The 144,179-nt window shown below is 38.0% G+C and overlaps 9 protein-coding genes and 1 long non-coding RNA gene across 14 annotated transcripts in view; 4 read left to right on the top strand and 6 right to left on the bottom strand.

Moving 5' to 3' along the window:
- Window positions 1-31,005: 31,005 nt before the first annotated feature.
- Window positions 31,006-41,294, top strand: LOC121748104 (DNA-directed RNA polymerase I subunit 1-like). The gene is made up of 21 exons (XM_042142320.1): window positions 31,006-31,190; window positions 31,277-31,446; window positions 31,515-31,674; window positions 31,775-32,125; window positions 32,394-32,672; window positions 32,759-32,938; window positions 33,176-33,338; window positions 34,189-34,379; window positions 34,632-34,895; window positions 35,242-35,330; window positions 35,415-35,562; window positions 35,710-35,922; window positions 36,294-36,593; window positions 36,678-36,816; window positions 37,776-37,993; window positions 38,388-38,590; window positions 38,725-38,923; window positions 39,044-39,354; window positions 39,478-39,618; window positions 39,704-40,442; window positions 40,546-41,294. The coding sequence occupies exons 1-21, from the start codon at window positions 31,188-31,190 to the stop codon at window positions 41,155-41,157; spliced, it is 5,073 nt and encodes a 1,690-aa protein (XP_041998254.1). The 5' UTR covers window positions 31,006-31,187; the 3' UTR covers window positions 41,158-41,294.
- Window positions 41,295-46,272: 4,978 nt separating this feature from the next.
- On the bottom strand, window positions 46,273-50,357 carry LOC121748409 (serine/threonine-protein kinase Nek6-like). The gene is made up of 14 exons (XM_042142744.1): window positions 50,195-50,357; window positions 49,990-50,114; window positions 49,571-49,637; window positions 49,151-49,216; window positions 48,994-49,040; window positions 48,793-48,838; window positions 48,622-48,702; window positions 48,500-48,542; window positions 48,351-48,400; window positions 48,187-48,268; window positions 48,053-48,102; window positions 47,877-47,950; window positions 47,738-47,789; window positions 46,273-47,657 (listed from the first exon to the last, which is right to left on the bottom strand). Exons 2-14 carry the CDS (start codon window positions 50,106-50,108, stop codon window positions 46,614-46,616), a joined length of 1,821 nt encoding a protein of 606 aa, XP_041998678.1. The 5' UTR covers window positions 50,109-50,114; window positions 50,195-50,357; the 3' UTR covers window positions 46,273-46,613.
- Window positions 50,358-62,258: 11,901 nt separating this feature from the next.
- LOC121746782 (chaperone protein dnaJ 6-like) lies at window positions 62,259-64,655 on the bottom strand. The gene is made up of 8 exons (XM_042140714.1): window positions 64,347-64,655; window positions 63,846-63,944; window positions 63,646-63,747; window positions 63,260-63,319; window positions 63,064-63,170; window positions 62,893-62,975; window positions 62,721-62,811; window positions 62,259-62,626 (listed from the first exon to the last, which is right to left on the bottom strand). Exons 1-8 carry the CDS (start codon window positions 64,467-64,469, stop codon window positions 62,431-62,433), a joined length of 861 nt encoding a protein of 286 aa, XP_041996648.1. The 5' UTR covers window positions 64,470-64,655; the 3' UTR covers window positions 62,259-62,430.
- Window positions 64,656-74,045: 9,390 nt separating this feature from the next.
- LOC121746411 lies at window positions 74,046-76,598 on the bottom strand. The gene is made up of 2 exons (XR_006039025.1): window positions 76,258-76,598; window positions 74,046-74,247 (listed from the first exon to the last, which is right to left on the bottom strand). It is a non-coding gene; the product is annotated as an uncharacterized LOC121746411 (long non-coding RNA).
- Window positions 76,599-84,572: 7,974 nt separating this feature from the next.
- Window positions 84,573-84,917, bottom strand: LOC121749332. The gene has a single exon (XM_042143911.1). It carries the CDS (start codon window positions 84,915-84,917, stop codon window positions 84,573-84,575), a length of 345 nt encoding a protein of 114 aa, XP_041999845.1.
- An 896-nt stretch (window positions 84,918-85,813) lies between these two features.
- On the bottom strand, window positions 85,814-96,028 carry LOC121747505 (putative disease resistance protein At4g19050). Of its 5 annotated transcripts, none has more exons than XM_042141556.1 (6): window positions 95,953-96,028; window positions 95,327-95,649; window positions 94,773-94,970; window positions 87,583-92,698; window positions 87,445-87,476; window positions 85,814-85,904 (listed from the first exon to the last, which is right to left on the bottom strand). In XM_042141556.1, the coding sequence occupies exons 2-5, from the start codon at window positions 95,629-95,631 to the stop codon at window positions 87,462-87,464; spliced, it is 5,634 nt and encodes a 1,877-aa protein (XP_041997490.1). In that variant the 5' UTR covers window positions 95,632-95,649; window positions 95,953-96,028; the 3' UTR covers window positions 85,814-85,904; window positions 87,445-87,461. The 5 variants fall into 5 exon arrangements, with proteins under 5 accessions (XP_041997490.1, XP_041997492.1, XP_041997491.1 ...); XM_042141558.1 differs by having other exon boundaries at window positions 85,890-85,907; XM_042141557.1 differs by lacking the exon at window positions 85,814-85,904 and adding an exon at window positions 85,945-85,962.
- Window positions 96,029-99,250: 3,222 nt separating this feature from the next.
- Window positions 99,251-101,497, bottom strand: LOC121748751 (probable polygalacturonase At1g80170). The gene is made up of 3 exons (XM_042143242.1): window positions 100,812-101,497; window positions 100,052-100,383; window positions 99,251-99,870 (listed from the first exon to the last, which is right to left on the bottom strand). Exons 1-3 carry the CDS (start codon window positions 101,447-101,449, stop codon window positions 99,380-99,382), a joined length of 1,461 nt encoding a protein of 486 aa, XP_041999176.1. The 5' UTR covers window positions 101,450-101,497; the 3' UTR covers window positions 99,251-99,379.
- Window positions 101,498-109,750: 8,253 nt separating this feature from the next.
- LOC121749331 (replication protein A 70 kDa DNA-binding subunit A-like) lies at window positions 109,751-114,205 on the top strand. The gene is made up of 11 exons (XM_042143910.1): window positions 109,751-110,228; window positions 112,008-112,167; window positions 112,265-112,535; window positions 112,846-112,930; window positions 113,007-113,131; window positions 113,208-113,292; window positions 113,412-113,529; window positions 113,627-113,787; window positions 113,869-113,989; window positions 114,072-114,128; window positions 114,173-114,205. The coding sequence occupies exons 1-11, from the start codon at window positions 109,933-109,935 to the stop codon at window positions 114,203-114,205; spliced, it is 1,512 nt and encodes a 503-aa protein (XP_041999844.1). The 5' UTR covers window positions 109,751-109,932.
- Window positions 114,206-119,117: 4,912 nt separating this feature from the next.
- On the top strand, window positions 119,118-122,918 carry LOC121749330. Its single transcript, XM_042143909.1, has 4 exons — window positions 119,118-119,949; window positions 120,029-120,470; window positions 120,583-121,232; window positions 121,342-122,918. Exons 1-4 carry the CDS (start codon window positions 119,118-119,120, stop codon window positions 122,916-122,918), a joined length of 3,501 nt encoding a protein of 1,166 aa, XP_041999843.1.
- An 18,920-nt stretch (window positions 122,919-141,838) lies between these two features.
- LOC121747735 (receptor protein kinase-like protein ZAR1) overlaps window positions 141,839-144,179 on the top strand; it is a 3,299-nt gene continuing 958 nt past the window's right edge. The window contains exon 1 of the mRNA XM_042141834.1: window positions 141,839-143,402. Within this exon, the coding sequence (XP_041997768.1) occupies window positions 142,175-143,402 (1,228 nt within the window). The 5' untranslated portion in view covers window positions 141,839-142,174. The remainder of the gene's footprint in view (window positions 143,403-144,179) is intronic.

Here is a 144,179-nt window from a genome sequence, read left to right as displayed (position 1 = left end):
CTGCATCTTCTTATTGATCATTTTCGGTTCTAAGATCTGATCGAGAAATCAACATACGAATCTTCTACAAACCTGAATTGTATCCGATCAAATATTGGTAGAACCACCAAATTGATTTGATCTGAAAGTGTTTCACGCCTTTCAAGATATCTAGATTGTTCACATTTTGTTTAAACTCCATAACACAGTTTTGCAGTCTTTTCCATTAATGAAACCATTAAATTCTTTGAGGAAGGACGGTGCTTGGTTTATTATTTTAAATAGTTTAAATATTTTATTTATTATTTTATGAAAACCTAAATCTACTTTTTTGGATGTATAAAGTGAATAATTAAATCATTTTTATTTGTTTGAAATCAGCTCAATAATTTAAACAGCGGGACAAAATAATTTTAATGATATTATAAATGTAAAAGAGATAAATACTTTAATTGAAAGAAAATAGAAGATTAGTATCCATTTTGATACAATTTTTGTTTAGTTCCCTTTTTAATACAAATGCTATAGTTAAACATTCTAGAAACTAACCCAGGAATGAACATTATATTTTGACTCAGATTACATCATACCAAAATGTAGGAAACGTGAGAAATGTGGGGAAAAGAGAGAGACTTTTGGCCTTTCATGTGGCCAAATTCTTTGGCCTTTCAATCCCAATTTCTTTATGTAGTGTCATTGATGTCATGATCTTTCATGTCTCCATCTCTAGCCTATATAAGGCATGGATTTGTAGATGGAAAACACCAACAACAAACATTCTCTCTTTTCTCTCAAGGTCTCTACATCATAGTGTGCATCTTAGGAGCATTGTCTAGCTCGATTCTCGGAACTCTATCAAGTTCGTCGGTGCCTAGCGGGTTTGAGGTGCTTCTACACGCTAGGAGGAAGTCGTTTTATCTTTGGGGGCAATACGCAATTCCGTGAGCACTAGCCGGGGCGTAATTTGTCTTGCGGAAAGAGGACTTTCCTCGACTCGACTTATAAATTTGGTTTGCTTTATTTCCGTTGTAATTTTCATTCCTCTTTTGTTGCAAGTTTCCTTTCGATTGTATTAGTTAGAGTACCGCCTGTACACGGCTTGGGAATTTCTTCCCACTAATTCTAACATTCGCAAGACAAATTAGTGTACTCTTCTAAGACAGGGTTATATCAATCGAAGTTGGAGAAAACATGAGCTTCAAAGCAGGAATGAAGAAATGAACAATACCAATGTTCCTGGGCTACGAAATGGTTAATTCCTTGAGATCTACTCTCTTGAGAATTGTGTTTATCGTTTGTCATTTGACAAGCAAGACCAATTTAGACTTGGTAGTAGTAATTGAGATGCATGGGTTGTTGAATATACCAATGCACATATGGTTCAATATAATTGTGTACTTATTGGTGGAGACAATATTGTGCACATTATTTGAACGTGTTGTTATAAACTACAATGATCACGAGGTGGTCGCAATGGTCTCCGATGTGAACCATGGTAACAATCCAAATGAATGGTTTGTTGATACAGGTGCCACATGTCATGTGTGCTCTGAAAGAAGCGTTTTTTTACATACAAATCTGTTGGAGGTAGAAAAGTACGTATGGGAAACCAAGCCTCTTCTAAGGTGGTTGGCGTGGGTAATGTGTTCCTAAAATTAGGATCTGGAAAAGTTCTTACCCTTAGGGATGTACTGCATGTCCCAGACATCTGAAATAATTTGGTGTCAGGCTCACTTCTAGTAACTCATGGATTTTCACTAGAATTTGAGTGTGAAAGGTTATATTGACCAAGTATGAAAAGTTCATAGGTGAAGGTCACCTAGTGAATGGGCTTTTTGAGCTGAATGTTACGGTCATTCACCGTGGAAAAGGAATAAGCAATAAGGAAGATGATACATCCTCTTATTTGCTTGAAAGCTCTGATTTATGGCATAATAGATTGGGACATGTAAATCTAAATGCTATAAAAAGATTAGTAAATCTTAATTTACTAAAAGTAGATAAGTTTAACTCACAAGAAAGATGTGAAGTGTGTGTTGAAGCCAAAATGGCTAAACTGCAGTTGCATTCGGTAGAGCGAAGCACAAAACCTCTTGAATTGATCCATACAGACGTATGTGATTTGAAATTTGTGCAAACAAGAGGTAGTAAAAAGTATTTCATCACGTTTATAGATGATTGCACAAGGTATTGTTACCTTTACTTATTAAGAAGTAAAGATGAGGCAATTGAAGCGTTCAAAGACTTCAAAAATGAAGCTGAAAATCAACTTAATTGTCGAATTAAGTGTGTTCGAAGTGATAGAGGTGGTGAGTATGTAGCGCCATTTGCAGAATTATGCCATGCAAGTGGAATAATTCACCAAACCACAGCTCCATACTCTCATCAATCAAATGGTGTTGCTGAACGCAAAAATCGAACACTAAAAGAGATGATGAATGCTTTGTTGATTAATTCAGGATTACCCCAGAACATGTGGGGGGAGGCTGTGTTAACAGCGAATCATATCCTGAACAAAATTCCTCTAAAAAATAGGGATGTGACTTCTTATGAGTTGTGGAAAGGCAAGAAACCTTCGTATTCATACCTCAAAGTGTGGGGGTGCTTAGCGAAGGTAGAAGTGCCTCCTCCGAAACAAGTTGCAATAGGCCCTAAAACAGTCGATTGCATCTTTATTGGCCATGCACTTAATAGTAGTGCATATCGTTTCCTAGTCCATAGGTCAGCTGTGCCTGGCGTGGCTGAAGGAACAACAATTGAGTCAAGAAATGCTATATTCTTTGAGAATGTGTACCCTTGCAAGAAGCAGGAGGATCGTTCTAGTGAAAGAATGATGGATGAATCCACTAGTTCTAATCCTCCAAAAAGGACGAGTTCAAGTCCTGAGAATATAGAACCAAGACGTGGTAAAAGAGTTAAAATTGCTAAGACTTTTGGTCCAGAGTTCATAACTTTCATGTTGGATGGTGAACCAAAGTCAGTGGCGGAAGCTTTGTCTGGCCCAGATGCAGCGTGGTGGCAAGAAGCTATCAACAGTGAAATTGAATCCATCATGAGAAATAACACATGGGTGTTAGTAGACTTGCCTGAAGGCTGTAAGGCTTAAGGGTGCAAGTGGATTCTGAAAAAGAAATATAAGCCCGATGGTACTATAGATAAGTACAAAGCTCGCCTAGTTGTCCAAGGCTTTAAGCAGAAAGAAGGGCATGACTTTTTTGATACCTATTCACCTGTTACGAGAATCACTTCTATTCGGGTGCTTCTTGCGATTGCTGCTTTGCACAATCTTGAGATTCACCACATGGATGTGAAAACTGCGTTTCTAAATGGTGATCTGTAGGGGTGTGCATTCGGGTTTCGGTTCGGTTTTTTGTCAAAACCGAACCAAAACCGAAAAAACCGAATTTAGTTCAAAATCCAAACCAAACCGAACCCGAAAAAACCGAAAAACCGAAACTGAAAAAACCGAAAACCGAACTTAAAAAAAACCGAAAACCCGAACAAAACCGAAAAACCCGAAAAAATAAATATAATATTAATATATATATGTGTAATTTATTTTATTTTATATATACTAATATAATATTTATATATAATATAAAATTAATAATACATATAATATATATAATATAGTAGAATTTATTAAAATAATATACTATATATTATATATAATATAATATATTAAATTAATAGAATATATATAATTCAGTTATTCGGTTTTTCAGTTTTTTTCTTCGCCCGAACCGAACCGAACCGAAAAACCGAAATTTTTGTATTTTCAAAACCGAACCGAACCGAAAAACTGAAATAACCGAACCGAATTTCAAAATTCAGTTTGGTTCGGTTCGGATATTCGGTTTCCGGTTTTTTTGCTCACCCCCAGTGATCTGGAAGAAGAAATATATATGGAACAACACGAAGGGTTTGTTGTGTCTGGGCAAGAGCGTAAAGTATGCAAATTGGTAAAATCATTATATGGGTTGAAGCAAGCGCCGTTACAATGGCACTTGAAGTTTGACAATGTGATGTTGTCAAACGGGTTCACTATCAATGAGTGTGATAAGTGTGTTTACATTAAGAACACATATAACGGTTTTGTTATTGTGTGTCTTTATGTAGATGATATGTTGATTATGGGCAACAATAGTGCCATTATCAACGAAACCAAAAATATGTTGAAGAGAAATTTCGACATGAAAGATATAGGTTTAGCTGATGTGATTCTCGGAATCAAAATTAAAAGGAATCATGAGGGAATTGCTCTGACACAATCTCATTATATTGAGAAAGTGCTAAAGAAGTTTCACTCGTTCGATTGTGAGCCAGCTAAGACTCCATTGGAACCCAACGTGCATTTGAGTAAGCACACGGGTGAGCCTGTAGCTCAAGAAGAATATGCAAGGATCATAGGGAGTTTGATGTTTATCACAAACTGCACCCGACCAGATCTTGCGTGTACGGTGAATAAGCTGAGCCGATTTACGAGCAACCAAAGCAAGGAACATTGGAAAGCTCTCTGTAGGGTTTTGAGATACTTGAAGTATACTCTTAACTTTGAGCTACAGTACACAAGATATCCCCAAGTACTTGAAGGGTACTGTGATGCAAATTGGATCTCTGATTCAAAAGACTCATTTTCGACAAGTGGGTATGTGTTCACTGTGGGGGGTGGTACTGTCTCGTGGAAATCAACGAAACAGACGTGTATTGCTCGTTCCACCATGGAATCTGAGTTTATCGCATTGGATAAAGCAAGGGAAGAAGCCGAGTGGCTCAGAAATTTCCTAGAATGTATTCCATGTTGGAAGAAGCCAGTGCCGACAGTAGTGATATACTGTGATAGCCAAGCAGCTATAGGGAGAGCACATAGTGGCTTATACAACGGTAAGTCTCGACATTTTCGTCGGCAACATAATACCGTCAGAAAATTGATCACAAGTGGTGTTATCACAGTTGACTATGTAAGGTCAGTTGATAACTTAGCGGATCTGTTAACAAAAGGTTTAAACCGTGATCAAATGCATAGATTGCTAAAAGGAATGGGACTGAAAACCACATCTTAAAAAGATTGTTATAGTGGTAACCCAACCATACAATTAGAGATCCCATGGGCTTGTTTCAATGGGAAAACGAAGCTATATGAATCTAGTTGTAACACTCGGAAGATTTTTAATCTTTGCCCATTCTTTAGAAAGCATTGAGTGTTGTAACCTGCATGTGGTAGGAGGCTAAGTTTTGACTTTTAATGATTCTTGGAAACCTCGAGGGGGTGGGTATTGCAGGATACCTGGAAAAGAATCACCTATGTAAGTGAAGAAGTGTGGGCTGCTTCAACATGTGAATCACTTATGAGTCCAAAGTGGTGTTCCATGGCCAGTAAAGGACACAAACGTGAGAACTGATGAGTTTGTAAATAATATTGTGTCAATATTATTGTCTCGGTATACACCGATGAGGAATGGTTCAAGGCATCACGTCCGTCCGGCCGCCGGTATGCCCGATAGTGTTGACTATGGAAAGTTCAAAGCCCCAAGCTACTATTCCAAATGCAATATTGTTTCTCGAGAATTGAGCAAAAGAGTCTGCATACATGCATACATGTCTGGTGTTGGTTTGAGCTTGCAGCGCTCTAACCAATGTGGGGGATTGTAGGAAACGTGAGAAATGTGGGGGGAAAAGAGAGAGGCTTTTGGCCTTTCATGTGGCCAAGTCCTTTGGCCTTTCAACCTCAATTTCTTTATGTAGTGTCCTTGATGTCATGATCTTTCATGTCTCCATCTCTAGCCTATATAAGGCATGGATTTGTGGATGGAAAACACCAACAACAAACATTCTCTATTTTCTCTCAAGGTCTCTACATCATAGTGTGCATCTTAGGAGCACTGTCTAGCTCGATTCTCGGAACTCCATCAAGTTCGCCGGTGCCTAGCGGGTTTGAGGTGCTTCTACACGCTAGAAGGAAGTCGTTTTATCTTTGGGGGCAATACGCAATTCCGTGAGCACTAGTCGGGGCGTAATTTGTCTTGCGGAAAGAGGACTTTCCTCGACTTTACTTATAAATTTGGTTTGCTTTATTTCCGTTGTAATTTTCATTCCTCTTTTGTTGCAAGTTTCCTTTCAATTGTATTAGTTAGAGTACCGCCTGTACACGGCTTGTGAATTTCTTCCCACTATTTCTAACACAAAATAAGCAAACAAAACTCTTTGGAGTTGGGTGTCTACATGCTTTGGATGTCCCGGTTAGAGGTGACTTAGGGCTAAACAAGTTTTTGTTAGGATAATTGGGACAATTTCAAAAGATACAATTATTGTTCCCGCAAAAATGACACTTTTTATGAATTTCACTAAAATTGTTCTTTTAGGTATCGTTCGGTTAGAGGGATAGCCCAAGACTTTTTATGTCCATACGCACTAATCTACCGTTCGGTTTGCTTTACCCTCACAATTCGGCCCATGACAAAAGTATCTCAGCCCGCCTACACAGTGATGGTTCTGAGTGTTATCGCGTGACAAGCCATCCGCCCCTTACCCTTCCGACAAATTGATTAGTAACATGATTCATTTTTAACCAAATCTAATCTCCATAGTACCATTGTAGTACAATTTATATATGAACAATATACTCTCCACTTTAGCTAGCTGCAACATTGAATTGTCCCTATTAATGTCACACAATTGGAAGGTTTGATTTTTATAATCAAGAAGTATGAAATGTTTTTTGAAAGTACAAAATAGACACCGATGTACCTCTCAATTGCTAATCATTTTGATATAGGTACAGTAACAATAGACGAGATGAAAATTTGGCTTTTAGACAAAAAGATTTTAGACTTCATATAAAAGAGATGATAAGTACTAATACTAGTACTACTAAAGTATGCATGTGTTGTGTAGGAGAGTTTGTTAGGATGGTTATGAATATTTCTGATGAATCAGTTTTGGTCTATTCAGGCCATCATCAACGCTCTCTTTTATCCGTCTCTTAACCGTCTCATCTCTTCACTATTTATAGGTCACACTGTACTTTTCATCACATCTCTTAACTAAGAGACAGCACCTGCAACCCTCCATCTCTTAACCATCTCATCCCTTAACTATTCATTCAATTTCCTTTTTTATTTTTATTTCCAACAAATTCAATTAATAAAAACACACTTCATTAAATAAAATAAAATTACAACTTAAAATTCAAAAAAACAAAAAAAAACACATAATTAAAATCCTAAAAAATAAAAATTACATAATTTAAAATACAATTTTATAGAAATTATAAAATAGAATTATACAATTTTAAATTATAAAAAAAACCATTTCATTTTTTTATTTTATTTTATTTTTTATTAAAATCGAATTTTTTTTAAAAAATGATTTATTGCGTCAGCGTGACGACGGGCGTCACACCTAGCGCCAGTGCGCGCCACATGGCGCTGACACGCCAGCCGTCTCGGAGGGACGAGCGTCTCAGCGAGACAGGGACGAGACGGGACGCTGCAACGCGTCTCTTCACCGTCTCGTCTCGGAGAGACGAGATAAGAGATGCGTTGCGGATAGTACTATGTTGTGTTGGTTTATGGAATTTATCTTTCACGTGAGACTGAGAGTAAATATTTATATCATGGCTCATAATTTATAGTACTACTATTACTGGAATGTATGCTCAAACTAAATTAATGAAGTTTAAGGGAGTCTCGGTTGCCTCTTCTTCATCCAATAAGAGAATATTTCAGTTTGTTTCCGCTTCTAATCGTTTATTCCTTCTGATTACATTGCCATAAGGATTTTTAAATTTGTATTACCCAGTGCAATGCACGACTTAAGTGAATACCAAAATATAAGTTTTCACAATCAATATAATCGTTTTTGCCAAATTTAAATTGAATACGAGAAAATATATATACACATTTCAATCTTTTGAGAAGCATAAAAAAAATAGAAACATATTATCTCGGGGAAGAAATCAACATCAACTCAAACATATATATACTCCCTCCGTCTCATAATAGATGTCACACTTTCCTTTTTACTTTATCCCACAAAAGATGTCACATTTTTTCTTTTGGAAAAAGTTTTCTCTCACGTCAATTATAAAATTATATTTTCTCTCACAACTTGATACACAAAATAACATCTCTTAAAATCTTGTGCCATCTCCCAAGTGTGACATCTACTATGGGACAGAGGGAGTACTATACAATATGGTAGTGAAAAATGCAAACTCATATATTGTACAAACTCTAAACCTTTCAACACAGTGTCAACACAATATCAACACAGTGCAAAATTTTAAGATTTTGATGTCTACACAATATCAACACAATGTCAACACGGTATCAACCGTTGACACTGTGTTGATATTTTGTATTGTTGTTATTTTATATTCTATTGACATTTTTTAACGGTCCATATTATAGTTTGCAATTTGTACAATATTTAGAGTTTCTATTTGATCACATTCCCTATATAACATACAGTAAATACAAACAAAGGTATATTCATAAATATAAACCTTAAATAATTTTAATATACATAATACGAAATAATAATAAAAAGATTGAATAAAATAATATAAAATTAAAAGTCCAAAAACTTAACTAATATACTACCCGAACTAATCTATACTAATTAAAAGTGGCAGTTGGTTGAAATTACTTTAACACCCTTTTTGGAGGGAAAATGAGAAGTAATGTGTAATAGTGAAACGAGTGTTCAGGGCGCTTAGGTGTCGTTCAAGCAAGGATATATCCTACTGGTCAGGATAGAGATCCTAACTAAGCCTAGGCCCTGGTTTCAAAAATTCCTCAACCCACTTCTACTGATCAGTATAGTGGTGGTAAGGGTCGAATCCCACAGAGATGGTGCGTTAAAACTATTGTGGTGATATTCTGGATGGTTTGGTTAGCTACCACGCTCGGGTTGAGTCTCTACCTAGGCAAGAACTTAAAGGTAATTTCCTACTGACTAGGATGGGGAAAGAAGTGTAGGGGTGCGGCTGTGTACGTGGAAATAGGGGGACATTTTTATAACAGAAAATATTTGGAAGGTACGGGATTCTATTTTGGGCTAGACAGAATATTCAGAGGGTAGTGGTAGTCATGGTGACTAGGCTGACAGATCTGCAGGTTATAACTAAAAGCAAAGGACAAAAAGCAGAAAGCATCTAAAAAGCAAAGTGGTCCCCAACATTAGACATGGACATCATCTTCTTCAACAACACAAATTAAAATCAGAAGATAATTCCAGATTCAACACGGAAACACAGTTTATCGATTCGCGAACACAGATCCACAAATAAGAACACCAAATCTGAAATCAAAACACAGAAAATGCAACTCCGCGTACTGGTCAGCAGGAAAACAAAAACGAACTCAAACAAGACTTCACATGCAGCGATTCACTCACGATCAATAGTTCCACGTTCAACTAAAGGAATTTTGACGGAAACAAAGAAAGGAAAGTTTCAGCACTTAAACACCAAGGAACCTTAGATCTAAGCTAACTAGGCGGAATAAGAAGGAAAAGAAATCAACACCATAACTGAAACGGAAATCAACTTCATATCATAAACACGTTCGGATCTTCCACAAGTACTTCAAAAACAGAAAATATCCAAAAGCAAACAAAGATCCAACGTAAGGAAAGCAAGTAAATTAAACTACGAAAGCGAATAAAAGATTGTTTTGCCACTCCGGGCGATGAAACTTCTAAACTAAGATCTGGCTAGCTGGAAGGACGGTTTGGAACTCCGAGAACATCTAAAACTTCAAGTGACCATGGCAGTGGCGAGGAACGAGATTCAGGACTGGGCTGAAGGACTGAACTCCGAGAGAATTCTACTTAAGAGTGATGATGGTGAATTGGTTGATGATGATTCTCTCTCCAAGTGGCTTCCTTTTATAGGGAGGCTTACCCTTGATTTTTAGGGTAAGACCTTGCAGTGAGATAACTTCTTTGCCCTTAATTGTGATTGAGCAGTCCCAGCTATCCTCCTTCTCCATCTCGAGCCATTTTTGCATGTATACTGGTTAGTACGTAATCGTCCTGATGCCCTTTTCACTTGAAGTGTCTGAAACTCTGCCTACTGGCTAGAACGCTTACCCTGCACGCTTAAGCAACTAGTTTTGCAGATATAATTCAATTATGCACATCATACTGACCCGTAACCTAGGCCTAGAATACGACTTATCAAACTGCTCACACTTACCACATGCTTGTCCTCAAGCGTGAAGAACAAACAAAAAGGAATAAGTCGAATTCTAGCCTGGTTACTCCCCTGACCGACTCTACCTAAACTAGACTCTATACTACAACGACACAAAAAAAAACACTTGGTCAAACACAGAAAAAACACACAAACAAGAATAAACACTAAAACAAAAAGATTGGGCTATATTTTCAACCATCCCTTACCTCGGGATCTGGTGCGAACTTCTGCCACCCCCCATTCCTTCCTGGTCAGTACATCCGTTTGTCAAGATCGCCCAAACTCTCTGCCAAACACTAGATTCACTAAGTCTCTCATACCTCACGAGGAATGTTAGGACCGCATTCTCTCAATATGCTCAACCACGCTTGCTTCGGACTTGGATCTCACGTACAGCTACTGAAGGGCTTAAAGGCTTGTAATGGGGCTATTGGGTTGCAGTGTTTTGGGGTGGATGTTCCTAAGGCTCTAAGTTTTCAAAATTCCTATTTTATTGATGTGGGGGGAACTGTGTGCATTAGGCTTTTCTGATCAGTTGCTTCTTAGCTGGCGCTTCTGGCTTGGGTTTCAAACTGGTCAGTATCATCTTGTGGCTTTGCCACCCTTATTCCTTCTCTTTTTTTTTTATTTTCCTTTTATGGCTTCGCCACCCTTATACCTTCTTCTTTTCCCTTTTTTTTTCTTTTTGTGGACCCGGAATAACTCCCTGATCGATTTTCTTCCAAACTTTCTTTCCCAGCTGAAGTCTGCTCTCTTTCACATCTTTCTGGCCAGTAAGCTTCATTCGCCTCATGCCTTGCACACACAGCCCCAGTGGCTAGGGGTATTTATCTGGGTAACAGAGTTGGGAAAAGAAACAGGTTCTAAAGGTGGTTTTTTTTTTAAGGGGGGTTTCCTACTGCCTTCAGTCTTTGCTACCCGTGGTCACTTCATCCTAGGCAATTTGTGGCAGCCTCTCTTCCTTTTCAATATATGTGGAAAATGGTTCCACTTTAAGCTTATAACTCACATTTTAAGAGGGCTTTCGCGTTTGGCTCTAAGTATGGGCTTTTCTCTCATACTCACATCATCTATCCTGACTAGGAGGTACTAGGGAAGGTGGTTTTGGTTTTCCAGCATGTCTTATTTCCCTCAGTTCCCTTCACCGTCAGCTCAAGACGGTTGAGTTTTAAGCCCAATCAACACACAAATTAAAAAAAAAACTATACTTAACAGGACACTAACACAAGCACAAAGCCTACACATATATACATACTCATCATACTGGTCATTGTGTCCCCCCTCCCACTTCACAAGTGTCTGCCCTCAGATAGGGCTGTGAAGTGGAAAAGGTAATGGCCAGTATGATGGACTCATAGACAAACAGACAAAAACAATAAATTAACACTAAAACTTCTCACACTTAGACTATGGAATAGGCTAAGTGGAAGAATTTGAAAACCTAAACAGACCAACAAAACACACATGTATACAAAACTCCTCACACTTAGGCCGTGCAACGGGCTAAATGTGAGCCGGCATGCTTACGAAAAACAGAAAACATAAACACATGCGCCAAAAGACAAACCCTTAACTTCTCACACTTAGACTACAGAATAGGCTAAGTGTTATGAATGGGGTTTGCGCACAAACAGAAAGTATACTACCTAGACACACAAAACGCAATTAAAAACGAAAAGCTAAAAAAAAGAAAATAGAAAGAAAAACTAACTGGTCAGATGGGGGTGGTGGTCACTTGTTCCTCCTGCTCCTTCGCGGGGCAGGTTGCGGTGCAGGTGGTTCTACCGGTGTCTCCTCCTCCTTCTCGACTTGCTTGTTCCCAGATTCTGCCGACTCTTCGGCTTCTCCATCGTCGTGTTCCTTCTCTGCTTCCTTTGTCTCGGGTAATTCCTCCTCGGATACTCGTGGTTCCTTAACTCGGCCTCCATGGCCCCTTGGTGCAACAGCTTGTTCCTTCCTCAGGCTTGTGACTTCATTCAATAACGCATCCATCACGGATGCCATTCTGCCCATCTCCGTTGTCAGTTTCTGGTTCTCATCTCCAAGCCTAGTAACAATCGTCTCCAAGGCTTCTTGCCTCTGACGCTGTCTCGTCTGCCCCGCAGACTCCTTCAACATTTTTTCCATCACTGCTGCCAATTTCATCACTTCCGCTTTCAATTGTTGATTTTCTTCTTTCACCTCTTCCATCGCTTCCTCGATCTTCCCTTGACGCTGTTCCTGGTCCGGTGCCGGTGCTTCATGAGCTGCTGCCAACCGAGCAGTGGGTATAGCTTCCTCTCCCATTGCGTAGAAGTGTGGCACGTCTTGCCTCATGTATACCGCATTCGTCCGAACGAATAGCGGGGTATCAAACAATCCTGGGGCGTCCACCATCGTCAAGGGGGTTAAGTCTTCGTCCTCTGAAATGGTGATGTTGTTTCTCACAAAGACTCCCAAGATATGGCAAAGGGAAATATTCCGAGCTAGGTGGGTAGCGATGAGGTGACATGTGTATGCAGTCCAGAACCCTAAGTGCAACTTCTTGCCTCTCTTGGCACACCACATAAGATACAATTCCGTCATCGATGTTCGGACTGCCGAATTCGACTGTCCTAAAAGGTTGTAACCCAAGAAGAGTTGAACCAGGCGTAGATTAGGATCGTTGAGATGAATAGATCGGGAGATCATGGACTGAAACTGTCCTGCCCTGGGGTAAGTAAGCTCTTCCCAAGCTACCTGGGGCTCAAAGTCCACATGCCTGCGGGGAATCCCCCTCTCCCTATCTCTCCACTCTGGCCCTATGGCCTCCTCCAAACTGCATATCCCTAGCCGAACAGTCCATTCAATCAAATTCATCCTAATCTCTCCTCCAAATACTCTGAAACTGATACACTCTACATCCAAATCCGTTGTGACCTTGAATCGAAAGGTCGCGAAAAATGCTTTGGCCAAATCGACCGGAACATTCAAATTCTCATTTCTTAACAGCCATTCAAAACCCAATTCATGGAAAAGGGCGAGAAACGATTCCCGAACCTTTAATTCATCTAACGAGGGGAGATGAATTACCTTTCCAGACTTAACCTTCTTGCCTTTTGCGTTCTTGGTGCGATAGATGGATTGGAGCTCCTTGGAGTCAAAAAATTGCATCCCCTCCACCACGTCATCTGTGAGCTCCACCGTCGAACGCTTATATTGGAGTGGTTCTGCAGGTGGATGCAATAGTTCCCTATGATCGTTAGGGAGTTGCTGCTCCTTGTACTCCTCATCTTCCATGGTCGTATCGCTACCGGATTCAGATTCTTCACTGATCTCATATTCACTGTCACTCTGTGTTTGCCGGTTTGATGGGATCCTCTGGTCAGCCTCAGTGATCACTATGCCTGTGTTCACGGTACGCGGTTTTTTGGTACTCGGCTTGTTCTTCACAACGGCTTTTCCTTTCCTTTTTCTTTCTATCTGGTACCTGGCTTCCTCCTCAGCTTGGAGTAAGGCCACGTCCTTCTCAGATCCAGCAGGCCTTCCTGACTCTGATGTGAGGTTCGGTCCCCCAGTCATTCCTTCCGTTGTCGTGCCCGGTTCGTTCTGTACTGGAGACACCCATGTGTCTTCCTGATCAATAGCTTGAACAAGTTCACCTTCAGTCTTTTTCGGAGTGGCTCGCTCTTCCTCGCTTGCGATCTCTATGGGGTCCTCCGCCGTGTTCGGTTTGGCCCTGCTGGAGGCCCACTTACCTAAACAACGTTGCGATACCCTCTGCGGCTTGGGTGAGTCTGCCTTGGGGTCTGCTTTCACCACCAGTTTTCGCCTGACCGGAATCGGCTTTACAACCTGAGGTGCCACTGGGGTGGGTGCCTCTGCTTCCGGCTCTGCTGTCTCTGTTCCTGCATTCTTGGCTTCCGTAGACGCAGTACCTTCCTCTTCTACTTGTACTTTATCATCCCCGGTTTTCACTTGGGGGTCTACTGGTTCTTTTTCTTTACTCGGTACCTCCCCTTCCCCTCCTACCAACGGGAAAGGTCTGCCTTCCGGTATGGTTCCTGATGTGGCTTTCTCCCTGTTTCCTACTGCCCCCAATGCAAGGTCTAGACCCTCAGCCATTGGTGCAGTGTCCTGTTCTCTCCGGTTGACCCTGTTCAGAATCGAGTCAAATTCTTCGTCTGTCATGAGGCCTTATTTCCTGGCCGATTCATTTAAATCTATTTCCGGCCTTCTCACTTCTTGAAATACCGGCTCCTCCTCGGGCGTCCTCTTTGTACCTTCGCTCCCCTCCGGAGTCGTCTTGCCTGGACTCGACTTTTTCTTACGCTCCTCAGAGTCGGAGTCGTAATGTGCGGCAATAGCGTCGAGTTATGCCGATTCCGGTACTGAATCTGCTGCATGACTTACCGGCGCAGGCGGAGCTTCGCTGGATGTGGTTCCGACGCCCCCCGTTTGACCAAAACCAGTCAATGCCACCGTCCAGTCCCTAGTTGGGTCCTGTTGGCGAAGAAATGCCATCATGGCATCCAAGGAAACCATGGGCGATGGCTGAGCGACGGGTGCTGGTGGGGCTGGCTGTGGTCGTGCCTCCGGGGTTTCTCGGCGGCTGGGTTTGTTTTTCTTGGCGAATGCCTTCTTACCCATGAGTGGAAATCTGCGATTTAGTTGTGAAAAGGTAGGGTTGAGAGTTGGGGTTGAGAATGATGTTTCCGCAAGAGAGATGGACAAGAATTTCTTGAAAGCGAATTGAAAATGAGGGTTTGTGAGGGGAAAGTGTTGGGACGGTAAGTTTAATTCGGGTGAGAGAGAGCAGTTGCAGGTGGTTGTAACCGGTTATCAGGGGTAGCCGGTTGCGACGTTTCAGACGGGAAGGGCGGTTGAGGTTGCTGGCCTCTGATTGGTCCGCGCGTCTTTTCCCTCTGCTCACGCGCCATTTCTCCTGTTGTCACCCTGCAAAAGCTGCACAAGCTTTAATTCAAATTTTCGTCCTCTCCATAATTTCTCCTATACTTACCTAAAAAAGAAACTAATTTAAATGGGCACTTAAATAACATTTGAAATAGCACCAGATAAGTAATCCCTTGGTCAATGTGCACTTCAAATTAAAATTAAGGCCCGAAAATATTTTTGGATTTTTAGGAATTATCTAGCGTGCAAATATTAATTACGTATTTACAATATTTACAACTTCCTTAGGTAATTTGGAATTCAACTTGGCCAGTATATGCAAACTATTTTCAAAGGGAAATTGGCCGCGCGGAATTCCAAATTCCTATCTTACTGATCAGTATGAAACCGATGTAAGTGGCTGTAGTGGAATTTCATCCACTACACCCACCTCGCTATTATCCCTGAATATTTTCAACCTATGCCCATTTACTATGAAAGGTTCAGAGTTAGAAAAACTCCCTGAAATTTCTACTGCCCCATTAGATCGGAGTGCAGTTATGATGTAAGGTCCTGTCCATTTGGACTTGAGTTTCCCTGGCATAAGCTTCAATCTTGATTGGAAGAGTAGTACTTTCTGGCCAACATGGAGCTCCTTAGTCCTCAGACTTCGATCATGCCATAATTTAGTTCGTTCTTTGTACCACATGGCGGAGTCGAATGACTCCAATCTAAGTTCCTCAAGCTCATGCAGTTGCAACTTCCTTTCCTCTTCACAGGCTGTAGCATCCATATTCATTTTCTGTACTGCCCAGTATGCTCGATGCTCGATCCCAACTGGTAAGTGGCACATCTTCCCAAAAACAATTCGGTAAGGGGACATGCCTATGGGGGTCTTGTAGGCTGTTCGATACGCCCAGAGAGCATCCTCTAACCTTACACTCCAATCCTTCCTAGAAGTGTTCACCGTCTTCTCCAAAATTTTCTTAATCTCGCGGTTAGAGATTTCTGCTTGACCATTTGCTTGCGGATGGTAAGGGCTGGATAGTCTATGGTGCACACCGTATTTCTTCATCAAGGCTTCAATTGTGCGATTACAGAAGTGTGTACCTTGATCGGATATGATCGCCCTGGGTACACCGAATCGGCTGAAGATATGACTCTTTAAGAACTTGGCCACTTCCTTGGCTTCACACGTGCCTGTGGCCTTGGCTTCTACCCATTTGGAGACGTAGTCTACAGCAACTAGGATATACAGATTCCCATAGGATGAAGGAAAAGGCCCCATGAAATCCATTCCCCATATGTCGAATAACTCGCAAACTATTACGGGTACCTGCGGCATTTCATCCCGGGCAGATATTCCACCGGTCAGTTGGCAACGCTCACAACTTCTGCAAAACTCGTACGCATCTTTGTTGAGGGTTGGCCAATAAAATCCGCTATCCAAAATCTTCCTTGCCGTCTTCTTGGACCCAAAATGTCCTCTGCATGCTAATGAATGGCAGTGGGTTAAAACATCCCGCTGCTCCCAGTCAGGAATGCACCTCCTTATCACTTGATCGGACCCTACCCTCCACAAATAGGGGTCGTCCCAAAAGTAGTATTTCGCTTCACTGTTGATCTTCATTCTTTGGGCTTTGGTAACACTCGGCACTTCTGGAAGCTCTCCAGTCACTAGGTAGTTGGCCAGGTCCGCATACCATGGTTCCTGCCCTACCTTCTCTTTTCCTTTCGCTGTATCATTCTGACCAGTGAGTTTCAACACTTCTTCCCAATCAATTTTTCTGGGCACAAAAATCACCTCACACAAATGTTCCTCTGGAAATTTATCATGCACTTCGTCACCGTTTCCATCTTGCACTATTCTGCTCAAATGGTCTGCCACCTTGTTCTCGACTCCTCGTTTATCTTCTACCTGCCAGTCAAATTCTTGTAGCAAGAGTACCCATCGGATCAAGCGTGGTTTGGATTCCTTCTTGGCAATCAGATACTTAATCGTCGCATGGTCAGTATACACTATGACTTTGGATCCCAACAAATATGGCCTGAACTTCTCGAAGGAATACACCACTGCCAGCATCTCTTTTTCAGTGGTATCGTAATTCCACTGGGCTTGATTTAAAGTCTTGGACGCATAAAAAATTACGTACCTCTTCCCGTCGATCTTCTGACCCAGCACGGCTCCTACCGCAAAATCGCTGGCGTCGCACATTACTTCGAAAGGATGGTTCCAGTCAGGAGCCCTTATGATCGGTGCGGATATCAACTTTTCCTTGAGAAGGTTGAAAGCAGCCTTGCATTGCTCATCAAAGATGAATTCCACGTCATTCTGAAGTAATCTAGTAAGGGGCTGGGCGATCTTGGAGAAATCCTTGATAAATCTTCGATAAAATCCGGCGTGCCCCAGAAAACCCCTTATTCCCTTCTGATCAGTAGGGAATGGTAATTTGGATATAACATCTACCTTGGCTCGATCCACTTGGATACCTCTCTCTGAGACCACGTGTCCTAAAACTATCCCTTCGGCGACCATAAAATGGCACTTTTTGAAGTTCAAAACCAAACTCTTTGCTTGACATCTCTCCAAAACTATATCCAAATGGTGAAGGCAAGAGTCGAACGAGTCTCCGTAAACTGTAAAATCGTCCATGAATATCTCTATGCAATCCTCAATCAAATCGGAAAATATGCTCATCATACATCGTTGAAACGTACCTGGAGCGTTGCACAGGCCGAAAGGCATGCGACGGTATGCATAGGTTCCAAACGGGCAAGTGAAAGTGGTCTTGTCCTGGTCCTCAGGATCTACGTAAATTTAGAAATAACCGTTGTACCCATCTAGAAAGCAGAAAAACTTCTTCCCAGCTAATCTCTCCAACATTTGGTCGATGAACGGCAGGGGAAAATGGTCCTTCCTGGTCGCATTGTTTAGCTTACGGTAACCGATGCATATTCGCCAACCCGTGACTAGCCTCGTTGGGATCAGCTCATTCCTCTCATTCTGAACTACTTGGATGCCCGACTTCTTTGGGACCATGTGGATCGGGCTGACCCACTCACTATCCGGTACTGAATAGATAACCCTAGCGACAACAACTTCAAGATCTCCTTCAATATCTCTTCTCGCATGTTAGGGTTTACCTTCCTTTGAGCATCTCGATGTGCCTTCGCTCCTTCCTCCAACCTAATGTGGTGCATGCAGACGTCGGGGCTAATTCCCTTTAAATCTGTAAGACTCCAACCAATCGCCTTCTTGTTCTTGCTCAGCACAGTCAGTAGCATAGCCTCTTGTTCCTTCGTAAGGCTGCTACTGATGATCACTGGATATGAGTTCTCCTCTTCGAGGAAGTCATACTTCAAATTCGGTGGCAACTTCTTCAGCTCAACTTGAGGCAGAAGTGTGTCTTCGGGTAGAGGGTTTTTCTCAATCTCTCCTTCTTTTTCTAAATCTCCCTCCGATGGTTCTTCTATACTGGCTGGTAGCTGAACTCCTGCGGCTCCAATGAACTCCGATTTCAGACAGAATTCCTTGATTGCTACTTCTATTTCTTCATCAGTCAACCCTTGGCTACTGATCAGATCACACCATGCAGCAGCTTCGACGTCAGCCTGCTCATAAGCATCTAACGCTTGGAGTTTCTCCTGCAATAGTTCGGTCTCAAGAAAATCTTGGACAAGGGGGTCAATCACATCAACATAACACAAATTCTCAGAATCAATCGGTTTCTTCATGGCTTCATTGATATCAAAAGTGAATTTCTCTCCATGAAAATCAATGCAAATTGTCCCCTCGGCCATGTCCACTATTGTCTTAGCCGTTCTAAAAAATGGCCTTCCTAACAACACTCCACTAGATTCCCTAGCTTCATGCTCATTCATTTTGATCACATAAAAATCAGCAGGATAGGTGAAATCATGCACTCTCACTAACACATTTTCTAAAACTCCCTCAGGACTTATGCACGACCTATCAGCCAGTTGGATCAATACCCTAGTATTCGACAATCTAACTCCCTTCAATCGGTTATAGATAGACAATGGCATGACATTTATGGATGCCCCCAAATCACACATTGCATGTTTGACCTTCACATCTCCTATAACTATAGGCAAAGTGAACATACCTGGATCGGCTCTCTTGGGTGGTAACTTCTCTTGCACTATTGCTGACGCTATCCCTTCCACCATAATCTTGCCATCCTTCTGGGCTCTCCCGGCTATGAAGTCCTTAATGAATTTCCCCAGAGGGGGTAGCTTCACGGCTTGGAGGAATGGTATGGTGACATCCAACTTCCCAAAAATCGACAAGTAGTCAACCGGGTTCTCTTTTTTCCTCTTTGTAACAAATCGGAATGGGAATGGTTTCTCCCCATTTTTCTCCTCTACTGGTTCCTCAGCAACCTTCTTGGAGTTTTTCTTGGGTAGTTCCTGGGTCTGAGCCTCCATTCTGGGCTCTACCTCTTGAGGAGGTTCCTTCCTGGTCAGTAGGGTGTCGGGTTCACCTCGTACACTTGGTGTATCATCCAAGAAGAATGGATCTTTCATCCGAGGCATAGTTCTCCCTAATTCTTCCACTGAAATGGTATCACCTCTTATCTTCGTTCCATTAGATCCTCCACCAGGTTGTTTCGGTTGAGGCGCGCCATAAGTGGTTCCTGACCTCAACGTAACCTTACTCACATTTGCCTTTTCGGACATTTGGACTGTAGATGGGAGTTTCCCTGCATTTCCCTTCAAATCACCCACCGAACTGGCCAGTTGAGCTAACTGCCTATTCATCATATCCATGTTCGCCTTATGTTCCTTCTGGGCGTTTTGCATCCCCTGCACGACCTCATTATGGGATTGCAATTCTCCTTTGATGCTCTGTTGTGATGCTAGCATTTCACCCATCATGTCCTCAACGGATCTCCTTGACCTGTTCGAGTTTTGGAAATGACTTGGCCCTTGGTGTTGATAGTTCTGGGAGTTTTGCTGGCTTTGATTAGGCGGGTACTGGTTATACTAGGCAGGAGGGGTGTACTGATCTTGAGGATATTGATTCTGGTGCTGGCCTTGGAATTGATTTTGGTTCTGATGGTTTTGGGGTCCTGGGTTTGGCTGATTTTGGAAGTTTTGGAAGTTTCTCTGGTGGGGTGGCACATAGACAGGGTTCGGGTTCTGGTTTTGTGGGTTTTGGTTTTGGGAATGTTGGTTTCTTCCTGACCAGTTGAGCTGGTAGTCTGGGTTTGCTGGTCCACGGTTTGGGTTTTGGTTCGGATGAGGGTTATACTGGTTCTGACCTTGGTTCTGATTTTGGCTCCCGTCACCCCATCGGAAGTTTGGATGATCCCTCCATGGTGCATCCCGTTGCCTACCTTGAATCCAATGCCCACTAGAATTGAAGTACCCCGCAGCATTAATTTGCTCCATATTCCCGAAGTCATTAGGCTGATCATAGTTCGGTCCTTGATTTTCCTGCTCTGCACCCTTGTAATTTCCAGCTGGGGAAGGTGGTGGAGTGCTCTTCTCGATCGCACTCAGAAGTGACTTCTTCAGCTCATCCATTTTCAAATCCATTTTCTGCTCCAGTGTATTTTCCTGATCAGTAACCGAGGCAACAACAGCCCGCTCTCGATTGTATCTTTCCCTTGAATGGTCATACTCTTTTTTTTGCATTCAGCAGCTTCCTTAGGACTCTCTTTGCTTCGCTAACCCGCAATTGCATGAAGCTTCCTCCTGACGATGAATTTGCCAGGTCCTTGGTTACCGCGTTCATGGCTTCGTAGAAAGTATGATGTACTTCAATGTCCGTCATGCGATGGTTGGGACATGATTCCAAAAGACCCATGTATCTTGCCCAATAATCACTCAAGGGCTCATCATACCCTTGCTTCACATTAGTTATTTCCCTCTTCAGCGCGCTTGTCTTGGATGACGGAAAAAACTCGCCCAGAAATGTTGACTTGAAATCGGCCCAAGTCTCAATAGAGTTGGGGGGCAGGCGCATGAACCAGGTGTTAGCTTCCCCCTTGAGCACAAATGGCAAAGCCTTCAGCCTATAATCATCCTTCGTCACTCCTGCTGGTCTCCTCTGCGCCTTACAAATTTTGCAAAACTCATGAAGAAATTAATACGGCCCTTCATAGCTCTTCCCACAGTATGTAGGCAGGATTGTGATCACATGAGGTTTCACATCGCAGACGGTTTGCCCTGGAGTAACGACTATGGCTTGCGGGGGCTCTCCTTCAGTATGTGCGTTCAGCGTCCCGATCTCCGGGTCCTCATATCCCTGGTTGGTCATTTCTCTTGGGTTGCCTTCCAACAGTGGTATCTCTTCTGGTATCGGTCCCTCTATGGTGCCCTTCTCTTCGTCACTACTCGTCCCTAGGTCAGACAAGGTGGTCGACAGGCCAGAACGAGTGGTTACGAGTATAGATCCTCGCTGAAGTATCTTCGGTCTCCCCTGGTCAGGAGCCGAACTGCTTCTCATAAACTGAAATGAAAAGAAAAGAAAAAGAAGATTATGCACAATATATACGCCAAAGTATCACACACAAAAGTAACTAGTAACGCCATCCATCCCCGGCAACGGCGCCATTTGAAACGAGTGTTCAGGGCGCTTAGGTGTCGTTCAAGCAAGGATATATCCTACTGGTCAGGATAGAGATCCTAACTAAGCCTAGACCCTGGTTTCAAAAATTCCTCAACCCACTTCTACTGATCAGTATAGTGGTGGTAAGGGTCGAATCCCACAGAGATGGTGCGTTAAAACTATTGTGGTGATATTCTGGATGGTTTGGTTAGCTACCACGCTCGGGTTGAGTCTCTACCTAGGCAAGAACTTAAAGGTAATTTCCTACTGACTAGAATGAGGAAAGAAGTGTAGGGGTGCAGCTGTGTACGTGGAAATAGGGGGACATTTTTATAACAGAAAATATTTGGAAGGTACGGGATTCTATTTTGGGCTAGACAGAATATTCAGAGGGTAGTGGTAGTCATGGTGACTAGGCTGACAGATCTGCAGGTTATAACTAAAAGCAAAGGACAAAAAGCAGAAAGCATCTAAAAAGCAAAGTGGTCCCCAACATTAGACATGGACATCATCTTCTTCAACAACACAAATTAAAATCAGAAGATAATTCCAGATTCAACACGGAAACACAGTTTATCGATTCGCGAACACAGATCCACAAATAAGAACACCAAATCCGAAATCAAAACACAGAAAATGCAACTCCGCGTACTGGTCAGCAGGAAAACAAAAACGAACTCAAACAAGACTTCACATGCAGCGATTCACTCACGATCAATAGTTCTACGTTCAACTAAAGGAATTTTGACGGAAACAAAGAAAGGAAAGTTTCAGCACTTAAACACCAAGGAACCTTAGATCTAAGCTAACTAGGCGGAATAAGAAGGAAAAGAAATCAACACCATAACTGAAACGGAAATCAACTTCATATCATAAACACGTTCGGATCTTCCACAAGTACTTCAAAAACAGAAAATATCCAAAAGCAAACAAAGATCCAACGTAAGGAAAGCAAGTAAATAAAACTACGAAAGCGAATAAAAGATTGTTTTGCCACTCCGGGCGATGAAACTTCTAAAGTAAGATCTGGCTGGCTGGAAGGACGGTTTGGAACTCCGGGAACATCTAAAACTTCAAGTGACCATGGCAGTGGCAAGGAACGAGATTCAGGACTGGGCTGAAGGACTGAACTCCGAGAGAATTCTACTTAAGAGTGATGATGGTGAATTGGTTGATGATGATTCTCTCTCCAAGTGGCTTCCTTTTATAGGGAGGCTTACCCTTGATTTTTAGGGTAAGACCTTGCAGTGAGATGACTTCTTTGCCCTTAATTGTGATTGAGCAGTCCCAGCTATCCTCCTTCTCCATCTCGAGCCATTTTTGCATGTATACTAGTTAGTACGTAATCGTCCTGACGCCCTTTTCACTTGAAGTGTCTGAAACTCTGCCTACTGGCTAGAACGCTTACCCTGCACGCTTAAGCAACTAGTTTTGCAGATATAATTCAATTATGCACATCATACTGACCCGTAACCTAGGCCTAGAATACGACTTATCAAATAGCTAATGTATAATAGTTGTATTTAGGGGGAAAATTCTCTAAGAGCATCCACAGTGGGACGGATGTCCCGGCGGACATCCCGGCGGACTTCCCAAAAATACCTCCTGACAAGTTATAATGACATCCCACTGCACTGCCACGTCATAAGGACATCCCACTGCACAATGGCGGACATCCCACAATAATAAAAATTCACAAATTCACCAAAGTAAACAATTTACGGAATTAAACAATTTACAGAATTAAATAAAAAAATAAAAAAAAGTACATTTCATTAAATAAAAATAAATAAAAAAAAGTACATTTCAACAAAAAAAAAGTCTAAACAAATTACATTCTAAATATCAACGACTACCCCTCCGCGTCCATATCTCTTTAATAATATCGTTCTAGAGTCGAATATGGGCTTGTCGTTGGCGCATGTCGGCAAATGCACGGACTCGATCGATCTCTTCATGGGGTATCCCCATACGTACATTGGCAGTGGCCACGCCGTGGCTTGGACCGGTAGCATCAACATCATCATTGGTCCAATCAGTTAGTGCTTGACCTTCATATTCGACAATCATGTTGTGCATGATAATACATGCGTACATGATATCAGCGATGCTGTCAATATACCACAACCATGATGGACCCTTCACTGCCGCCTATCAAGTCTGGAGCACACCAAATGCCCGCTCCACATCCTTGCGCGCTGCCTCCTTACGACCCGCAAAATAGACCTTCTTTTCTTCTGTGGGGCACCTGATCGTCTTCACAAAGACGGGCCACATAGGGTATATCTCATTCGCCAAATAATATCTCATGTTGTGCTGGTTGTCGTTGGCGACGAAACTGACGGTCGGACCAACACCCATACAGTGGTCGTTGAAAAGGGGCGATGACTGGAGGACATTGATGTCGTTGTTCGACCCGGCTACTCCAAAATACGCATGTCAAATCCACAGCCGGTAGTCAGCTACCGCTTCAAGGATCATCGTGGGATTCTTGCCCTTGAAACCGGTAGTGTACACCCCTTTCCAGACGGCGGGGCAGTTCTTCCACTCCCAATGCATACAATCTATGCTGCCCAACATTCCCGAAACCCATGCTGACTCCCGTGCATATCCATCAAAGACTGACAATCTTCAGGGGTAGGCTTCCGAAGATACCTATCCCCGAATATATCCCTAACGCCCTCACAAAAATACTTCAGACTATCGCGGGCAGTCGTCTTGCCGATGTGGAGGTACTCATCGAACATGTCGGCCGCACTTTCGTATGCCAGTTGCCTGATTGCGGCAATGCACTTCTGTATGGGCGTGTGGCCGGGTTTACCAACCGCATCCTCCCTCATCCTGAAATACTCGTATCGATGCTCTAAAGCGCCCACGATATGCAGGAATAGCGGACGATGCATCCTAAAACGTCGCCGGAGCATATTCTCCCCCAAACCGCAGCTCCGGAGCGAAGCAGTCCTCATACAACCGACGGTGTGCAGCGATGTGGTCCCGGGGACGTTTGTATCGCGCGATTGTATCGCGCGATTTATCTCCCTGGACGTAACGGCCCGCAACTGTTCTCCAATTCGCCGACGTACGTCATCAGAAATTCCACGACTACCACCCACTTTACTACCACTACCACTAACCATTCTGGATATATAAAAGAAACGTAGAGAGAGAAACTCGTTAAAACAAGTGGCGCGAATGAAATGAAGTTCAACGAGCCGTATATAGGGTTTTTTTTTAAAAATGAAAAATCGAGACGTCCGCCGGGAACCCGCAATGGCGGACGTCCCGACGGACGTCGTTGAAATGCCGTGGAACTCCGGTGTCCGCAGCGGACGTCCGTATCCATCCCTCCCGTGCTTAATGCGGACGTCCGCCGGGACGGTCGCCATTATGGATGCTGTAATTGGATGAATTGTGTCAAAAATTATTGGAGGAAAATTGGTCCAATGAAATGACAGCTTCCCAATCAAGATTTGAAACAATTATAAAGCAACATTGAATGTGCAAAATGAAACGTAGAGAGAGAAGGGTGAGAAGAAGAAAGAGGAAGGAGAAAGGGTGCATCGAGGCGGCTGTGCAGACCCCCAATCATCGCCGGAGCGGCGGCGGACGGCAGTAGCGGCTGTGGCGTGATAATGAGAGAGAAAGGTGAGAAGAAGGAGAAAGAGAGAAGCGCGGCGACGCGGCACCGGGAGAGCACAGTGGTGCGCTGGGTGAGACGGTGAGAGAGATGCCGGAGATGAGGAGTAGGAGGCGGCGATGCAGTTTTGCAGGAGGGGTGACGACGGCAACAAAAAATTAAATCTTGCTTCTATGGATATTTCTTTCTCTTGCTTTCAATTATCCAACTAAAACAAACCAAACTTTCAGAAATTGAGAAGGATGAGCTGACTGGGTCTTATGAATCAGGCGGATGGTGAAGCTGAGTGAAAGGAATTCCGGTGAGACATTATGGTGGAGTGACGAGGCAGCTTGCTTGAGCAACGCGGTATGGGAGAAGTAGCGGCGGGCGGGTGAGGCGACGAATCCCGCCGATTGAGAGAGGGGGCGCCGATTGGGGACAGAGGGATAGAAAGTGAGGCGGCACTTTGTATCATGTAGGGATAATTAGTTTATGTAGGAGTATATTATTTGGGCCTTATTAGTCTATTGGATTCTATAATTTGAAAAAGTTTTAATTGAGAAGAGTTTTAAATTGGGTGTTATGACTATAATATTATGTCTTCAAAGTTTGGTTTTATTTGACTACTACTATTTATTAAATTTTATATAATATGTTTTTTAATAAATTTTTTTGCTTAAGCAATTATATTTATATATTAATTTTTCTTTTATTTAGGTTAAAATTGGAGTTGTGCTAAAAGTTTAATTTGCCTTTTTATTTGGATTAAAATTAAAATTTTTTTCATTATCGCAATACTTCTTCTTAGAAGTAATTCACATGCTAGACGACAATGCAAATATTTAATCTTTTTAAGTTTCATCTTATGTGTTACTAAAATATATTTTAATATTTTAATTAGTATTCAATTTAAAATATTTTAATTAGTCTCCAGTTAATTAAATAATAATACCAAGTTTATAGAATAACTTATGAAATTAGATGAAATTATAAATATCTAAAATGAATATAAACTTACAAAGTTAGTATGGATTCGTATAATATAAAGAGTAGTATAAATTGTCACATTATTCAAAACAAATAAGATGCATAAAATTTTATCGTTATTTTAAGTGAAAAGTGTTGTTGGGTTAATATATAACACATATAAATATGTAGGAACAATTGAAAAAATATATTTATTTGTTGAATACGAATTCTTTTGGTTTAAATGTAATGTTTATGAATGGAGATGATATTAAAGTGAAATTCTATACATAACCTTTGGCGACTTCTCTTTGTTAACTTGGAGCACATTAGTATCATTTTTTCGGTGTTACGGTTTTGAGAAATATAAAAATGCGCAAATTGATAAATGAATTGTACATAACTTTTTACACCTTCTCTTTGTTAAGTTTTTTAAGAACAATGTATAGGATTACACTTTTTATGGAGATTCATAATTATTTATGTTAAAATTGTGATTTATTATAAATTTTCCAATTATATTGTGAACTATAAACTATATCTCCATTTGATATGCTAGTTTCTTAAAAAGCTATAAATCTAAAGCGTTTGCATTAAAATGATACTACTAAATAAATTTTGGTATCAAAATTAATAAGCTTCATCATTTTTTAACTATGGTATTTATGTCTATTTTACCCTTATAAAAATAATTTAAATATTTTTGTTTTACAATTTAATGCATAATTGGTAAAGTATGAGATATATAGAAAGAAAAAGTTTTTAAAGTATTGTTAATAGATAAGAAGTCCCACCTGATTAGAGAGAAAAAAATTTCTAAAATTAGAAAGTTCATTATCAAACAAAGAATAATATTGCATAACATTAATTGTTGTTGTGTATAATAATATACAATTTTTATATAATATATTAGTTTAATTAAATATGTTGAAATTACTTATAAATATATATTTATATTCAAGATATATAATTTATAAATATATTTATATTTAAATTACTAGAAGTACACATAGTTATAATTGAGTTGATTTTGATTTGTTCTACTACTAGATAAGATAATTTTGTTTATAACTTTTAGTTCTATTTCTTTTTTATAGTTTTCAAAATATTATTATGTACTATTGAATTTAATTTTGATGAAAATAAATTTATTAATTGTGTTTTTTTATTCGTTTTATCATGTCTACTAAATTCTAAAAAAATAAGTATGTTTTTAGTTATAAACAATTACTCCCTCTGTCCGCGAATAAGAATCCCGTTTTTTCCATTTTAGTTCGTCCGTGAATAGGAGCCCAGGTTCACTTTTACCATAAATCTATACTAATCTAAAGTGACAGTTTAATGAAAAGTCAAAAATGCCCTTTTTGGCGGGAAACTGTGAAACCTAATTTTTTACCCTTTTAGTCATTTTGTGGGCATGTTATTAATTGCAGAATTTGTGTTCACACTATATATGTATATGGGTTGTGTATGTGGCAACGTGTATCTATAATAAAAGGTAGATGTGGGAGAGTAGATGTGGAGGCGTGGGTTTAGTCTATTAAGGTTTAGTTTGGGCTTTTTTGTGTATTTATAATATGGGCTTTTAATAATATAGTAGAATTTTAAATTGAACACATTTTTAAAATTACATTTGGATTGTTATTGTATATAATAGTATATATTTTTAAGTATATTTAAATATATTAATTTAATTTAATGTGTTGAAATTATTTATAAATATATATTTACATTCAAGATATATATATAGAAATATATTTATATTTAAATTACTATAAGTAGTATACATAGTTATAATTAAGTTGATTTTGATTTATTCCACTAGCTAAGATATTGTTATTTATGACTGAGTTCTATTTTTTTTTATGATTCTCAAAATATTATGTTTATGAATATTATCATGCATGATTGAAATTAGTATTTATAAAAGTGAATTTATTATTTGTGAAAAATATGTTTTTTGTATTTGTTTGCTCATGTCTTCTTAATTCTAAAAAACATAATTTAAATCATGAACTATGTAATCAGGTTTGATGGTACTAATAATATGGAAAAGAAAATATTTAAAAAGTTTGAACTTCATATCTTTAATTTATTTATTATTTCTAATTAGCTCTAAAATTATTTTTGGTAGTAAACCGCTCACCAAACATGACTTATAATATCACTTCACAGTTGAACTTTAATATATTAATTAATGCCAATTTTGGAGTAGTTAAATGGATACTCACAATTTATTTTTCTTTTTAAGTATTAATAATTAAATCATTAAATAAAATTAAAATTAATAATGGTGTAGTATTTTTATTAATAATATATTTCTTTAGTTTGAATTGTTAATAGTATATATACGTTAAATGTACATATTCCAACAATATCTAAATTGATATCAAGAAATAATGCATTTAAATGACAATATAAGCGTAATATTAAGTTTATAATTTAAAAATAAATATCTTGATGTGGAAAAATTATAATATGATGTCATGTGAGACTAATGATTAAAAAATAATATTATTAATGAGATATTTATAAATAATTTTGGTATGAATTTGATTATAAAAAATAAAAAAAATAAATTAACCTATGGGATGGGATGGGATGAGAACCTTCCACACCAAGTATCTCTATGGGACGGGACACCCGCAATGGGGTCTCGCCGGATTGTCCCGACGGGATGGGCCCGAGCTCCCATGCTGCCATTGGGTGCGCTCTAATAAGACACATTGCAAATATACAAATTTCTAATTGTATATTATTCTAAAAAATTCTATTAATTATAAAAAATAAAAAATAAATTAACCTATGGGATGGGATGGGATGGGATGAGAACCTTCCACACCAAGTATCTCTATGGGACGGGACACCCGCAATGGGGTCTCGACGGATTGTCCCGACGGGATGGGTCCGATCTCCCATGCTGCCATTGGGGGTGCTCTAATAAGACACATTGCAAATATACAAATTTATAATTGTATATTATTCTAAAAAATTCTATTAATTCTATATATCTTCCTAAACCATGAATTTTATTAATTTGTTGTACTTTAAAATGTTGAATTTTTTTGTAGTACATTTAATTTAACTTGAAAGGTGGTAATAGTCTATAAATCATGCATATACCTGTTAGATTTCAATATAGATGTTAGATTTCAATTTTTGAGAGATTTCAAATTGGGTTCTCCAACAGATAAGAAATAGAAAAAAAGATATTATACTGATAATAATTCAACATACTATGGTGGAGCAATGGAAATTGTGATGATTTTTTTGCCTTTTAATAAATTGGGGTGTTAAATTAATCGAGAGGAGATAACAGAATGACATTTTAATAGCTTTCTCATTTACTTCTATTTTTTTCCTTTTTTTCTTTTGGACCACCTTTTTTAATTAGTATTTGGGTTAGCTTGGATAAAATGATGTGCGCTCGAATTAACTCACATAATTTTGTGGACTTGAGTGGCTGGCCGGCGTCGCCCGCGACGCCTCGGGCGGCCACAGAGAATGGAAAGAAGGATAGAAGAGGCAATTAAAAAAATCAAGGGAGAGAAACATGGATTAACTTAATTTTTTTTGTTTAAATAACTAGGTATAATATATTTTTTTGATTAAAACTATTGAGCTATTTATTTTTTCAAATTATATAATTTCTTCCGCTTTAATTCGTAGTCGCACATTTTCCTTTACTTAAATATCTTATTATAACTAACACGTACTATTTGATCTTTAGTCGCACATCTTCTATTTATCGTTTATTTTATTTTATTTTGCTCCACTCATATCAAATTAAAATTGTGTAGCATCATTTGTCGAATATGAAATATTTCATTTAGAAGGGGTTTAGAGAAGTACATTTTTCTTTTTGTTATTGTTTATAGTGTTATGAATACTTAGTGTAATTAACACATATTCTTAATTATAAACATCATTATATTTTTTTATGATCTTTTTTTAATCTACTTACCTTAGAATTTATCTTTAATATTTAAAAATTTTATGTCCCGTGCATAGCACGGGTGATAACACTAGTGGTAATAAGGTCTCACATTCCACCAACTCATTCCACTCACATTTCATTTAAAACTAATACATACAAGTGAGGCTCATATTCCACTAAATTTTTTCCACTCATTTTTTTAACATTTATTAAAACATGTGCCACCAAAGAATGAGAATTCTAATGGCGGACGGAGGGAGTATGTTGCAATTTCAAAACTTATGAACTACTGATTTGTTATTGTTTTTCTTATGTTTTTGTTTGCATTTATGAATACTTATGTTTTGTTAATCGAAACTGGTGAACTATTTATTCATTCTAATAATTTGTTTTTTTTTCTTTTTTAAATAGTAGTATTATATTTTTCTTATTTGTATGTCTTATTCTATTTCATCCACATATCTTCTCGTTTGTTATTTCTTTTATTTTATACTACTACACTCATATCAAATATTAAAATAGTATACAATCAAATGCTAAAAATATGAAAATTTTCATTGAGAGTGAGTTGAGAGAAGTACACATATCTTTTTGTTGTTGTTTATAATATTTTTAATTGTTTATAATATTATAAATACTTATTTTAATTAGTTCTTATATATAAATATATTTTTATACTTATTTACTCTATATTCTTTATTTTAAGTTAATATATATTTATTATTTAAAAATCTTTTGTCGTGTTAACGTTAATGTCTTAATTACCGTTAATATAACTTCATTATTTAAAAATTTTTTTGCGGCGAAGTGTTAACGTTAATGTCTTAATTACCAATTTTATATTCCCTCCATGTCCAAACTGTATAAATATAAAACCCTAATGAAAAAGCCTCTCTGTTTCTCCCCCTTTCCGGCAAAACCCTCCCCGCCTTCCTCACCGCCAGTCTCCATTGCCGCTCTCCTATGTTTATATATAAGCTCTACAAACCTAACTTTGCTTCCGCGACGTAGACTTTCGAATTGAATTTTGATCTTCAATCGTCGAATTTATTCCAAAATGGTAAGTTTCTGTTTTCGTTTTTACTCAATTCGAACCTCTCCACGCTATTGTTAAATTGAGTTTCTGTGTTTCTATTGTTAATTAAGGCTGCAACTGAGATGGTGCGCTCGGTCCGTTTTGGCTTTATGACTGATAAAGAAGTGAGGAAGCAGAGTGTGGTGAAAATCACGAATCCTAATTTGCTTGATACATTGGACAAGCCAATTCCCGGCGGACTATATGATTTAGCTATGGGACCTCTCGTTGACGGCGCTGAGTAAGTTAAAAAGTTTGTGGAAGGTGCGTTTTTGTGTGTGGAATTCATGATTGTCCTGTATTTTGCAGGTGTAAATCGTGCGGCCAGCAATCGTTTAATTGCTCTGGTCATTGTGGCCACATTGAGCTTGTTTCGCCAGCTTACAATCCATTGCTTGTGAAAATGCTGAGTAATATTCTCAATAAAGCATGCTTTTATTGTTTTCATTTTCGATCAAGCAAGGCGGAGGTGGGTTGGTATAACTTTTTCGTTGTTCAAATTGTTGTCTTGTAATCACTATATTGGCAATGTATGTTTATTAGCCTAACATTCACTGTGCTTGGTTTAGGCTGAGAACTGTGTTTCTCAATTGAAAAGGATAAAAGAAGGTAACATTGTTGCAGCGAAGAAGTTGAGTTTGCGACAGAAGATGATAGACAAGAAAAAGATGGACTGGGCCGAAGTAGAAGATGTAGTTGATCCAGAGGATAGTCAAGGGAGTAATGTATCACATTCTGTAGTCGTTTCTGATGTCGAAAATGACCACAAGCATGAGAAAGAGGCATTCTGGGACTCCACCTTGCTAACTGAATCTATGTCAGTTTTGAATGAGTTTTTAAAGAGTAAAGAGAAGAAGTGCAAGAACTGCAAACGCAGTAACCCAAAGATCACCAAACCAACATTTGGATGGTTTCATGTGGTATGTTCAATCTGATTTGCGTTATTTTAACAGCCAGTTCTTTATTCATAGCTAGAATTACACATTTTAATGTTTCATTCTTGTTATTTTCACTATCTCAAGCTTCCCTTTGTCTTGCTTTATTTTAACATTTGTGATAACTCAGGTTTTTATGTGATAAAATAACTGAGGTTCATTACCCACTATAAAAGAATGATGCAAATACGGCTGAGGCAATTTATATTTTTTTAATAATCTCCAACTCTTCCTTATCCACTACATTATGCAGAAAGGGATTTCTAGTACCCAATTGAGAGCGAATGCCATACTAAGCAGTGGGTTAGATGTGACGCACAGCGGAGGTGGTGAGGATAGGCCTTCCTCTGAGGTGTTAAATGCTAGTGATTGTTCATGGAAGGATGGCTCTGACACAGCTGAAGCCCATTCATATGCTACCTCAGATAGCCCCAAAACACCCAGCCAAAAAAGACGAAAGCAAACAAAATTTCAAAATCCGGGGTCTGAGGAGAAAGCTGATTTATTTTCAGGACCTCTCTTACCTTCAGAGGTGGCTTCCTTAGTATTAATTTCATGGTTTCTTGCCTTTCGACAAATTATAGCTATTAAAATATTTTTATGCCCCCTAACTGGCAGGTCAGAGGTATTCTGAGACGTTTGTGGGAAAATGAAGCTGAGCTTTGCTCATATATAAGTGATATTCAGCACCAGCATGATACTATTTTTGAAAAAATAGCAGGCTACTCAATGTTTTTTCTAGAGACTGTTCTCGTGCCTCCTATTAAATTCAGACCTCCGGCCAAAGGTGGCGATTCTGTAAGTCAGAGAAATTCTTTTCATGTATGCTTAATTTAACAACGTCGGTGGTCTCTTTACCTTCAAATTTTTCATATGTGCCATTGACATGATCTCTTGTTGACATTTAGGTAAAGGATTTGCTCTTTACAAAATCTTGTGTTTTTTTTCTCTGCATTAGCTTTTGTTCTTATTTGCCACTAAAATGCTGTTGCTACCAACACATGCTTACAATTATTTTCATTATCTTCCCTTCAGGTGATGGAGCATCCACACACTGTTCTATTAGGGAAGGTGCTGCAGGCAAATATCGCTTTAGGAAATGCTCACACGAATAATTCTGAACGCTCAAGGATTATTAGTCGCTGGATGGATCTTCAGCAATCTATCAATGTATTAGTTGATAGCAAAACTGCGAGTAGTGAGTCTATTTCTTCTTTCACCTGTGCTTGCTCTTTTCAAACGACTTGCATTACAGGGGTGCCTTTTGAGTTTGAGAGCATCATCATTGTTGGTTATTATTGCTGTAGTAGTTAAGTACCCAGAGTAAACTGAATATGAAATACCTTAGCAACTCCATAAATATCATCAGTAACTTAAATTTATTTGTATCTGTCCTGTAATTCAGATAGATAAAAGTCTTTAGCAAGCTATCTTCATCCCCTGTTTCCTCTTGTCTGGACAGTTTTTGGTGCCCCGTCAGCCCAGATGTGTGATATGCTGATATGCATTCCTTAAACTTAGCGTGCCAGAACAGTAGATGATTTATCTTGTAATATTATATAACCTAAGATTGTAACCTCACATTTATGTCAGGTACAGCCCAGTATAAAAACTACTCCCTCCGTCCTACAAGAATATGCACTCTTTCCTTTTTAGCCTGTCCCACAAGAATATGCACTTTCCAATTTTGGAACCTCTTGTCACTCTATAGGTGGGACCCATTCTCCACTAACAATACTTTAATTACTTTTTCCCTCTACATCTCTCTTACTTTCCCAATTTTGCATTAAAACCCGTGCCGAACCCAAAGTGCATATTCTTTGGGGACGGAGGGAGTATATTATTTCCCTGTAAATCATGATCCCGTTGGCCCGAACTTTCTGGACTTCAGATGCATCTTCACGTTTTTTGTGTTTCTCTTTTCCAGTGTTGGGCCATTAGTGCTTGTTAAATTCTAACTGCTCCTATGGAGTGTAAAGTTCTGTACTTCTGTTATAACTATTTATCTTGTATTTTCATAAGTTCTTCTGTCTGCATCTCCAACTCAGGTCAATCTTCAAAAGATGGGGTTATGGGAATTTGTCAGTTCCTTGAAAAGAAAGAGGGTTTATTCCGTCAGAAGATGATGGGCAAAAGGGTCAATTTCGCTTGCCGGTCTGTCATATCTCCAGACCCTTACTTGGCAGTTAATGAAATTGGAATTCCTCCATACTTTGCTTTGAGATTGACATATCCAGAGGTATGGGTGAAGGTTTTATTTAGTAGTACTGTATGTTTTTGTAATCGGTCAAGTCACTGTCTCTTGTTATTGTGCCGTGTGAGTGAAAGAAACGACATTAGCTACATGAGCATGTATGGAGAGGCAACATGGTAGTCAGCGGTGCTCTTTTTGTCTGATAAAATGATTGCAGTCTTTTGGGATTTCTCATGTCAGACTAGTGTATATTACTTTCAAAACTCCTTCCATTATTTAGTCCCTAATGTATTTCAGAGAGTGACTCCTTGGAATGCTGGAAAATTGAGGGATGCTGTCATTAATGGGCCTGATATCCATCCTGGAGCTACAACTTATGTGGATAGTGTGTCCACTGTAAAGCTACCAAAAAATAAAATGACGCGTGTAGCAATATCTAGAAAATTACCCTCTTCACGGGGTGTCGTAACACAATCGGGGAAGATCGACGAGCATGAGTTTGAGGGCAAGACTGTCCTTCGCCACTTGCAGGATGGGGATATTGTGCTTGTAAATCGTCAGGTACTTGAAAGGATCCATTTAACTGATAATTTATTTGATATTCTGCTTTTAATTATATGTAAAAGATACTGTTATTTTATTTGTATATATATATGTGTGTGTGTGTCTGTCCATTGATTTCTCCAAATTTCAGGTAGATTATTAGTACCTTGTAAATGATAAGGCTTGAATATGATGCTTGAAATTTTATCTTTTGGAATAGAAGTATTGTATACTAGGAATAGTAGGCAGTATCACTCACTTTCAAGTCCAGTTTTCCATTGAAAGTATTTTGTTGGACATTATATTGTCTAATCTCTTATAGGGTTCATATATGCTTTAAGCTTTGTTTCGAATTTCTTTGCAGCCCACGCTCCACAAGCCAAGTATAATGGCTCATGTAGTTCGTGTATTGAAAGGAGAAAGAACTCTCCGCATGCATTATGCAAATTGCAGGTTGGCATATTTTTCTTTATCATAAATACAATCTTTTTCCTTGATAATCCATAGATAGACATCTTCATTTGAAATTGGCTTCAGCTCATACAATGCAGATTTTGATGGTGATGAAATCAATGTGCATTTTCCTCAAGATGAAATTTCTCGTGCAGAAGCTTACAACATTGTTAATGCTAATGAACAATATATTGTTCCAACAAAGGGTGACACTGTGAGAGGCTTGATTCAGGTTCAAGTATCAGGACAGCATGTTAATTGCTATCTTCTCTCCTAAAAGTTGTTAGTGATTGCGATGTCCATTACTTTTTTTTCGTGCTACATTTCTTCCTCCACCTGCGCGATTATCTAATTCAAGCTTGTGATTGTAATATTTCAGGATCATATTGTCGCTGCTGTGCTTATTACAATGAAGAATACATTTTTTAATCGGAGTGAATTTAGTCAGCTGCTTTATGGGTCTGGTGTATTTGCAGCTGGGCCTGGTTCGCATCCAGGAGAACGGAAAGTTTCAGTATTAGATTCTGAAGGTCTGGTGGAATCTGTCTTGCCTGCAGTATGGAAACCGGAGCCTCTTTGGACTGGGAAACAGGTAAAAATTTTCAGATGCTTATATGCTTCCCGATATACATGGCTTATTTTGTATATACTCCCCCCGTCCCTCAAGAATATGCACTCTTTCCGTTTTAGTCTGTCCCTCAAGAATATGCACTTTCTAATTTTTGAAAGTCTTTTCTCTCTAATAAAGTGGGACCCATTCTCCACTAACAATACTTTAATTACTTTTTCTCTCTACCTCTCTCTTACTTTACCAATTTTACATTAAAACCCGTGCCGAACCCAAAGTGCATATTCTTTGGGGACGGAGGGAGTATTACAGAAATTCTAAGCATGATGACAAAGGAATACATTGATATCTAGAAGTATCTATGTGATTTGTTAACTTTTTTTTTGCCTTTCTAGGTCATTACAGCATTACTGAATCACATCACACGAGGTTGTGCACCTTGTATTGTTGAAAATCAAGGGAAAATTCCGAAGAACTATTTTGCTAGCGCCAAGTACAAAAAAGGAGAGGAGGATCAAGATCACAATGCTGAACATGATTTATTAATTTGGAAAAATGAGCTAGTACGTGGTGTCATCGACAAGGCTCAATTTGGAAAGTTTGGCTTGGTTCACACAGTGCAAGAGCTTTATGGAGCTAATAGTGCAGGAATTTTGCTTTCTGCATTAAGCCGGTTATTCACACTCTTCTTGCAGGTGCTTATCATGCTAATTTAAAGTGTTTTGATATATATGAGCATCTCATCTGTCTACTCACAAAATGTTCTCTGTTCATGGCAGTTTCATGGGTTCACATGTGGGCTAGATGACCTTATCATATTACCCAATTACGATATCCAGAGAAAGGAGAAACTTGAAGGAGAAGATGTAGGTGAAGAGGTCCACTGCGATTTTGTCAAGTTCAAACCTGGGCAAATAGGTATGGTATTGGAAATTTTTCTTGAATATGATGTACTTCTCCAAGTTAAGATTTTATGATTCTTCTTCCATGTTTTGCCTGACATTTGTTCTTCAAGGGTAGTGATAAAAATATAACTAATTCCTAATGCATAACTAAATAACCAAACACGGAGGTCATTTTTAGATAACAATTAGGTCATATTTAGATTGATTTAGTTTAGAACACGGAGGTCAATTTAAGACCGTTTTAGTGTATGTGTATGAACTAAAACGATCTTAAAATGACCTGTGTTTTTAAGCTCATCTTTCACATTATACAACTTTGTGCCTTTCTTTTAGTTTTTTTCAAGTACAATCAACAAACACTGTAGGCTAGGTGTGCTGCTGTCTCTGCAGCCGTTTTCTATTCACTTCCAACCCAAATTAAATATGGAATTCGAACTGATCAATTAATCCATTTCTAAGGTGCTGTCAAATCCTTTCTGAGTCACTGATTCAACCAACTACTACTACATTCCTCTGTTCTCTGTCCTTCATTCATATCAAATATCCCACCATATGCTGATAAGCACACACACACACACATTCATAATTATGCTATTTCTAACTTAATGATAAAACATCAGTAAAACTGTGCACTCTGATAAAATTATTGTTTTTTGCTTATTATGCTATTTGCACTAAATGGTTTCCAGATTTTCTTATTTTAGTTTACTTATTTAAATAAACATAACATTGGATGGTGAATTTTGTTCTATTAAGAACTAAATCCAGATGTAATATTAATGCACATTAGGTTTTGCTCTGAACATTTACAAGTATATTCAGATCTTCTTAGTTGGCATTTGCTTAAATTACTCGGTGTGTGATGGTTAATGTTTTACGAATTTAGTTTGTATTATTCTTGTTTTTTACTGATGTACCATTACTTTTTAATGCTGAATTTGCTTCTTATCCTTTATTGTTTTGTTTTGGTAGGCCCTGAAGAGCTGCAGTTGGAAATTGAAAAAGTCATATCCAGTCATAGAGAATCTTCAACTGCAACCTTGGACATGAAAATGAAAAATAAGTTGACAAATAGGCTAACTAGGGAAGGTTCTGATATACTCAAACATTTGCTGACTAGAGGGTTGTTGAAACCTTTTCCAAAGAACTGCATCTCCGTAATGACCACTACAGGCGCTAAGGGTAGTACGGTGAGTTAGAATATATCATTAATTCCTTAAGCTAATGTCCTGTTCTCGCAAGGAATAGAATCTACCGTCCCTACTTTCTACATGCCAAACTTGGGCTTTTTAATTTGAAATATTCTATGCGCATACTATGCTGCTTTATTATAAACTGCTGTTGTTGAAGTGACTGAATCGCGATTTCGGACTGAAATAGTTGTGGCATAAATATATTCTCATGTGGGAGAGTTGTAGTCATTAATTTAGTTCTGTCCTGTTTGTGTTCTATTAACGGCCTTCTTGACTTACTCTTACAAGTTCCTCGTTTGTCAAATACTCCCCTCTCTTTCCGGATGGCTTATTTATCTGTTTCAAATGTTTAATGAAAAATTGACACGGCAATTTCATTCATTTTGGATAGGTGAATTTCCAACAAATATCTTCCTATCTAGGACAACAAGAGTTGGAAGGTAAAAGAGTGCCTCGAATGGTATCTGGGAAGACTTTGCCTTCCTTTCCTCCCTGGGATTACACTGCCAGAGCAGGAGGATTTATCACTGATCGCTTTCTTTCCGGCCTCCGACCACAGGAATATTACTTCCATTGTATGGCTGGCCGTGAAGGGTAAATTCTACTCTCCCATTTGTTTTGTCCATTGCATCAGCTTGTTTTTGTTCTCAGATTGAATTTTTTTCGAACATTTTTTATCTGTTTTCTCTTTTTATAGCCTTCTCAAACTTCTATCTTATTTCCTGCAGGTTAGTTGACACAGCAGTAAAGACATCTCGCAGTGGATATCTACAACGTTGTCTGATAAAAAATCTTGAGAGTCTCAAAGTTTGTTATGACTATACAGTTCGTGATTCTGATGGTTCGATCGTTCAATTTTACTATGGAGAAGATGGTGTTGATGTCCTCAAGACAAGCTTCCTTAAAAATTTTAAGGCACTGCAAGATGTAAGCTATTATATTAATCTCCTCTAGTTCTAGACTGTTGAACTTTTTGATTGCATTTGGATGCCTTCTAACAATGGTAAAAGAAAAGACTTAGATATATCTTTATTTTTTATGTCGTAGAATCGAGAAACTATCTGCGAGAAATTTCAGAACCAGCGTCAATTCAACAGTTACATTAACGAATTACCCAAGGGGCTTGAAGAACAAGCCAGGTGCTATATTCGTGATGTGCAAGAAAAATCATCAGAAAAACAAATTCTTTCAAGACACAAAGGTAAAAAGAAGGAACGTGAGAAAGAAAAGGCATTAGCAGAAGAGCAAGCCTTTTTAGCGTTGGTAAAGCAGAAATATCTATCGAGTCTCGCAGAATCAGGAGAACCAGTTGGTGTCATTGCAGCTCAGTCAGTAGGCGAACCATCAACTCAGATGACGTAAGATTTCTTCCCTGATCTCTTGATTAATGCTATATGGAGAGGGATTCGTTAAATTCTGCTTATCTAGATTGTATTTGTCAGTAATGTCTGGTGGCTGATATGATGCTCGTATTTTTTCAGACTCAACACTTTTCATCTGGCTGGCCGTGGAGAAATGAATGTGACCCTTGGTATTCCTCGTCTCCAGGAGATTTTGATGACTGCACCAAATGTCATTAAGACTCCCGTTTTGACCTGCCCATTCGCTGATTTGAGATCCAAGTGAGTTATGACACTCTCCTTTATGATACACATCGAAAACTCACTGTGATATTTACTCAACTATTTTCAAATCTGTGATATACAGGCGTGACGTCGTGGCCCTAGTTTCAAAGGTGAAGAGAGTCTCAGTGGCGGATCTGGTGGAGAGTATGGAAGTTGGAATCTCGTTTGATCGGCATGAGGTGGCTAGAATTTATAAGTTGAAAATGAAACTCAAAGAGACCGAGTTTATACCATCAGAGGACATTAAGGATACCCTTGAAACTACGTTTCTGTATGAATTGGAGGATGCAATCGAAAATCATATCATTTTCCTCTCCAGAATCAGTGGCATTAAAAACTTCATGTCTAGTTCAAAATCAGCAGTATCAGGTGAAACTGATGAAGATGAATCAGGGGAAAAATCAACAGAAGTCGACAATGACGATGACGATGATGATGATGAAGATGAAGAGAAGGGTGGGGATGACCTCGATGCAGATGCACAGAAGAGAAAGCAACAAGCTTCGGATGAAAGGGACTATAGTGATGAATCTGATGTCGACCATGGTGAAGATGAGTTATCTCCGGATACGGAGAAGAGCAAGAGCGAGGTAGAAGATCCCGAGGATATGGATACCAGCAAAGAAGATGGAACCATACACTCAGATGAGAAAGAGGAACAAAAAGCCGATGAGGGCGGAGGTACATCCGCAAGAGATTTTTATTCAGGAAAAGGTTTTTCCAGCAAGAAAATAAAACGTGCTGTGAAGTTGGAATGCAAAGGATTGTCGTATGAAGTCCACTTCAGATTTACCAACGAGCCTCATTTATTGCTTGATCAGGTAAATAAATATCTTCTTAATTACAGTAAATAATAATACTAGTCAGATAATTTCTTGAATTATTTTTCTTATGAAACGGTACTGTTCAAACTGTTTTTCCCAGCTTGCCCAGAAAACAGCAAAGAAGGTATTCATCAAGAGGACTGGCAAGATGAGCCAATGCAGATTAGTACAATACGACCCTGATGAGAAAACAGTCATCTGGAACGACACCAAGAAGCCGAAAAGGGGCGAGAACAGACCGGAAGCGGGTGCAGACGACGCGGTGTATTGGGCAATGAAGGCTTCTGGAGTGGACTTCAAGTCGCTGTGGGAGATGCATGCGGATCTTGACGTGAATCGTCTCTATTCAAACAATGTGCACGCGGTGCTGAACACATATGGTGTGGAGGCCTCCAGAGAGACTCTGATAAGAGAGGTGAAGCAGGTGTTCGATATCTATGGGGTGAAGATTGACTACCGGCATTTGAGCTTGATCGCAGATTACATGACCCATACAGGTGGGTATAGGCCAATGAGTCGGCATGGATGTATATCAGAGTCAATATCTCCGTTCCTTAAGATGTCGTTTGAGATGGCGTCCAAGTTCATCGTTGAAGCGGCGTCTCTGGGGCTAAAAGATGACCTAGAGACCCCGTCGTCCAGGATCTGCTTAGGTCTGCCTGTCAAAGTCGGTACAGGCTGTTTTGACTTGATGCAGAAATTGGATTCTTGATGCCCTTTTTTTTAAGATTTTGTATTTTGGATTTGGTTGATCATCATGTTTGTATCATTATTTATTCTTCGAGACTCTCTCAAATTTTGATCTACAAAATCATCATACTATTTAATAGTGAATACTGCTTGTCAATACTTTTTATATCTGATTTTGACAAAGCATGAATTATAAGAAAGTATGTCTTTAACAAATCAAGTGCGTTGAATATTTTGCCAAAAAAGACTGATCCAATATCTTTAACCATTTTTTTATGTATTACTATAAATTTAACTTTGGCCACCCTGATGGAAATATCCAAAGAAAGATAATACATAAAAAAAAATGAGTACACATATGATGACAAATATTTCGACTATGACACAACTGAAAAAATCATCAAAATTATAATGTACTTCCTCCGCCCAATCAAGTTGAATCATTTTTAATTTTGACAAAAAATAAAATATTCAATCACTCCTACTTTATTTTACATACTTTATGCCCTTTACGTTTCCTACTTTATCCCCCCCTCTTACTTTTCAACACAATTTGTTAATCTCCGTCTCAACTAAGTTCTCAACTAAGTTGAGTCAAAACTTTTGGCACGATGATTAACAAATTGTGTTGAAAAGTAAGAGGGGGGATAAAGTAGGAAACGTAAAGGGCATAAAGTATGTAAAATAAGATAAAGTTTTTGCTCAAGAGTGAAAATGTGAAATAAAGTACAAAAGAGATGAAGAAAAAGTAAAGTGAAGTATAAAAGAAGATAAAGTTTTTGCCAACTAAAGAAATTACTCAACTACCTTGGGACAATCCAAAAAGGAATACGACCCAACTACCTTGAGACGAAAGGAGTAGTATATTTATATTAATGTGTGAGATAACTTTTTCCAAAAATGAAAATGTGATATCATTTATAGGACAAACTAAAAAGAAAAGTGGGAGAGTAGTACTTTTTAAATTAACAAAAAAACGATCAAGACCAATTTATTGTTTTTGGGGTAATTTGACCTACAATTTATCTTACTTATAAAATTTGGGCCCGTGAGAAGATGAACGAACCAATATAATAGGCCTAATGAATACAGAAATCCAACGTTTTACAAAAAGCCTGATTGCTTCGCTTCGGCCCATTAATGAACAAAGACGAGTGAAGAGAGAGAACCTCATTCCCTTCTGGCTAGCTAGGGTTTTTGCAGCGAGAGAGAGAGAGAGATAATTCTTGCAGCGATTCCACCTCAAGCAGCAGCCATGGCTAGCACGAAAGTTCAGCGTATTATGACCCAACCGATTAACCTGATCTTCAGGTATCTTCAGAGCAAAGCGCGCATTCAGATTTGGCTGTTTGAGCAGAAGGATCTGAGGATCGAGGGCCGAATAATCGGATTCGACGAGTACATGAATCTGGTGCTGGATGAAGCTGAGGAGGTCAACATCAAGAAGAACAGCAGGAAGCAGCTCGGTAGGATTTTGTTAAAAGGGGATAACATCACCTTGATGATGAATACTGCCAAATGATGCTCATATAAAGGTACTCCGAATTGTTTTGTTTTCACTCCAAATTGTTAGGGTTTTGTGCTGATTTCGCGTGGTCTGTTGAGTACTCTCTCAAGTGTTCGATGAAATGCCCCAATTGTGAATTACTATTAGATGGTTTATTGAGTTGTGCATACCGTAAACTTTTGTTGATTTTCAGCTTTTTAAAAGTTTTTAACTGTTGTTGATGCCAATATTAGTGTTTTGCAATACAACTTGTTATTCTTCCTCAACATGGTTATTAGTTATGTTGATGCCAATGCCTTAGGGTTTCTCTCTATTGAATTTTGCAGGTTCAAAGACTAACAAAGGGGGCTGGGTTCTTGTAGTTCTTTAAGAATTACATTGTCTGCTTTCTTCTCTTTAGGATGCCCATTTGCATAGCCTGTTTTTCTTTCACCTTGTTATCCACTGTGTTCGTGTACTTAGATCTACTGGTATTCGAAGTTGGATATCATGTAAAGAAGGTGATTTGCTTTAATATGGTTATTGAAGAGTTGGAAGTATTCAGTCACATATTTCACCCTTGTCCACTTTGTTGTTCTTTCTCATACCGTCATTGCATTCCCAAGATGATTCTTCATGTTATGATTGTGTAGTTCGTCGATGTTAACAGTATGTGGTCGAACCATATGCTTCAATCTGGCTATTGGATATGTTAAAGTTGTGGTCAATAAGGTAGAGATCATCAAAATACCAAACCATCCATTGTAAAGATGGTTTTCGGTATTGGTTATAAAATTGTAGAAGCAACACCATATGCTATTATTGTGATGTCTCTCTTGGCCTGATGATGATTTTGGAGGTCTAGTCTTGCCCCGCGCATTACCTGTGGAGGTGCAGGTAGAGAGGCTCATTATTGGAGAGGTGGGGATTCGCGACTCGCTATCAGTCTAGTGTGTCTAGATCGCTTGTTGCTGCACAATGGACCGGACTGGTGGTAGGGATGAATTTTTATTCCACAATTTTTTCTATAAATATGTTCCCCATTCACTTTCATTTTCATCCCAAACTATATTCTCATTTTCATTCTTCCAATCTTTTTTTTAAAATCTCAAATGGATTCCAATACTTTGAAATTTCAATGTCGACCCCAACATACAAAACGATGTCGACAAATATGTTGGGCAACGGGTTAGGATCCACCTAGACCGACAACTTGGAACGTTGAGTAGGTCAATATATTGTTTTATCCGTTGAGGACGGCCAATATTAGTTATCTATTGTCAATATCGATGACTACGACATCATTGATATGGAGCCATCTCCGCCCCCTCCATTCTTCGACTCTTGATCCGCCATTGATACGGAGAATCAAGGTATGCAATATACGATGCAAGTCTATTTACGAGTACATCAAAATATGGCAACAATAATAATCAAACAATATTCAAAACAGTCATAAGTAATATAGTAGTATTACAAGCCTCATATATCAACACTCGGTATTCAAATCACACGATTCTACTGAAGCAATGTAGTTAAAAAGAAAAATAAAATTGGGGAAAATGTAAGTAAATACTCCGGTTTCGGTTACAGGTAGAGACTAGAGAGCCGTTCCCTGCAACCTCCTCCGGTTTCGGTTTCGGTGCCGGTGCAGCATCTTGCGCTGCCACCGCTGACAAAAATACAGTCACCAACGCCAAAAACAGAGGGATGCAAAGGAAAGTAAACTTACCAAATTTTGCCATTTTACTATATTGTGAAAGAGATAAGGAAATGTTTTCTCTATGTTTAAGCGATTGAACATGCTGTGGAATTGTCCCAATTTATATAGTGCTATTTATCTACGTTCCTTCAATTCTTTCCCTTCTTTTTAAAGGTTTGTATACTTTTTGTGGGATCCACATAAATGTGGAAGAAAATGTTATAGATTGTAGTATACTTGTATATCTCAGTCCCATGTTAAATCTCAATGACGTATAAATCGTTGATAATACTTCATCAGTTCCCAACTAGGAGTATTGATTTAGTTTGGCATGGATTTTAACAAATATACTAAAAAAAAGTAAGCGACAAAAAAAAATAGTGGAATATGATCTCATTTTTATATATAGTTATATAATAAAATGTAATTAAAATGAGCTAGTAGAATATAAAGTTTACTTGGAGTACTATTTATACAAAAAATGAATTGGGACCTCAATCTACATACATATCGAAATGGCAAACTGAGACTCTTAATTGTAGATGAGATTATTTTTTTAGAAAAAATCATCAACCGGAGTTCACATTGAATAATCAGCTATGCGGCATGTGTATCTTGTTCACAAAAAATGCAATTTTTGTTAATACTACTCTCTATGCTACTCCCTCCGTCCGCGAATAGGAGTTCCATTTTTTCATTTTAGTCCATCCGCGAATAGGAGTCCCGATTCACTTTTACCATAAATGGTAATAGGGGCTCACCTTCAACTAACTCATCTCACTCACATTTCATTTAAAATTAATATATACAAGTGAGACATTTATTCTACTAACTTTTTTCCACTCACTTTTCTTAACATTTCTTAAAAACCCATGCCGCTAAGGAATGAGACTCCTAATGGCAGACGGAGGGAGTATATTATCATCATACACTTCACATTCATTACAGATATATAGGCTGTAAGTGTCGGGATAGGACGTCTTGCCTTTTCATTTTTATTAGTATAGTAGCGAAATGGTAAGACATATCTTGTAATGAGAAATGATGTTGATAGCTTATCTAAGAAAAACTCTTCATTATAATTTTCACCAGATATCAATCATCACATATGTCGATTATGAATTAATTTATGAAACATTTAACGTTATTATTTATGAATGAATATTTACAAAAAAATCTTTTTACCAAACTATCTTTAGATGTGAGCCATTCATAAGGTAAGTACCAGTATTCCTTGACGGGCAAATTGGCTCCTAAAAAAACAAGTATTTATGTGAATATCTGAATAGACAAATTTTTTTTTATTTTGCCTATTAATTTTAAAATTAGCCATTATTCACTATAGCCTTAGCATAATATCTCAGTAAATAAAACGGTGATAATATTAATTATGAGAACAGCGAACATCGTCTTTTCAAGCTGAAATTGCAAAGATTATTTCATTAATTTAGAGTGCATAACAGAGAATATAAAATATGAGTTTATAGCAGCAAAAGAAAGAAGAGAAAAGATTATTATTTCATTAATTTAGAGAATAGTATAAAATAAGAGTTTATAGAGCAAAAGAAAGAAGAGAAGGATAAAAAAATATGGTTAACGCTGAAGGCCAAGGTCTTGGATAGTTGAATTCGATTTTATCGAACGCGGTCTTTAAATTTTTATTTATTTAACAATATAAAAAGATGAGGGAGATTCAACATTGTGGTGTGGTTTAACACTAGCAATTTTGAAAGGAATCCAAAAATTGAAAGGAACATTTTTCCCAACTATCCCAACATTACAAACATCAACTACAATCCTTCGAGTTGCAAAAATATCCTCTAAATGGTGCATATTTGTGAATATAATTAATGAACAAAAATGCCTTGAAAGAAAAAAAAAATATACTACTAGAAAAGGGAAAAAATATCACAAAAATTGCAAAAGAACTTCAAATGTGAGTCTATCCATGCTAAATTGCTAATCAAATTAATTATAAACAGCAAATATACAAACCCTATTATCCACAAACTATTTTTATAGATAAAATACAAATTAACAAAGGAAACTCTCGTCAAAACTTGCAAACTAAAATACAAAGCTTCCAACATTTTGATGGTTTCAGTAAAACTCACATTATATTAGCCAAAAAAGGAAATCAAACTAACTTGTTTTCTCTACATATTAAACCTGCAAAACTCAATCACACTCTCCTTTTAGCAAACAAATTATACATACACGCCACAAAAACTTGATCTTTACAATAACAAATCACTACAAATTGAACACACAGTATGCCCAAATTCTTGAACTAGGAGTTGTCAGCCTGTTGTTTATGGGCATCCATTAAGCTTTTCGTGAGCCAGATCGCCGTCTCACGAGACGAGACGGTGTCTTCCCCGAAGGCCTTCAGCACGCCCGAGAGCTCGTCGAACTTATGCTCTTTGAGCAAGCGCGCACACAGTTCAAGCAGCGATTCCAAAGCATGAGCTCTATGTTCACCTGGATTTTCATGCTTCATGTCGCCACCATCGCTGCTCATTGCAGTCCGCGTATTCAACAGTAGATCGCTGCCCGTGGCTTTCTTGGTTACTCTTGGTGTAGTTGAGTTATCATCATGGCTATTCAGCAACGGCCTGTCTCTCATTTCTTTCTTCGTTTGCCTCAATTCAACTGCGATATCATCTTTGATCTTTGTGTGATCCTTATCCGAGGAAAGTCCAGAACATTCGGCCGTGCTTTCGTCTTCATGGGACGAGCTTCTTGGCTCTTCGTCAACTTCAGATCTCACCTTTTCATCGGTTGAGGGGCTGTTTTCATCAAGAGAAGGTATCCCCACCTTTGTTTTTGTATTCCCACCTTCTCCGTTAGCCGTATTCTTTCTGAGAGAATACTCCTCGTGCTCCTCCCGCAACGCATTAGCCAGTCTCTCCAAAGCATCCATCATGTAGATGCTCTCTTGATGCGACGAAGACTTGTGATTGTCATGATCAGTCGTCTCGCTCGTGTCCCCACTTTTCGAGTCCTCACTGTCGTGAGACATCTTCCCAGAGTAGCTGGTCGGGTCGACCCTCTTGGTCTCGAGTAGATCTTCGATCAACGCATCATCGTCTAGTAAAGACGGATGCTGCGTATCAATACTCTCTGCGAACAAAGGAAGCAGATCCCTTTGCTTCAGCTTCATCTCTCTCTCTCGGTGGCTTTTCCCACCATCGGAGCTACGGGGTGATGACCTATTTGATCTCCCATTCGCAGAGTCGGGAGAGGGAGATTTCACAGGGAGGAAAACAGTAGACAAGTTTTGACAACGAAGGAGAAAAGGCTGCAAATGCGGGTGTCTTAACAGCTCTGCAGCCTACGATGCGTATATAAATTGGATTAGTATGATATATACCACTACGAGCAAACAAAGTAAGTGAAAAAATGGTAATTTACCGTCGGCCTGTGTTCGGGACTTTTCCTCAGCATACTCTTGATAATTTGTTTCCTGAGCGCGAGTAAGTATCTAGGATTTAGCAAAGTAGAAATCTTATTGCGAACGCATAAATATTTTGAAATTTTGAGAAATACTTACAGAGTTGACGAGTATACGATGGGCATTGGTGAGATCAAAGATCTGTTGATCTTGTTGATGAGTCCATTCATATCCTATTTCATTCGTTTTTCGAATTCAGAATGCATCTATATGTGTTTGTGTGTGTGTATATAGTATTATATATATTCGCTGCAATGCGAAACGACTAAACTTACAGGTGCTTTGAATGCTTGTTGGTGTGCAGCAATCTCGAACATACAGCACCCTGTGACAAGAAACACCGATCACACTTTCAGAAAATGAAAAACGGTGAAATGAACTTAACGATTCTCGTGATTTAACTCATTACCTAGAGACCATATGTCTGATTTATAGCCATATGGTGTATTGGCGAGAAGCTCTGGACACATATAGTTGGGAGTTCCGACAACCTAGTAATGGCACGAAGAAATCATTAGCCAATATTGCACATAATAAAGTGCTAATATCTTTAAATTTGTGGTGCCATCGTACCGATGAGGCTAAGCTTTCCCCGTTGAGAAGTTTAGCTAATCCAAAATCACCTGTGAATTATATATCAGTGGAAACATATGTATATTATATCATTGAAACGAACAAAGAATGGTTCTATGCGAGAATACAACTTGCTTTGGCCTTCTTACCGAGACAAATGTTATTGTCCTTTGTCACGAATATGTTTGATAACTGAAACGAGAAAACCATTCTTGTAAGAAATCAATCAAGACAATGCACGTCAACTGAAAATGATGGGCATGTGTCAAACCTTGAGATTCCTGTGAAGAACACGATTGGAATGAAGATAGTCGATAGCTAATAACAACTGAGTCATCCATTTGCAAATTTTCTGGGCATAATCAAGAAAAACAGAAACTCAGCCTGAATTAGCTAAAGTAGATAAAAGAGAAATTTCTAACAATTATATCAATCAGATTACCTCCTCGGGGAAATACGTCCGTCTTGCCTTCCTTATTACATCAGATCTGCATATCGAATTCATAAATATGAGAGAACATCGAGAAAGATTCAACAATTTCCTATTCTCCTTCATACTAGGTAAAGGCACGGTAAAATATTCATAGTTGCAGAAGTGGTATTTCCGGGGAGGACTAAGTCCGAGTTCAGCTAAAGCACTTACATATTTCCTGATTCAAAATAGTTAGTCAGCGTGCAGATACAGTTTCCCTGTGAAGAACAATTACAAAGAGTCACCTTAAGCATCGGTTTATCAGACATTTAAAAAGGTTTAAATGATATATATAGAGGTAGCTCGATATATATACTATGCATCATACCTTTTCCACCCAAGCATCTTTGTATTCAACTAGATACGGATGGCTTAGTTTTGCAATCAATTCCATCTGCGATATACACACGGACACACATTATAATATGTTGTTCAAATTCGTAAAACTCATAGATCTCTTCAAGGTTATAATTCAACAATTTAGTTGGCCTAAAATCATCGATACTGGAGCCAGAAGGCTTCACCACATCATATGGATTAATTCACATTCTAAACAAAAATAGTTACACGACTTATGGAAACAGTGGATAAGAATTCCAACAGCTAGGAAGACTTTAATCAATGATAATCACAATCGATACTCATGTAGAAACGAACAAGATGGGGAACTACGTTTTCCAATTCCTAGAGGTAGTAAAAAAGACAAGGAGATTCAACAAATTCAAATGACATAGATATTTAGGCTTACCTCCTGGAGTGCTTTGCTCTTGACCTTCTCCGACTGCTTCGAGAGACGAATTTTCTTTAGAACATACCTGAGAGGCATAGTATTTACATCACAACCCCAGCCTATTATGTATTTTTCATGACTAAAACAAAGCATCATCAAATTACTTCTGTTCCAGAATACTTGACAATTCAGGAGCTAATTACACTATGAAATAGGAGTAGTACTTATAAAAATTCATCAACTTCTTCAATACTACAAATCAATCAAGAAGTCAACAATGAATAAAAGAAATAAACACCATATATTAAGCCTGATTTCCACCTAATCTGGCTCATACTGATACATTACAAAAATTAGTCAAATTTCCAAGCCAAGGTATAGCATCTGAATTCCTACAAACAATTTGAGAAATATTGAAATGCAGCAAAAATTCTTACTTTTTATTCTCAGTTTTATGCAGCATAAGAAATGCAGCTCCAAAAGCACCCTTCCCAATCTGCTGTATTGCTTCATAACCTTCCATCTTCGGCTTCGAAACCTCGTTTTCTCTCTCCATCAAGCCCTTCAAAAGACACAGTCTTTCACCCTATTTGCAGCTAAAGATTCAATTTTGAAGCAGAATTCATCGGTTAATAAACTCACCTAGCTCTAAATCAGAAGAAACTCTTAAGATTCTTCACTGTGAGCAACCAAGACAATAGCAGCCTTCCACAAATTGGGTGTAGTTATAGCTAATTCAGAGAAGAAGTTATGGTGTTGTACAAAAAGAATTAAGTATGTGTGTGTGTGTGTGTGAGAGAGAGAGAGAGAAGAAGAAGAAAATTAGAGGCGCGAATACATAGAATCAAAGGATTTATTGAGTTGAAAAAGACGGATTCAAGAAGAAAATTAGAGACACGGGTGTATAGAATCAAAGAATTTATTGTGAGGAAAGGGGCTTAATTAAATTTAATTTAATTAAATAGGATTAAAAAACAATGTGGAGAAGTTGATCTACCTTTGATTAAAGTAGACAAATGAGATTAAAACGAACTAAAGAAGGGTCAGAATGTGTAGATCAACATCTTAAACTAGTGCTCCACTAATCAAGGGGGAAAAAGGAGACAAAAGATGAGTCAAAAGTTTATTGCGGATTTCTTGTGCTACTATATGGAGTGCTATTATTTTGCTATTTTTTCTAATTATTTTTCATTGTTGAATTTAACGTTGAAATTCAACGTAAATGATAAATAAAAATATTTCCAAAAATAAAATGGATAACTTTACAAATAAATTTATTGATATTATATGATTTATTAGATTGCATTCGAAATATTTTACGATGATATTTAATATATATGATAAACAAATTATGAATATATTTTTTGAAAACAAATATAAAATTTTAAAATTATATCAATTACGTACAAATTGCATCTGATTACAACAATTGCATAGAAATTGCATCAAAATTACAGCATTACATACTACATGCATTTCAAATTACAGGAGCAGCATACAAATTGCATCAAAATTACACGAAATCGAAACTAAATTACAGTGAAGGTGCCCGCTATTTTCCGAGCACATTTAACTATGTCCATTGGTCGGTAAACAGTGATTTTATTGTAGTGAAAGTATAAAACTGTAAATACATGACGGATGGATAATTGGTAAACCAAACAAGAAATTTTACATGAAATTTAGGTTGTTGTTAGTCCATGCATTTGATCATTAAAAAAGCCAACCATATGTTATTATGATGCAGGTTTGGGAATAATAGGATAACCTTTTTTTTTAATAATAGGATAACCTTTTTTTTAATAATAGGATAACCTTTTTTTTTAATAATAGGATAACCTGCACGTATAATGAGTTTGGTCGATTCCAACGTCATATAAATATGATTGTTTTTATTGACTAGCATGATATAAAAAGTTTTAGATTATAAATAAATTATCTCTTCAAGATTAATTTATAATAATATTTTTTGCCATCCAGTAAGTTAGTATTTGTTCACCGACTAGACTTGAACTTTTATTTTTGATAATTATTATCATACCTATAATGCATATTATTGAAGCCATTCTGAATAAGCCTACTGTTTCGAATATACTACTATTATTTTATAATTATCAAAAATTTTATTGTCAGACCAAAATTTCTTAAAAATCGTACAGTGGTTAAGAATGCTTTTTTTATTGGAAGTTCAAATTTGTTAAATTATACAACTTCAGAAAAATATAATAACCAAGTCCATTTAATGTAATAATTATATTTTCTCCATTTCATAAAAAGAAGATTACTTTTTCTTTTCTAATATTTTATTAATTTTATATTAATATTTCTTCGTCTCAAAATAGTAAGCTAATTTTATGAGACAAAGGAGTACAAATTTTCATCTATCAATATATTAATATGTACACAATTTCCTTAAATAATGTTTTGTATAAGGAGAGAGAAGAGCAAACAAAGAATCATATGAAGAATGATCATGTTCTATGTAATGCTAAATAATATGGGTTCCATATACATTTATGATGTCACCATCTCCACCTAATTCTTTTTTACACATTAGCCAATTTTCTACACTAGTGTCTTGCTATATTAATGCCATCACGCTATTTTATAACAATTTAAAATATGTTTCACGCACAAACCATGCCTAACCCCACATTGATTATAAAAGGTCGTGTATTATCGTCCACAAAAAATATCTTAGAATTTAGATAATCAACAAGATTACATCATGCTAAATAGAGTTTATCTGAACACAATAAAACTGATGTAGATATGTTGCCATAGTCTTACTATGCCAAATTAAACTGTAGATTTAGTCAGCGTGGAAAATTTAGGATAGGAAATCGAAGACATATTCTAAATGGCCCACATATTTAATAAGGAAAATTCCAAGTCAAACTAATTGAAAATAAATCGTAGTACTACTAATTTGTTGACTGCACGTCTTACCTAAGTACATAACCCTATTTGTACTTAATTTTCGTGGGGTTGTGTCCTCTCAAATCTCAATCTCAACTTATTTCTAAGAATTAAAATTAATTAATGTTTAATTGAGATTTAGTAATAAAGTCAGATTATTGTAAATATTGTACAATTATCAATTACTCTGTCGGTCGGTCGACATTTTTTGAATAAATTGATTATATAATAGAGATGAATCATAGTATTGTATAAAAATGTGTTTTTTTAGTAAGTACTAAGAATTATTTATAAGTTTAAATATAAAATAGAATATGAGTTTATATGCAAGGGCGGAGAGCGTGAGGCCGTGAGTAAATGCTCCTCCTCGGTCCTCACTTTTTCTTCATTATATATTTATGTATAGATTTCCTCACTAAATGTCTCTTTTCAAACATATAACTTTTTCCTATATATTGGAGTAGTATATAATTGTTGCCCTTCTTAAATAAATCTTTGTCTACGCCACTCTGATTATGTACTCTCTCTCCGTTTAAAAAAAATGGCCCCTTCCTTGGAAAGCACGGAATTTTATGTAATTTTATTTTGTGCATTAAGTGGAAAGGGGAAAAGTAAGAGAAAATAAAGTAGAGATAATGGTGTTTCCATTTTTAGTAATGAATCATCTTAGTAGAATCAAATCAAAATGAAAAATAAGACATCTTCAATGGAATAGAGGAAGTACTAAAATAAAAAGTTGTATGTATAAACATCTATAATAAATATTTTTTTAATTGTGGATAGGGTATTAATCAATAATTGCAACCATGCATATAATGCAAACAACTAAACATGAATTTCTACACAAAACATCGTTAATAAATACTATAAAGATATTTCAATTTTCTTCTAAGTTTGCCTCTCTATAAAGATGTTACATTTTCATTTAAAAAATATAAATATTTATTAATAGTCAACATCCTCCAACTAAAATAATCTCACAACTCAATCTCATAATACATCTCATAATTATTTTGTTTTAACAAGCCGTACAGCCACATATATACTACTCCCTTTATCCACAATATATTGTCCAAGTTTGACTCGGCACAAATTTTAAGAAATGTGAAGAAAAGTTAGTGAAATATATGTTTCTCATTTATATATTAGTTTTATAATAAAAAGGTGAGCATAATGAATTAGTTGAAAGTGAGATCCATTTATCATAAATGGAAAAAAATAAAGTGGACAACATTTCATGGACGGACAAAAATAGCAAAAAGTAAGCAACATTTCACGAACGGAGAGAATGAGCTTGCTCCTTTATACCGTTAGGTGATTATATACGATCAGTATTTCTCAATAATTCAACGTGCGTCTACTGGGTTGTATTAAATTGAAATATTTTGAAATTTAAACCCATCCAATTAATAACAGTTACTACTCTTTGGTCCACCAATAAACTTCTCATTTTAATGTTTTCATCTATCTCCTAATAAACTTTTTATTTGTTTACTATTTTGATAACGAATTTCATATTTCCTCCGTCCCATAAAAACATGGGCAATGAGTATGGTTGCCCGCAGGGGCGTAGCGCAGTTGGTAACGGAGGGGCAGATCTTGCTGCAATGAGTCTGGGTTCGAATCTCACTGCTGTCGTGTAGTTGCTTCCATCTCTCAGGCACAAGTGTGAGGCCTTGGGAGATGGGTAGGGGTGTGCATTCGGGTTTCGGTTCGGTTTTTTGTCAAAACCAAACCAAAACCGAAAAACTGAATTTAGTTCAAAATCCAAACCGAACCGAACCCGAAAAACCGAAACTGAAAAACCGAAAACCGAACTTAAAAAACCGAACAACCCGAACAAAACCGAAAAAACCGAAAAACCCGAAAAATAAATATAATATTAATATATATGTGTGTAATTTATTTTATTTTATATATACTAATAGAATATTTATATATAATATAAAATTAATAATACATATAATATATATAATATAGTAGAATTTATTAAAAGAATATACTATATATATAATATAATATATTAAATTAATAGAATATATATATAATTCGGTTATTCAGTTTTTTTCTTCGCCCGAACCGAACCGAAAAACCAAAATTTTTGTATTTTCAAAACCGAACCGAACCGAATTTCAAAATTTCGGTTTGATTCGGTTCGGATATTCGGTTTCCGGTTTTTTTGCTCACCCCTAGAGATGGGCTTCTGGCAGCCAGTGGGTTAAGGCCTCCCCCTTAACGGGCTACTGCGTACCCTGATTAAACCTCCTCACATGATGTCGGGCCGGAGTGTGGGGGCCGCCAAGGCGACGGAATCGCCTTTTTGCTGCAATGGGCAATGAGTATGGCACGAGAATTAAGACAAAATTAGTAAAATAAGAGAGAGAGAGGAGAATGATATGGTAAAGTAAGAGAGATGAAGAGAATGGTAGTTAAAATAGTGTTAGTAGATAGTGAAACCTACATTATTAAATTGATTTGATTTTCCAAAAATAGAATGCATATATTTTTGTGAGACAGACGAAAATGAAAAGTGCACATATTTTTATAGGACGTAAGAAATACTCCTATTCCACTTCGCTTTCTATTAGTGAGGATATTTCTTAAAATTTGTGCTGGATCAAAACTTTCAGGGAGAGTTAGAGCATCCACTATAGCCCCAGAGGGGGCGACGGCGGGGCGTCCTATAGTGGGAGGGACGTCCGCCCCGAGGCGGATGAAAAAAAGGGGGCGGACGGACGAACAACAACTTGCGGGCGAGGACGCGGCGATGCATCGGCGGCGGGGCAATAGGCGCGCCGATCCGGGGCGGACAATTGATTTTAATTTTTTTTAATTCAATTTTTACCTATAAATACACCACATTCATTTATTTTCACATCATTCCACCTCTTCATCACTCATATTTTCTCTCACTAGAATTTGTGGACTGAAATGGATGATTTATGGAACGACGCGTGGAATTCTCTGATTCAAGAGGTGCAGTACGGGGCCGAGGAGGAGGAAGCGGCGCACACGGCGGAACACACGGCGGAAGTGGCCGTGGGCGCGATCCCTCGTGCGATTAGTCGTTGGCGGACCATCCAACGAGACTATAGCGGAGCGCACCAGCGTCTAATGGCGGACTACTTTGTGGATAACCCCCGTTATCCACCCGAGATTTTTCGCCGGTGATTCAGAATGTCGCAACGGCTCTTCAACCATATAGCGACGAATTTGGCGTAGCGTTACCGGCGCTTCACCCTCCGGAGTGATTGCACTGGCCGGATCGGGTTGTCTACGCTTCGGAAGTGCACCGTTGCAATCCGGCAGCTTGCGTATGCCGGACCAGCTGATATGTTCGACGAATACCTACAGATGGGTGAGACGACTAGCCTCACGGTGCTTAGGCAGTTTTGTAAGGGGATTCGGGAAATATTTGGTGGGGAGTTCCTACGAAAGCCCACTCCTGATGAGTGTCAAAGACTGCGGGATATGCACGGTTCAATCCACGGTTTCCCTGCAATGTTAGGAAGCATCGATTGCATGCATTGGGAGTAGAAGAACTGTCCGGTGGCGTAGAAAGGCCAGTTCACAACTGGATTCAAAAGAAAACACCCATCGACGATTCTGGAAGCCGTTGCTGACTACCGCTTGCGGATCTGACATGCATATTTCGGTGTTGCAGGTTCGAATAACGACATCAATGTTCTTCAATCATCGCCGCTCTTCAATGACGAGTGCCAGGGTGAGGGTCCAGAAATCAACTTTGTAGCCAAAGGCACGCAGTACAGTAGGGGATACTATTTAGCAAATGAGATATATCCTCGGTGGCCCGTATTCGTCAAGACAATTCACCAACCGGTGGGACCGAAGAAACAATACTTTGCGCGGAAACAAGAGGGTGCTAGGAAGGATGTTGAGCAAGTTTTTGGTGTCCTCCAACAGCGGTGGGCCATTATACGGTGCCCGGCACGAGTTTGGCATGAAGATGATGTCTCGAATATTATGTTAACATGTATCATATTGCATAATATGATAATAGAAGATGAAGGATTTGCGGCAAAGCGCTGGGCACCGGAAGAGGGCGCAAGTACAAGTAACGGTGTACCACGAAACAATGAATATTTGATCCAACGTTTCAATGATATGCGCAGGAGCACAACACATACCACACTCCAGGCCGATTTGGTTGAAGAAGTTTGGGCACGTAGGGGAGGTGGCGGCATAGTGTGAACACTATTATGATGTTCAATAGATTAATTTTTTGTTGTATAGTTTTCTTCCACTTTAATACGATGAAAATGTAGTGTTAAATTTTAATTTCTTCACTTATAGCCATTTTTTTATAATTACGTATAGTCTGATAAATTTAATTACTTATAGTTGAATTAAAATAAACGAAAAAAAATCGGGACTATTGGAAGTGTCCGCCTATAGTAGCGGAAACAAAAATTTAGGACTGTGGATAAAAAAATTTGGACCTGTGGATAAAAAAAGGGGCGGCTATTGGAGACGTCCACCTATAGTGGATGTTCTTAGAGCATCCACTACGCGGCGCGCCGGCGTCCCGCGACCCGTCCCGGAGAGACAGGTCCGTCGCGCGACGTGTTGCAGCGCGCCGACCCATCCCCTGTTCCGTGTCTCCGAGACAAGCGACGGGCCGTCTCGCCACGTGCCTCGGCGACGTGGCGCGACCCGGCGTCATGCGTTACGCCCACTCGCCGGCCCGCGAGTGGACGTCGTCACGTGCTGAGGCAATAAATATTTTTTTAAAAAAAATTCAAATTTTTTTAAAAAAAATTCAAATTTTTTTAAAAAAAAAGAAAAAAAGAAGAAAAAAAATTCTAACGGTTATAATACCGTTTTTTTTGTTTTTTTTTTAATTTTTTTACTCTATAAATACTCCTAACTCATCCTCATTTCACACACAACTACTCATCTATTTTTCCTAAATCATCTCAATTTCCTCCCCAATTAATTTTTTTTTAATTTTAAGTTGTACTTTTTTTTTTATGTTGTGTATTTTTTAATGAAGTGTGTTTGTTCTAATTGAATTGGGTTGAAAATAAAAATAAAAAATGATATTAAATGAATAGTAATTTAAGGGACGGTTAAGGGACGGAGCGTTGCAGGTTCCGTCCCTTAGTTAAAGGATGGAGTAAAAAAGTACAATGATACCCTCAAATAGTAGTTTAAGCGACAGTTAAGGGACGGTGGTGCCCGGCATAGTGGAGGCTCTTATTGCACTATATATCGAAAGATAATGAGTGGATGAGGAATCAAAGTCCAGTCCTGCCTACCATATCAATTAAGGTAAAATGTCCAATCTTGTGAAAACAGATTATATCTAAAATTAATGGTAAGTGGGCCACAACGCAGCTTGGTGCTGAACAACTCGATTCCTTCCACGTAGAGAGAGATATATTCAACGCTGTCGGTAGAACATTTTGACAATTCCTACCTGCCGCAATTGATTTTAGAGCATATCTAAACTTAGAGCATGTTCAATGCTTTTACGCTAGCCATACGCTATGCAAAAGAGCATCCACAACGGTGGTGGGAGTGAAGGCCACCATCCGTGTCAGCGGCAAGGATGAGGACTACCGCCGTGTCAGTGAGCAGGCGACGTGGCGGCTTATGATTGGGCAACGGCATAGCCGTTGCCTTTGAATTATTTTTATTTTATTTTAAAAATCATTTTTAAATTATATAAAATGATTAAAAAAATTTCCAAATCCCAAAAATATGGCCGTTCTTTCTGATTTTTTTTTTATTTTTTTCCCCCAAAATCATCTATAAATACACACATTCATCATCCATTTATCACATCAATTCATCTCTCATTCATCTATCATTCTTAATTCTCATACAAACTATCAACACATTCATCCCTCATTCAAAACCTCAAATGGATTTCACCCATATTATGGCGGAAGCGGAACGCGAAGAACAAGAATACTACGAACAACATCGTGCCGTTTACGAAACATATGTCGCGGCGAATACCCCCGCTCCTCCTCCTCAACGAACCAAATCAAATCGGCGCTACATTCATCGTAATCGGGAGGGAGCCCACGAAAGGCTCGTTGCCGACTACTTTGCCGACCAGCCGCAGTTTCCGGCAGATTACTTCAGGCGCCGTTTTCGCATGTCAAAGCGCTTGTTCATGTGAATTGTCAACACATTGTCCGCACGTGTTGAATTCTTCCAAACAGGTCCAGATGCAGCCGGCCGGCAAAGTATCACGCCGTTGCAGAAGTGTACTTGTGCCATCCGACAACTCACTATTGGGCAAACGGCCGACATCTTCGACGAGTATTTGCATATCGGTGAGTCCACTGGAATCCTTTGTCTAAAGAATTTTTGCGAGGGCGTTCGTTCAGCGTTCGGGGATGAATTCCTTCGGGCACCCACCACCGATGATTGCGAATGGTTGCTTCGTCTTCACGAATCAGTCCATGGCTTTCCCGGAATGCTTGGCAACATTGACTGCATGCATTGGAGGTGGAAGAATTGCCCGACTGCTTGGAGGAGGCAACACTTGAGCGGTCACAAAGGCGGCGGCCCAACGCTTATCCTTGAGGTGGTCGCCGACTACCGCCTATGGATTTGGCATGCATATTTCGGCGTTGCTGGATCCAACGACTTGAATGTACTATATTCTTCACCACTCTTCACTGATGTGATGAATGGTGTAGCATCGGCGATCGACTTCACCATCAACGGAAATAGCTACCACATGGGTTACTATCTCGCCGATGGTATCTACCCAAGGAGATCGACTTTCTTGAAGACGTTCAACAACCCGCATGACCCGAGACGAGTTTTTTTTGCGCAGCGTCAAGAGTCCGCACGGAAAGATGTCGAAAGAGCTTTCGGGGTCCTCCAAGCCCGATTCAACATTGTGAAGTCCCCGGCTCGACTATAGTACGTGAATAATATCGCCGACATCATGTTCACGTGTATTATTTTACACAACATGATTATAGACGACGAAGGGCCAAGGGCGGCTAGCTTCTACGACGAGGACGAAGCCGGAAGCTCAACAACGAGGTCTCCCCACGCCGAGGCGAGCATACGACGGTCGACCAAAGAATCGAGACAAGGCACACAATGCGCGATACCCGAATTCACAATCAACTACAAGAAGACCTAATCAAACACATGTGGACGAAATTCGGCAACGCGTAGTGGTTTTTTTAATTTTTAGTATTTTAATTATGTAATTTTTAATTTTTTAGAATTTTAATTATGTCGTTTTAATTTTATTTGTCATTTGTAATATTATTTAGGTTTTTTAATGAATTTTAGCATTATTGAAATGTTATTGTTTAATTGAATTTTAAATTAATTGTGCTCGTCCTTGCGGAAGAGCACAGCTGTGGGTGTTGTGCTCTTGCCAGAGAGCAAGCAGAAAAAGTGGGGCCGGGCCCACAACCGTGCCGCTGACAAGAGCACGGTTGTGGATGCTCTAAGCTCTTCATGTCACATCATTAGGATTAAAACTCCTCTTGCTATATCATCAGGACAAGCAACTGACTAGTCACAATAAACAAAATTATAAAAAATAAATAATTAACAATCACACAAAATACAGAATTGAATTTACGACACGGATATAGGAAAATTCAATAATAATATTTAAATTAAAAAAAGTACATTAATTAAAAAAAATTACATTAATTAAAAAAAACCCTCTTCCACACACGAGCCCCCGCCTCGCCTCACTCCTCGTGGCCATCACCGTCGTCGCCGCCGTTGTCGCCGCTATCCGGGACCCCCAAATCTGCGGCATCTGAGCCCGCGTCTGTGCCCCCCAACTGTGCAGAGGCGGCATCCAAATCGACCCGCATACTCTCGAGCATTGAGTGAAGAAACCTCTTCTCCACGGGGTCAGTTGCCGCCCTCCATTCAGCTAAGATCTTGTGCATCTGAGCCCACGTTTGTTGACGCGCAAAGAAGGCGAGCTCGGTTGGCGACGTGCCAACTAGGGGGGGTGCCGACTGGACCTCCTGGGACCCCTAGGCGACCCCCCTCGCTACTCGTTGCGTCCGCCTTTGACCAACCGGGAGAGTGCGACGAGTAAACGATGGAGGGGCCGAGAACTCCTGAACATCCTCGGGGAGGTCGTGGGAACCGCCACTGCTGCCGCTATAATCACCGGCATAGCTCAGTCGCTGCTTCTTCGGCCAGCCAGCATCGACACCTGCCCAAAACTTCTAGGAGTCCATCAGCACCTCATAGCAGTTCCAGTAGGTGAACTCCTTATAAAGCTCGGGCACGGGGAAGGCTTTCTCTGCTATTCTCCTTCAGTCCTCATCAGTTTGGCCACTGGTCTGCATGCGGAGGGCGTTGGTGTACAAGCCCGAAAATCGGGAGACCGCAGCCCTGATTCGGTCCCACCTCTTCCGGCACTCCTCCCCGCTGTGTGGCCTCCCCTCCGGGCAAAATGTCTTGTAGGCTGTTGATATTTTAGCCCACAAGTTGACGATCCTCTAATTGTTCGAATGGAGGGAATCATCGCAAACACTCAGCTAAATCTTGGACAGCGCGACGTTCTTCGCATCCGTCCACTTCCTCCGTGCCGGGCTGTCGTCATCAGCCAACTGCGACGACTCGCCGACCACCCTTTTGCCCTTCCCCTTGCCCTTCTTCTTCTTTGGTGTGCCCCGACCCCGCCCTACTTCCCCCGTTTGAACGGGAGTGTCTGCATCCTCGAGATCTATCCCCAACTCCTCTAAGGAGAAAGTATCACACCCAGTGAATTACGTCTCCGATGGGGTCGATGTGTGCGAAGAAGCAGTAAAAAAATCAAGACTGGGGCGATAGACATTGTCCCCCGGGCTTCCCCTGCATCCCGGGCTGCATCCCCGGCTGCCACCCCGACATCATCTGCATCCCGGGTTGCATCCCCGATACCCCCTGCCCGCCCTGCATCCCCTACCATCCCGGCATACTACCCCCGGCTGCCATCCTGGGCATCTTCTGCTGCCAAGGATACATGTTGTAGTACCCGGCCATCGGACCCCATCCACCTCCCACGAGTACCGTGAGAGTTTGAGACTCGCTCGTCACTGGAGTAGACTCGTTGTTGTTCTCCATTTTGCTTTATTGCTCTTGTACAGAAATTAAATGAGAGAGAAAACTTGTTAAAACAAGCGGTGCAAATGAAAATGACGTGCAAATCACGTATACATAGTGTTTCGAAAAATTTTAAAAAATTAAGCTGGCCAATCGGGAGCCTGCAATGGCGGCCAGCCAACTGGCGAGCGGATCGGCCAGCGCCCGAAAATCAGCGTCGGGTCGCCAATTTTTTTGCCGAAATGACGCTCGCCGGTTCCAATGGTTCGGCGAGCGGACCGGCCATCGCCGGGAATCGGCTAGACTGTCCGCTCGCCGCTAGATGCTCTTAGCTGAGAAGACTAGCTGCTCTTAATAACAAAAGGCAATTCAAGTCCCAATTCCCAAGTGTATTTTTGATGCAAATCAATATCTTATTGAATAAATACATAGCTGATGGAAGACAGCAAAGAGCATATTTTAACCAGTGGGATGGAATCTGCCCAAAATTGGCTAATTCTGAAATGTTGGTGTATTACCTTTTGATGTCCCATCCAAATTTGATGTATGTTGGTATATTACCTTTTGATGTCCCATTCAAATTCTACTCAAATTGGCTAATTCTGAAATGCATGTTTCCTGTAGGAATCCATCTTAAAAATTCTGCATATATAGTTGTGTCTTTCGATGGTCTAAATATTTGCTACTTCCACAATGGTAACAATGCAACACAAAGATGCTGTAGACAGACACAATTTTGCAACATATATATAATATAGTAGTATTCATATATAAAACAGGTGCCTTCTGCAGTCATATTCATCAATACATTGCTTCATAAAGCAAAGCTAGTATATCTAATATAGTAGTAGTAATTATAGTTCACAAAAGATGGCAAGCAAAAGGAAAACCTGATTTAGTTATTTTCTTTTGGAACTTCTTCGGCTTTCAAGTTTTTGCCGAGCAGCTTCAAATTCTTCTTCACTTGGCTCCAGAACTGGTTCACCTCCACCATATCTTTGAACAAGAGATGAGAACATGGAATCGACCTTGCCTCGCCTCTCATTTTGTCGTTGAGCAATTATTGCATACAGATCATCTGAGCCTTTCTTTGATCTGCAAGTGTTTTTTCACAAGCATTTGATATTTAGACCTTGTTTCAAAACTAGGAAAATTTGAACCAATGAAAAAAAAAAGAAAATCAACTGACTTCTTTCTTTGTCTTAATGGACTTGTAGGAGGTTTTGTTTTAGATACTTTCTTCGTCCATTTCTCGTATGCTTTGGTTGACTTCAAGTCTCCTACGAGCAAAGAAAAGAAGTATGAATAATATGACTCCACTGAATTAAAAACACTAAAGACACATTGATTTGGAGCTAAACCTGCAGATATAGCCTCATCAATGATGTCCTTGAAGCGATGGGAATCAAGCAATGGATCTGAGCAAATCATGCAGCAGAAAAGCCTGAACAGATCCATAGACCATAGATAGAGTGAATGGGCAAAACTTGGAGCAGACATTGAATAAGCAAGTAAAAATAGGAGAGATTTACTTATCCATGTTGCCCTTCACTTTTTTGAAAAGATCAAGCAAGTCCTTTTGCTCTGTGTCAGAACCCCTGTAGTTTGCTTCGAACTCTTCAATATCAGATTCCGTGACCTGCAATTGATATCCAAATGCTTGATATGCTGACTAAAGAATGATCAACTAGTTACTAGGATAGTTGCAACAGATGACAGCAGACTGACCTTTTTGTACATGGCTCGGAAAAATGTCTGCAAGTTCTGGATAACGTCACCAGCTAGATCCTGTTAATCAGTGGATAAGCATGAGTATTGAAGGACTGAAGAGAGAATTATCTTGAACTTTTTTCTTTGGTGCATGCATTAACGCATAGTAGAGCTAAATCTCAGCATGTCCAAAGACGGTGAATAGCCTTAAGGAGAAAACAAGATGGGATATGCATATATACATGTATAACAAGAATTATTCACATAATTTTGGAATTTTAATGAATTAAATAAGTGAAATATCAGATCAGACCTAACAAACATGTGTATAATTAAGAACAAATAGGGCAGTAAACTGGATTTTGGGTCTCAATATTAACATAAATTATTAAATCATCACTTACAGCATCATCAACACAACCAGTTTGGTCATACACAGCTCGTTTCTCCTCATCACCAAGGATAGATATGACCTTTTGCAGCTGCTGAAATTTTTCCTTGGCCTCCTACAAAAAGATATTGAACAATCAGAATCCACACAACACAAGAGGAATCAATCATCAAGGGAAACATATACGACATGACTGAAATATAAGAAAAATACCTCGTTACCAGGGTTCTTATCAGGATGCAGCCGCAGAGCCAACTTGTAATATGCTTTCTTTATCTCTTGATGTGATGCTTGTTTTTCCACACCAAGAATCTACAAGGCACAATGTAACCACTCACTACTTTTGAAAACAACACTAACCAAATAGAAACCTAATACTACTAGAATGCATATCGAAAATGGCATCTCAAATCCACAGAAAAACTTTAAATCCATCATAAATCATTCCGGCTTAGTGTGATACAAATGAAACCAGCACTTCCAAAGAGCAAAACATAAACTATTCTACCATCATATTGCTATAAAATTTCAATTGATTTTGTTATAACTCAGATAGCAACTAAAACACGTTTTTTATACCAACGATTGAGAAAAATCAGTGGTATTGTCAGATACATAGGAAAAACTTGATCAGACATCAAACAATACACAATTTAGGGCAAAAATCACAAAATCCCTGAAAAGAAATATAGATGCTATGTGTATTTTCGGTACCTCATACAGGCTCTTCTGGTTGGACGAAGACGATGCAGTGTGAAATTCCTGTTCTTCGTTCATCTCTTCATCTTCTTCCACCACATGCTCCTCAGAAACCCTAGCGCTTCTCCTCTTGCCCATTTCGAGTAAGCTAAACTCGGGTATGAAGATGATTCTGTGTCTCTGTGTGCAGAAATGAAATGACGGGAGATTTGGAAAGGAGGAGAGTAATGTGAGTACTGTATTTAAAGGGGATGCAATTTGGGGGATATTCTTTCCCGCCACATCGCGCCCTAATTTTTTCGTCGAGGAATTGGATTTGGTTTCGGTTTCGAATATCAGAAAATAAGTTGGGAGCACGTAATTGTTGACGTGGATAAAATCTAATCTTAATTAGGAAAATCATTCGATTCAAGGATTTTTAATTTTACTTTTAAACGTTTGGTTTTACTTTTAGTTTTGGTAAGAGAATAATTTAGAATGCTAAATCTTCTTTTTTATGTATAGCATCTACGTTAGTAGACAAAAAACCCATTATAAAATTCCCTTCTCGCCATCGACTCTGCAATAGCACGCAAAACCCAAGTTGAGCGGCGCTACTGCGCATGCTCTAAGTCTTCAAAATTGTAATTTTGTGGATTTTCTCTTGTCAATTCATGTTGTTATATATACTGGCCCATCACTTTTTGTGGCTTCGTCTCTTTCACTCTCCCTTTTCTTTCGTTCTTCTAATGTTCTATTTCTTTCTCTTCATGTTCTATTTGTGAGTCGCTTTATCCGATCACTTTTTCGTTCTCTTAATGTTCTATTTCGTTCTCTTCATGTTCTATTTGTGAATCGCTTTATCCGATCACTTTATAGCAGAATTTGAGTGATTCATTTACACATTTGTATAGGAGGAGACTTAGAATTTTTTAATAGAAGCTATACTATATATATTTGTATAGTCAAAACATGTGTGTGTGAATTGAAGAAAATGCCTCTTGTTGTGGTTACCCTAAAGCAGTGTTTTGAAAACCGGACCGGACCAGCCGATCGGACCGGTCCTGCCGCAAACCGGTAGCCTTTCCGGTCCGATTCACCATGTAAAACCGGCAGAGGGTTGGGCCGTTTTGGACCGGGTGAGCCGGCCGACTGGACCGGAAACCAGGAACCGGTCGAACTGGTTCCAATTTTTTTTATTTTTAAAAATGAATTAAAAATCAATTTCAAAATAATTATACTACAAACCTTTCATTTCATATTAACCCTACTTTTATTGGGCCTATGAATTGATAAAAGTTGTACTTGAAAAATCATTTGTGACTCTCTTTATAGAGTATTCCATAAGATTCTTCTTTCATTTTTTCATGTGGGATGAGAAGTACTATGTTTTATAGTCACCTTTTACAATCTGTTGTCTTTACTTTTTCAATGTGGGATATAGTTATTTTTGTTAATATGTAGTACCATGTTATACAAACTATCAACTATATATATATATATATATATATAGGATTGTGATCAATACCGAACCACTCTTAAACCTTAAACGCCGAACAACATCATTATATGATAACATGGAGTTCATTATAATGAACTAATAACAAACATATAATGAACTTCAGATTTCTAAATTATGCATGATGATGTCATTGTTTTTAAATCTCATAATTCCCTATAATGAACTACAAATAAAGTTGTAATGAACTCCGCATCATTATATAATGATGTGTTTAGCGTTTAGTGTTTAAAACTAGTTTGGTATATAATACAACCATATATATATAGGGTATATATATATATATATATATATATATATATATATATATATATATATATATATATAGAGAGGTGTGATCAAATACAAACTCTCTAAAATACAAACTATACAAACTATGTCACCAGAGTGTACAAATTATGTCAACGGACTGTACAAATTATGTCACCGGGGGTCGATGTCAACGGAATGTACAAATTATGTCACCACGGGGGATGTACGGAGTGTACAAATTCTGTCGACGGGGGTGTCCAAATTCTGATTTTTTGATGTCAAAATGTTGACATTAGAAAAATCTCTTATATTAACCGTTGATTAATTGTATTAAGTGAGTATGATTAAAGTTTGTATAGTTTGTATTTTAGAGAGTTTGTATTTTATCACACCCCTATATAGATATATATTATATAACTAGATCATAAATAAAAAATTAATAATTCGTAATTAACTTTCAAATAAAGTTTTAGTTACTAATGCTTAGATTGAATATAAAATAACAATAATATACAATAATGGAAGAAATATTAATCCCATGAAAATAGATACATAATAAGCATATGAATATGCATATTTTATATAAACTTGTATTACTTGTTAAGAATTGGTATATATATATATATAGGGTTGTCTTATATACAAAACAATCTAAAGTGTATAACCTAGAACTACATTTCATCCATTGGATGAGAAAAAAAGATGGTCAAGATCAAATTTCATACATAATCACAATGCTTCGGTTATAACCACCCCACTAACCACCCCACTAATCATATTTTCAATCCAAATTTGGCCTTGGTTCTACATTTAAGATTGGTTCTACATTTAAGAATGGTTCTATCTTGATCACAACCCTATATATATATATATATATATATATATATATATATATATATATATATATATATATATATATATATATATATATAGAGTCCCATTATTCACAAATCCACTCTTAAAGACCGAACCACCGAACCATACCAAATTAGGGTTTTTAGATCTAGTTTTATATGGATGAGAGACACAAATTTATCAATTATTTTCGCCTTCATCACGAGCCTATTTTAATTCATCCGAAGGTAAATAAGTCATACTAACATGTTACGAAGATTTAACTTCATTCCAGTAGGTTTTTACTTCATTCCAGTAGGTTTTTACTTCATTTCAGTAGGATTATTACTTCATTCCAATACGTAAATGCGGTTTCGCCGTCGCGTGCCGTTCTTTCTCTCTACAGTATCTATCACCACCGCCACAACACTGATATGGTGTAATAAACACATGGAATGATGCAATAAATTATTGGAATGAAGTATGCGTAGAAGCATTTGAAGTCCTACTGGAATGAAGTAAAAACCTTATCCAATGAAGTAATAATGTTTCTGAATGAAGTAATAAACGCACTTGAATAAATTGCATTTTTAATGTAAATAAAGTAAAAACTCAGGTCAATGAATTCAAATGAAACATATGTTGAATCATTTCGAAACCTACTGGAAGAAAGTAAAAACATGTTGTAGTTTCAAGGTATTACGTACGGAATGAAGTAATAAACCTATACAATGAAGTAAAATGGGCTTTTAATGAAGACCGAAAAATTTACACAGCACCACATCTCATAAAAAAAAATAGATCTAATGGCCCAGATTTGGTCTCTAGTTCGGTCTTTAAAATTGGTTCGACATTGATCACAACTCTATATATATATAATATATATATATATATATATATATATATATATATATATATAGGGTAGTGTTAAACTCCTTTTCTCCCCTTAGATTTAAGTTCCTTCTTAATCTGGACCGTTAGATCTCATTCATCAACGGTCCAGATGATCTGCATTATTACACTATAATGGTGCATTATTAGTCGGTGTGCATTATTCAACTGAAAATCTGCATTATTACACTATAACGGTGCATTATTAGTCGGTGTGCATTATTTAACTGAAAATCTGCATTATTAAATGACACGTGGCATCAATCTAACCGTCGGATGACAAAATCGTGGGGCTGAGATCAAGAAGGAAATAGGAGAAAATATGGAAAAAGGATTTGAATACAATCCTATATATATATATATATGGGGAGCGTTATTCTCCTATTCATCCCTTAGATCATTTATTCATCTTAATACGTTAGATCTCATTCATCAACGGTCCAGATGATCTGCATTATTACACTATAATGGTGCATTATTAGTCGGTGTGCATTATTCAACTGAAAATCTGCATTATTACACAATAATGGTGCATTATTAGTCGGTGTGCATTATTCAACTGAAAATCTGCATTATTAAATGACACGTGGCACCAATCTAACCGTCGGATGACAAAATCGTGGGGCTGAGATTAAAAAGAACAAAGAACAAAAGATACAAAAAGGAAATGAATACATCTATATATATATGCAGAGGAGTGATCAATTGCTAATTAATAATTTAATTGCTAACTACAACTAATTTAAGATAACAGGATTTTAGAAAACTTGTGGTCTACAATTTGCCACGTGCAATTTTCGCTTTTATTAATTAAATCGAAAAAGATAAAAAAAAACTACCAAATTAGGGTTTTGGATGAAAATGTCAATATAGTATTTCGAAAATATCAACACAATGCTTTGAGAATGTTAACACATAGCTTATATTGACATTCTACATGTATTATATTGACATATTTTATATATCATGTTGACATTTGTTGATGTACGAAAAAATTGAAAATTTTTAAAAAATTTTCAAATTTTGACATCGGAACATATGCAAGTGAGATTTCGTTAGAATCCTTATGAAATTATCTTAAATTTGATATATGTTGTGCAAAATAATAATTTAAATTGAGAAAGTTATATGCATTTTAAAGTTATATGATATTTTTCAAAAGTTAGTTACAACTAATTTGTTGTAAATTGACCTTAAGAGTGTCCACTATAAGACGGACACCCCAATAGCCCCGCCCCAGTTTTTGTCCACAGCCCCAAAATTATTGTCCAAGATCCAAATATTTGTTTCTGCCACTATGGTGGACACTTCCAATAGCCCCCAAATTTTATAATCAATTTTCATTTTAAAATGTTTTTAGTTTCAATCAGGTATAATTAAAATCATCGCAATGTAAATAATTAGAAAACGAGTTAATTGTGACCGAATATTCGTTGTATTGAAAATTGTAAAATTATACAACGAATATTTAAAACAAAATACAAATAAAAACCCCGCTACCGTCTACTCGGTGTCGGAGTCAGCTTCCTCGTCTTCTTCTTCTTCTTCTCCCCCTCCTCCTCCTCCTCTCTCACTGCTACCGGTTGCGGTTCCCCCAGGAGCATCATCAACCAACCCTAGACGGCGCTCAATCCGAGTGATGAGCTTCTGGTATATATTCTTGATGTACGTGTCATCGGTGGCTAGGTATTTGCTGCAGACGTCCTGCAGTTGTTGCATCAACTGCACATCGAGGTTCTCCCTCAAGACCTCGTGGGGACCAGGAACCATGGGCTGCCGACGATAGGCGGGAGGCACTTCGAGCCCCTCTAGCAGTGCGGATAGAGGCCTGTTGTCCCGGGGGCCGTCCTTGCCGAGTGTGTGTAGGGGCGGGCTCTTCGACTTGCTCGTCGTTTTGCTCGAACGAGTGCGAGCCGCTTCCACTGCTGTAGTCCCCGGCAAGGTTGTGTCTTGTACGCTTCGGCCCGGGAGCTCAAGTGACATCTTGCGAGCAGATTGCCTTGAATTTCAGACAATCCGCGATGACTAGATACTCCTCCCACATTGTGAACTTCAGCCAGCCCTCCGTGTTGTATTGGCCCATCGACCGGGCCTTCACGTCTGCTTCGCTTCGGCCACTCTCAGTGTGGAGAAAGTTGTTCTGGTATATGCACGCGAACCGCTTGGTACCCGGCAGAATCCTAGACCACTTTTTGCGGATCTGTTCTGGGTCGCGCTCTCGAGCGCCGGCAGGTTTGAACTCGTCGTATGCCATCAAGACGCGCTGCCAAAAGCTCCACTCGGTCTGATCGGTGCCCATTATGGGGTCCGATGTGATGGCATCCCACGCCCTCGCCACGACAATGAACTCCGCTTTGGTGTAGAGCTTGCCCCGTTTGGAGCCCTCGCCATCGCCACTGCCCACGCTTCTGCCCGAGCCACCGCCACCGCCATTGCGGCCGCCCCCCCTACCGCCACCGCCCCCGGCACTGCTTCGGGTCGGAACGGGCGTTTCCACCCGGGCTGCAGGCGTATCCGGGACGCCGGAACTGAGCAGCGCCATCATGGTATCCAGTGCGTCTTGATCTGCTTCGGTGTAAGGAGATTGGCTGGATAGGAAAGGGGACTCCGGACGCGGCTGGTTAAGCGCGTCGAGGTTGGGTCTGTAATCTCCAAACGCCGCGCGACTCAGATTCCGCTGAAAAGGTGGCGGCATTGGAGAAGACCTCCACGACTGAGATCGAGGAAGGTTTGGACTCGATGCCCACGACTGGGACGGAGACCCGCTATATCCTGACGGCTGAGAAGGGTAGCCGCCGTATCCTGACGGCTGTGAAGGAAAGCCGGCCGACGGCTGTGAAGGATTGCCGCCATAGCCTGATTCCTGCGAGCCGGGTGATTCGTCGTCTCCACCGTGCATTTTTAGAGAGTGAAAGTGTAGATAGTGAATGAAGGAAGAGTGTGTGAAAATGGTGTAAAAATGAGTGGTGGATGAGTGGTATTTATAGAGGTAATTAACAAAAAAAACCAATTTTCGAGGACCGCCGGCGCGCCTATCGCCGGCGTACTATGGCCGACGCGCCTATAGGCGCAGCTAATGGCCGACCGCCGCGTCCTCGCCCCGCTTTCGCCGAATGGCCGTCCGCCCCCCGTTTCTCGTCCGCCCCGGGGCAGACGTCGCCTACGCTATAATCTACCCCGGGATCGCCCCTGCCGGGGCTATAGGCGCGGCGGTCCCATAGTGGATACCCTAATACCTTTATTGACGTTTTTTGTTGATCGCATTGATATTCCGGGGCTAATGATCTAGGCCCTTAATTTGAATATCTAATGACTATTATTTAATTATAGTTAGCAATTAAGTATTGAGTTAGCAATATAATACTCCTCTATATATGCATTTATCTATGTTTGTATATCAATAGTATTATTTAAAATTAAACTATATATTGTATTAATGCTTGTTTATGTACATGTTTCGAATTCTAATAGTATTATATTAAATATATATCTAATTATATGCTCATATATAGCTGCTACAGTATTTCGGCTCGATTAGTAGTTGGACCGGTCCGACCAGTTGAGCCGTAAATCAATAGCTTCGTCGGTTCGATTTTTAAAACATTGCCCTAAACCCATGTATTTCTTCACTTCTGGGTTTAGAAGGACACAATTCCATATGATATTTCACTTCCAATTTTTAACATGTCTGATGCCACGTAATGTCCCACTCAGATCCATATAATATAATTTGATGAATGGTGTATTCATAGAAGATTTCCTGAGTTGTAGGATTAAAAGATTAAAAAACAAAAATTTGGGGAAAAAAACAAAAATTTGAAGAAGTGGAAAAAAACAAATTACTATTCCCTCCGTCCATGATTTAAAGAACTCTTTTACCATTTTAGTTTGTCCAAGATTATAGAACCATTTACTTTATTCCACTTTTAATATGCGGACTCCACATCCCACCAACTTTTTATACTCATAATCCAATATAAAACTAATACTTTAAATGAGTCACACATTCCACTCACTTTCTCCATTTACTTTTCTTCACAAAGTCAAACAATTTCTTAAAACCCGTGCCGAGTCAAAATGACTCTTTAAATAATGGACGGAAGGAGTATTAATTTTTGATGTTTCCATGAATTTTTAAATTATTTTCAATGCCAAATTACGATGCCCACTTGCGGGCCGACGAGTAGGCGTCACCATCCAACGTCAGCGTAACACGTGATTTGGGGGGTGGGGTGGTGGTGGCGTGCTAGCTCGCCAATTTGGTCGCCCTCCCAAACCACTCCGCGCAACGTGATCTTTGCAATGCGAGCTAGTTGGTGGCGCTCTAATAAAATTTAAAAAGTGGTCCACCATTTCAAACAAACAGATTCTCTAGTGCAAAAATATCGCAACAATCAGAATTTAATTTAATGACAAGAATAGAGAATTACTCCCTAATTAATTGACACCAATTTCATTTTTTCCGTTCGTAATTCATTGACACCTTTATTTTTTATTACTTTTTATATGAACTCACATTTCATTAACTCATTTCATTCAACTTTTTAACACCCACTTTTTATTACATTTCTTAAAATCCGTGTCAAGTCAAAGTTGTCAATTAATGAAGGATGGAAAGAGTTATATATATAGGTTGCGTTAAAGATAGAACCATTCTTAAGTGTAGAACCTAGAACTCTACATATTTTATTCATTGGATGAGGAAAAAATGACGGTCAAGATTAAAAATCATACATATTAGACTATGTTTTCACGACATTCCGGACTCAACATGTGAAAAAACTCACATGTTGATGGAAGAATGAATGAAACGAAGAAGAGTCCATGCATGCTTTATTTTTTCACTTCTCTGCATTCACCCATTAATAATAGTTTTGGTTGTAATGGGAAGTTGCTGTGCAAATCAACACCATTGGATTAAAAGATCTAACGACCTCCGTTTTGGCATTTGTTCTACGTTTAAGAATGGTTCTATAGGATTGTGATCAAGATAGAACCATTCTTAAACGTAGAACCATTCTTAAACGTAGAACAAATGCCAAACGAAGGTCGTTAGATCTTTTAATCCAATGGTGTTGATTTGCACAACAACTTCTCATTACAACCAAAACTATTATTAATGGGTGAATGCAGAGAAGTGAAAAAATAAAGCATGCATGGACTCTTCTTCGTTTCATTCATTCTTCCATCAACATGTGAGTTTTTTCACATGTTGAGTCCGGAATGTCGTGAAAACATAGTCTAATATGTATGATTTTTAATCTTGACCGTCATTTTTTCCTCATCCAATGAATAAAATATGTAGAGTTCTAGGTTCTACACTTAAGAATGGTTCTATCTTTAACGCAACCCTCTATAGGATTATATATATATATATATATATATATATATATGGTAGTGTTAATCTCCTTTTCTCCCCTTAGATTTAAGTTCCTTCTCAATTTGGAGCGTTGGATCAGGCGGATGGACGATCCGGATGACAAGCATAGATTTGATCCCGTAGTTCATTATTTGGGGCATTTCGTGCATCATGGGGTTAAATTAGTAAATTTCTATACTCAAAAACTCCCGAAACGACATGTGCGAAATTTCTATACCCACTACCTTCCCTCTATTCTACACACCATTCATCTCCAAACGTATTAACTCACAATCTCTCTACCCACTTCGTCTCCCCAATTTCGAACCCCTTTCAAAACCCTAGCCGCCCGCCCTCTCTACCCGCTTCGCCTCCAACCCGATTTCTTGGAAACAACCCTTCCGGTTTTGTGCAAGATTCGTCTGCGGTCAAAGAGGAGGTAGGGTTTGTCGAATGTTAATTTAGTAGTTTACTTTCTGAGTTTCATCTAGCATTTTCCCCGATTTTCGCACGTAACACACCACCCACACCACGATTCACTCGATTATCACCATAAAGTTGTAGTGCGCGAATTTGTTGATGAAATCTTATAGGGTTATGTTTGTTTGGCGTCTTGCGCAGATTTCAAAATGTCTAAAAGAGAACGTCCGTCAGTTTCACAGCAATCGCAGATAGAGGGCGAGGAATCAATTTCATTTGTGTGGTCATTACTTGAATGGATGTGTACATTATGTGTAACACCCCTTACCCGATTAATTCAATAATCGAATAAGTGATGTCACCTTTTAGTACCATTCCCGACTTAACAGAAAATCCTTGATTTTTTTTTATACAGAGAGATATTATTTTCCTTTACTTGGCAAACGGAAAAACTGCTATATATCGTCTGAAATTAGACCATAAACCTATTTCCGAAAGTCTATATATATATTTATACAACCTGGATAGCGAAGTAAATGAAACGTCCGAACTACATTACACTTTCTAAACATGTCACATCTAGAATATCTGAAAGAATTTTCCGAACACAAAAAGGTTGGCTAGTGACCCGACTTGAGCAGCTGTACATCGAAAGAATTAATCTGCAGGGGGAAAAAGAGGAATGGAATGAGCTTCAACAAACCCAGTAGTATAATCAACAATAGAGCCTAATTTCCGGAGTTAAGTAAACGTTATGCAACCTATGTGTTTTCATTATTATTAATCCAGAAAACACTCCAAAGCCTACCTCATCATATCTATTTACATATGTCTAATATCAGAAACCCCCAACATCATAATCATAAGTTCAGGTCATCATTCCTGGATCTCATGGAATTTACCAGATACAGTCACATATAAATTCATAAACCAATAAAATAGAACACAAGGTAAAGTGCACATCACCAATTATCGAGTTAACCACAAAATATGTCACAATATTAATTATACATCAACGCGTATACAGATTGCCAACATTCTCATAACCATATACATATCAAAATAACCAACAATAAAAGTCTGACCTTTCCTCCTTTGATACTTACTGAAGGCATAATCATATAATCTCATAATATTCCAATAAACATGATCAATTATTAGTGTCGAGCAACATCATAACTTCATACAACGTCAAATCATATCAAACAATGTCAGATTCACCCTTTTTGCATCAGAGGATCATTAGCATCAGAATATATCATTTAGCATCACATAATATCGTTTTTCACATAAGAATATAGTTTTCACATATCCAAACACATATAACAAAATCTGCTCTCATGTACCAGATATATCATAACACATAACAATCACCATTGTTCTCACATATCAGAACACATATAGCCCCATTAAGTGCTTAGTGACAAACTAGGGTATGCGGACCAGATCAGAAACAGAATCAGATACAGACGCGGCCATGGTCCTCGAGAGGACGCCGCCCAGACCACCCATTAGGGTGCAGACAGATAATCAGACCACCCATTAGGGTGCATATCAGACAGATCAGATAGGGGCCCATCATATAACAGACGATCCTCGCTTCGGTTATCCAGAAGACGAGAGATTACAGATAATGCAGCGCTGCTGTCCTATGGCATGCCAATTGTACCCACAGAACACACTCGAGCACGGGGCGTAAACACAGTCAAATATACTCATTTTCATATCAATACGTATTTTCAATAATTACTAACATAACACATCAGTATCTTCTTTTCATACCATATCAGATCAGATAAACAGATTAATTTCCAACTCTCACAATACCATCACATATACAAAATTCACATATTTCACGTCATAAATAACATATACAAATCACATAAAAGCACATACGATTCTATATGCAATAGCGTAGACTTAATTCAGGAATTAAGACCTAATGTAGAATACACTACCTCGAGTCCAAGGAGCCTTGACATCGAAATCCTAGGTTCATGTTCCTCCTTGCACGTGTTACCTTACCATTTCACATATATATTCCATGCATCAACATCTTTACAAAATACTTTTAACATAAATCGTATTCTCTTTTTAGTTTCCATTAAGCGCTTGCATAAATGGCTTATTAAAATATTATCCATGCTCAAAATTCCAAACCAGCATTGAGAAACTTGAGTTCTATGACCAAATTAAATAAGATGGCATACAGATTCACTATTTTTCTCCAGCTTGGACTTGAGCTTATAATAGATATTCTCAAATATGCACATCTTAGTTATTGTAAACACATTCAATCAAAAATATATAAAACTCATCATTTTTCACACTTAATTATAAGCTGTCCCAGACTTCATCATACCAAGAATACTCATTTCCCATCATTAAGGAGTAAATCATACTTATAAGATAAATTCTAAAATCAATCCAAGTAGCATAACAATTTTCCAAACTAAAAAGAAGAATCCTAAGCTTTCCCTACGTTCACACATCAAGATATACTTCTATTCTAATTCATCTCTTTAAATATTTCTAGGCAGGAAATTGGAAATCAAAATGTCAGATTTGCACCTCTTTTACTTAAATCCAAAATGGGGAAAACATGATTGTGAACCCTAGCTTCAATATAAAGAAGAAAATAGACAAATTGGAGGTGTGAGAGAGTTGCTTACACAAAGGGGAGACAATTCCAACTCACAGCTGCCGGAAAACGGGGACGGTGGTGGCGGAAAATCCTTCAGACTTCCGCTGCAGAGAGAGAGATGTACGTGTTTTGGTGTGTTGAGAGGTGAGATGTGACGAGACAGAGGGGGGGACACGGAGGGCTGCCATGCTGAACGGAAGGCGATGGTTGCCGGAGGCGCGGCAGCGCTCCCCGGAGGAATGTGTGCGTGTGTGAAATAGAGGTGTAGAAATGTGAGGGAGAGATACAGGACTCCCGTAACTCCCCTAAGTTCCAAAAGGGAGAAATAGGTATAAAAATCTCATTCAATTTTCCAATTTCTTTTTTTATTTCTTTAAATCACTCTTTTTTTTCTATTCTTTCTCTATACTTCTAATAATAAACACCACAAACAAATAATTCACATTGTAAGAACTATCTACACACTTCTAGAATTAATTTTCTTACCAACCCAACATACTAAGTTATAGTACTAATTAAGACCTAAAAATTAATTTATTTACATGTTTATGCATTATATATCATGTATCATGCATCATGTGACTGTTGTTGTATACGGTCAAAGAGTGAAGGGAATATTTGTATGTGTATTACTTGATATACTCAGTGCATTATTTGCCTGTTTGAATGCATTATTTACCATGTTTTATACATAATGTGACTGTTTTTGTAAAGCCTTCAAAGTGCGAATGCAATATTTATATGTGAATTGTTTCAATGAATCTATACATTATTTAACTATTTGTATGCATTATATACCTGTTTCATGTATCAAGTGCCTCATGGTGTACATCGGTTAGAGAGTGAATGAAATATTTTTATGTTCATAACTAGCCTGAATCTGTATATTATGTAGCTATTTCTATGCATTATTTATCATGTTCATTACTTGAGTGATTTTGTTCATTATTTGGCTTTTTGAATGCATTATTTTATCCTGTTTTATGCATCATGTGACTGCTGTTGTACATGAGTCAAAGACTGAATGGAATATTTGTATGTACATTACTTGACCGGATCTGTACATTATTTAGTTATTTTAGTGTATTATTAATCATGATTTATCCTTTATGTGACCGTTGTTGGACATGGGACAATGGGTGATTGCAATATTCATGGTGCATTTGTTGATTTATTCTGAACATTATTTGCGTATTAAAATGCATTATGTATCAGTTTTTAGGCATTATTTTGATGCTTCTGTACAAGAGTGTATAAGTGAATGCAGTATAACTGTCCACTTTATTTTATTCAGTTTGTACATTATGTAACTAATTGTATGTTATTATTCTGTATGTTGTACAACATCAAAGCAGCCAAGATTGGACATCGACGAGACGGTCGATGATATATTGCCAGTAGGAATTGCCCAGAAATTCCGGGAGTTTCTGAATTGTATAAAGAGTTTAACTCCACGACAGAAGGAAGCCGTCGCGGAACTTGAACATGAATCTAAAAGTGAATGCAATATGTGTACATTATGTAGCTATTTCTATGCATTATTTATCATGTTTTATGCATTTTTTGATTGATGTTGTACATGAATCTAAGAATGAATGCAATATTGGTATGTTCATTACTTGATTGATTCTGTACATTATTTGGTTATTTGATTGCATTATTTATTTTGTTTTATGCATCACGTGGTTGTTGTTGTACATACTAGACCCTAGCCCCTGGGCTTGTTAAACCCTTAGGGAAAACAAGAAACGTGCGTCAAACATCGAAACACGACACAACTTAAATGAAACGGGACAGGATAAACGTTCATTACATATCACAAATAATGCATTACAGAAACTAAAACTACACATTACATTGCATAATATGTACATTATGTATATCTGTTTTAAAAAATGCCTACGCGCTATGCATGTACAACCCCAGACGAATTACTGCAGCTCGTGTATTTGGACAAAGTTTTTTAGACTTAGAACATACTACACCCTAGCCCCTAGGCTTGTTAAACCCTTAGGGAAAACAAGAAACGTGCGTAAAGCATCGAAACACGACACAACCTAAATTAAACGGGTACGGATAAATGTTCATTACATACCACAAAGCATGCATTACAGAAACAAAACTACACATTATACTACACAATATGTACATTAAGTATATCTGTTTTGAAATATACATACGCGTTATGCATGTGCAACCCCAGACGTATTACTCCAGCTCATGTATTTGGACAATGTTTTTTACACTTAGAACATACTACACCCTAGCCCCTAGGCTTGTCAAACCCTTAGGGAAAATAAGAAACGTTCGCCAAACAACGACACACGGCACAACTTAAATGAAACGGGTCAGGATAAATGTTCATTACATATTACAAATAATGCATTATAGAATCTAAACTACGCATTATATTATACACAATATACATTATGTGCAACCCCAGTCGAATTACTGCAGCTCGTGTATTTGGACAACGTTTTTTAGACTTAGAACATACTACACCCTAGCCCCTAGGCTTGTTAAACCCTTAGAGAAAATAAGAAACGTTCGCCAAACAACGACACACGGCACAACGTAAATTAAACGGGCCAGGATAAATGTTCATTACATATCACAAATAATGCATTATAGAAACTAAACTACGCATTATACTATACAAAATATACATTATGTGCAACCCCAGACGAATTACGACAGCTCATGTATTTGGACAACGTTTTTTTGCCTTAGAACGTACTACACACTAGCCCCTAGACTTGTTAAACCCTTAGAGAAAACAAGAAACGTTCGCCAAACATCGAAACACGACACAACTTAAATTAAACGCGCCAGTATAAATGTTAATTACATATCACAAATAATGCATTACAGAAAATAAACTACGCATTATACTATACAATATGTACATTATGTGTACATTATGTGGATCGACGACCGAGTTCACGTTCACCAGCACTTCAAAGTCCCCGAGTTGAAACTTTCAACTCACCAGCGCAACCTCTTCTACCGCCGCGAATGCAAAATCTAATGATTGGAACTTCTGACCAACAACGGGCTTTTAATTCGGCAGAACATTTAGGCACAACGCCAACTGTTTATAACCACAAAATAATACACATGTTAATCTTAATAAGCATTATATGACATATACTGTACATTACCGATCACATATAGTGCATTATACAATTATACTTATACATTACATGTACACTTTAATCCAACTAACAAGCCAATATGAAACCACACGCTATAGGGATGGCTCTAACTCGCGGTCCTACGTACAGGTTTTGTATGTCACACTATACCACACCCCTAGCCCCCAGAATTGGTCAACCCTATGAAAATGAATGAACCATAGACCCAACAATTTCGAACACTGCCAAACTTGTTTAAACCATGCTACACCCTATCCCCAATCAAGGCAAAAATCAACATACTGCATGTGAATACTGTCACACTAGTTTAAACCATGCTACAACCTATCCCAAGCAAGGCAACAATCAACATACTAAAGGAATGCCTCATACAATACTAAACCCCTAGGTCCCATGAATTAACAACCCTAGGGGAATGAATGAACCCTAGCCACCACATTATCATAAATCGTCAATCATGTTTCGATAAAAACGCAAGGAGGCACGCAAACATGAAAAACGATTTTGCTGCTGTACACCGTTTGGGATATGCGACTGATTTAAAAAAAATTGAAAACATCCGAACAATAAACATGAGCAGAAACCGTTGGATTACCTTCTTCCATCATTAATCGAAAGACGTCGACGGTTGATGCAAAGCCGGCAACAAAAAGATATTTTCAAAATCGAACTCTGTATGCGTTTGATTCAAAGTCGAGGAAGCTGTAAACTAGAATTTATCGACGGGTTACAGAAGCTAAATAAAACGTGCATTGATGGAGAAGGAAGAGAACGAAATCTGAACGAAATTTGTTGAAAAACCGCAGAGATCCTCAACGGAGGAAATCATAGACTTTTCCATAACCAACTACATTAGTGATTCTCTATTTTGCCCTTTTCGAATTAAGTAATGATTAAATTTAATATATTCAGCAAATGATTTAGACCATTGGATTACCACAAATCAACGCATAAGATGTAGAAGGAAAAATGAGAAATTATGGGAAAAGAATTTGAATACAACTCGAGAGAGGGAGAGAGAGAGATGTATATATATACTCCGCATGAATTAGTATTGTACCAATAATACCGCATAATTGAGAGGCTAATTATAATGAAGATCTGCTCTTTCTTTGTGAGCTTCACAATATCAGATATGCCTCTAAACTGACAATGGATTGAATTATAATACGAATCCCATCACAGTGAATGACGAACAAATGCAGGAATGTGAAATTTTATCACCCGATCCCCGCAATATCAAATAACATACTTAGGCGGTTCGATTTGCAAGATTATATCCTGGGATTAAATATATATTGTGTTTGATTTATGAGATTGAAACTCACAACTCAATCTTAGACGGATAATCATGTGATAATTAGTCATAGCCATCCATCTTCAACTAAAATAATCTACAAGAGTACATCTTATAATTATTTTATCTAACAAACCTAATAACCACTAATATGTTTAACCCCAACAACTGTTGAACAATGTTCAACAGATGCTAACATCTCCCCGGTGACCTATTACAGTGTATGTTGTAGTCTTAACAAGGGGTGGATAAGCGGTTTTCGGTTATTCGGTTAACCGAGAACCGAACCGGAACCGGTCTGTTATCGGTTCGGTACCAGTTTTACGTTTTGCTCCAAGTCGGCTATCGGTTATAACCGATAACCGAATTAAATTCAATTTTAATTTCAATTATATGTTTATTTAACACTAGAAGAAATTATAATTTAGTTTCAAACTTTGTCACAATGGAAGAAATTGTAATTTATATCTAAATTTTGTCAATGTCTCGTATTGCAATGTCAAAAAAGTCCATTTTAATTTGTGTCACTATCAATTATAGTATAATTATACTTATAAATTTATATCTCAAAGTCAATAAAGTGCTTAAGCATTACTATTTTTAAAACATGATATGAACATAAGTACTATACTAATAATATATCTATACAGAGAGTCTAATTTTCCAAATTGAGACCTAACTAACTCTCATTTCCACAATTGTTTGCTGATTCACAAAGTACCATATTCTTCACTAGTTTCATTAAGCAGAAAAGTGAAAACAGAGAGACCTTCAATATTTCAAGCCAGGCTTAACATTATAGGCTGATATATTCCTGTTCTTGAGATCCTAAAACTAATCTCTCTATATCTAACATAATCCTCCAAGATTTTCCTCTGAACTCTGTTCTACTCATGTCGAAGCTCTAATTTTCGACAGCCTGAATGGTGGCCATAACTAGACTCCCATATTCTATTTTTCTCTCAAATCAATTTGCCTGGCATCAAATAATCACAACACCCTAACCTTAGGCCTGATCTCTTCTCTTTCAAGTTTCAAGTATGGTTTCGTGAGCCAATTGGCGGCCATCAATTCCGAGGATGACCTAATTGGTATCCCATCTACACAGAAACACTCAACATTTGATAGGACCCTCCAAACCCGAATCATACATTTTGTCATTTACATTAATATGTATGTAATTTCTAAGTTAAAGTATGCATGAAAATGCAAAAGATAAGATATACAGTTAAAATTGCTAATTGCACCATTATTTGTGTATTCTATTTACTATTAATCCATCTTTCAATATCAATAGTTACTATATAGCATTTGTTAGATTCACAAATAAAAGTTGCTTTGTTATAGTATAATTTAGCATTGGTAGTTATTAACTTTTATTAAAAATTGAATTATTAGTATAAGTCTATAATATATGTATGTGTGTGGGTGTCTGTATACATAAGAATTTTTTCGTAAAACGTATGCTAATAAAGGTTGCAATACTCGATTCTCATATTTCCAAAAGTTTGGACACTAATAACATTATTATCATGTCCAGCTTTCTTTAAGATATCAAAAAGTTCCAAGTCACGGGACAGAGATACCATAACACAGAATCAAGATATATGTGCAGAGGCACACCTACAATCTTCCTTACTTTAAATTTAAAGTTTTAACCTTACTCACTCTGGGTATTCAGTTTTCATCGTTCCACACAACAACAATACCAGTAGTAACAAATAGAAGCAATCTTTGAACAAAGACAATGACTATCCAAGAAATGAAGATGCTACTGACCAAGCTCAAGCAACCTAGAGATGAATGCATGGCCATATACAATTTCAAGAATAAAAAGATCTAGCACGTTCACCTAGAAGCAGAGCTTCAAGAAACAACGTCGATAAACACACGAATCTAGATAAACCACTACAAAACCCCCAAAAAATGGGTTCTTTCCTTATGCTCAAGTTTGGGACCTTGGGTAGAAGAAGGCTCAGCCTTAGTATGATTATTAGAGTACTATATTATTGCAACCTGATGGCTCAATGATGCTAAATATCTCATAAACGACAAGAAACCCTTCAGTGTGCCTTCCTCAATAGTAATCAGATTTCTCAGAGAAATTCACATCAGTAGAAATTCATTTCAAATGCTAGGATTCATTGATACACTGAATCAAACATTATTCACATTCGGAAATAAAATGATGGATCCCAACCAACAGTATACACATCATAACACAAGGAAAATAAAAATTATTGGAAACATAAAACTGGAGTCAATTAACCAGAAGTATCCACGGGTAAATCGGGTTTATAGGGTACTTTACGTTTAAAATAACGTAAATGTACCCATTTTGTTATCTCTTCCATATATGGGAAAAACGCCACCCACATTGGTGTTTTTTATTAGTGAAGACGCCACCCGCATTGGCGTTTTACCATTTAGAACCGTATGTCGTCGTATTTTATGTATGTATAGGTAAGTTCAAAAATGCCGACGGGGTTGGCGTTTCAGCTTTTAATTTGGCAATTTTAAAAAATACGGTATTATTAAAACCCGCCAATGAGGAGGGCGTGTTTAGGCGTGTTTGATGAAGTAGAAACGCCTAAGATATTGGCGTGTTTAAATTAAAACGGCAATTGGAAAAATTCTCGAAACTGAATCCAAATATGTTGAGGCATATAGCAACCACGAGTCTCGGCGTGCGTCTCCGGTGCTCCGGGGCTGCCAGCGGTAGCGGACTGCGGCGGATGTACCACGAGAGAGTGGTGGACCACTACGACAACCCGAGGAACGTCGGGTCGTTTGACAAGAACGATCTGAATGTGGGAACGGGTCTCGTTGGAGCGCCGGCGTGTGGTGACGTCATGAAATTGCAGATTAGGGTTGATGAGGAGAGCGGTAAAATAGTGGATGCCTGCTTTAAGACTTTCGGATGTGGTTCCGCTATCGCCTCCTCCTCCGTGGGTATGTCGATTGAATTGAATCGTAAAGTTCTATGCTTTCCGTAATATCACCTAAAAAATTGAATTTATGATTTGACATACTTTTGTGGATTGGTTAATTGATAAATTCGGAGCTGGTATTGAGGAATTAAAGATACCGAGCGAGAGAGAGTGGAGTTTGGTATGTTTTAGATTATGTGAATTGACCAGAGAATTGTACAAGAGGAATTTGCTTCTCCATAAAAAATCCAATGAAGGTGGCGTGTTTCAGAAAAGACGCCAGCGAGAGTGGCGTTTTTCAGTAAAAACGCCAATCAGGTGGGCGTCTCTTATAAAAACGCCAATCGGGTGGGCGAGACAATACAGAATGAGTCTTTTCCGTCGGCAAAAATTTGAAGGAAATTGCGAAGTATAAAACGCCAACATGGTAGGCGTTTTTGAGAAAAGACACAGTCCACGCAGGCGTCTATATCTGTTAAACACGCCAACATAGTTGGTGTTTTTTCACGTAACACGCCAACCAAGTTGGCGTGTTATAACTTAACTGTATTTGGAGAAAATACGACTAAAATACGACGACATTATAAAACGCCAACTATGTTGGCGTTTTTACTTATAAACACGCCAACCATGGTGGCGTTTTTCCCATTTATGGAAGAGATAACAAAATGGGTACATTTTCGTTATTTTAGTGGCAAAGTAGCCTATAAACCCGATTTTCTCAAGTATCCACTATAGCCAGAAACAAACTTAGGCAAAATAATATCATAAATCAGCAATAGAATGAAAATAATTTAGAAGATAGCAATTCCAAAACTTCAATTTCATATGAATCATCAATCAATTTCATAATTTTCATGTAATTCAAGCGGAAGTAAGATAATAACCCAGAAAATCCGGTATTATTGATAGGATCCGAGTCTAAAACACCAACATCAAATAGAAGATACCTTCTTCGCCTTCAATCAGAATCAGCGCGCTGCGACGCTTCCAATTCGAGGCGTTCTAGGGCTTTGTGATGGGCCCAGGTCTCGATCGTGAGATCGGGCTTCGCGCTGAGGCCAACTCCGAGAATGACGACAGTGAGGAAGCTGGTGAGGTAGCACGGAAGCTCCCAGTCCTCCCATTTCCGCGATTGCCCCGCCGGCTCCGGCGTCCGGTTGAAGGCGAAACCCTTAGGCCGCTCCTCGTGGCCCGGAGTGGTCCAGCGGCTCGGCCCGCCTCCTCCGCCACGGGTACGAAGCGAATGGGTCAGGCGAGATCGGAGAGTGGTTGCGGCGGTCGCGAATGGCTTCAACGGCGGCATTATGGTATGGAAAGGGAGAGACGGAGAGAGTGGTGTTTTGTGCTCGCTTCAATTGTTTCGGTTACGACGTCGTATGCAATCTTTTTACTCACTCAACTAGTAAAATTTTATACATTTTCAAACTTCAAAACATCAGTCTTGCTCTATCCCATTTGTCCAATAACAATACTATACTCTTTGCATGTTAGTCTTTCCTATAAAAAATAATTCATTTTTATTTTTGATAATTTATTTCTATCTAATGAGACGAATCTCATTTTTTTTATCTCTCTTACTTTATTAATTATAAATTAAAACTCATATTGTCCAAAAAATGTCTATTTTTATGGGAGGAAAGAAGTATTTTATTCCTTCCCCCACTAAATCTTCTCACTAAAAACATTCTAAACAATCTAGAACGGAGTGCATACGGTGGATCGATGGATCAACCAACAACAACACATGGGAATATATAGAGATGATCGAGAAGCAATTTCCTTCTCTTCACCTTGAGGAAAAGGACATTCCCATCGATAGGGGAATTGATACATTGATACAGACCAATCAACGTCACGCCAAACCCATAAGTCTAGAACCCACCGGTAACACAAGTAACCTCGACTCTGCCTCCATCTCGACCGCGCCGCAATATTGGTGCTCCAAAGTGTTTAATGGACTATAGTATTTAATTAAATATTTATTTCACAATATATAATTTAATTATTGAGTCGAACGTAATCATAAGTTATTTTCGGGTTTTCTTTGTCGGCTATTTTCTAGATCGCAAAAGAGTCAAACTGCATAGAGGCGAAAATAACTCTATAAATATATATCCTATTATGGAGTTATAATCAAGCAACAAAATCAAGTTTATATTTTCTTTATTTATATCTTGTTTTCCCCCTTCTATTTTTAAAAATATTTCAAAACCCTAACTACTACTAGGGTTCACTTGTTGCTACTCCAGAGAATAGCCGCTTGTTGCTATCCCACATCGCATGTCTTCTTCTGCTGGTATCACACACAAAATACATCAACATCAAATATCTTTTCATCCGAGAAGCCACTGAAAAAAGAGAAGTTCAACTCACGTTTTACAACTGTAAAGATCGAAACGTCGGACATGTTCACCAAAGCACTTACAAAGGAAAAAAAATCCAAGTTTAGAGAACTTCTTGGTGTTATGGAGCATATTTTCATTTTCTAAAAAAGTTACTCCCCCCGTCCGTAAAATGTTGTCTACATTTGACTTGGCACGAGTTTTAACAAATGTGAAAAAAATGAATGAAAAAAATTAGTGGAATGGGGGTTCCACATTTATATATTAGTTTTATAATGGAATGTGAATGTAATGAGTCAGTGGAATGTTGACTCTTTTTACCAAAAATGGCAAAAAAAAGTAAAGTGACAATATTTCGCAGACGGATCAAAATGACAAAGTGGACAACATTACACGGACGGAGGGCGACTGGGTGAGTATCTAGCATGCCTATACTTTTTAGGCCTATCAAATTGGGTATCCGCGGATATCCGATCCGAAAATTTCGGGTATCCGATCCCGAATTTCCTAAAATCTAGTACCCGATACCCGATCCGATTTTGATTTTGGGTACCCAGATACCCAACTCGGGTATCCAGTCCCAATTTCAATTTTGATATTGACTTTTTTTTAAATATTAACTACAAACTTTTAGAAATACATGTTACATGTAGTTCGCAATAATACAAGCTTGAAGTAGTATTTAAGAGAAAATAACTACAAACTTTTAAAAATTCAAAATTCATAAATTACCCATCACAATGATCTAATATTTAATTACTTAAATTTTTAAAAATTAGAATTAATACATTATTTTAAAACCCTATGACTAGTTAGAAATTAGAATATAAAGCGGACAATTGGGTTCTTGAGATTATAATAAGTAAGAATATCCTCACTTCCTCAGCCACTATTACCTACGAAAATTAGAATAAATACATTATTTATTAATTTTTTAAAAAAATCGGGTAATTCGGGTATACCTGATCGGATATCGGGTAACCTGATATCCGAAAATCCAAAATTCTCAATACCCGATCTCGATCTGAAACCCGATTTTTCGGATTTCGGGTATCCAATTATCCGATTTTTTCAGGTTTAGATATTGGATATCCAATACCCGATATCCATTTTGACAGGCCTACTTTTAAGTAGTAGAGTTAAAAACTCATTTTGTAAATTGAACCAATTTCAATTAATTAAAATTTTCTCCCACAAAACACATCTGCAAAACAGATTTTAGAAGCAGAAAATTACACCACCATTATATCGGTCAAATATAAAATCCTAGCACCAAAGGATCCATCAGTAACTTGTAAATCAGGTTTAAGTTGAGAATGTTGATAATAGTAAATCTGTGCTTAAGAAACCATGTCTTGTTTCTGCCACACCATATACTGGATAAAGTTATTAGTAAACAACAACTACAACTTTTGCATACAATACTTGAATAGCACACAAACACAGAAAAATACATGGAAACATGTTTTTCATTTATTTTGACATTACCTATTGCACACAACTCATTATTCTTCAAAAGCCTGCAGACATGAAAAAAAATGGTTACATGACTTGGTCAAAGTCGATCATCAATCATAAATCATACTCCATTTGTAATAAAATGTAAAAGAAATTCTGTTAGCAAACCTCAGAGTGGTTTAGTTTGGGGCAAGCCCAAATCACATCACTTTCATTTTTGGGCAGCTTAGCTTCAACTTTCTCTAGCTGAGGCAACCCCAACAACTTGATCTTCTTTAAATTGGATCCAGCATATACAGGGATGCTATCCAGTTTCTCACATGTTTTCACCTCCAACGTCTCGAGACCACGGGTTCCATTTGCAGCATCTAGGGTGGTCAAAGAGGGGCAGTCCTCGACTCTCAAGACGAGGAGGCTTTGCGCCTGCATGGCAACTTTCTCCAGCTTGGGCAACCCGCACAGCTCCAGCTCGGTTAGGCTATCCAAGACCGCAAACTGATGACCTTCAAAGATGGACTCCAGACTATCACATGACTTGATGCTGAGGGTCTTCAGGTTATCGTGGCGCTCGTTTTCTGCTTCTGGATCTGTTGCTGTGGGTGTGGCAATCACGTACTCAAGCAAGGGGCATTCCCCGACTCGAAGCTCTGCCAGCGAAGGCGTCTGGCAGTTGATCTTCTGCAGCTTGTCGAGCCCCCATAGATGCAGGTGGCTTAGATTCTTCATCTTGGAAGGATTTTCATCTGCAAAAAGTTTGACAAGCTTGTGGCAGTATTTGATGTAGAGAGTTTTGAGGTTTTCCAATTGCAGAGATGAGGAGCATATCTCGGAGAGGTTTGGGCAGTATTCGAGATATAGCGTTTTGAGTGATTTGAAAGTCACGCTTTCGATGTCGCCTTTGCATATACTCTCCATATTTAAAACATGAGAAATCCACAGAGTCTCCAGCTCTTCAGCAGGATTCTTCGCTGGATCCCTCTCATTCTTCGCTGCCGCATCTGCAACACTAGTTTTCTGCTCATCGCCTCCAATTTTTGATGTATCTGCATCTCCTGCACCATTCTTCTGCTGATTGCCTTGGTTATTGGCTGCATCTGCATCATTCTTCTTCTCACCGCCTCCGATTTTTGTTGTATTTTCAGCAGCGGAATTCTTCTGATCCGCTAGATCTCCAGATTTTTCATTCTTCTGTTGATCGCCTTTGTCATCCTCAGGTTTGTTGCCTCCGATTTTTGTTGTATCCTCAGCCGTAGGATTCTTCTGATCGATTAGATCTTCAAATTTTTCATGTTGATCGCCTTTATCTTTTGCAGCGGTTTCATTCTCAGGTTTTTCTGCATCTCCTGATTTTCCATCTGCATCTGCTTCATTCTTCTTCTCATCGCCTCCGATTTTTGGTGTATCCTCAGCCGTAGGATTCTTCTGATCGGCTAGATCTCCAGATTTTTCATTTTTCTGTTGATCGCCTTTGTCATTTGCAGCGTTTTCATTCTCAGGGTTTTCTGCATCTGCATCATTCTTCTTCTCATCGACTCCGATTTTTGCTGTATCTTCAGCAGCAGGATTCTTCTGATCGGCTACATCTCCAGAATTTTCATTCTTCTGTTGATCGCCTTTGTCTTTTGAATTATCTGCAGCAGCGTTCTCAGGTTGGTTGCCTTCGATTTTGTCAGTATCTCCTGATTTCTCATGCTCATCGTCTTTGCCTTTAGCAGACACACCCAAATTTTCATTCTTAGAATCATCGCCACCTGATTTTTCCTCTGCAGGTTGATCGGCTTGGCCTTTTCCAGCTTCATTGCCTTGGGCCTTAGCCGACGCTCCAGATTTTCCATCCGCAGAATTTTTCTCTTTTGCTTTCTCCGGAGAATCGCCTAAACCTTTCTTCAACTCACCATTCTTCGGCTGCTGGCCTTCTTCACCTTTCCCCTCCTCTTCCTTTTTCTCTGGAGCAGCAAAGACAAACTTGAACTCACTGCATCTCTCAATCCAACACGCCTTCATAGGCATGCTGCGCAAATCAAGCAACGACACCAAAAACGGAACATCCACCAGCACCACCAACTGAGCTTGCTCTATTAGAGGATCTACACTTTGTGGAAGCTTCTTGAATTCTCGGATCTCCAAACATCTCTCCATCGTCTCTCCACAAACTTTCTCCAAATAGATCTCCCTCAAACTCACCTCATCCCCGTAGGATTCCTTGCTAAATCTGCCCTGCATTTTGACCTCTACCTCCGAGGGATAAACCAGGAAACAGAATTTACTCAAATTCTCCATTAGAAACGATGGATTTTCCTTCAACAGGCGAATGAAATGGACTCCATAGATAGGCGTCGTTGCAGATCCAATTCGCATGTTCCAATTGCTCTGGCTCACTTCTTCTTGTTTGAATAACAATTTTTCACTTTCAACACCACCCTGCTCCGCACCTAGCTTCCTCAACAGCTCAACTCTATCGATGCTTTCTACACCACCTCCAACTAAATTTAAGTCTGATGGTCGAGGATGATCATTGCTGTAGCAAGGTTGTGTTTCTAGAACAGTTCCAGAACAATCCAGAAGCTGAAGCTTTGAAACTTGTTCCACTTCCGGCAACTTCTTCAGATTACGACACTCCCTCACATGAAGTTCTTTCAGATTCTCGAGTTTAGACAGTGATGGCATCGGCGTTGGCTTCCCGATGCCTGTTCCGGACAGGTTAAGATGCTCGAGGTGTTTCATTTCGTCGAACGTTCCCGCTTCCAACTCCATCACTTTCTCACAACCCGAAAGATCAAGACGCTCCAGCTCTTTCAGGCACTTCAAACTGCCAACCTTCTCCAAGAGCTTGCATCCAGACAACAACAAAACACGAAGAGAGCTACGGTCGTTATCAAGGAAGGGGAGTTCCCGGACATTCGTTCCTGAGAGATTTAGACTTCTGAGGAGCTTCACATCTTTGAAGAACTCTTGTCTGACCTTTGTCAGATTAATACATCCCGAGAGATCTAGCTCTTGGAGTTTCTTGAGTCCTTCCACTGGTGGCACTACTTTGATCCTGAGGCAATTTCTTGCATACAGATATGTGGGATCGCCCAAGTTGGCAGGCAGCCGTCTGATCTTTGTGTTTGAGATATTAATGGTCACAAGGTTCATGAGATCTTCCAAGGACGGATCGCAGAAGCGTTCCACCTCTGCAGCTCCTGAAATGTCAAATATCTCAAGATTTTGCATTTTGTCGAGCTTGCGTATCCTCGGCAAGTTTGGGCAGCCTTTAAGCCACACAAATTTGAGGAACTTGAGCTGGTTGATTAGAGGGAGTGTCTTGAGGTTGGTCTTGGAGAGGTTAAGTATTTGGAGCTTTGTGTTGGTGTGGAGGCTCTTGTCCTCAAACTTCTCGAACGAGGTGGAGCCGGAAACGTCTAGAATCTTCAGATCTTTGAACTCTTTGAGGCTCCCCAACTCTTGTAGGCTCTCACAGCCTCTGAGGACGAGGAACTCAATTTGAGTTAGGGAGTAGAAAGACGTAGGCAGTGTCTTGACTTGGCCAAGATGAGACAAGTTTACTGTTTTGAGATTAGGCATGAGGGTAAAGAGCTTATCTGGTATATCATTTATCTGTGTATTGGGACCAGATATCTCAAGAACTATGAGCCCTTGAAGCTTCCTAGTAACCAATTCTTGAGGAGTCTGTGTGTCACTTTTCTGAGGAGATTCTCCCTCCTCTTCGTCGGGTTTCTTGTCAGGTTTCCTCACAAGAAAAGGCTCGAGGCTGGGAAGAAACTGGCAGCCTCGGAGGGCCAGGAGGCGGAGCTTCTCCATTTCAAGAATGGGAAGCTTGAAGTGCTGGCTAGTAGGATCGGAGAGGGCGAGTATCTCCACTCTTTCCTTGTGCTCCAACAAGTTCTCCGTGGGGCATTCCTCTTCACCAATGCGGTTGCCAAAGAGGAGCAATGCTGATATAACTTGTTTGTCGAGTTTGGTGTTGGTGTTGCTTATTGTTCTGATCATTCCATCTCCGAGCGCGACCATCCCTAGGCTCATGTCGAACGTGACACCAATCCCAGGGCGGACGCCACTGAAGAATTCCTCGTAGTCATGGATGTGGAATTTGAATGTGGTTGCACAGCTGGGTGCAATGAAGTGGGCCTCCTGCTTCTGCAGGAGGCCGCAGTCCATGAGCTCCATGAAGACACGATGGCCCTTGTGGTAGGCCTCATGGACACGGTCAAAGGGGCCGAGATGGCCCTCCATGATCCAGTAGCAGATGAGCTCATTGAAGTTGACTGGCCTGTGTCGATACATGAAGTGGTTCTCAGGCGTGTCGGGCCCATAGCAGTCGATCAGGACGCTCTTGGGAAGCCTCTCCTCGTATCGTTTAATCAACACATCCAACAACATGACATCTTTCTCTTCGTTCTTGATCGTAGCTCTATCGTCTCTCAACTTCTGCAATCCCGGCTCGCCCTTCCTACCGAGATAGCTCACGATTCTGCTTATCAAGAGAATCTGAGAGGGAAGCCTCTCGCTCCTAAACATGAAATAACGAAGTAAATCTCCAACTTCTTCAACTCTTTCCGCCTTCATTGCTCGATCAGCCAACTTCATGGATCTCTCCCAGCTGAAAGGCTTCAGCACCACCACATCCTCCCCTGTCTCATGCTTATCATCATCATCTCTTACAGTTTTCATAACACTGTAAGCTGCCAAGGCACCTAACTTCACTCTCACCACCTTTTCTCCAGCAGATAACTCCAAAGCAAAATTCTGTTTTCTAGCATCATCGACGACCTCTCCTTTCATTCTACTCCCATCATCATCCAACACAAAAAGAATCTTCCTATCCTTGACCTTCTCAACGATCCATTGCTCAATACTCTTGACTTCCTTATCACTCACCCCCTTTTTTTTCATGGCCACAGTGCTCTTCTTCTTCTCCTCCGCGTTCTCAGCCTTGGCCTCCTTCTCCTCCTCCGCGTTCTCAGCATTGGCCTTCTTCTTGGCCTCCTCTTCTTCAGCCTTGGCCTTCTCCACCTCATCCTCGTAATCAGAAAGCACAGACAGCTGATAAGCAATGCTCTCTTGAAGGCTAGCATCATCATTGTAAATCCTGTTGAGGTACACCCAAATGGCGTAATCAAAATCGCGCTTTCTCACTGCAGTATTTGCTACTTCTCTTGCCAACCATGTTTTCCCAACTCCTGCTTTACCATACAAAATCATAGTTTGTTGCTTATCCATTCCACACAATTTTTTGTGTATTGCATTCGTCTCATCTTGTTCAATGGGCTCCTCCAACATCCTGCACAGATGAAAACCTATGTTAAAAATATGCATTTCTAATAAGCATTGGGGATGTATTAAGTGTGTGTTTTGGGAGGAAGAAAAATGGATTGCTACTAATTTGGAAACTGAAATGTTTTAACTATCCTATGATAATGCTAATATAGTATCGGGTAATTGCAAATTAATAAATTTTTTTATTTATATTTGCAATCAAATTATTGATTTGTTCTTACTTTGCATGATCAAGATTTTGATGTTAAATTAGAGCATGATGGTTTCTTTACGTAACACTATTGGAGGTCAATGAAAGCAATGTCACATTTTAGATCGCGAAACTACATCATATCACCTGAATTAAATATACATTTGTTTAATTATGATTTATATTAAGCTATATTAGAGCCAAAATTTTAATTGTTTGCCAAGTCGAAACAAATCAATAATTTGACAATTTATTAGAGGATTTCAAAGCTGGTATACAAAATCTGAATAGAATTTACAGACAAGTACCCTTTTGGAATGTCCACTTTTAGTGGATTTAATAACTCATTTCTCTCGTATTTTATTAAGTATAAAACTATTCTCTCATTCTAAAAAATAGTCCCTTTTTGCTATTTGTTCCGTCCCCTAAAATTAGTTCAGTTCTATTTTTGAAAATAATTTCACCACACATTACACTAGGAAAACGTTATGCTTATAATATATGTAAGCACCTTACATGAGTATCACCTCCGTTTACCGTATGTTTAACGGTGTTTGCTTTTTTATATAGTATTAAGTTTGATGCTAATACATTCAAAAAGTTATTGACATTTTAAATTTTTAAAAAATTAATAAAAATCAAAGCTCAATTTATTCGTTTTCTCTACAACGTTAAATAAATAAATAAAATAACAAATCGAACCTTGATTTTTATGACTTTTTTAAAATTAAAAATATCAACAATAATTTTTAATATATTAAAATCAAACAAAATATTATATAAAAAAACAAACAATAGTAAATATGTTCAAACGATGGTCATGCTCACATGAGTATGTAACATATTATTCCGCATTATACCATATGATGTGGTTTCACTAATGCTTCTTATCCATCCTACACCATTTGTCTCAACTACTCTCTTAAATTGCTAATTTTGAATTGAAACTCATGTCGCCTAAAATTTTTATTATAGAAGAAGAAAATTTATTAAAATAGGATTCATATTTCATAAAATTTTCACTCAATTTCCTTTCCGTTATTGAAATATATGTGCCCTATCAAAGTGATGCATTTATTTGTGAACGAAAAGAGTATACATTGATTTAACTAATATAAGAATTTAGATGAAAAAAATTATGAATACACTTTACATTAGATGAAAAAAATTATGAATACACTTTACATTACACATCTGTTTTAATCTAAAAATAATTAGTCGTACTAAAGAATCTATGTGAGGATATTACCTAATAAAATAAAAATTAACACCTCCGTGACTCTGTAATTGGTCCTAATTTGATAAACTCAAAACTTGTTTGGCAGGATTATATCTTTATCTCGAGATATCTTTGTAATACATTTGATTTTATTTAAGACTTAATATTACAGTCCTCGGAACACAATTTTTATTGTACTATGAAAGCTTCTAGTATGTTTTGAACCAGTCAAAAAGTTTAAACATCATTCTACTTATAAAAGTTTACAAATAATTCATCCGTCCCACAATAAGAGTCATGTTTTGCAATTTCAATCCGTCCCACAATAAGTATCTTATTTCATATTTATCGTAAATGGTAAGTAGGCTTACATTCCACTAACTTATTTCACTAATATTTTATTATAAAATTAGTATATATAAGTGAGGTCCATATTACACTAACTTATTCATCCCAATTTTTTTTATATTTCTTAAAACCCGTGTTATAACTAAATAGGACTCCTATTCCGGGACGAAATGAGTACAACACAAATTAGAAAAAATCACAAATATTAAAGAAAAATACAAAAAAGACATTCTTGTACTTTTAGTTTAAATGCAATTAAATTACGTAAAAATGCTAAACTTTTTTGTAACATAAAATTTGGTGGTGCGAGTAGTTTCTTACTTGATAATCTGAAGGAACTCCTTGCAATTAAATAAGCCTTTAGGTTTATTAACTTGGCCTATCATCTCTTTGGCATTTTGGTGTTTGACATTTCGAAGAATAGCAGTGAGTTGAACATCTTTGACACCAACTAGGCCATCTTTGCTGAGGATATCGAAAGCTTTCTCGAGGCCATTGTTTTTCACCGCGACGATGGCTCTACACCAAACCAGACACATGATTAATACTTATATATAGTACCATGTGATCAGTTGCTAACTATTTGCTAATTGCAAACTGCTAACTATGGCAACCGCTTATATTATAGATGTTAACACGAAGACAATTTGTATGTCTAACTAAATAACTCCTAACTATGTCAACAACTTATGTTATACATGTCAACACGAAGGCATTTGAATGTCAACTAAATTTAGTTGACATCTATAACATAAGTTGTTGATATAGTTAACTGTTAACAATTTAAGATAGTTAGCAACCTAACAGGATCTACCATTTGCATACTGTATACTAGTATGACATTATGTTTGGGATGAAATTTGACTACTACTTACTTGACAATGTAGACAAAGCCTTCACAACTAAACAAGCCTTGTTGATTGAATTCTTGAATAATCTCCTTGGCTTTTTCCTCTGTGATTTCCGAACCTCGAGCATTGACTGCACGCTGAAGATGGCCGTATTCAAGGGTACATTGTCCATCTTCACGGGGGCAGAGGACGTGGAAAGCGTCCTTGAGCCCTTCGTCGCCATCCTTCTTCAAGGCATTTTCGAATTCACCCATCTTCCCACTATCACTCATCTTGCTAACATTAGGCTCTTCACTTGGATTTTGTTGACTCTTCCCATTATCACTCATCTTGCAACCTTATACTTACTGAAACATCAAAATTATCCAATTAGTATCATGCAAATTTTTTGAGTATGTGGATTAATTAATTCATATGGACGAAGGTTCAAATTAAGTCTCAATTAGAACAAAAAATTCAAGTATATTTACAAATAAATACAAATTCTTAGTTCAAAAGTACTTTAACACATGAACCTACTTGTGTAAACTTGCTCAAAACACAAAAAACGTAACAAATTAAATAACACTAGTAAAGAAAACCTGAAAATTGCAGCCACAAACTTCTCTTGCAAAGATGTATAATGAAAATGATTTTTCCGACAATATTACCTCGAAACATGAGGTCTTTATATAGATACTTAATTAGATTGGCAGGATTGAACATTAAATTAAAGTTATTCTTCACCAATTCAACCAAGCCAAGAATCGTGAATATCTCTTTCTTGCAATGATTTCTATACTCTTTAAATGTTAAAAGTAAAAGAATTTTGACACTTTTGTGAAATCTAATCTTTTTCTTATCCGTCTTCAACTTTATTTATTTGCGAGTCATTATAGTGTTATGGATTAACAAGAGATTAATTCACAAGAGCACAAAATTCAAATTCAGATAAAAAAGAAAGTGCCGACAATATCAAAAAAGATTAATAAAGCCAAATCCTAATTGAGAAGTTAGGATTTTTATCTCAACACCTTAGGTGCACTCAAGAGAGGGCTTAACCGAGTTTAGCGACTTTCCTAGTAGTTAATCAAGATGCATATAGGTAAATACTATCATTGAGTGAGTTCGACGTCTTTCTATTGTGATTGGTCTAAAACTCTACATTTTTCAACTTGTTTCAACTCACTTAGTTTCTTTTCAATTAGTTCATATATAGATAAAAACCTAAAAACACCCTTTCATAGTCTAAATAGTACTCCCTCCGTCCCGGACTACTCGCACATTTCCTTTTCGGCGCGGAGATTAAGGAATGAGTGTATAGCAAAGTCAACAATTGCGGCTGTAGGTGATAATTTTTACTAAAAATGGAAAGAGTGCAAATAACTTGGGACGCCCAGAAAGGAAATAAGTGCAAGTAGTCAGGGACGGAGGGAGTATTTAAAATCCGAACATGGCACCTGGCCTGTAATTTAGTCTCCGTGGATTCAATAATTAATTTTAACTTTCCGCTTATTACTAAACTCCATACACTTGCAGGTGATTTTTCGTTCTAAAAGTAGTTCGATTCACATATCTAAATATGACTAAGGAGAAATACACTAGATGAGGTAAGTTGAAAGATAAAAGGAGAAGCAGAATAGATAAATAAATTGAATGACATCTTAGTTTAAAAATAAAATTTTATTGAGTTTAACTTGATGACTAGCTAATCATTAAATTTGCAGATATCAAAATTTTCTCTTAAACTTTCATATAACATTATGGTTTTGCATATTAGCTTTAAAATTCACCTTAAATTACTAAACTATTGATTTGTTCTGATTTTGCAACCAATTACGTTTTGGCTAACATAGCTTCATAACCTACTTGCGTGACACTATCGAACGTCATCCATAACAACATCATATTTTAAATAGTGAAACTATATCATATTATATTAAATTGAATAATTTCATTAGTTGGATTAAGATTTATATTAAGCTATAGTATAGAAGAAATATTGATTGCTTGCAAAATTTGAGTAAATCAATAGTAAACTATTCTTTTCTATATTATTATCTTAAATTATTTCCTAATGTTTTAAATATTGAAACTATATCATATTATATTAAATTGAATAATTTTATTTGTTGGATTAAGATTTATATTAAGCTATAGTATAGAAGAAATATTGATTGCTTGCAAAATTTGAATAAATCAATAGTTTAATATTCTTCTCTACATTATTATCTTAAATTATTTTCCTAATAGATGTGCGTATTATTTATTTTTATAATAATAATGTAAAATAACTTAAAAGAAGAAAAGGTCTAGTGTTTGGGACCCTATCACTTTGGAACAATATAAATAATGTGGGGTGTCCCAACACTTTGGAACAATATAAATAATGTATACACCACACAATACTTTTCTCTTTTTTTATTTAAAAAAAAAGAAAAAGAAAAAGAAAAAGAAAAAGTAAAGGAAAAGGAAAAGGAAAAAGAATAGAGGTTGCAAATGGTGGTGAGCGTTGAACATGAGCATGGTTTGTGTATCAGTGTATGTGTGATGAGATAATATTTTTTCAATGCTAGGGAGAATTGGAAGTAACTAGGAATATTATTTTTGGGAGAACAATCGATACTCTTGTTGTCCCACGATAAAAGTCATATTTTGTCATTAGTTCGTCCCACAATAAGAGTTATATTTTACTTTTACCATAAATAGTAGGTAGTTCTCACATTCCACTAACACACTTCATTCACATTCTATTATAAAATTAATATAAAAAGTGGACGTCATATTCCATTAATTTTTTCAATCCACTATTATTTACATTTCTTAAAACTCGTACACACACCAAATGTGACTCATATTGTGGGACGGAGAGTATATTTTACTGTGCTTCTAATACATCAGCTTATTTGATATGGACGATGACGGATCCAGCCCAGGCTAAGTTGCTGCTCCAGTGGGAGCTTGGTCGATGATGGACCCATAATCCTGTCGTGACTGGTGCTGAAAGTGAGTTTCAGACACTGTTCGTAAGATGAAATTGTACGTTGTGGAAGAAGCGAATCTATATGGAGCTAAAGTGGGCAATTTAGTTTTTAAGTTTCGGCATAAGTTTTAAGAAAAACCTATGCCGAAACTTAAAAATCTCTTTGTCTCAATAATTGGACAATTATTGAGAGACAGAGGGATTTTTATGTTTTTAAGTTTCGGCATAGGTTTTAAAAATGTAAAAAAAATGAATTGAAAAGAATGCCTCACTTATAGCAGAACGGATGGAAAAAAGGAGTAAAAGGAAACTATTGCTTTTTATAATGTTAACATATACTCCCTCTGTCTCTAATAATCTGTCACCATTTGACCTGACATGGTTTTTAAGAAATGTAATAAAAAGTAGATTGAAAAAGTTAGTTGCACGTGAGTCCTACTTTTATATACTCCCTTAGTTTGAATGGGAATGAGTTAGTGGAATTTAGTCCACTACTAAAAATAGTAAAGGTGAAAGGTGATAAATTTTTAGGGACGAATGAAAATTGAAATAAGTGACGAATTATCAAGGACATAAGGAGTAATAAGAAGAATAGTATAAAGAACCAAATGTATATAAGTAAAAGCATAACAAACTAGTCTCTATGAAAACTCCAAAGAAATTCTCCCTCGTCCCACAATAATTGTCACTCTTTTTCATTTCGGTCCGTCCCACAATAATTGTCATACTTCATTTTGACCATAAATGGTAAGTAGGTCTCACATTCCACTAACGCACTTCACTCACATTTTATTATAAAACCAATATAAAAAAATGGATCACACATTCCACTAACTTTTCGAACCAGCTTTTCTTTACATTTTTTAAAACCCGTGTCCACGATAAGAGTAACAATTATTGTGGGACTGAGGGAGTAAATAAAAAATAAAAAGAAATCTTTATCATCTAAAGATAAAACAGACACTAACTAAAAAAGAAAGCATATGTAAGTGTTACTACTAAAATTTCATTCGTAGATACCAGAAAAAAAGAAGGAAAGTATTAGTCACAGAAAAACAGAACAAGGAATTGAATAAGAGCATGTCATAATTACTGAACAACCTTGCATCTTGATCTCATTTTTGCCACAACCCTGTATTGAAATTGAGCAATGAAACATTATTCACAGTTGAGGGAAGAAAATCGAGTGGATTATTCCACTGTTTGTTGTTGTTCTCCTCAGCCCACCTCATCTTCACATCTTCAAGATCCAGCCCATCAATGTGTTCCATCATCAACCCTGCCGTGCTGCGATTCACCAGCCATTGGCACCCTGGTCTGTAGTCCACAAGCCCACCCGTGTAGTTTGTCCATCGCTTGTAACTGAGGCTCACGTTATGCAGCTTTATGTTGCTCAGGACTCCACCTTCTGATCCTGACAAGAACACTCCATTTTCAGAAGTTGCAGTGATGTTTATGAACCGCAGGTTGGAAATGGAGCCGGCACTCGAGCTGCTGTCTCTCGGGCAAGTTGTGATGTAGATAGGTTCTGCTCTTCCCCACCATAGTTCATCGTAGTACCTTGTGCTGATATTGATGTTCGAAAATGTAATGTCGCTAACATTCCCTTCATCACCACAAACATCAAGACTAGGTTCAGACACTTACAATATAGAAACAAGCCATCAATATCTAAACATACAACTACGTGACAGAATACACTTCTTTCCAAACACGACCAATGCTATCCGACAAGCTTTTTTAAGAAAAAGGGTAAATGGAATTAAATGTGAACAAGATATCTGTACCTCCATCTCGTATCTGTAGGGCGAGCCCTCTGTGGGATTCGAAAATGGTTATGTTGTCGAACAACAAACCTCTGAAAGCATACCAACTGGCACTTCCGAGTTTGATGGCTGAGGACTTGGTTCTAATCCAGCAGTTGGTTGCAGTGAGATTTTGGAGAGGGCTATTATATGTCTTGGGACATATAGCATCATCTCCTGTGTCTATGGTGCATCGTGTTATCAATGTATTGTTCGAGTCCTCAATGTCTATGCCATCATTGTTAGGCGTGTTGAAGTCCCCGTAGATGGAAGTGTCGTGGATTGATGTGTTTTGACATCGAACGATATGCAGGCTACAACGATAGGAACAACAAACATTTATTTGAAATCAGGCTAAGCAAGCAGAGTAGCTTCTTGTTTTTTTGTTAGTCCGTTTTCCAAATTCGCAACAACAGCTCAACCAATCTCAGTATTTTGATGGAAGTGAGCTCATATACAGAAGAACTGGTTCATATTCATTGAAATTTTTCCAGTGTTCAAGTTTTTATCAATGTGCAATTAGTGATTTCACACAACTTATCACAAACAGAATCAGCTCTCTCTCTTAGGGTTCATCTAAAAGATACACAAACAATTTTCTCTTTGTCGAGGTTCTAATTCACATATGTAATTCAGTAATTGAGTTTGATTATCGCAAAAAGAAGCAGCTTTCTCTATCAATTGAAGATCTATAACACAAAACACATGAAAATTTGAAGCAAGCAAAAAAAACGCAACGTACCACCAATAAGCAGGCTGATTGAAGCTGACATTCCAGATCCTCACATTTTGGCAATCAATAAACCCTACCAATCGCGGCCGGCACTCATCGCCTGAGCACGCGCCAGTGCGATTCCAGCTCACCATCACATTCTTCCTCTCATCGAATCTCGTCACGAACTCCAAACCCTGGCCGTTGATCTCCCCGCCGCCTGTGATCCCCACGTCCGATGCATTCTCCGCCAGCACCACGTACCACTTCTCCTGCTTCTCAGGGTAGTCCTGCAGCCTGGTGCCGCCGAGGATGGTGGCGTTCCAAGATACGTCCAGCACGACGCCGGATTTCAGGTAGAGCGTCGCCGTCAGGTAATTTCCCGGCGGGAAGTGGACCTGGCAGGTTCGGAGATGGCGGGCGGCGGAGGAGGCGCAGTTGTCGATGGCGGATTGGATCGCAACGGTGTCGTAGCGGCGGCCGCGGCCTGTGGCGCCATAGTCAGCGACGGAGACAGAGAGGTCGTCGCCGCAGCGTTGGAGGATGGAGAGGCGTGACGTGGCGGATAGTGATTGGAGGAGAATGAGAGCTATGATAAGATTAAAACTGGTGATTGGATTCATGAGGAAAATATTTGGGAGTTTACTGATTTTCTGGCAAATTTTCATAAATCCTTAGCTATTTTATTTTTATTTCAACATTATATTATAATCTTGATTAATTAATAAATAGGACATATAAGTATTTACAGAGTACTCTTAAAATATTTCTGCCAATTTTTTTATGTTATCGCAAGTTGATACTGATACATCATTATCCATGAAATTGATGTGCATAAATCTTGCAAGAAGTCCAACCTCAACAATCAATTAAAATATCTCTCTCCTAACTAACTTAAACTGTTACACACCTCCGTCGACAAAAAGTAGTCTGTACTGTGGATAACTCGAATTTTAACGTAAAATTAGTAAAGTAAGAGAGATGTGTAAAAAGTGGATAAAATGTTGTGGGTGAAAAATGAAAGCATTCTTGGCGCTTGATGCTGAATCTTAACTAATATATCAACTATATCTACTACTTGAGTAAATAATTTTTCAGCTGCCCCGACTGCTGAGAGGTTGCGCGGTCACAACAAGGTAAAAACTCGCGAGTTCAGCTCAAGAATCATGAGTATGTAACAAGTGGTATGTCTGGTTTACCTGAAATTCAAGATTTTGCATGAAAATTAGATCAAATTTAGTTCAGATAATTGTCTTGTGGCCTCTTCCTATATATATGTAACCATATAGCATCAAAATGCGATGCAATGAAATTTATTGATAAGAAATAACAAAGGGAGGCATCATCCATGAGAATGCAAACAGAGCAGTCTTTTTAATCAGCGCACTAGAATTGTTTGATGTCGATCTGAGATATTTCCGACCACTCACTGCCTATTATTACACGTTTTATGCAAAATTTCAATTCTATACTCATCTATCCTTTCTATAATAATCGTAAGAGATGATTAAATGATTGAAAAAAATTCCGATTTAATCAGGAAGCAATATGGAGATTAATAACCAAAACAAGTGTTGGTTTCTCGGATTACAAAGATAACTACCGGGCGTAATACAACCCAAAAGAAAGGAAAGGAAGAACTGAACTTAAAAATACAACGTATAATCGAAACTACTAAACCAGTGTGATTAGCCGAGTCGAGGAGGCCTCTTCCCGCAAGACGAGATACGCCCCGGTAGTGCTCTTCGGTTTGGCGTGTCGTCCCCAAAGGTAAAACGGCTACGTCTCTATTGATGCAGCACCGCAATCAACAGAGCTCCGGCGAACTGGATGGAGGAGAGGGCAGAGCTTCGACAGAAAAAACTATGCAGGGAGAGGGAGAGAGCTTATGATGCAGAATGCTTTTTGAATTGTGTAGTGATGCATGGAATGGCTGGCCTATTTATAGGCTCAGTCCACTGCAGGGGTGGCAATTCGTAACCGACGTCGGTTACAGACGTGTGGCAGGAGTGTGCCATCCGTGTGTGGAGCGTGTGGATTTCTCACGTGGCAACCGTGACTGTGCCTCGCTTGACGACGTGTCAAGCCACTTGGATTGCTGACTCGGCGGTGGTCCAAAAAGAATAGTTTGGGCCAAGCACCAAGCCCAAAGACCACCCAAAGACCAATTGCCAAGATCCAAGTCCAAGTCCAAGTCCAACAAAAAGAATAGTTTGGGCCAAGCACCAAGCCCAAAGACCACCCAAAGACCAATTGCCAAGATCCAAGATCCAAGTCCAAGTCCAAGTCCAAGTCCAAGTCCAAGTCCGAGATCGAGATCGAGATCGAGATCGGGATCGGGATCGGGCTCGGGATCGGGCTCGGGCCCGGGCCCGAGGCCCGAGGCCCGAGGCCCGCGGCCCGCGGCCCGCGCCCGCGACCACGAGCACGAGCACGAGCACGAGCACGTGCACGGGCACGGGCACGGGCTCGGGCTCGGGCGGGCGGGCGGCGGCGGCGCGCGCGTGTGCGCGCGTGTGGGCTCTTTCACCCATCTTGGTCCACTATAATTATTAAGTAACATAAAGTCACTTAATTTATACACATTAAAGATGTGTTAATCCTCCAATGTGGGATAATTAACACTAGTTAATTATTCCCTAAGCTCCATCTCCAAGCTTTAATTAAAAGCTAATTATGCCCAACTTTAATCCACTATTTCTCACTCACCGGAAATCGGATTTGAGAAAGTGAATATACTACATTTACCTACGTAAAATGTAGATCGACGCTATGTCATTTAATTTCACAAAATTAAATGTCTCGTCACATTTATTATTTGGTCAAAATCCATTGACCGGGCATATTTAATCCATGATTTTTTACAATCCCCCACATGAGTGGAAATAGCCGAATGCATATGCATGCAGACACAAGCTCAACCCTCGCGAGGTATATAAGCATAAGGATAGGTAGTTGTTGACTTTGAACCCTCCATAGTCGACACCATCGGATACACAGGCGGCTTAGTAGCGCGATGCTTTGAACTAATCCCCCACGGCGTGCACCGAGACAATGGTGTTAACACTTAAACACCTCAACCTCATCCGTTCTCACGTTTTGTGTCCATTGCGGTCTTGGACACCACTTTGGATTCATAAGTGCGTTTTTTATGAAGCGACCACACTTCGCACTTACGTAGGTGATTCTTAGTCAAGTACCTTGCCATACTTGGTCTCTTTGAGAATTCCATCTCTTTGAGATCCTTAAGAACCATTAAAAGTCATAGACTTAGCCTTTACCACGAGGCAAGTTCTCCAACACTCTATTGCTCTCTAGGGAATAGATATAGTTTGAGTGTTTTTCCATGAACTCTCATAGCTTAGTTGTCCCTTTGAACCAAGTTCTTGGGATCTCCAGTCATCATGGTTGGGTTACCACTATGACAATTCTTTAGTTTGTGGATTTCAAACCCATTCCCTCTAGCAACTTATTCATTTGATCACGGTTTAACCCTTTGGTTAGCGGATCCGCTAGATTATCTATTGACTTCACATAGTCAATTGTAATCACCCCTGTTGTGATCAAATGTCTCACGGTGTTATGTCGTCGACGTATATGTCGAGACTTACCGTTATAGAAACCATTGTTTGCCCTTCCAATAGCCGCTTGGCTATCGCAGTGAATCAGCACTGGTGGCACTGGCTTAGACCAACATGGAATGTCTTCAAGGAAGTTCTTAAGCCACTCGGCTTCCTCACCAGCCTTATCCAAGGCAATGAACTCCGATTCCATTGTTGATCGGGCTATACAGGTCTGTTTTGTGGATTTCCACGATACAGCACCACCCCCAATAGTAAAGACATATCCACTTGTTGAAAGTGAGTCTCTATTATCGGATATCCAATTGGCATCACAGTACCCTTCAAGCACCGGGGGGTATCTCGAGAAGTGTAGCCCAAGATTTTGAGTGTGTTTTAAATATCTCAAAACCCTCACAAGAGCTCTCCAATGCTCTTTGCTTGGATTGCTCGTGTAACGACTTAACTTGTTCACGGCACAAGCAATGTCAGGTCGAGTGCAATTAGTCAAGTACATAATGCACCCGATGACCCGTGCATACTCTTCTTGTGCAACGGGCTCGCCTTTGTTTTTGCTCAAGTGAACGTCGAGTTCAATTGGAGTCTTAACCGGCGCGCCATCATAGGCTTTGAATTTATTCAATATCTTCTCAACATAATGTGATTGTGTTAAGATGATTCCATCATTCGTTCTTAGAATCTTCATTCCAAGAATTACATCGGCTAGACCCATGTCTTTCATGTCAAAGTTTCTCTTTAACATGGCCTTTGTATCGTTAATTACTTGAGTGTTGCTACCCAAGATTAACATATCATCAACGTAGAGACACACTATAACATGACCGTTATTAGTGCTCTTGATGTAGACACATTTGTCGCACTCGTTGATTTTAAACCCATTTGATAACATCACATTATCAAACTTCAAGTGCCATTGCAATGGCGCTTGTTTCAATCCATATAGGGATTTCACGAGCTTGCATACCTTTTTCTCTTGTCCAGGTACTACAAACCCTTCGGGTTGTTCCATGTAGATTTCGTCTTCTAGTTCACCATTCAGAAACGCGGTCTTTACATCCATTTGATGAATCTCGAGATTGTGCAATGCAGCAATAGCGAGAAGCACCCGGATAGATGTAATCCTTGTTACAGGTGAATAGGTATCGAAGAAGTCATGTCCTTCTTTTTGTTTAAAACCCTTTATTACTAATCGGGCTTTATACTTATCAACTGTTCCATCGGCCTTAAACTTTCTTTTAAGAACCCATTTGCATCCTAAAGGTTTAGCACCTTCGGGCAAATCAACCAACACCCATGTGTGGTTTAGCAAAATTGAATCAATTTCGCTTTGAACAGCTTCTCTCCAATGCAGCCCGTCTGGGCCAGCAAAGGCTACTTTTATCGATGTTGGTTCTTCATCCAACATGAAAGCAATGTAGTCAGGACCAAAAGTTTTTGGTGTTCTGACTCTATTACCACGTCTTAGTACTGTATCTTTTGGATCGGGCCTTGCACGCTTGCGCGATTCAGGTTCCGCATCTGTTGATTTAGAACTAGTGGCTTCTTCTTCCACTTGTTTAGAACTAGTGGCTTCTTCAATTCTTGTCTCAGAATTGGTTGATACTTTTTCCTTATCTTTGCAAGGAAAGGTATTTTCGAGAAATACAGCATTCCTCGACTCAATTGTTGTTCCTACTGTGATAGTCGATATTTCAGACTTGTGAACAACAAATCGATATGCACTACTGTTAAGTGCATATCCAATGAAGATGCAATCAACCGTCTTAGGTCCGATTGTAACTTCTTTGGGCGGAGGAACCATCACCTTTGCCAAACACCCCCACACTTTGAGGTATTTGTAGGATGGCTTCCTTCCCTTCCACAACTCATAAGGAGTAACATCTTTTCCTTTGAGAGGGATTTTATTCAAGATATAGTTTGCTGTCAAAACAGCTTCCCCCCACATGTTATGTGGTAATCCTGAACTGAGTAGCAGTGCATTCATCATCTCTTTTAGAGTTCGATTCTTGCGTTCTGCAACACCATTGGATTGTGGTGAATATGGAGCAGTTGTTTGATGAATTATACCACTTGCGTTGCATAACTCCTCAAACGGGGCTACATATTCGCCTCCTCTATCGCTTCGAATCATTTTGATTTTACAACCAAGTTGATTCTCAACTTCGTTCTTATAATTTTTGAACGCCTCTATTGCTTCATCTTTGCTTCTTAAAAGATAAATGTAGCAATATCTTGTGCAATCATCTATGAAAGTGATAAAGTACTTTTTACCACCTCTAGTTTGCAACATCTTTAAATCACATACATCCGTGTGAATTAATTCAAGGGGTTTTGTGCTTCGTTCAACCGAGTGAAACGGCAACTTAGTCATTTTTGCTTCAAGACAAATTTCACATTTATCTTGGATATCCAATTCATTAGCCTTTAGTAAATCTAAATTTACTAATCTTTTAATGGCTTTTGAATTTACATGTCCCAATCTACAATGCCACAAATTTGAAGACTCAATCAAATAAGAGGAAGTAGATGCTTTATTCTTATTGGCCAATGGCTTCGCAACACTTCGAGTTGCTACACTAAGCTTGAAAAGCCCATCGGTTACATAACCTTTTCCGATGGATTTTCCAAACTTATACAAGACAAACCTATCGGACTCAAATACAAGTTTAAACCCTTTATTAACTAGTATTGATCCTGACACTAGGTTCTTGCGGATGTCCGGGACATGCAGCACATCCTTCAAAGTGATAGTTAGGCCAGACGTCATCATGAGAATCACGTTGCCAACGCCGAGGACTTCTGACGATGCTTGATTCCCCATGTTGATCTTCCTCCCTTCAACAGCAGTGTAGGAGGCAAACTTGCTCCTGTCGGAGCAAACATGAGCAGTAGCGCCGGTGTCGATGTACCAGCCTCCCTTGTTATCAACAAGGTTAACCTCTTCAGTGACCACTGCAATGAGGTCGTTCTCATCCCAGTCCTTGAACTCCTTCTCAACGACGTGGGCTGCCGGCTTCTTCTTCTTGCTGCGGCAGTCTTTGGCAAAGTGGCCCGGTTTGCCACATTTGTAGCAGTCGCCTTCAAACTTCTTTGAAGGCTGCTTTCCCTTCCCTTTGTCATTTGGACGGTTTGGGCGAGGGCGTTTGTTGGAGGGACCGCCCCGCTCCAACAGGTTGGCTTTGGCTTCATTTGGGGTGAAGCCTTTAGCCTTCTGATCACTTTTGCGCACGTCGGCCTCAATGCGCAACTTCACGATCAAGTCTTCAAGGGTCATCTGCTTTCGCTTGTGCTTGAGATAACTCTTGAAGTCCTTCCAACTTGGAGGGAGCTTGTCAATGATCGTGCACCTTAGGAATTTATCGGGCAAGGTCATCCCTTCAGCCACTAATGAGTGGATGATCATTTGGAGCTCTTGGACTTGCTCCATGACGGGTCGAGAGTCGACCATTTTGTAGTCCATAAACTTGGATGCTACAACTTGTTCCGTCCCAGCAGCATTATCTATGCTATACTTCTTTTCTAGGTTTTCCCACATTTGTTTAGATGTGGTTACATTGGAGTATACATTGTACAAACTATCATCTAAAGCACTTAGAATGAAATTTTTACAAAGATAATCTCCTTTCCTCCAAGCTTCATAATCTGCCATGACTTCGAGCCTAGTCTCTTGGTCGCTTGGTGCGGGCGGCTCGTTCTCCGTGAGGAAGTTGGCGACGCCCAATGTTGTCAAGTAGAACAACATCTTCTGGTACCACCGCTTGAAGTCAGATCCTCCAAACTTTGGTGGTTTCTCGGCAGGTGGCATCATTCTTGGTGCCAAAGGTGCCGCAGTTGGTCCTTGGAAGGAACCAATTCCGTTGCCCCCGAAGGAGCCAACAACTTGGTTGGGCATAGAGCCCCCACCATTCATGTTGGGCATAGAGCCCGCCATGGTCGTACCAGCCCCGAAGGGACTAGCACCCGCATGAGACCCGAAGGCCCCAGCATTCGTGTTGATCCCGAAAGATCCAACACTAGTATTGAGCCCGAAGGCACCAACACTCGATCCATTAAAGGATCCGAAGGAACCACTAAAAGTGGAACCAACCGAACCACCAAAGGTGGAACCAGTGGACGCCCCGAAGGGGTTGTCCCAAACCCAAGGGACGGTGGATGAAGCGGCTGGGAAGCCAGAAGTTGGCATCATCGAGGGAATCGATGATGCCAAGATCCAAGTCCAAGTCCAAGTCCAAGTCCAAGTCCAAGTTCAAGTCCAAGTCCAAGTCCAAGTCCAAGTCCAAGTCCAAGATCAAGATCAAGATCGAGATCGAGATCGGGATCGAGATCGAGATCGGGATCGGGATCGGGATCGGGCTCGGGATCGGGCTCGGGCCCGGGCCCGAGGCCCGAGGCCCGAGGCCCGCGGCCCGCGGCCCGCGCCCGCGACCACGAGCACGAGCACGAGCACGAGCACGTGCACGGGCACGGGCACGGGCTCGGGCTCGGGCGGGCGGGCGGCGGCGGCGCGCGCGTGTGCGCGCGTGTGGGCTCTTTCACCCATCTTGGTCCACTATAATTATTAAGTAACATAAAGTCACTTAATTTATACACATTAAAGATGTGTTAATCCTCCAATGTGGGATAATTAACACTAGTTAATTATTCCCTAAGCTCCATCTCCAAGCTTTAATTAAAAGCTAATTATGCCCAACTTTAATCCACTATTTCTCACTCACCGGAAATCGGATTTGAGAAAGTGAATATACTACATTTACCTACGTAAAATGTAGATCGACGCTATGTCATTTAATTTCACAAAATTAAATGTCTCGTCACATTTATTATTTGGTCAAAATCCATTGACCGGGCATATTTAATCCATGATTTTTTACAACAAGAATATAAGAACCAATCTCTCTTTTCTTTGTGCAATTATCAATAATTATGTAAACAAACAATCTACAAGCCAAAATCATAATAAACCCATCATTAGCAAAAGGCTGTCATAGACTCATAGTCATATAAAAAAGTTTCACCCATATTTCATATTGATACAAAAAGTTTTAAGTTATCATATAAAAAGTTTTACAAGGGTTTTAAATTAATACATCTCTGTTATATTCCTTACCGCCTTCTAACTTGTCTAATATTCAAAGCTCCATTGAGACATGTATCTCCACACTCCAATAGTATATTTTAATGTTCAAAGCTCCATTAATACATCTATGTTTGAATGTTTCACAATACTTGACTAATGTGCAATAAAGTCTCATTATTTACAAATCTAATCTTTAAAGACCGAACTAGAGACCAAATTAGGGCACTTAGATCTAGATTTTAATGGATGAGATTAAACCATGTCTCATGAATTTCGCTACTTCATTATATGTAACACCCGTACTTTTTAAGTACTAAATTAATATATGTCATAAAATAATTAATAAAATTTAAGTCCAAATGTTTATATAAAATGACTTTGGGCCACAACAATTAAAAGTCTAACCAATAAAGAATTATACAAGTGTGGGCCTTACAACTAATTGAGCCCAACACCATTTAATTAATTTAGAAGCTCAAATCTCTCCAAACAAATGGGAGCAAGCCAAGAAACTCTCCTTCTTCTTCCTCCTTCCTTCATGGACGACGGTTCTTCACCAAGAGACCCTCCAATTTCCACTCCTTCACCTTCCATCTTCCACCATCAATTCTCCCACCCAAGAGTCACACAAATTATTACTTTAGCCTTCAATCTCTTCCTCACATTACACTACACCAAAGAAAAAAAAAGAGAGAGTGAGAGAGAGACGAAGAGAGAGCCGAGAGAGAGCAAGAGGAGGAAATTCCCACCATTCTTGTCCATCCACCACCAAGTCCAACCATTCTTGAGGTATAATCCCTTTCCCAAAGCATGAAATTTTAGTAGCTAAATTTCATACGTTGATTTCATACATCCACTCTCATAAACAATTCAAACAATTTAACAACAAAGAACTAATCGAACATCACCGTACTTGATCTAACACGCGAAAGAACTTAACTTTGTGATAAAAACGTATCCTGCGGGTTGTTCGGAGTGGTTTCGGGGAGGGGGAAGCTGCCGGCAGCGGCGGACAGCCGCGCCCCGACGGCTCCCGGCGGCGGCAGCAGCAGCCTGACCCGGCGGCTGAGAGGCGGCGACGAGCAGCAGCAGCAGTCGAGGCGATTCGGCGCAAAATTTCGGTTCAAGAGCAGACCGGGGGTAGCGGTGACTGCTCAGTAGCGGTGATGGCTGCTCGGAACAGCGACAACAGCGACGGAGGAACGATGTCGGAGATTTTAGAACTCCCGATTTGGGCGAGGGAGAGAAGAGAAAGAAGAAGATAGAGGGAGGGAGAGAGAAACGCGGGGTTAAGGAAAAATGGACTTGGGCCTCTTGTGTTTTCTTTGATTGGGCCTTTTTAATTTATTGGGAGGCTATTGTTTTTAAAGTTGGGCCTTTTTAACTATATGGGGCTTATAAATTTAATTGGAAGTAAGAGATGAGGTAAATAATTAAGTCTTGGGCCGATGATTTAATCGTAAAGAATGATTTAATTTAATCGTGGGAAATTTTAATTATTTTTGGAATATTTCAAATTATGAATAATTTATCCCAAGTCCGAAATAATATGATTTCGAAGAGAAATAATTGCGATAATTTAATTATGCGCTTAAATAATTTTTGGAAGTTTATTTCGACGTCGTGGAAAAATGCGAGGAGCCAACAGAGGAAAGAATTGGCGTAAGGATCCGTTTTTTGGGAATTTGCATCCTTTTCTAGGTAGTACATGCCTTTATTAGATCTATTTAAAATATCTCTAAATAGGTAATTTATTAATATTTTATGAAAACAATATTAAAATAGATATTTGTTATTTCCCATATTTACATGTGAAGGGTTTTTCTCATCATTATGTCTTTTTTTGGGAGTATGCTTCTTCTTACACGCCATTGCTGCCTAACATATGTCTATAAATACCCATTCCTATTGAAAACCTTTCAAGCCATTCCATTCACTTCATCATTTCTGCTTATTCGATTTTTAGGTAGCTCTCAAAGATTTCAAGCTGCAATTTCTCAGTTTCTGTCCACTCATAGTTTAATAGCTTACATAAACTGTTTTTATACATTTATTGATTCTGTTTTGAAATGAAAATTGTCACTCATTTCTTAGCATATGTTGTATTTTGTATGTTGTATTATATATATGCTGAAAAAGTTTTAACCTGTGTTTATTGCTTTTGTACCCTCCTTTTTGTCACTTCAATGTGCCTTCATTCACACATTATAAGCTGTCAAAACAAAGTGAATGAGTTTTCAGACATCAGGTTTGTAGATACATAAAACGTGTGATATGTGTTCATTATCTGTTGTATGTAGATATTACTAGATGGTTTTGTAATGAATAGAGGGTCTCTCTACTGTTTTATACACTTTTGGCAGGAGATATTACTAGATGGTTTATAATGAATAGAGGGTCTAATTACCTGTCTTTGTATCTTTCATTTTAGGACCTCAATCATGCATTGTTGATAGATTAGTAGATACCTGCAGATCAGTGAAGAAGAGAGTTAAATATTAGCATTGTATGAGTTGTTTAAGTAATTATATATGTCTGTATTTGAATCATTTGTATGTGTTTTTACAGGATCACTTATGAAATAATGGCTCCATTCATTACATGTGTTAACAATCTCATCAAGGCAATCACCAATTCAACAATCAAAGTGAGGTGTGTTCGGGCTTATCAAGGTTTCCCTGAAGATAAGGATGATAAAAGCTTAGAATGTGTGTTTCATGACTCCAAGGTAGACAGAATATGCAAGCTAACAGCATCTATTATTTGAACTACAATTAAGAACTGATGGTATTCTTTATAACATATATCTTGGTATTGATTTTCAGGGTACTAGAATTCAAGCTACATTTCCAAATAATTTGGTCCAGAACTTTGGAAATATACTGAGGGAAGGAGGGATTTTTTGTATTAAAAATTTCTTTGTCAGACCTAATACACTCAGAAACAAGGCATCAAATCACCAGTTTAGATTGCTAATGAATGTCAAGACAGAGATGGTTGAGGTTAATGATCATAGGTTCTTGAGAGAAATGTTTGACTTCAAGTCTTTTTCTGAAGTTTCACAATATGAAAATGTGGATGATTCATCCTTCTTTGGTATGATTTTTAAATAATGTTTACTTTTATTTTAGTTTACTTCTTCAATTTACTTGCAAGTGATTTGTGAATTGAGTTTCAATGTACTTAGTTTTCAATCAAATTGCAACTGTATATTGATCTGCTCTTTAAGAAAAGTTGATACCTTATTGTTTTATGCTTTCAGAAAGGTAATACAGTTGATCCTCTGTAGTGGATTGAGTGTACTTCTGAAAATTTTTGTTGATTCTCTGTAGTGGATTTATCATCAAATCTGCAAGTTACAAGAAAAGTTCATTCAGTTTACATATTTGTCATTTGTGTTTGTTAGATGTCATTGGTGTGATAACTGGACCTGGTAGAGTTATCTCTCAATCTAAGTATAGATTGATTGAGATTGAGATTTCTGATGAGAAGTAAGTGCATTAGTGTTTTGACATTCACATTTTATATTGTACATATGTTAAACTAATTTTATACTTTCTTTAACAGCCATAACAAACTATTTTGTACAATATGGGAATCAAATGTGGACTTATATCTGGATCAACTGAAAAAGATTGAAGGAACAATTCCAATTGTGATTATTCAGTTTTGCAAGCGCAATCTATTTAGAGGTTCTTTATATTTCATGTTTCTTACTGTTTTTTACTTGTCATTCGGTGTGATAATCTTAAAGTGTTTGTGTTTTAGGTGAAATTCGCATTTCTACACATTTTCAAGCTTCTAAAGTTGTGATAAATGCTGATGTTAAAGAGGTTAAAGATTTTAGGATGAGGTATTCATTATTATGTACTTTGTTTTTCAAGTCATTGTTTGTTTATTGATAGATTTCTTATTACTCATTTTTATGTACATATAAGTCAGTTTATCAAAATTTTTATTTATTTTATTTAGAATAAGGGAGGATAGCAGATTTGTTCAGCAAGTTTCTGTCATTCAAGGAGGACAAAGGGTTGGGGGTGAATATGATGATCTACAATTGAAGTCCCTTGAGGATTTATCTTGCCTAGAGGTATTGAATAAGTTTCACATCTGTCCTTTAGTGTTCTTATTTTTGTTGAGTTATATGTGTAACATTTCAATAGTTCATTTCGTTTTGTGATCCACAGGAAGGTTCATGTTGGGTATTTGGTAAAATAGATTCAGTTGAGTGCCACTATGGTGAATGGTATTTTTTGGCTTGTAAGACTTGTGTTAAGAAGGTCAGAGAGGTGGATAATAAGTTTAATTGTTCTGGATGTACCAAAACTCATACTTATGCTGTTAAAAGGTTTGAAACATACTCTCTGATACTTTGTCTTGAACTCTAATGTAATTAAGTAATTTATATCAATATTTTTGTCTTATTTAGGTTCAAGTTTGTGGTGAATGTTGTTGATCATACTAGCAATGCATCTTTGTTATTGTGGGATAGGGAAGGCAGCCAATTGTTAGGGAGAAATGTGACTGATTTTTTAGGAAATGGTGGTCAGGTTTGTATGTTTAAACACTGAAATTTGTTTTTTTTTTGTATCATGGAGAGTTCTCATTGTAATTTCAATTATATTTCAGCAGGTTGCTCCTAAGAATTCCATTCCTTCACTTATTGAAGAGATTCTTGTGGGTCAGAAGGTGTTTTTTAAACTTCAGCTGAAAAACCATATTGAATATTACAGAAGTTACCCTTTTACTGTCAACAAAGTATGTAATATCTCTAAAGTAGTTGATAAGTATACTCCTAAAGACTTTTGATACGAGGTTATCTGATCTACTTTTTGGAGCTGATCTTGCTGAGGTATTTAAATTTTATTATTATTCAGTAGTTGTACAGCTTGTGCATGAAAATGTTACTTGGATAGTTTTTTTGAATGCTTTTTACTTATAGGTGTCTCAGAAGACCCTTGGTACAACTGATCTGTCCATACTTGGAAATGATAATATCAGTGAACTTTTTGTTGGAGGCTCTGAATTAAATGTTGGAGTTGAAGTTGCTGAGGTATTTTTGTATATATTATAGCTATGTTGATTATTTTGTAATTATTTATCATGGTTGATAATTAATTATCCTATTAATATAGGGTTCTCAGAGAGTGTTTGTTACACCAGATCTCTCCACTGTTTCCAATGAAAAAAAATCATGGATGGGGTGTTGAAGGCTCTGCAAAGCGATGCTTGGATTTAGATTTTGACTGTTGTGATGATGTTGATGAAGTTCAGATTAAGAAGAAAGAGAAAATTGCTGGTTCTAATTAGATGGGAAGGCATCCTTGGTGTCTATGTTTTGCTGTATTTTTTTACTTAGCATTTTGAAGGAATTGTCACCCTCTGTTTTTGTGTTTTGGTTCTAGATTTTATCACTGAAATTGACAATTTTTTGATGCTGTTAGGGCAGGTTTATGTTTTCCATGTAGGGAAGTTATGAATATGAGATCTTCATCAAGATTTTGAATGTTGAGCTATCCCATCATTTTATATTCAAGTTTTTTAGTTATTGTTCTGTTTGTTCCCCTTATTAATGTTTATGGCTTAGAGTTATTATTCTGTTGTTAATGCTTCAGAATGTTTAAATTGGAAATACATCATAAAGCTCACTGAAACAGTTTTAATAAAGTAATAAACACACAGGCATTTTAGTTATAGAATTTTGTACAAGTTAATTTCTGATGAACAAATATTTAAATTGATGGAGTAAAAGTAAATATATAACTCATTCATTATCTAACCTGTATAACACTTGGAAGTTTCTTGGGATAGTCTGAAAGGTCTTCTTGGTTATTTGACACAACATAGGTAGCAAAAAGGAGATAGACTGAACAGGACTTGCATTTGAAAACACAATAGTATGTTAGATAACATAATGTGGAGGGGTTGAAGAAAAGAAATTTATGTAATACAAGGTAGGACAAACCTAGAGTCTTCTCCCCCTTCAAACTGGTAACATATAACCAAGAAGGTCCAGCACCTTCTCATTTCAAGCAAAAGGTATTTCTGCCAGATATCTGGAACAACATTTTAGTATTTAAAAACTGAATATAACTGTTTAACAATGGGTGAACAGAAAATATAACAGTTTAATTAAAGTTGTGCAGAAAAATAAATAAGTGCAAGTAAAGATTCCCTCCAACTACTCTAACAGAAGCTTCAAGGTCATCCCCTTTTGCTATCTCTATGTTCCTGCGGACAAAAAATTAATATTAAACAGTAATAAAGGTTGAGTTTACTGTAAGAAGGATTCATCAAATTGATGTCATTAATTCTAGAAGCTGTGTTTATTTAGTTTAAAAACTTTCACTAGCAGATATATCTCAAAGGAACATGATCTTTTATTTTGTTTTTTTTGTGGAATAAACAAACACAATGAAAAGACAAAACACACTGATATTATTATTAAATGGAAAATCCAAGGAGACTATATTTACACACTACAGTCAACATTAATGCTCACAATGATAGATGAATCTTGATATATGTAAAGTTTGAGTGCTAATACTGAGCAAATTCTATATTTGGAAATGCAAGCATAATTATTGGCACATTATAGAGCATTTGTCTTTAAAGTAAATTAAAAAGTGTTTAACTTGATCTAATCTTCTACTCCAGATTCTTTCTTAATGTGCTAATCTTCTACTCCATATTTTTCCTTAGTGAAAACTTTTCTGGAATTCATCCTTTTAATTTCTGAAATAACAATTTAAATAATCTGTTTTCTGGGATAATCTGAAAGGTCTTCTTGGTAATTGTGAAATATGTGTGTCCTTTAAATATGCAGTTCTGCAGAGATAAGTATATCCTCACTATACTCTGTATTTTTTTCCTTTTAAGGCAAAGATAAGTTGTCATTCAAGTTGAGATTCTTATTGAATGAAGAAGTTAAAAAGGTCTGCCATACTTACAAGTTGTCCTAATTTACAGTTAACACTTTCAACATCAGGTAATCTATGTAACTCTTACTCTTCTGAAATTATCCCTAAAGCTCTATGATTTTTTTTGTTAAAAATCATTTAGTAGCTGTACCTTTTGTATTACATCTAACAATTTTCCAGCTGTTTAAAAACATGACAAGCCTTTGCTATGCAATTATTTGGGAAATATTATGCAAAAATAAATTCTTGACTTTTATTGTTAGGAGTTGGATCCAATAGTCAAATTAAAGCAATCTGTTTATTTGTAATGGGTAAAAATAAACTTTGAAATTTATTGGCTATGTTGATGCACCAGGTTTAATTATTTGTCTACTAATCGTTTGTGTCAAACGATTACAGATGTGATTTGCCATTTGTGTCAAACAATCAGTGACAGCATCTAAGCCTGAATTTCCATTCAGTTGTGGGGATCTTTAATAGCTTCTAAGCATGCATTTCCATTCAGATATAGGATTCTTTGGTAGGTTCAAACATGCGTTTGCAGTGAGCTTCTAACCTAATCAAGCAACATACATTGAATGGAAATACAAGATTACATACTTTTTGAAATTTGTGTTACCTTTGAGAATTTGATTGCTCGGTTTTGGTGAAGAAACTGTGATTCCCTTCAAATCCACTCTTCAAATGATGTTATCTTCGATTTTTCTGGACACTGTCGAACATTCTTAAGCTTCGAGTTTGAGGCTTCCATTTTGTCGCACTCTGTGGGTTAGGGTTTTGAGCTATTTGATTCTGGAAATCGATTGAGGGAGAGATGGTTAGGGTTTAGGGGATGCCGAGTGAGAAATAGATTACAATTGGATGGTAAACAGAACTTGAGACATTCGAATTAGCCGAGTATGGAGTCGCTTCGCCGGAGACGGAGTCGATTCGCCGTTTCGAGAAGGCGATGTAGGTGGAGTAAGAGGGAGATGGATTGGTCGTGTGTTTCATCGGGAAGTAGGCAATCTCTTGATTCTCAAACCCTAGATGCTTAGGCATTATTCCACTGTCTCAATATTTTTGGGCTAATGCTTTGGGCTTTTGTTTTAAATGTTAGGGGCCCAATTTTTGGTTTTAAATGTTAGGGGTGTTTGGGCCCTGGAATAAAAAAGTGGTAGTGATGGGTTGGATTAAATTAACATTGATTAGATGGATTAATATTTCATTAACATTACTTGAAATTTTGAAACTTATGCTAAATTGCAAATAATTATGACAAACGATTGAAGTTATGTAACAATCAAATAATTTATTTCCAAATTTAGAAAGGACTTTATTTATAATTCGCTCCCATTTTGTCAAGGAATCGAGTTGTATCATAGAATTTGTTATTGTAATAATTATTAATCCTTGGCCCAAAATTTTTTAATTGGTTTTTATAAAATATTTATTACAAAATCTTCGAGTTCTATAAAAGAGTGAAAGAACAATTCCAATTGTGATTATTTAGTTTTGCAATATGGGAATTTGATTGCTCGGTTTTTGAAATTTGTTCCTTCACTCCTTTTCATTCTATTCTAGAACTCGAAAATTTAGATAGGATTTTATAATCATTTGCTCCGATTTTGTCAAGGAGTCGAGTTTTATATTTTTATTATATTATTATATTTTGAGTTGACAGTATTATTCTGCCTTTTATTAGACTTTTTATTTTTTGTTAAAAAAATATAGGCATAAAAGTCGGAAATTGTTATATAGACAAAAATATAATGAATAAATCGAAAATAGTTGTTTATATTTTTTGTCTTGAAAGCATATTTCCAATTTTAGGCCCTTATTTATTTGTTGTGCAAAGATGTTAATTTTTAATATTGTTTAAATTATGAAAGCATACTTTTGGTAAACATAATCTTTAAAATTTATTCAATATTGGATAGTAATACTCAAATTATATATTGTGTACTTTTTTTCAATTTCTGCTTTATATTTTGTAGGTGATGTGTGTGGATCATTTGAAAGTCCTATTGTTATAAGTGATGATGTGCTTGATGAACGCAAGCAGTCTTTTATTAATGACAGATCTTTCGGTTCATCTACTTTTAATCAAGATGGAGGTATTTTTTTTCGTATCTTGGTTACTTTCTTAATTTTTTACATGCTTATTTTCCTAATTATATTTATGTCAAATTGTATAAGTTTTTTATTAATGTTTTACTAACTTTTTTTTATAGAATTTTGGGATATAGGTGATCCTTCGTATATGTGTTCACATTGTGGAGCATTATTTTGGTATGAGGAACGTCTTGGCAAACCCAATAAGGCCACTAATCCAAGATATTCGAGTTGTTGTATGAATGGGAATATTGAGATTCCTAAGTTGACTTCTCCACCTGACGTTTTGCACCAATTAATGTTCTCTAATGACGCCAAAAGTAGTCACTATTTGAAAAATATTCGTTCATATAATTCGATGTTTGGTTTTACCTCAATGGGAGGTAAAGTTGACAATAGTGTTAACACCGGTGGTGGTCCCCCTGTATTTCGTTTACACGGGCAAAATTACCACTTAATTGGTAGTTTACTACCGTTAGATGGTTGCGAGCCGAAGTTTCCCCAGTTATATGTGTGTGATACGGACAACGAGATCAATTACAGAATAACGTCTGTGAGGTAATTAAGTTTTCATTAGCTAACAAATTAAATATATATTTATTTTGTTAAAAAATTAAATATATCTGTGTTGGATGAAAATAATGCGTTAGTGAAGTCTTTTCGTATGGCCAAAGAAAAGATTGGACATGAAAATCAACCCAATGTAAGTTTGAGGTTGCTTGGTAAGAGAGGTAGGGATGGAAGAACCTATAACCTACCGTCTGTTTCTGAGGTTGCTGTGCTTGTCGTTGGGGATTTTGATGAAGCTTTGGGTGACAGAGATATTGTTGTTGTAAAGAAGTCAGGGCAATTGCAGCGCATTAGTGAACTGCATCCTTCTTATCTTCCACTTCAGTATCCACTTTTGTTTCCTTACGGGGAGGATGGTTATAGAGAAGATATTGGATTTTCTAAAAATTCTTCTTCTTCATCGACCCATAGAAAAAGTATTAGTCCTAAAGAATTTTTTGCCTTTCGCTTACATGAAAGGATTTCTGAGTATTCTATTCTTTTATTCGGAAGGCGATTGTTTCAGCAGTTTGTCGTTGATGCATATACGATGATTGAGACTGGACGTCTTACTTTTGTACGAACCCATCAAAAAAGGTTGCGGGCTGAATTGTATAGTGGTCTGGCGGAAGCTGTTCTTCGTGGTGAGACAGATGGTTCAAGGTATGGGAAACGAATTATCTTGCCTTCCAGTTTTGTTGGTGGAGCTCGATATATGGTTCAGAATTATCAAGATGCGATGGCGATCTGTAGGTGGATTGGGTACCCAAATTTGTTTATTACCTTTACGTGCAATCCTAAGTGGCCAGAGATATGTCGATATCTTGCATCTAAGGGCTTGAAATCAGATGATCGTCCTGATATTATTTGTAGGATCTTTAAAGTCAAGTTGGATAATTTGATAAGAGATCTTAAGAGTGAAAAAATATTTGGAACCGTGAAAGCAGGTATTTTTAAAGACCTTGCTTTCAAAATATTTTTTAAGTTGTTTTCGAATAAGCAATTTAGTTAAATTATTTTGTGCAGTTGTGTACACGGTTGAGTTTCAGAAACGTGGATTGCCCCATGCTCATATTTTGTTGTTTTTAAGCAATGAGGACAAACAGCCTAAGCCTCAACGCATTGATGAGATTATTTCAGCTGAACTTCCCGACCAAGTAACTGATCCTCACTATTATGAGTGTGTGAAAGAATTCATGATGCATGGGCCGTGTGGTGTTGTTCGAAAATCGTCTCCTTGCATGCTCAATGGACGTTGTTCCAAATATTTTCCCAAAAAATATCGAGCGGCCACAAACATTGATGAAGATGGCTATCCTGCTTACAGACGTAGAGATAATGGTCGTGTTGTTATGAAGGATGGCGTGCCCTTAGATAATAGATATGTTGTTCCTCACAATCGTTTTCTTCTTATGAAGTATAGCGGCCATGTCAACGTTGAGTGGTGCAACCAGTCGCAATCTATTAAGTATTTGTTTAAGTATATAAATAAGGGATCGTGTGACAACTTCTTTTTTCCAAAGTGGTGCGGATGGTGCCGAACGATGTACTGATGAAGTAAGTTTGTACTATGATTGTAGGTATATATCGTCTTGTGAAGCTGCTTGGAGAATTTTTGGATTTGAAATTCAATACAAAGATCCTCCTGTTGAAAGATTGAGTTTTCATCTTCCAGATCAACAACATGTCATATTTGATGAAGCTGCTGACTTGGATACTGTTTTGAATCGTAAAACAATTCATGAAAGTAAGTTCTTGTCATGGATGGAAGCAAATAAGATATATTCTCAAGGTAGGGACCTCACTTATGGTGAATTTCCGACGAAATTTGTATGGAAGAAGAATCACTGGGAACCTAGGAAACAAAGATATTCGATTGGAAGGTTATTTTATGTTGCTCCTGGTTCTAGTGATATGTATTATCTAAGATGTTTGTTAAATATTGTTAAAGGAGCATCTTCCTATGAAGACATCAAATGTGTTAATGGTGTTCAGTATGCTACATTTAGAGATGCTTGCTTTGCTTTAGGGTTGTTGGATGACGATAAGGAATACGTTCATGGAATTGTGGAGGCTTCTTTTTGGGCTTCAGCTCAGTCTTTGAGATTGCTCTATGTGAGTTTGTTAACATCGGAATCTATTTCACGCCCGGATTTTGTTTGGCAAAATTGTTGGAAATATTTGTCCGAAGATGTTCTTTATAACCGTCGAAAATTAACAAATTATCCTGGTAAGCTATTTTTTTAATTATTTTCGTTGCTTATTTATTATGTTTTTTGTTATTAATATCAACTGATAATTTGAATTTAATTCTAGCAATGTATTTTTAATTACTATAGGTTTGATCTTGAGTGAGGATGAAATTCAGAATTTTGCCTTGGCAGAAATAGAGAAATTGCTGCAGAATCTTGGTAAAACTTTGCGTGATTTTCATGGTTTGTCGTATCCTGATAATCAGTATTTTGAATCATGTGAAAATAGACTGATTACTGATGAGTTGTGTTATGACCGCGATGGTTTAGCAAGTGAATATTCGGAATGTATTTCCAAATTCACTGATGAGCAACTTTATGTCCATGACACTATAATGTCTTCTGTGTATTCTAATGATGGAAGAATATTTTTTGTTTACGGATATGGAAGTACTGGGAAAACTTTCATTTGGAGAGCATTGTCTGCTGGGATTCGTTCGAAGGGCGATATTGTTTTAAATGTGGCGTCCAGTGGCATAGCTTCTTTATTATTGCCTGGTGGTAGGACGGCTCATTCTCGGTTTAAAATTCCCATTATTGTGAATGAAGATTCTATGTGCAATATTAAACCAGGTAGTGCACTTGCTGAGTTGATTATGAGAGCTAAGCTTATTATATGGGATGCAGCTCCAATGATTCATAAACATTGCATAGAAGCCGTGGATAGAACTTTAAGAGATATTATGCGTGTATGTGATGAATTAAATAGGAACAAGCCGTTTGGTGGAAAAACGGTTGTTTTTGGTGGTGACTTTAGACAGATCTTGCCTGTTGTTCCTAAAGGCAGTCGTCAAGATGTTGTGAATGCTACCATTAACTCATCTTATCTTTGGAAGAGTTGCACAGTTTTAAGGCTGACAAAAAATATGAGGCTTTTGAATGTGGAAAATATTGATGAAGCTTCTAAATTGAAGGAATTTTCCTCTTGGGTTGCTTCTATTGGCGATGGTGTTGTTGGTGGTCCAAATGATGGGGAAGTGAGTATTCAACTTCCTACTGACATTGTTTTGTCAAATTCTGGTGATCCTCTTAGAACCATTGTTTCAAACGTCTATCCTTCTTACATGAATCCTGAAGATTTGATCAGTTGTTTGCATGGCCGTGCTATACTTGCTCCTACATTAGAGGTAGTTGATGAGGTTAACCAATTCATGATTTCTTTGGATCAGTCTCCAGGTCGAGTTTACTTTAGTTCTGATAGTATATCAAAATCCGATTTCACATCAAATGGTCTCGCTGAGATACATTCTGTTGAGTTCTTGAACAGTTTGAAGTGTTCTGGTACACCTAACCATGAATTGTTGCTGAAAGTTGGTACACCTGTGATGTTGTTGAGGAACATAGACCTGTCAAATGGGTTGTGTAATGGCACAAGATTGATAATTACACGATTAGGTGATTATGTGTTAGAGGGACGGGTATTGGGCGGCCATAATATTGGCCATAAAGTGTTGATTCCTCGAATGTCCTTAATACCGTCTGATCCGAGATTGTCTTTCAAGTTCCAAAGAAGACAGTTTCCTTTGACTGTGTCGTACGCAATGACCATTAACAAAAGTCAGGGTCAATCACTCTCTCATGTTGGATTGTTTTTGAGAAAACCTGTTTTCAATCATGGACAACTGTATGTTGCTATATCAAGAGTACAAGTCGTGAAGGTTTGAAGATTTTGGTGTGTAAAGATGAACAAGGTGAAGGCAATGGTGATTCTACTGTTAACATTGTTTATAAAGAAGTTCTTCAAAACTTATGAACTTTTGGATTTTTTATGTATGTGTAAGTTCCTATTTATGGTCGTCGGAATTTAATGAACTTATTTTACTATTGTGTTACGTATAATGTACGTATATAAGTATCATTATCTCATCTGTATTTTGTTTTATATTTTATTTGTTCCTCTCATATCCGCATTTCCAATTCATAACAATTTTTTGTTATGTATAAATATACACTTATGTATTTGTCTGGATATTTACGATGTGTTTTTTTACAAACAATGAATTCTCTGTTTGCAAGCATAATTATAGAAAAGTTAATCATCTACTTTTTTTTAAGTTCATTTATCCTAGAATTTATTACAAGTTTCATGGCCCGTGCATAGCACGGGTGGTAAAACTAGTTATTTACAAATCTAATCTTTAAAGACCGAACTAGAGACCAAATTAGGGCCCTTAGATCTAGATTTTAATGGATGAGATTAAACCATGTCTCATGAATTTCGCTACTTCATTATATGTAACACCCGTACTTTTTAAGTACTAAATTAATACATGTCATGAAATAATTAATAAAATTTAAGTCCAAATGTTTATATAAAATGGCTTTGGGCCACAACAATTAAAAGTCTAACCAATAAAGAATTATACAAGTGTGGGCCTTACAACTAATTGAGCCCAACACCATTTAATTAATTTAGAAGCTCAAATCTCTCCAAACAAATGGGAGCAAGCCAAGAAACTCTCCTTCTTCTTCCTCCTTCCTTCATGGACGACGGTTCTTCACCAAGAGACCCTCCAATTTCCACTCCTTCACCTTCCCTCTTCCACCATCAATTCTCCCACCCAAGAGTCACACAAATTATTACTCTAGCCTTCAATCTCTTCCTCACATTACACTACACCAAAGAAAAAAAAAAGAGAGAGTGAGAGAGAGACGAAGAGAGAGCCGAGAGAGAGCAAGAGGAGGAAATTCCCACCATTCTTGTCCATCCACCACCAAGTCCAACCATTCTTGAGGTATAATCCCTTTCCCAAAGCATGAAATTTTAGTAGCTAAATTTCATACGTTGATTTCATACATCCACTCTCATAAACAATTCAAACAATTTAACAACAAAGAACTAATCGAACATCACCGTACTTGATCTAACACGCGAAAGAACTTAACTTTGTGATAAAAACGTATCCTGCGGGTTGTTCGGAGTGGTTTCGGGGAGGGGGAAGCTGCCGGCAGCGGCGGACAGCCGCGCCCCAACGGCTCCCGGCGGCGGCAGCAGCAGCCTGACCCGGCGGCTGAGAGGCGGCGACGAGCAGCAACAGCAGTCGAGGCGATTCGGCGCAAAATTTCGGTTCAAGAGCAGACCGGGGGTAGCGGTGACTGCTCAGTAGCGGTGATGGCTGCTCGGAACAGCGACAACAGTGACGGAGAAACGATGTCGGAGATTTTAGAACTCCATTTTTGGGCGAGGGAGAGAAGAGAAAGAAGAAGATAGAGGGAGGGAGAGAGAAACGTGGGGTTAAGGAAAAATGGACTTGGGCCTCTTGTGTTTTCTTTGATTGGGCCTTTTTAATTTATTGGGAGGCTATTGATGGGTACTTTATGAAATAAAAGACGTTAATTAGAGTGCATGCATTCTAAATATCCTCGTTATTAAGATTGATGGGTACTTTATGTATTTTCCGAAAAGGTGGTTCGCACTGCCGCTAACGACGGAACGAGAAGCTACTTAAGGAAAACTCTGAGCTTTTTTTTTTTCTTGTAAACTCTAAGCTTTTGAGGTGGGCTCTATTACTTAAACTCTTTTATTGCAATGATATGTAAATGGAGAGATAAGGGTGGTTTAAATGTTATGTCATGCCGTATTTTATGTTTTGAATTGCCTATTTGATTGTCTACTAGGATAATGTCCTACTAGACTTTGATGGTTAACGAATTCGGGTCTGACTAGGGAGTGAGTCCCTACTCAGACTAGTGCACTGATGGGGATCGTGAGCCGTCCTTTGTGGTCGGCCGGTCCAGTGATCGAGTTTGTGGCCACATTCTCGCTTCACATGATGGTTCAGATATGGTACACGATGGGGGATGATGATGATGATGGGTTGTACAACCATGTTTTCCGATGGAAATGATTTTAGTGTTTCTCGGTATTTTTTTTAAAGTAAAACCCGAGTTTCACTCAACGGTGGCTGGACATAACTTTATTGATGAAATGTATTTTGGGCATGAGTTCACTGAGTGCATCAAGTACTCAGCCCCTGCATATGTTTTCCCTATGTGCAGGTTGAGCGTGGACGGGAGACGAAGGATGTTGAGCATTGGACCGAGACCATATTCAATAAACGTTCCGATTGCTATTGTGTCTTCATACATAGTAGTAGCCAACTCTCAAATGCTTCCGCTATGCCAAGTTTTAAAACTCTGATGTTTCTGTATTCTGTTGGACTATTTTTATATGAACTTGATACTTCGTGATTTCAACTATTAGCTGGTAATAAAGTTTCACTTTTGATCTACATGTCGTAACCCTTGATTATTTTCCCCTTTCTTCCCCGCTTCTTTATCCCTCCCCTAGTCGCGATCAACCGTGTTTTCTATCCTTAGAAAATGCGGTCGTGACATTATATAAGCAATATACTTCAAATTAGGGGTATTTCGGTCAAATTACATCTAGGGTAAAAAAAAATCACCCCTGCTTCTCCTCAGTCACGCCGCTCCTCTTCATTCTCGTCTCTCCCGCCCTTTTCTTCTTCAAATCGAAGAATACTTCTCCAAATCGAAGAATTCTTCTACTAATTGACGAATTTTCTACAACAAAGCGACAAATCTTCTTCTACAAGGCGACGCTCATCTTCTACTCCAAATCGACTCTCATTTCTACTGCAAATCGACGATCAAACGCTGTTTCTCTGCCAAAATCGAGGACTCTACAACTTCCTCTTCAAAATGGTTGATACTCGAAAATCTTTGACGAAAAATTCTGGCCACCAGTTGCGTTCCGGCCGAACTTTTGGTGAAGGTAATACAACTTTGAAGCTTTTCAAAGATCTTACACTTAATTTACTTCATTTACTTCATCTAATTCCTAACTTTGATTCTGATTTTTGTCAAAATAGCACAACAATATAATCGCAAGCATCCGGCTAAATCAAAAACGGTCAAACAAGCAACTCACAAGCTCGATGCAGATCCTGGAAACAAAATTCCAGATCCAGAAGGTAAAACCTATGATTTAAATTTGTAAAATGAAGTAATAAAACATTATAATGAAGTAACAGACTCTAATTATGAACTACCTATTTTCTGTATTGCATAGTTTTAGGATTTTTGGATTAATCTAAACTGCTGTGTTCTTTCGACATTAATATGAACTACATATTCTTTTTAATGAAGTAGTAAATTGATAAGATGAAGCAAAAAATTATGATGATGAAGTAATATAAATGCTATGTTTAAACAGTAGGGGTTATGACTGAAATGAAGTAATAAAACATTATAATGAAGTAAGTGACTCTAAAATTGAAGTAATAACAATTAATAAAGAAGTAACATAGTATTCCAAGTGGACTAAGTGGATGATATGTTGTACATTAATTTCTGTGTTTGTTATGTATAGGTAAAACTTCCTCTGCACCCAAGAAGAATGCAAGTAGTGCTCCTCAAGTCCCTACTGAAATCCCTGCTACCAAAAGTACAAAATTAATTTATATTTAATGTGCACTTAATGAAGTAACATAGTATTCCAAGTGAACTATCTATGATTGTGGATGATATGTTGTATATTAATTTGTGTGTTTGTTATGTATAGGTACAACTTCCTCTGCACCCAAGAAGAATGCAAGTAGTGCTCCTGAAATCCCTCACAGCGAAGGTAAAAAAGTCTCCTTAAGAGCATCCACTACGCTGTCCCCCCACCGTCCCTTAAACTACTATTTGAGGGCCCCACTGTACTTTATTCCTCCATCCCTTAACTAAGGGACGAAACCTGCAATGCTCCGTCCCTTAACCGTCCCTTAACCGTCCCTTATTCCGTCCCTTAAATTACTATTCATTCAATTTTATTTTTTATTTTTTTTCCAACACAATTCAATTAAAACAAACACACTTCATTAAAATTAAAATAACATTACAGCATAAAATAAAAATACAACTTAAATTTTAAAAAAAACATAATTAAAATCTTAAAAAATAAAAATGACATAATTTAAAATACAATTTTATATGGACATCCTTGAATGTTTTATGTTTCACTTTCGATGTGGGACAAAATCATTCTTTGATGTCTCTATAAAAGAGAAACAACCAAGAATGATTTTGTCCCACATCGAAAGTGAAACATAAAACATTCAAGGATGTCTCTATAAAAGAAGAACAACCAAGAATGATTTTATCCCACATCGAAAGTGAAACATAAAACATTCAAGGTTGTCTCTATAAAAGAGAAGCAACCAAGAATGACTTTGTCCCACATCGAAAGTGAAACGTAAAACATTCATGGTTGTCTCTATAAAAGAGAAGCAACCAAGAATGACTTTGTCCCACATCAAAAGTGAAACATAAAACATTCAAGGTTGTCTCTATAAAAGAGAAGCAACCAAGAATGACTTTGTCCCACATCGAAAGTGAAACGTAAAACATTCAAGGTTGTCTCTATAAAAGAGAAGCAACCAAGAATGACTTTGTCCCACATCAAAAGTGAAACATAAAACATTCAAGGTTGTCTCTATAAAAGAGAAGCAACCAAGAATGACTTTGCCCCACATCGAAAGTGGAACATAAAACATTCAAGGTTGTCTCTACAAAAGAGAAGCAACCAAGAATGAGTTTCATAAATTCGCAAGCCCATCAAATATATGTGGGCTATTACGAATTTCTTGTATTTATTTATTTGTAAAAATTGTTTTTAAATATAAAAACAATTTTTATAAATAAAAAGTTTTTTTTTTTAAATTCGATTTTTTTTAAAAAAAATTGATTTATTGTGTCAGCGTGACGACGCCCACTCGCGGGCCGGCGAGTGGGCGTCACGCATGGCGCAGGGGCGCGCCACGTCGCCACGACGCGTGGCGTGACAGCCAGGCACGGGCCGCGGGATGGGATCGGGACTGGCGCGGGACGGGACGGCGTGTCGCAACGCGTCGCGCGAGCGTTCCGTCCCTCCGCGACGGAACGTGGGACGGTGGCGCGCCGCGTAGTGGATGACCCTAAAGCATAGTTGAATGATATATTGAATTCATATGATTAAGTTAACTGCATATTAACTGAACTCAAATGAACTACATATTCTATTTAGTGAAGTAATAAATTTGTAAAATGAAGTAATGAAACATTCTAATAAAGTAACAGACTCTAATTATAACTACCTATTTACTGTGTTGTATGGGCTCTGGGTTTTAGGATCGAACTTGACTTCTGTGTTGTTTGCACATACAAATGAACTACATATTCTTTTCAATGAAGTAGTAAATTTATAAGATGAAGTAATAAATTATGATGATGAAGTAATATAAATGCTCTGTTTAAACAGTAGGGTTTATGACTGAAATGAAGTAATAAAACATTACAATGAAGTAACAGACTATAAAAATGAAGTAATATAAAGTGAAAATCATATTAAATGAGGTAACAGAGTATTCAAAGTCAACTTTCTATAATTGTATATGATATGTTGTACATTAATTTCTGTGTTTGTTATGTATAGGTAAAACTTCCTCTGCACCCAAGAAGAATGCAAGTAGTGCTCCTTAAGTCCCTACTGAAATCCCTGCCACCAAAAGTAAGCTGGTTCATTCAAATTCTCACCTTTGTTCATGCGCTACTTCTTCTTCTCCAAATATCCAAATCGATTCATCTCACTCTAGCCGATTCATCTCACTCCAATCGATTCATCATCAACTGAAATCGAATTAGCATCTTCATCTCAATAATCGATTCAACATCTTCATGACAGTTGAAATCGATTCAACATCTTCATCTCAGTAATCTCCAAATCTCAAAATCTCCAGCCGATTCATCTCACTCCAATCGATTTCATCTGTTGAAATCGATTTCACCAACGATTCAACATCTCAGGTCGCCGAGTTCAACATCTATAGCCACCGAGTTCGATATCTAAAGTCGACGAGTTCAAATCCGATGAGGATTCAAAAATGACTCAAACACTCAACTCGTCTGCATCAGGTAATACACTGTTTTGAAGCTTTGCATAGTTCAAAATTTTAATTTACTTCATCTATTTGTAAATTGGTTTATGATTTTTGTCTTATAAGTTTATCAAGCAGAGCGGAGGAAGGTCAACATAAGCTTCAAATATACTCATAGGCCGATGGCCAAATCACAACCGGTCGAGAAAGCAAATCCCGAGGAAAGTTCCTCTACTGGTCGGTCGGAAGCAAATATTGCAAGTCAAATCCCTCCACCAGAAGGTAAAATTGAAGTGATACTCTAGTTGTTATGAAGTAGTAAATTCATGGAATGAAGTTAACTGTGTTTTATGAATTTTATTAACTGTACTGTATGAACAACTTAACTGTATTATACGTATATTTTGTGAAGAATTAAACATGAATGAACTAAATAACCTATTTGATGAAGGTATAACCTCACGTAATGGAGGAAAGTTCGTCATGACGTTCGTATAAATTTTATTAACTGTGTTGTATGCATATTTTGCTATGAAATAGCATTGAATGAACTAACTAACCTATTTGATGAAGTAGTGTTCATAGGATGAAGTAACTGTGTTGTATGCATATTTTGTGATGAAATAATAGTTGAATGAACCAATTCAGCTATTTGATGAAGTAATAACCTCATGGAATGAAGTAATATAAACTGACATGTTTTGTATGTATATATAGCTGTGAATTATACTTTTAATGAACTAAAGAACCTAAATCATGAAGTTCCAAACTATTTTAATGATGAAATATAAACTATGTTTCAAATGTTGAATTGTTGTTATGTGTTTCTTGTATATAGGTAAAGAAAACGCTAGGGTCCTCCAACTCACAGCTGGGTGAGAAATAAAATTTGAGGAGCGAGATGAAGCGTTTCAGGAGATGTAGTTGAGGCACCGTGATGCTGATGAGGACATTTGTGCAGTCCGTCCCCATGCCTAACAAATGGGTGGTGCCCAGAATCACGGCTCAGCCCATTGAGATGTGCTTGTGTGTCAATTTTGGATGATTTCTTGTATTGGACAAGTTTGTGTTTTTTTCCTTTTTTGTGATGGAGAGTTTGTATTGGTTATGGGGTTTATATAATGAGGATGCCGTGGTTTACAACTTTCACCTACTGTGTGAATAGTTGACTATTTAGAAAAAATTCAAATGATTTTAGTTCACGCACAATAATAAACTACTATAATGAAGTAATAAACTACTGCAATGAAGTAATGAACCTACGGGGATGAATAATAGGTAGGTTCAGTCTTGACATACGAATACGTTATAATAAAGAATAAAAATTTCATTAATAAAACAATTAAAAGTTCACGCAGCCTATTTGATTTAAAGTTTGCCAAATATTTAAATAAATCCAAATTCAAAGTGTAATGAAGTAATAAACAATAAGAATAAAGTAAATAACTACTGGAATGAAGTACGAAACCTACTCGCCGTTTGACACATTTACGGCGTTGCTTGGATATATCCTTTATTTCTTTCTCAAGGCGTAAACTTTTCGATTACTGCAAACCTTGGTGTTGACGACATCAGGAGGATGGACTTTTATTTCACTAGGACTTGCGAGCCATAGAAATTCTAAATCATCATTCTCTCGTCACTTACGGACAAGACAGCCCCCTCGCAAAGTGCTTCTTTTTCCATTCAGCAATGATATATTTAAATGTACGTATTTGATCAATATTGCCCTCAATAAGCTGAGCGACATTGTAAAAATCTGCTTGCAAATCATTCATGCTAGCCTCATCCACCACAACAATAATAACAAAAATCGTCATTCAACCATAATTTAAGTTCATTCATCTATGTTATTACTTCATTTATAAAGGTAATTTAGTTAATCATAAGTACAACCGATCACGTATTTATGCATGCAATACACTTTATATTATCATTTCATATTAATCGGCATTTGTTCATTGAACGTGTTATTAATTCATTCAACTAGATATTTGGTTCATATTAACTAAAGCTATACACAAACTTATGCATACAACACAGTTAAGTTCACGTTACTTCATTCAACCTGCGGATTACTTCATTCAGCCAAACTGTTACTTCATTATAGATTTGTTTATACAACAAACATGAAAAAATCGAAAAAATATCCACCAACAAGGTTCAACAAGAGATTGTTCATCGATGTTAAAAACATATATCAGATTCAGAATTGGCTATAATTGGCTAGGATTTAAAATTCGAAATTGGCTAGAATTGGCTAGGATTTCAGAATTCAGGCTAAAAACTTACCAGTATCAAAATAACATCCAATTTGGCTAGAATTCAGAATTGAAAAACTAAATCAGGATTTCAAACAAAAGCCCTAGCATTTGAGAGAGAGAGATAGCAAAATTCTAATGGAATTCACCAAATCCCACCGTTGATGCCGCCGTTGTAGTACTACTTCACCGGCGGAGGCAAATCCTCCGGCGGCGGATCGAGATCAAAGCTCCACATCCACCGCAGAATTTGTCGGTGTCATTCGTACTACATCGAGATGCTGATGAATTTCACTTGTGGAATTCTCCATGGATGAGATTTAGAATATTGCGAAAACTGAGGCAGATCGCGATTGAGGCCATTATCCGGCGATCGTGAATTGAGGCAACACAATTGTCCGGCGATGGAGATCAATGGAGATTGAAGGTGATTGCGAGAAGGAGATCGATGAAGATGAAGGATATTGCGAGAAGGAGATCGATGAAGATTGAATAAGAGATTGACGATCGAAATGTTGAGAGAAAATTTGAGGAAACACGTATTTTAGTATTTTATGTTTGTTAATAAATTGATTTCCCAAAATACCCTTCAACAAGTTTTTTAGGGAAAATAATGAAATAATGGTAAATTAATCCTTACCACAAGATTAAGAAGATGGATGGCCCTAATTTGGTCTCTAGTTCGGTCTTTAAGATTGATTCGACATTGATCACAACTCATATGGGATATATATGTATTTATGTTCACAAATCACAGCTCCTTTACGATAAATGACTTTGAAACTCAATCTTCAAAAACAATCCTAGACTTTGAAACCCAAAGGGGCATTTTCGAAAAAAAAACAGTACAAATGACTAAGGGCTCCCGCAACGCGTCACGCGGGTGTCCCGCGTTCCGTCACGGAGGAACGGGACGGCGGCGAGACGCATTGCAGCGCTCCGTCCCATCCCCAACCCGTCGCTATCCCGTCCCGTGTTCCGTCCCTCCGAGACGCGTAACGAGATGTCTCGCCACGCGCCGAGGCGACGTGGCAAGCTCCCAGGCCATGCGTGACGCCCACTTGCTGGCCCGCAAGTGAGATTCGTCACGCTGACGCATTCATTCATTTTTTTAAAAAAATTCGAATTTATTACTCTATAAATACTCCTATTTCATACTCATTTCACACACAAAAACACACATCTATTCTTCTCAAATCGTCTCTATTTCCACTCCAATTTTCATCTCAAACCAACTCTGTTTTTCTTCTCCCAAATTTAATCAAACAATGGATCCTTTTGAGCAAATGCATCAAATAATGGAACAATAACTTGAAGAAGATCGACGTAAACGTGCTCCACCAATCCGACCTCTTCGTCGCCAACAACCGCCTTTACAAAATGGGGTACTATCTCGCCGACGACATCTACCCGAAGTGGCCAACCTTTCTGAAGATGTGCAGCAGGCCTGTGAACCCAAACCAGGCTCTTTTTGCGCAGAAGCAGGAGGCTTCTCGCAAAGATGTGGAGAGGGCGTTCGGGGTTCTCCAAGCGCGCTTCAACATCATCAAAGCCCCGGCTCGTACGTGGTTCATGGAGAGCATGGTCGACATCATGTATACGTGCATAATCTTGCACAACATGATTGTCCAAGATGAAGGACCCGAGGCGGGAAATTGGTTCGACCCCGAATCCCCCGGAAGCTCAACTGCAAGTAGTCCGCCGCGAAGTGGAGTGCATCCGTCTATACAAGAACGGTTGTCTATTCGGGCAAGGACACGCGACTCTAGCGCCCACGCCCAACTCCAAGAGGATCTAATTGAGCACATTTGGGAAAACTTTGGCGGAGGAAATTAAATTATGTAGTTTTAATTTTTTTTAGGATTTTTATTTATGTTTTTTTTAATTTCTTACGAATTTTATGTTGTAATGTTATTTTATTGTTAATGAAGTGTGTTTTTTATTAATTGAATTTGTTGGAAAAAAATGAAATTGAATGAATAGTAATTTAAGGGACGGTTAAGGGACGGAGGGTTGCAGGTTCTGTCCCTTAGTTAAGGGATGTAGTAAAAAAGTACAGTGCGGCCCGCAAATAGTGTTTTAAGGGACGGTTAAGGGACGGTATAGTGACAGCGTTGTGGATGACCTAATTTTGAAACAAACCCTAAGTCCAAGGACTACTAGAGATATTTTTAAAGTCCAGGGACTATTGACAAAATAAACTCATAGTCCAGGGACTACTATTATAGTTCACTCTAAGAGCATCCACAATAGCGGACGTCCTGGCGGATGAGCGACCGACTAGCTGCTCGTCCGTTGCGGACGTCCAGTATTGGAGCCAGCGAGCGGGTGACAGACGAGTAGGAAGGACGAGAGGTTGTCCGTGGTGGCCATCAGTTTCGTCGCCTACGGCAACCAGTACTATATGAGCTACTAATACTATATGAGCTAATATTTGGCGGATGAGATATACCCTAGATGACCCGTCTTTGGGAAGACGATCAGATGCCCAACAGATCCAAAGAAGGTCTACATTGCGCAACGACAGGAGGCGGCGCGCAAGGATGTGGAGCGGGCATTTGGTGTCCTCCAGACTCGATGGGCGGTATACTGACTGCATTGTTGATGTCATGTACGCATGTATTATTATACACAACATGATCGTCAAAAATGAAAGTCCAGAACTGACTGATTGGGTCAATAAAGATGCTGACGGTCCAAGCCACGGCATAGCCACCGCCAATGTACGAATGAGGATATCTCATGGGGACGCCGAACGGGTCCGTGCATTTGCTAATCTTCAACAACAACAAGAACATATTCGACTCCAGAAAGTTACTATAATTGAAGAGTTGTGGGATGTCCTAGTGATGTGGCTGTCATACCTCAACCCTTCTGACGTATACTCTTTTAATAAATAAATCCCTTATCATAAAAGCAATCAATACACATGTCTAATTCATAGAACACCCATATTATATAAGTTCAAACCAACACCTATCCGATACATATTTCAAAATATCCTGTAAAGTAGTTGAACCCTCTCACCACACTATATACTATACATTTATCTACATGCAAAATGATGAGGAGGAGAAGGTTTCCAATATGCGTCAGCCGCCGAACCTGATAACACGTGAGGTTCCTATGACCCACGTCGGTCAAAACTTTACTGCTATTTTATTCCTGAAAAATTTAGTGGTTTATATGAGCCACAACTCAGTATATATAAATTTCCACCTTTAATCTCACATGATACAAACATCAAGCATATTCTTTTATCAATACATATAATAAGCATATTTTTTATCAATACATATAATCAGAAACAATATGTAACATAATTAAAAGAAACAAACCATTTCATGTTCATATGCATATGCCACTCTATTCAGTTTATTATTCTGTAACAGTCAAGCCCGGTATCTGCCCGGGATTTCTATATGATTTGACCCGAAGGTCCCACTGTGATTTAACCCGAAGGTCCCAATATGTTTGACCCGAAGGTCCCACTATGATTGACCCGGAGGTCCCACTATGATTTGACCCGAAGGTCCCAATATGTTTGACCCGAAGGTCCCAATATGATCGACCCGCAGGTCCCAATATATCCACTGTGATTTCAGATCTAGGGCAAAACCGTCACAGATCCTCTTTAATCTAATGATTCACATAATCGGTATCATAAACATATCCTTTGCACCAATAACATATCCATATCATATTCCATCAAATTATCCAATATATCTAAACAAACATGTCCAATTCAGCAATCAAATATTCATATCATATTCGACCATCAAAATCAAATAATTCATAATCATATCAATTTCACACCATATAATCCAATAATTCACTCCAATTCAACATATAACAATCAACCACATAACACATGTAAAACTAAAAGTGTGATTTATACACACCTTATCACGATAGGTAATCTGGTCGAACACTAGCTCTTGATTCCCGATCTACATTCCTTGATCCTTCAGACTATTTTTCTGCCTTCCGACTCCAACTCTTGATTTATAACCCTCGATCCGAAACTTTTCTCTTTACTTCTATTTTTCCTCTAAACTTTCTTAAACCCCTTTCTTTTTTTTTCAAATGATAAATTATATAGTATATATTTATACACAAATATGTACGTTGGCTACTTTGCCGACTCATACTAATTAAATGAATGTTATAAGTACAAGTGTCATGTTCTTTTGCTAACTATGCAACACGCCACCTACATAAATAATAATATAAGAGCGTAGTACAATATACTATCAAAACGTACATAAACAATTTGTTTAATGCATGTAACTTTCTATCCAAATACATGCATAGATATTTTATTTATAAGTACGTATATAAGTATTAGTTCTATATGGTACACAAACACATGCACACATATTTAAATAATTATGTCATATATATACACTAATTTAATTATACAATATATACACATCCCTTTTAACAATTCCCATAAATCAAAACTATTCATATATTCGACTATATTGAGTCGTCATAACAATGAATATATTCTCTATGACACACTTAATATCTATGTAGTAAAAATAACAATTTAATATGCAATGACAATATAATTTGATAATATGCAAAATAATGCATGTTTCGGGTTAGGGGTGTCATAATTCTTCCCCTCTTTAAGAATTTTGTCCGCAAAATTCATTTCTTTAAAATTTGACATGCTCAATAAAATTTCTAACCCATAAACAGATGTGGATAGTTCTTTCTCATCTTTTCCTCTATTTCCCAAGTCGCTTATTCGACTCTGTGATTTTTCCAAATAACTTTTACTATTAGAATATCTTTTCTTCGCAATTGTTTTATCTGGCGGTCCGCTATGTTGACAGGTTTTTCTATATAAATCAAATTTTCAGAAATATGTATATCAGTATCTTTTAGAACATGTGAAGGATCATATCAATAACGTCGAAGCATACTGACGTGGAAAACATTATGAATCCGTGTTAATTCCAGAGGTAGTGCTAACCTATACGCCAATGGTCCAACTCTTTCGACAATATCATATGGCCCAATATAGCGAGGACTTAACTTACCTTTTTCCCCGAATCGCATGACTCCTTTCCAAGGTGAAACTCGCAGAAACATTTTATTCCCCACTTCATATTCCATCTCTTTTCGATACTTGTCATAATAACTCTTATGTCTATCTTGTGTTGCCTTCATTCTACTTTTAATAATGTCAATCTTTGAAATAGTTTCTTGAACAATCTCTGGCCCTTCTAAAATCTCTATATACTGAACTTTTACATTTTCTACTCTACAATATCTCATACAACATCATAAATGTATCAACATAATATACTTATCCCCATGAACCCTGAAATTCAATAACACAAGCACAAAACATTTCTTCCAACGTCTTTATAGTTCTCTTTGACTTACCATCTTTCTAAGGGTGAAAAAAAAATATAACTAAAACATAGTCATTCCCCATAGTTGTCGAAAAGCTTTATCAAGACTAAGATAGTAAATTGCAGATTTCTGTCAGGCATATAAGATACTAGAATACCATATAAATGTACCGCATCTCTCGCGTACTTTTCAGCTAAGTGATATAACAAACAACCACATCGTATAGGTAAGAAATGTGCTAACTTAGTCAGTTTTTCTACAATCATCCAAATAATATCGTTCCTCTTTTGTGTTATAGGTGACCCTGTACCAAAATTTATAGTAATGCGTTCTCATTTTGAGACTAGAATAGTTAAAGGCTTCAACAAACCTGTAGGTACATATTGTTCTGCTTTAACCCATTGACATGTCAAACACCTTGAAACAAACTCTATAACTTTCAATCCCCCATGATCGGCCAGAATTCAAAGAGTCTCTCCATGCTGATAAAGATGTCAAATCTTCAAAGCAAACAACACTACTAATTTCAAATCATGAACAGAATAAGAAACTTCATGTACTCATGATTGTCATGACGCATAACTAATAGACTTTCCATTTTTTTTAATAAAAGAAAACCAAATCCATGTTACAGTGCATCACTATAAATAACATAATATCATGTACCCGAGGAAATAATCAAAATAGTTGACATATTCAATTAATGCTTCAACTCATAAAAAACTCTTCTGACATGTTTTACTAACAAAAAGAACTCTTCCGTAATAACTTCGGAATCGATTCCACGATAACCGATAATAATTTTCAGTTGAAAACTTCTTCAATCTTCTATAGATCCTTCTATTCCTCAACCTGACACCACGTGTCCCAACAATCCCACATGGTCTAGCTAAAACTCAAATTTACTCAATCTTGCATAAAGCTGCTTATCTCGCAGAACTTGTAATACTGGCTACAAGTGATTAACATACTCATTTGTACTTCGTGAATATACTAGTAAGTCGATAAAAATAAGCACTAATTGATCCAGGAATGGTTGAGAGACTTTGTTCATCAATTTCATAATAATTGTAGGTGCAATAGTTAATTTGAAAGGCATAACCAAAACTCATAATGGTCGTACCGAGTTCAGAATGGTGTCTCTGCAATATTCTCTTTAGCTATCTTCAACTGACGGTATCTTGATCAACGATATATATTTAAAAACACTTGCGTACCTTGAAATTGATCAAATAAGTCTTCTATTCTCGACAATGAATATTTACTCTTCACTGTCATATGATTCAACTTTCAATAGTGTACACAAAGTCATAATGTGTCGTCTTTCTTCTTCACAAATAATATTGGTGCTTTCCAAGGTAAAACATTGTGTCATACATATCTCTCGTCTGGCAACTCTTGTAACTGTTTCATCAACTAAGGGTGAAAAGAAATAAATGCAGTACATGGTAGTAACTTAATAGTGAATTTTGTCTCTTGATCAGGTGCTAATCTAGGCAAATCTCCACTTCGAATAAATTGAAAAGCCGATGTAGCTAATATAAAACAAGTTGCAATTTGTTGATACCATAAAATATCACTCAATCTCGACTTGATGATTATATCAACACTTCTTTTACATGACAAGCTACCTTAGTTTGATGAAGTGAAAACCAATCTATACTCATGATAATACCAAATTTGTGTATGAACAAGAGAATCAATATCCGCTTGCAGCTCAACTGAATTAACTCGCACCACGCAGTCTAGATAAACCGTGTATACTAAAACAATGTTAACTCATAATCAACAACAAACTTAGTTCCTTGTTTAAAGACAAAAACTCTCTTTACTTCTCATCACAATACACTTCTTGCATATATTTATCATTAAATTCTCTAGGAAGATCGTCTGAACTGAGTACTAGAGGTTGTATCATAGATTGTGGGACTGTTTCTCACCAATAGTAAGAATTGCTTCAAATAAGAGACACTGTGTAATCAAAACGTTCATCTGACATACAACTCATCTGATTGAGCACATGTTCTACCTTTTTCAACCATATCTCGTCCTCGACCGGATTAGTAGTCTCATAAAGTCAACAATTCCATTTTTCGGTGCTATTTAATGTTTCTACCTCTTTGACTCATCATTGGTCCATGTATTTACTGGAAATCACCATATGATGCAATATGTATATGAGATGTTTCTAAAATTAATTGATGATGCAGGGCGGCTGACCCTTCTCTCCTCGGTGACATATGTTCAGGAATATCCATGTTCCTGATAATTCAAACGCAAATGCAACTTATAACCAATATGTATCATATGCAATGCATGAATGCAATGTCCTAGCGGGATCCTTATCCCTGCTCTGATACCACCTAAACTGTCACACCTCAACCCCTCTGACGTATACTCTTTTAATAAATAAATCCCTTATCATTAAAGCAATCAATACACGTGTCTAATTCATAGAACACCCATATTATATAAGTTCAAACCAACACCTATCCGATACATATTTCAAAATATCCTGTAAAGTAGTGGAACCCTCTCACCACTCTATATACTATACATTTATCTACATGCAAAATGATGAGGAGGAGAAGGTTACCAATATGCGTCAGCCGCCGAACCTGATAACACGTGGAGTTCCTATGACCCACGTCGGTCAAGACTTTAATGCTATTTTATTCCTGAAAATTTGGTGGTTTATATAAGCCACAACTCAGTATATATAAATTTCCACCTTTAATCTCACATGATACAAACATCAAGCATATTCTTTTATCAATACATATAATCAGAAACAATATGTAACATAATTAAAAAAACAAACTATTTCATGTTCATATGCATATGCCACTCTATTCAGTTTATTATTCTGTAACAGTAAAGCCTGATATCTGCCCGGGATTTCCAATATGATTGACCTGTAGGTCCCATTATGATTTGACCCGAAGGTCCCACTGTGATTTGACCCGAAGGTCCCAATATGTTTGACCCGAAGGTCCCAATATGATTGACCCGAAGATCCCACTATGATTTGACCCGAAGGTCCCAATATGTTTGACCCGAAGGTCCTAATATGATCGACCCGAAGGTCTCAATATATCCACTGTGATTTCAGATCCAGGGCAAAACCGTCACAGATACTCTTTAATCCAATGATTCACATAATCGGTATCATAAACATATCCTTTGCACCAATAACATATCCATATCATATTCCATCAAATTATCCAATATATCTAAACAAACATGTCCAATTCAGCAATCAAATATTCATATCATATTCGACCATCAAAATCATATAATTCATAATCATATCAATTTCACACCATATAATCCAATAATTCACTCCAATTCAACATTAACAATCAACCACATAACACATGTAAAACTAAAAGTGTGATTTATATACACCTTATCACGATAGGTAATCTGGTCGAACAGTAGCTATTGATTCCCGATCTACATTCCTTGATCCTTTGGACTATTTTTCTTCCTTCCGACTCCAACTCTTGATTTATAACCCTCGATCCGAAACTTTTCTCTTTACTTCTATTTTTCCTCTAAACTTTCTCAAACCCCTTTCTTTTTTTTCAAATGATAAATTATATAGTATATATCTGTACATAAATATGTACGTCAGCTACTTTGCTGACTCATACTAATTTGCTAACTATGCAACACGCCACCTACATAAATAATAATATAAGAGCATAGTACAATATACTATCAAAACATACATAAACAATTTGTTTAATGCATGTAACTTTCTATCCAAATACATGCATAGATAGTATATTTATAAGTACGTATATAAGTATTAGTACTATATGGTACACAAACACATGCACACATATTTAAATAATTATGTCATATATATACACTAATTTAATTATACAGTATATACACATCCCTTTTAACAATTCCCGTAAATCAAAACTATTCATATATTCGACTATATTGAGTCGTCATAACAATGAATATATTCTCTATGACACACTTAATATCTATATAGTAAAAATGATAATTTAATATGCAATGATAATATAATATAATAATATGTAAAATAATGCATGTTTCGGGTTAGGGATGTCACAGTGGCAATGTAGTGGAATGTTCTAATAACATGACAAAAGGTGTTTTTGAGATGTCCTAGTGCTAGGCTATTGGTATGTCGGTCCTATTGTGGATGCTCTAATAATACGGAGGTAGTACATAGTAGGGGAGAAGGACAAAAGGGGTATCCCGACGGTTATTTGATTCTATTGTACACACAGAAAACTCATGCACTCCTTCCTCATGTATTTCAATATTTTACATATAGTTTTATTTTCGAAAATAGTCGCTCTCGAAAATAGTCGCTCTCGAAAATAGTCGCTCTCGAATCATTTAAAAGTAAACTTTAAACCATCCAATTTTGGAGATATGTAAAAACAGAGAGATTTGAACCTTTTCTACTTCCTAAAAAAACTTGTTCGTGGTTTTATCTATTAGAGAATGGCCAACTGTATTTTCACTATTACTATGTCTAATTTGATTTAAAATGAAGTTAATGCTAATAAATCTAGAAACTCCACATTGTGACAAAAGAAAAGTACACTTCCAATATACATGTCGAGCGTACATCTATTTTTTTCATACTTTCACTGTTTTTTAAAAATAAAATCTTTTGAAATAACTTAAATTTTAATATAAAATTAATAAAATAAAAAAGACATAAAAAAAAGTTTTTAGTGAAAATATGTTTTTATTTTTAGTGAAAACTTTACACTTGGATTTTAACATCATTACATGAAATGAAAGCAAAGGAAAGAAAATGATCGCACTGAAAAGCTGAGTTGGAGCTTTTGATTTGAATCAAAACTCCAAGAACAAAAACCAATGTATAATAAAGTAAATTTGTAGTCTTCTTTTCTCACATGAGATTAAGACTGTCCACTGTCTGTTTTAGACAACAGATAAAATAAATCAAAGATTCATACCCTTCTCTCTCATCCCAATGTGTATAATCCACCATCATAAAAATCAAATTTTATTCATGAATAAACTAATAAAAACAAACAACCACATCCCAAAAACATTAATTACTAAATTCACTGATGCAGATTGCAGACGCTCCAGGCTACACTTAAAGAAGCACAAATCACCATCATTGTCAAACCCAAATTCAAACCAAATTATCTCATTAATTACCCCATTTTACCTCGAAAATACCATTCCTTCTTCAATTATTTTCAAACTGAATCAACAAATCCTTCACCAACCACCCCACCACCACACACAGTCCTTCACCTCAAATCACACACATTCTTTCTGCAATTCCTTCACAAAACCTACCAAATCCCATCCACATTCTTGCATTTGAGCTCAATGCTTTCAAAAAGACTCCATTTTTACTGAGCTTCTTCCATAAAAAAGATAAAATTTTTTGCTAAAATGAAAAGCTTAATGAAGAATGCTCTTTTCAACCTCTTCTACATCTCCACACTCTGCATTCATCTCTCATCTTCACTCAACACAGATGGCCTCTCCCTTTTAGCTCTAAAAGCCGCCATTGCCGAAGACCCAAACCGAGCTCTAATCTCATGGTCGGAGCTCGACGCGACCCCGTGCAGGTGGGCCGGGATCGTCTGCGATCGCGACCGCGTCATCTCCGTTTCCCTCCCGGGAAAGAATCTGACGGGATACATTCCGTCGGAGATCGGAGCGCTCTCATTTCTCGCCTCTCTTGATCTCTCCCACAACTTCTTCAGTGGGCCCTTGCCGCAGCAGATCGCCGCCCTCCAGAGCCTCGTCTATTTCGATATCTCTTCCAACAATTTCAACGGCTCGCTTCTCCAAGGGCTGACCAATCTGACCCGTTTGCAGGGGACTTTGAATCTCTCGTATAATTCGTTTTCCGGCGAGATTCCGGCGAGTTTTGGGCGATTTCCGGTGATGGTCAACCTTGACCTCCGGTGCAATAACCTCAGTGGAAAAATACCGGAGGTGGGGTCGCTGTTGAACCAGGGCCCCACCGCGTTTTCCGGGAATCTTTATTTATGTGGGTTTCCGTTGAGCACTCCGTGCACGGTGCCGGTAGCTAAAGATCCGATTTTTTTTTATAATCCTCAGAAACCGGAGGGAAATGGAGGTGGTGGGCTTGTGGAGGGGAGAAAGATCAATGGGAAATCGGTGGCTGTTTCGGTTATTTGCGGCGTTTCTGTGGTGGTTGGAGTGGTGGCTGTTACAGTGTGGGTGATTAGGAAGAGATGGAATGTGGTGGAGGAGAAATTGGGGAAGAAGGAGAATGTGGAATTGGGGGGAGAAGAGGAGGGGAAGAAGGGGAAATTTGTTGTGATGGATCAAGGGTTTGGGTTTGAATTGGAGGATTTGTTGAGGGCTTCAGCTTATGTTCTTGGGAAAAGTAGGAGTGGGATAGTTTATAGGGTGGTGGCCGGTGGGCGGAAGGGGGTGGCTGCTGCTCCGGTGGTGGTGGCGGTGAGGCGACTGAGCGAGGGGGACGTTGCGTGGAGGTTGAAGGAGTTTGAGGCGGAGGTGGAGGCCATTGGGAAAGTGAGGCACCCCAATGTTGTGAGGCTGAGGGCTTACTACTATGCCAGTGATGAGAAGTTGCTCATCTCGGATTTCATCAGCAATGGGAGCTTGTACAATGCATTACATGGTGAGAATTTTACATCTTCATGATCATTGTTTTGGTGTGATAATGTTTGAGGATTAGACCATCAAATTCTCTGCTTTTAGATCATCAAATTCTTGAAAAGTGGGTGATTGATCTTTAAATGTTTTGCACCATTTTGTTTCGTAGGTAGGAAAGAAATATCCTCATTGTAGGAGTAAGATTTTTTTGATAGCCTAAAAAAAGACCAATAGTGAATCATAAACTTGAGGATGTTGAAGGGCCGCGGTGGATTCATGGTGGTAGTAGGTTTAGGGTTCGGACAACGACAATCACCGGACCACATATCACTTTAAGACCTTCAATGATGATCAGGACCACACTCGGGTTAGAATTTTATGAATAGTCAGGCATCACATTTTAACTTGCTTTTTCTGTATACATTTTATGAATATTCCACAATTCTTGCAATTTTTCTTCTAGTTCTGCGCTCAAGGGCTTGTGTTGAGTAGGATACGATGTTGAAGTTTCGTAGTAGTTTCACGATGGATGGATCACACACTTGTATAGAAGCAAGCCATACGAATATAATTCTGAAATAGAGAATCCAAATTTGAAAATATATTAGCACCATGAATAATTGGAAGCTGCTCTTTGTTAGTTTTTTCAGGACATTCTGTTTTCTAGCCAGTACTATGCTGAGTTAATTTCTTTGTAGTTAAGACTCTTCTCTATATTATTCTCTCTCCATTTTAACTATTTATTACTATCATTTTTCCAAAACGAGTGCAAAAAGAAGTGTGACAAACTTTCTGGGATGGA

Source organism: Salvia splendens, chromosome 9 (genome assembly GCF_004379255.2).
Source record: "Salvia splendens isolate huo1 chromosome 9, SspV2, whole genome shotgun sequence".
Lineage (NCBI taxonomy): Eukaryota > Viridiplantae > Streptophyta > Magnoliopsida > Lamiales > Lamiaceae > Salvia > Salvia splendens.
This window is presented reverse-complemented; position numbering and strand designations above follow the sequence as displayed.

What these genes read in the sequence shown, in the direction of transcription:
- LOC121748104 (XM_042142320.1), top strand. An exon ending in TATTCACACTCTTCTTGCAG is followed by an intron (nt 36,594 to 36,677) that starts GTGCTTATCATG and finishes TGTTCATGGCAG; the next exon opens with TTTCATGGGTTCACATGTGG. An exon ending in ATTTTAAGGCACTGCAAGAT is followed by an intron (nt 38,924 to 39,043) that starts GTAAGCTATTAT and finishes TTTATGTCGTAG; the next exon opens with AATCGAGAAACTATCTGCGA.
- LOC121748409 (XM_042142744.1), bottom strand. Translation starts at nt 50,108, where the DNA reads ATGGAGAGAGAAAACGAGGTTTCGAAGCCGAAGATGGAAGGTTATGAA. An exon ending in TATTTTGAATCAGGAAATAT is followed by an intron (nt 48,839 to 48,993) that starts GTAAGTGCTTTA and finishes TTCGATATGCAG; the next exon opens with ATCTGATGTAATAAGGAAGG. An exon ending in AACAAGCATTCAAAGCACCT is followed by an intron (nt 47,951 to 48,052) that starts GTAAGTTTAGTC and finishes CGAATGAAATAG; the next exon opens with GATATGAATGGACTCATCAA.
- LOC121746782 (XM_042140714.1), bottom strand. Translation starts at nt 64,469, where the DNA reads ATGGGCAAGAGGAGAAGCGCTAGGGTTTCTGAGGAGCATGTGGTGGAA. An exon ending in GTGAAGGGCAACATGGATAA is followed by an intron (nt 62,976 to 63,063) that starts GTAAATCTCTCC and finishes GGATCTGTTCAG; the next exon opens with GCTTTTCTGCTGCATGATTT. An exon ending in CCATTAAGACAAAGAAAGAA is followed by an intron (nt 62,627 to 62,720) that starts GTCAGTTGATTT and finishes AAACACTTGCAG; the next exon opens with ATCAAAGAAAGGCTCAGATG.
- LOC121749332 (XM_042143911.1), bottom strand. Translation starts at nt 84,917, where the DNA reads ATGCCGCCGTTGAAGCCATTCGCGACCGCCGCAACCACTCTCCGATCT.
- LOC121747505 (XM_042141556.1), bottom strand. Translation starts at nt 95,631, where the DNA reads ATGAGTGATAATGGGAAGAGTCAACAAAATCCAAGTGAAGAGCCTAAT. An exon ending in GGCTTTGTCTACATTGTCAA is followed by an intron (nt 94,971 to 95,326) that starts GTAAGTAGTAGT and finishes GGTTTGGTGTAG; the next exon opens with AGCCATCGTCGCGGTGAAAA. An exon ending in GAGTTCCTTCAGATTATCAA is followed by an intron (nt 92,699 to 94,772) that starts GTAAGAAACTAC and finishes TCATCTGTGCAG; the next exon opens with GATGTTGGAGGAGCCCATTG.
- LOC121748751 (XM_042143242.1), bottom strand. Translation starts at nt 101,449, where the DNA reads ATGAAAATTTGCCAGAAAATCAGTAAACTCCCAAATATTTTCCTCATG. An exon ending in AATCAGCCTGCTTATTGGTG is followed by an intron (nt 100,384 to 100,811) that starts GTACGTTGCGTT and finishes CTATCGTTGTAG; the next exon opens with CCTGCATATCGTTCGATGTC. An exon ending in CCTACAGATACGAGATGGAG is followed by an intron (nt 99,871 to 100,051) that starts GTACAGATATCT and finishes GTGGTGATGAAG; the next exon opens with GGAATGTTAGCGACATTACA.
- LOC121749331 (XM_042143910.1), top strand. Translation starts at nt 109,933, where the DNA reads ATGGGAGCAAGCCAAGAAACTCTCCTTCTTCTTCCTCCTTCCTTCATG. An exon ending in GTTAAAGATTTTAGGATGAG is followed by an intron (nt 113,293 to 113,411) that starts GTATTCATTATT and finishes TATTTTATTTAG; the next exon opens with AATAAGGGAGGATAGCAGAT. An exon ending in AGGATTTATCTTGCCTAGAG is followed by an intron (nt 113,530 to 113,626) that starts GTATTGAATAAG and finishes TGTGATCCACAG; the next exon opens with GAAGGTTCATGTTGGGTATT.
- LOC121749330 (XM_042143909.1), top strand. Translation starts at nt 119,118, where the DNA reads ATGGCCAAAGAAAAGATTGGACATGAAAATCAACCCAATGTAAGTTTG. An exon ending in ATTTGGAACCGTGAAAGCAG is followed by an intron (nt 119,950 to 120,028) that starts GTATTTTTAAAG and finishes TATTTTGTGCAG; the next exon opens with TTGTGTACACGGTTGAGTTT. An exon ending in AACCAGTCGCAATCTATTAA is followed by an intron (nt 120,471 to 120,582) that starts GTATTTGTTTAA and finishes CTATGATTGTAG; the next exon opens with GTATATATCGTCTTGTGAAG.